Source organism: Numida meleagris, chromosome 2, assembly GCF_002078875.1.
Source record: "Numida meleagris isolate 19003 breed g44 Domestic line chromosome 2, NumMel1.0, whole genome shotgun sequence".
NCBI lineage: Eukaryota > Metazoa > Chordata > Aves > Galliformes > Numididae > Numida > Numida meleagris.
Window position 1 is genome coordinate 85,681,276 of NC_034410.1, and position 140,758 is coordinate 85,822,033.

General features: G+C 36.1%; 1 long non-coding RNA gene across 20 annotated transcripts; it reads left to right on the plus strand.

Annotated features, from left to right (window-relative positions):
- LOC110393728 lies at positions 12,024 to 120,253 on the plus strand. Of its 20 annotated transcripts, XR_002435149.1 has the most exons (14): positions 12,024 to 12,179; positions 18,749 to 18,838; positions 21,342 to 31,723; positions 33,801 to 33,978; positions 37,057 to 37,217; positions 41,178 to 41,321; positions 48,117 to 48,448; positions 50,220 to 50,936; positions 87,102 to 87,218; positions 89,238 to 89,300; positions 92,612 to 92,706; positions 115,532 to 115,767; positions 116,387 to 116,497; positions 119,824 to 120,253. It is a non-coding gene; the product is annotated as an uncharacterized LOC110393728 (long non-coding RNA). The 20 variants fall into 20 exon arrangements; XR_002435148.1 differs by lacking the exon at positions 21,342 to 31,723; XR_002435153.1 differs by lacking the exons at positions 21,342 to 31,723; positions 37,057 to 37,217.

Here is a 140,758-nt window from a genome sequence, read left to right on the forward strand (position 1 = left end):
TAAGTAGGGTAAAATGGAGACATGTGGCTCAAACCAAAAAAATTCATTAGACAATGGTTTTGTGAATGTCTGTTCCAAACAATTTGTCAAATCAACTGTTCATTATCATGCAGCTTAATACTGACTGCACATATATATAAATTTACACATCAGTAGCTATAAAAGTGTTTATATTTATCACACAATATTGTTCATTAGGCATAGTGGAGTATGTGAACACACATGTTAGCAATTTATACCCACAAAAATAATTCAGTTGTTCACATGGTAGAGATCTGTGTACTATTAGGAGGAATCTAAACACACATGCTCACTTTATCACTTTTTGAAAGGGCAGACAAAGGTCATAAGTGACAACTTCCCGAGTTTTATTTTCTTTTAATTTCAACATATGTCATCAGAAAACAGACTCAAGATTTTCAAGTGAAAGGATAATTTCTTATTCATTAATGCTTAAAATTGCCTACAAGAGGTGAAGAGACATTTTGTGGTTACAGATGCAATCACATGCTGCCTGTATGGGACTGAGTTCTGAAAGACACAGGCTCAGCCTCAGTGGGAATATTTATCAACAGTTTCTCCTGTACCAGACGGTGGTGGCACAGACTACCATGATCTGTTACCTCCAGAACATTTCCCCAGACACCCATGCTTGCAGCCTCTTTCCAGAAGACTGTGTAAAGATGAATCCATGAGTAAGAAATGAAGCAGGGTAGGCACTGGACCACTTTGTTTTTTGCATACTTAATGGATTGATTTAGCTATGTAAAAATCACCTCTTGCCATATCTTACTGAGGAAGTATGAAAAGCACAAACAGGCGAGAGTAGCTTAGACTTTTTTAGAGATGGAACTGATGGAAAAGCAATTTATGCTCGTGATATTGCAAAATGCTGAAGGGCACAGCCCTTTACAAAATTCAACAAAAAAATTCTTAGAGGTTGTCCTTGAGATGGTGACAGGCATCGCAGTATGAGTCATCAGGGCATCATATTCAGCCAAACTGTCAGCACTGGTAGAGGTCCTGCAACCTTTATTACTGAGAGGTTGAAGAAAGGAATTTTGTACTATTTCCCATTGTGCTGAACAAGAATTTGCCTGGAAGCCTTGCTTGACAGATTGGCCCCTATTCCCACTATGATTTGTGCTACTGTGAAACAAGAGTGTCTAATGTATGGGCCGTAATATAATGACAGACTAGCTTCAGTTAGTCTGAAAAATGATACACAGATGAAAGTATGGGCTCTGCTCCACCTTTCATGCTTTTTGCATTTGCATTTGGAGCATAAATGGGTGGGACCCCAGACAGAACTGACACACAATTAAAAAGCCGCTCAATACAAGGGAGTATATCTCCATGACACAAGACCTCTGCTTGCAGACAATGTTGTAGGGCATAAAACAACATCTTGCTATCAACCTGAAGTCTAAGAAGAATTATCTTAAGCCCTGCCAAGAAGTTAACATCTTTGCAGCAGGAGCTTTGTTCCGTCTGTGTCTTTCTTATCAAAACTTTAGGATTCCTTTTGCTTAAGAGAACTTAATCCTTCATATTTGGGTCAGGAGGTATGATATATAACACTAAGAAGTAAACATTATAAAATTCTGAGGGGAAGTAGAACAATTTTTTAGAATTTGGTTAAAGGAATCTGGTCTTATATGAATTCAAATAATGCAAGCACGGTGGACATAAATTCTCCTTTAAAAAGGCAGTATAAGAAAGTAGGTTGAAAAAAGATCTTTTTAGATTTTTAGAGCTTCTAATGGCATAAAAGTGATACTATATTATTCTTAAGTGGACAGTGTTGTGTGGGGATTTATCACTGAGAAATTGATCTTAGGAATGTTCTCTTTCATACCTGCTGATCTGGCCTTGTACCTTCTACTGAAAATTCTACTGTGTGTCTCATTATTGCTGTATGTGTAAAATTTCGGATTTTAATTGTTACATAAAGAGGATGTTTATTTTGGCAAAATGAGTATCCTTGAAATACTAAGACTGCTAGTTCATTTTGATCAAATGTTGAATACCTTCCTTTCTGAGAGCTGAACTATGTATTGCACAGGAATACAGACAGATGCTACATGGCTCTTTACTGCTGGATTGCTAGCATATTTTTGTTGCAGAAAGGGTGTCGCTGAATAATGTTTTCAATGTTCTATGCCAAATGCATTCTGAAATAGTTGCAGTGTCATAGAACAGATGGAAATTAAAGTAGTGTTCAAGCTCAAATCTGTTTCCTTTGATACTCAGCTGCAAGGATGGTTTTAAGCAAACTTTGAAAACAAACTTCCTAAGTATTTAAGATGTGTAAATACAACTCTAGAAAATAAAGTGGAAAGTGACTAAACACATGGAAAATATGCTGTTATTGATTTTACTTGAATGGAACTAAAAGATAAAATGCTTGAATTGTCATTAAATCTTTTGTACCAAAGAGAAGAAAACATATTGTTTATATGCGCATTGCATTTAATTTCAGTTTTTTTTTGTTCTTCTTGAATTTGTTGTCCAAACAGAAAATGGGACTCTTAAATAACTGGTATGCTTTTGATGTTTGATGGCTCCCATAGCCCCATTTTGGATGCTCTAGAGATGCATTCAAATTAAATGAGGATGAGCTGCTACAAAACTGTGAAAGAATAATTTTCCAGAGTTTTAGTATATATTGTTAATTTCTGTGGAATTTTTGTTGTTATCGTTCATTCATTTTATGGTTTAATTTGGATTTATGAAAAGCTTTGTTAAAAAAGCAAATAAAAAAAATGCAGAAAGAAATGAATCAATATCCAAAAACGAAAACACAACAATGGAAATAAGATTTGTTTTTGAAATGCAACAGTTTTTAATTTGCAAAACCTGTTGAATAAATTAATGCTGAATGAGAATTATTTCACACCTGACAAAGACCATTTGCAATATTTACTCTCCTCTCCTTTTCTTAAATGAATTCGGAGAGACAAGAAAGAAAGAAGGAAAGAAAGAAGAAAAGAAAGAGGCTACAAAAAACCAAGAAGTATGTCATTGCAATTTAACCTGGCAGGTGGCTCAGCACCTCACAGTTGTTCGCTCACTCCCCCTCTTCCAGTGGGCTGGGGGAGAGAATTGGGAAAAATAAGTAGAACTCATGGGTTGAGATAAAACTATTTGCTAAGATAGAGAAAAGGAAAATAGTCATGACTATACATGTATATCTATGAATGTATATAACAAGTGATGCACAAGGAATTGCTCACTGCTGGTTGACTGATGCCCAGCTGGCCCCCCAAGCAGTGGAAGAGGGTGAAATGAATTCCCACCTCCTTCAAAACCCCTTCCACTTGATATCATATGGTATGGACTGTCCCTTTGGCCAGTTTAAGTCAGTTGTCCTAGTTCTGTTCCCTCCCAGCTCCTTGGGCCTTTCACTGAGAATGGCCTTGGCTCTGTACAACACTGCTTAGCAGCAACTATAAACATCAGTGTGTTCTCAACATTGTTTTTCTCCTAGAACCAAAACGTAGCATCATACCAGGCACTCTAAAGAAAACAATTCCATCCCAGCTGAAGCTAAGACAATGTATGTAAAACAAACAAGCAGTTTTTAGAGCTAGGCTGCACCAGGAAATGTATGCAATTAGAATTAAAGATAAGTGACTGCTACATTGTGTTTCACTGTCCTGGTACCTAGAAGTTTGCACCCTTCTTTCTAATTGACACGAGGCAATCTTCTGTTGCCTCCTATGATTTGGTGCTTATGGGAATTTGCCTCCAAGGTATCTGCAAACTGTATTCAAAGCAAAGATTGGATTGGGTTCCTTGTAAATCCTATTTACTGTTGATAATTATTTCTTCTTAATTATCATTTAGTAATACTGTGACCTTTCAAGGAAATAATCATTAGGCGAGCCTTAGGGAAACTGCTTCCAGAGGTTATCTTTAAAGTAAATGCTAACAGAGAAAGAGGCAGTACCTCATAGTATTTCGGGTATTTTATTTTAAGCATTTGAAACTGTGTTTTAGAAGTTACCTTTATTATTCAAACTGTGATCATTCATGTTTCCATGTGTCTTCCATCTAGCTTCACTTCAGATTGTAGTGGAAACTACATTGCTTTTTTGGGAGTGGCTGGAAAGTCAATACTGCTAATGCTATTTTAAAATTTGAAGATTAGAAGGCAGGTGGAAGGAACAACACTTTTTACTAATAACTAACCAATTTTGAGGCAAGGAGAAATCTAGTGAGGAGGCCTGTTGTTTAAAAAAAAGCAGGGAGGGCTTGTACTAGCAGTTTTATCTCTTTGTGAACCTGGACTGCATGAAAATTCCACCTTGCCATGAAATCATCACACGGAAATTAGAAATAAATAGGCATCATTTTTGAATTTATACTTCACACAAGAATATTTCCACTATTTTTAGTGCTAATTTTGTAAATGACTAGGACAGTTATGTTTCTCTAATTCGCATTGAACACTGCACAGTGAATGACAAAGAAATATTTGCTATAGTAGTATTCAACTAAGAGAGACAACACTTTACAGCAAACAACACTTCACATAGTAGTAGAATAGTAAATAGCAAAGAGAGTAATGAAAAAGATGATCTGTAGTATTGTTAGCTTCCATGTCCTACTGAGAAATGTAAGATGAAGTTAATAGCATTGGCCTTTCCTTGGCTTAGAGTATTTCAAAACTTATCCAAAAGAAAATCTACAGGGGGTCATTAAAAGAGGAGAGCAAAAACTAGGGGAAACGTTATGGCACATTAGAGCATTTGTGGGAGTTTTACTTGGTGAAATTACTTACATACATCTACCTGCAAATTCCTTGGGGAATTTTATCAACATTTCTCCCTCTTTTCCTCTTCAACTGAAATCAAGATCAGTTCACAAAGCCTTCCATTACTTGACACAAGAAACAAATGTGTTGACACGAACACCAGTTCTTGGAAGCTAGAGTGTCTACAGTCTAGCATTAGTCTGTTGAGCTATCAAGTTGCCTTTTTCCTACCTTTCCAAGACAGAGAGTCTCTTAAATTGAGTAATTGTCATTTTTCAGCTTTCAGTGAGGCCAGAAATCACTAAAGATCTCATTTAAACTTTCCATTCTAGTTATCAAGCAAATTTACAGCAGAGATCAGTCCTTTTGCAAGAACTCTGGAGGGAATTCTTCATCATAACATATGTTTTTTTTTCCATTGTTGTTTAAACTATTTTCCATCTATTTTTCTTGTCATTGCACCCATCTTATTGTGACCTTCATAGAATAAAAGAACAGTCCCAACCATGCTTTTTCTCTGAGTATTGTGCTTCTCAGTATATTATGTAGTTAATATTGATTATAAATCACAGTGAACTCAATGAATGTCTTCCTACTCCTGTACCTCTCCATGACAGCCATTCTCATGTTTTTATCCAGCTTGGAAATAGTACTATTTTTATATTTCTTCTACAGAAAGATTGTGAGTTCAGTTGAGTTTTACAGATATAACAAAAACAGAAATAAACTGAACAATCTATCAAAGTACAAGATACTGAAAGCTATTTTCTTCTCATTAAAAAGAGATCAATAAATGCACATTAAACTAATTATCCTAACAATTGAATTTAGCATGGTAATAGGATCTGACAAAGGCTGTGGCAGTTGATCATGTACATTTTCAATCATTTAGATAAAGATTGAGTTACCATAAATAATTCTTCTCCCAAAATTAAAAAATGTTATGTACCTAGCTAAAAATAGACATTAAGCATTAATAAATGAAATCTTAAACAATTATGTGAAGAAAATGGAAGCTGTGCATTCATAATATTCTGAAAAATATCCCATTACAAAAGCTTGTTAGTAGTACATAAGGGAAAACAAAACATATGTATTAAATGAGGATTATGTTATTTTTAACATCTTTTAAAATTTAAATTTTAGGCTTATGAAAAGAAACATCTGGCAGGTCTGGAGGCTGACAGTCAGTTTGAAAAGAAAGTGTATATTTTGATGAGACTACACCTGAAGTACCATATCCAGTTCTTCTCCTGACTGCACCAAGGCAGACCTAACATACTGGAAAGAGTTTAACCAAGATGATCAAGGCACTGAAGCACCTGTCTTATAAGGAGAGTCTGAGAGATCTGAAAAAGTTCAACAGACAAGAGGAAGCTCAGAAAGGATATTATCATGTGTATAAATATCAGAAGGGAAAGTGAAAAGAAGAGAGAACCATGCTCTTTTCAGTGGTGCCCAGTGCCAGGACAAGAGACAATGGGCAAACGCTGGAACACAGGAGGTTCTATGTGAATATTAGGAAGCAATTCTTCACTGTGCAGATGGTGAAACACTGTCTCCCAAGGAGTTTGTGGCATCTACTTCCTTGGAAGTCTTCAAAATCTTGATGGGCAACATATTCTAGATATCCCTGCTTTAGCAGGAATTTGGACCAGATGACCGTCAGGGGTCCCTTTCAGCTCAAAGCCCTTTGAGCTTTCCCTCAGCTATTCTGTGATTCAGTAAAATGGCAAAGGCGGACACATTATCCACTCACTCCTTCTGCCATGAACCTGAACAAAAGGTTTTCTCAGCACAAAAGAATGGTGTATATTTGACATCCAGGTTTTGCATACTTTGCAGAGACTACCAAGTAAGGTGTGCAGTTTAGCATCACTTAAATGGTATCTAAACTTTCCCTCATTGCTGAGCTGAGATGGAGCTGAATCACAGCTCCATCCTCCCTTTTAGTTTTTATTAATTCGTAATGCATTTGTTCGTGCAAGAACCTCATTCTTTAGCACGGAAATGAATGCAGGCTTCCTCTTCCACCTTTTCTTTTGTCCTTCCATTGATGATGTGTAGCATAGAATAATTTTTGCAATACATGTTCCAGCATCAGATGCTATATAGACACATACAAAGACAAAATTATATTATCTGAGACATAATAACAGTAGATAATTTTTCTTTCTTTTTCCTATCCAGAAATTCTGGATATGATCTTGAGCATCAATAGTTGCCATTTTCTTTGAAACTAATAGAAAAGATATGAAAGTAGCTCAACCTTGATTTCTGCATTGCAAAAAGACCAGATTTGTACCTGGTGCTGCTAAAACTCTACCTCCACCTCTTCCTTTTAGGAAGCCCTTTTTCTTCTCCCATGCCACAATATGCTTTTGTTGTCCTAGAACAATTTCTCTCTTGATTAGACACAGCTACATGTGGCCTGAGTACATGAGACTGCACATTTCATTTACGTGACCAAAAGGACAAACTAAGAGCAATACAAAGCATGTGTGACAATCAAATAGGAACATGATAAAATAAGAATAATCAAAAGCAGTCTGATGAATGAGGTTGTAGTTTTCACCTGAGGACCTCACAACACTTTGTGAAGGCTAACTACTTAATTCTCACAGCAGCCTTGAGTTTGTAAATATTACAAATATATTTTAGAGGAAGACCTGCGTTCACTGAGCCATACTATATCACCAGGAGACCCCCAGAGAAGGCGGTTCCCCACAGGGTCTGTCAGGGTACGACTTGGCAGCCAGGGCCCATCCTACTTCCTCAGCCAGCAGCGGGGTAGTCGGGGCACATCCCTGCAGAAGGGGACAGGCCAAGACCAAACTGGAGTGTGGGCCTGCAGGTGTAGATGGATAGCCCAAGACCTACAGCCAGGCCCTGGCAGGGCCATGGAATGGCAGGGCTGGAGCTCAGGTCAGACCCGCAGTTCATCTTCATCAGAGGCAGCTCTTGGGTCAGCCATGGTGCCCCTGCGGGCACCTCTGCCTTCTCTTAGCAGCTGGGGACTGCCTCCAGCTTCTCTGGGGCTGGGCTGGCCTCTAGTCCCAGCAGTCAGACCCCAGAAGTGTGTGCTCAGAGCCCTGTCATTCACTGCTGAGCTCCCCTGGGAACTGCACAAATGTTGTCTACTTTTAAACGAAGAGACACCCACTGAAGGTGGAAACTGAAGTCAGGAAGGAAGTAATGTCAGTGCCATTAAATCACCCTTGTGCTGCACCAAAAGTTATATCAAGCAGTCCTGAGAGGCCCCAGAAACAATCCATCCCTTTACCAGCATCAGGATGGAGAATGGAAGCTGCACTCACCTCACAGATTCACAAATTCACAGCATTGTAGGGGTTGGAAGGGACCTCCAGAGATCTTCGAGTCCAACCCCTCTGCAAAGCAGGCTCCCTACAGTAGGCTGCACAGGTAGGCATCCAGGTGGGTCTTGAATATCTCCAGAGAAGGAGAATCCACAACCTCCCTGGGCAGCCTGTCACCATCAACAAGGACTTTGCAGGCTTCTCTGCCTGGCTTCAGCCTGTACTTGAAGAATGCTGCAGAGATGGAAAATTGACTATGGTTTTAGATAACAACTACCCAAAGACTACTGCCTTTCAGAGGGCATTGCTTGTGGACATATCATTGTGTCAGGGCTAAAAACCAACAGCAACTGGTATGTTTAATGATGACAACCTAGAATATCATGTTCTTTAAATTATATCCAGTTATTTTTAGTTATTTTGCATGTACATTTTTTAATAAAGTTGTATACTTAAAATGAATGCTGTCAATATAGTCTGTCAAAATAAACTTGCATTTTACATTATTGAATGTATATAGAAGAAATATTTGCAGAAGTCTTTCAAGTAATAGCATAAATGTATATAAATATAAATAATATGCTATTACTTGAAAGACTTCTGCAAATATTTCTTCTATATACATTCAATAATGATACAAATTTTCATAGCGATATTGTGATTAAACACAAGAAAAGTGAAAAATAAATGTGAAATCATAAAGTACATGGGCTACTCTGAAAGCAATGCTTCTTGTTTTATTCTGTTGGCCCATTATGTCAGAGGCGGATGTTGATGATATGGCAGTAGAGATTGAACCATCTTGCCAATATTCCATTAACATTTTGTTGTTGTGTGATAGATGGCAGCAGAGGGGTAATCTGTTACAATGGCATCTGACATGGAAGTACACATGAAGCAGAGGTGTGTCACTCAGTTCCTCCATGAGGAGAAAATGGCACCCATTGACATTCATCAACATTTGCTGAATGTTTATGAAGACCAGTGAGGCTGTGGGTGGTGCATTTCAGCAGTGACAACAGCAATGTGAAAGACAAGTTATGTTTGGTATGGCCATGTGTTACACCATGAAATGAAGAGAATCTTGATCAGCTCATTCATGCAAATGAGCGGATTACCACCAAAGAACTATGAATGGAGCTGAATATCAGCTTCAATGCATTGGAAGCAATTCTAGCAACATTAGAATATCGCAAAGTTGGCATCTGGAGGTTTCCTCGAATGCTCACAAAGGAACAAAAAGAACACTGTGTGCAAATTTGTCAGGACCTATTAAATCAATATAAGGCTGAAGGTGACAGTTTCCTGGATGACATCATTACCAGTGATGAGACATGGTGTCACCACTATGAGCCAGAGTCAAAACAACAGTCCATAAAGTGGTGACATGAGAATTACCCATCAAAGAAAAAGGTCAAAATGAAGCGGGTAAAGTTATGTGCATTGTCTTTTGGGATAGGAAAGGGGTGATCCTTCTGGGTTTCCTGGAACCCAGAGAAATTATCAACTCCTCCTGCTACACTGAGACGTTGACCTACCTGAAGGCTCAAACTTCCAGAGTCAGGACGGTGAAGAAGACAGCCTTTCTTTGCAACATGATAACACCAGAGGATTTGGTGCCTTCTGACTTTCATCTGCTCAAGCTGATGAAAGATGGACTGTGTGGACAACGTCATCATTTCAGCTTTTAAGCAGTGGGTCACCTCCATTGGTGCAGATTTTTACAACTATGGCATGCAGACTCTCGTTCACTGTTAGTGAAAATGCATACCTAAAGGCAGTGACTATGATGAAAAAGAGTGTTTTGTAGCTTTGATCTATCAAATAATGTTATTGTACTCTTTGTATCTATTGTAGTTCTCACGGAAATAAATAGGAAACATTACTTTCAGAGAAACCTAAATAATTTTATCTTTCCACACTCTATGTAATGCCATAATCTTGTATGCCTTATAAGTATTACACTATTCCTGGGCTCTCTTTCTAGTGAAACAACAGACAAAATATGTGTACAACTCTAAAAATAGTTCACTTAAGAGAACACACTACTTATAGGTTGCATAATGAAGCCTGTTTCATATTTGACTCTATCAAACCTATTCAGTCTATGAGATCTAAAATTTTCATTTTATGGCCCAGAAAATGTGTTATGTCTATAGCATAGTGAGATTTGTGTTTAATTGTAATAACACTTGTCTTGCAAGATGCAATACAGTCTTCATTTTGTTTCAGGCACTTGAAACAGACAAATCACCAAACTGAAATATTTATGTCATACAAGCTACAGGGGTGCCACATGAAGCACAGAAAATACCAGGCCAAGTGCTTGCAGTAAAGAAAAGCCTTGTCCACTCTGGATGGGGTTAACTACGTAATACTTTGTTCAGAGGGGTTGGGGTTGTGCTCAGGGGTGATACCTGAAGTGAAGATTGTTGTGTCAGATAAACACAACATATTTTCACAGGAAAATATATGTGATTTTGAGTAGCTATGATACCTACAGGGGTCTACGTTTCCAGTCATATTTGTAGGTATAACAGGCATTTTCATTGACTGAAATGGTCAGTTCATCTTTAGCATTTATGGCATTTTCAGCTATAGCACACTTAGAACTTCTGAGGACCCTCATTATCAAACTGATACAATATACCAAAAGGCAGGTCCTGCCTGAACAACCTTGTTGCTTTTTATGATGACATAACTGCATCAGTGGACAAGGGAAGAGCCACTGATGTCATCTGTCTGGACTTCAGCAAGGCCTTTGACATGGTCCCCTATACCAGCCTTCTCTCCAAATTGGAAAGATGTGGATTTGATGGGTGGACTGCTCAGCGGACAAGGGACTGGTTAAGAGATCATACCCAGGGAGTAGTGGACAGTGGGTCAATGTCTAGATGGAGATCAGTGACAAGTGATGTCTCTCATCCCTCTATACTGGAACTAGTGCTCTTTAACATCTCCATCAATGATATCAACAGTGGGGTTGAGTGCACTCTCAGCAAGTTTGTGGATAACAGCAGGTTGTGTGATGTGGTTGACACGCCCAAGGGATGGGATGCCATCCAGAGTGACCTAGACAGACTCAAGCAATGGGCCCAGGAGAGCCTCATGAGGTTCAAAAAGTCCAAGTGCAAGGTCTTGCACCTGGGTTCTGGCGACCCCTGCCATCAGTACAAGATGGGGGACAAAAGGATGGAGCACATCCCTGCTGAAAAGGACTTGGGGGAACTGGTGGATGGTAAGCTGGACATGAGCCAGCAATGTGCCCTTGCAGCCCAGAAAGCCAACCATATCCTGGGCTGCATCAACAGAAGCGTGGCCAGCAGGGTGAGGTAGGTGATTCTGCCTTTCTGCTCTGTGCTGGAGAGACCTCACCTGGAATATTGTATCCAGATGTGAAGTCCTCACTCAGTACAGGAAAGATGTGGACCTGTTAGAGAGTGTCCAGAGGAGGGCTACAAAAAATCATCCAGCGGATGGAACACCTCCTCTGCAAGGACAGGCTGATAGAGCCTGGAGAAGAGAAGGCTATGGAGAAACCTGATAGAGGTCTTTCAATATTTAAAGGGGAGCTACAAGAAGGAAAGGGCAGACTCTTTAGCAAGCTTTGTTGTGATAGAACAAGGGGAAATGGTTTCAAATTAAAAAAGGGGAGATTTAGATTGGACATAAGGAAGAAGATTTTTACAATAAGAGTGGTGAGGTACTGGAACATGTTGCCCAGAGAAGTGGTGGATGCCCCATCCTTGGAGACAGGATGAACTGTCAGGATGAACTGGGCTCTGAGCAACCTAATCTAGCTGTAGATGTCCCCATTCATTGCAGGGGAGTTGGACTAGATGATCTTTAAAGGCCACTTCCAACTCAGAAGTTCTATGATTCTCTCCTTGGTGTGCCAGAGGACACAACCGCTAGGGGCATTTCCATATGTCTATGCGTCCTCCCAAGGATTGGGTCATGTATTGCTGTTCTTATGGCATCTCTGGCAGAAACAAATTTACATTATCTCAGAGCTGAGATCCCAGTCTATCAAGAACTTTCACTGACCCTGCTAGACACTAAGGAAAAATCCATCAAGAGGACAGTGAAGAATGAAGCATATGGTGAGTTTGGGCTGGCTAGGAAGATATTATGCAAGAAACTTTGCAGGGTGGAAAGAAACCTGAGAAGGCTTTTTATAGGGTATTGGGATTGTGTTGCTGACAACAGAGATGTGGGAGAAAACAGCAAGGAGCCTAAGCACAAACAAAGAAGGAAGGTGCTTGTAAAGTTTCTCTTGCATAGAGACTACATGACACAGCACCATCATTTTTCATTTAAAATAACATTTACATCTTAGTGGGCTTTGCCTTTGCAAATGTCTTCAGTTTATGAGGCAAGGTATTGGGTAGAGGGGTAGAGGTGGGCTTACAGGAGTGGCCTCTGTAAGAAAAGTCTGGAAGATGCTGAACTTTCTATCAGTATACTCAGAAATCTTCCTTTAATTAATAAGATTGCCTGGTACAAAAGTGCTGTGTTCATTGTTCTTTCTTTTTCTATCTTTCTGTGGGTAAACCTTCTCAGAAAGCCTCACCCTAAGGAACATGGTTGATTATTATGTCCTTGTCCATAAAAGATGCAGGACAGAAGCACAAGAATGCTTCTAACCCTCACAGGGTATATCTTCTCTTTGCCTTTCTCCAAAATGAATGCTGCAGTGCTGTCAATGTTAGAATGCATCTAACAGAATGTATATATCTTTATCTAACAGATAAAGTAACAAACAAAAGAAATGGAAAAAATGTGTAGAGACAGCTTCTCCCTTTCATTAGCATTTATTAAGAATTTTGGATGTAAAAAGGTATTTTATGCCAATTTTATTTGCTCTCCATTGGCTTTGGCTTTGTTATGAAGAGATACATGGTAAGCTCTCTTAATTTCTTATATATATATTTAATCTTTGATAATGAATCTGTAAGTATATGCTCTTTGATATGACTGAAACTGACTTTTTGTTTGTTCAGTGACTGATGGTGGTAGATGAATCCAACATTACTTTTTCTACAAGGAACAATGAGGTTTTTTTTCTATTTTACCTTCAATAAAAGTACGGACATAAAAGCAATGTTTAACAAGTAACAAAATATTAGTTTTCTTTGTTTCACAATGATTCCATTTTTCAAATTGTAGTGCCAGTATGTAACATCATAGAATATATTCTTCTAATTTCCTAATTAAAAAACCATCAAGTTCAGACAGTGTCCAACAAATTCAGATATTGACATTTTATTAATTTGTGAATTGACATTATCAGCAAAGAGGGAGGTGAACCTATAGGGAACTCCAAATGGGGAGTTAGATAGGGAATCAGCTCTCTGGCTGCTACAGTGTAGAATAATTTTCCGTCAGTTTATATTCTCTTGAAATCTGGCACAGTTAACTGAGTAGAAAACCAGGAATATTTAGAATTCATATTGGTGTTTATAATATGTTCAATTTTGAAAGGTCATATCTTCATATAGATCTGCATTTATGAAGGTTCAGTGAGCCTTCGATGCTTTGGATGAAAAAGGGTGGGTTGACAGGCCTGATGAGATTGGAGTGGATTCAGAAAGGTAGAGCTATACCCTCAAAAATTCACAGGTGAGACATCTAACTCAGTGATCTTGGTGAGTGAAAAACAAATCTATGTATTTGACTTATCTCACATGGTATGGGTAGGCAGTAGGTGGCTGCAGGAGCAATGCGTGTGGGAGATGGTCACGAACCCCTGTACCAGTCACAGCCAGCTCCATATGGCTCGGCCATGAATGGGAGCAATTCATTAGGCACTAAAACTCCAACCAACCCTCTTCTCAGATATATCTGAGAGAGAATTGAAGTTGCATGGCTAGGAGGAGACAAAAAATGAAGGATAAGAAGAAATAGAGGAGACAGACGAGGATGCAAGGAGACACAAGAAGATATACTTGAAGATAAATATTGTAGGGGAACTGTTAGGTCACAGCTTGAATCAGTGGCTGAGCACTTGGTGAAAAGGTGTGGCTGGCCCAGGGAGCACAGGCAAATTATTTGCACCTGTGCTCTCCACATGACCAGAAGTGGTGGAGCCACCCTGGGCTCATATAAGGGCCAGCCACTGAAGGGAGAGCTTCTCTTGGACTTGGGCTGCTTCTTAGTAAGGGATGCTGTATAGGTATAGAGCCCTTTCACAAGTTAGGGGAGTTCAACTCTTCTTTCTGTATATGACTATTGGCTTACTTGCAAATATTTTGCCTCATATTACCAAGAACTGTCAGAAGCAATTTTACTTCTTCATGAGTGAACAAGTGTAAAGAGATTTATTTGGAGAAACAAAGTTGAGGAGTCATGTTGAAGGAAACATTACGGGGGCATGCCTGGAGGTGTACTCTTAATATGAAGTGCTCGCTGCTGGAGGATGATCCTTCTGAGAGGGTTGTGGCTTGTGCCATGCTGATGCTAGGGCACCTATGAGAGAACTACGGCCTATGGAAGACCTTCTGTGGAGGCTCTTGTCCACAGCAATCTCCAGGTTAACGAGGGGTATATAGAAGATCTGGAAACTTTCTTTCCTATGGTAAAAGATGAACTGAACTAATCTACCCACAACTATGATTTGAGAGTATTTTGAAGTTCTTAAAAACAACAACAACAACAACAAAACAAATCCTGCTTTTATGAAGAAAATATCTCCTAGTCAGAATATACAATATTATAGCTGTACTTCTCCAAACAGAGGCAGCTGAAGAAATCTGAAGTGTTAACAATGTTGGGGAAGTTATGAATTGGTTTCATAAGCCCTGTTTTCAGTAAAAAAAAATATGCTTTTTTTTCATTTTACTCACTTGGCAGTTTTTTTTTTTTGCTTATACAAGTGACGATAAAATTCCTTCAGTGCGTACTTGTAATGAACAGATTTTTGATAACTGAAAGAAGATGTAGAGTAACATTGCCCTTTAAAAAAAACAAACAACAAAAAACAACTTGACTCTTTAGAACATTTAACTAGAAGTTGTGAACAAGAAAAATGGCAGCTGTGTTATACAGATGCTAGGGTTAAGAATGACTTTTAGATGTTTGTTGTTTGGAGAACTACTGGAGATTTGGAACATTACAGAGATCTAATCTCAGTCCGTCTCAATAGTCATATCTTTACAGTCCTTTGACTGACATTTATGTTTGGCTTTCCTTTTAGATAGATGCTAATAACAATCATACAGTTCATTGCCAACATCCAGTGTAGAGAACTGGTCTGAGGTTGATAAATGAAGGGTTAGCATAACCAGAAATGTGTGGAGATGTGTTTAGTTGAACACTGACTGTTGCAACGTTCATGAAGATGTGCTGATGTAAGTATATGTAGGCTTTATATGGCATAAACAAGAGAAATGACTGGCAAGAAGGAAGCTCAAAACCTTAATTAAAATTTCTGTTGCTTGACATCAAATAAAAAATGAAATATCAAGTTAAGAGTTGTGTAGTGATCTTTTTTTTCTCAGGGGAGAAAAATCTCTTGATCTATTAATTCCATCAGTGATCTTTCACATTTCCATTTTTTTTTATTTTCTGAGTTATTTTCTTCAGGACATTTTAATGCTACAAAGCTAGTTTTCTGTGTTTGTTGGATGGTGAAGACAGGGTCAGCGCTGGGCAGAACATGGATGTTATTCCTATAGCTGGAAAAACTGAGCCGGAATATGGGAGTTTCAGTGTAAAATTTAATGTGAAGAGATTGACAGAAAATCTGTACTCCTTTTCATTCTGCTCAATTAAATACACTGGGATCTGATTTTCAGTGGTACCAAATGTGTGCCACTTCATTTGTCTTTTTCGGTAATAGCGAAATATTTTGCGAAGCAAATTTTGAAATAAATAGTTCTGCTGATTTTGGGGGAGCTTCTTAAAGAGAACTGACTAATTTTGATACAGATAGCTTACTAATTTTGTTTCTCTAGAGGAGTCAGATCTTGGATAATGTAACTGTAGTACAGAACTTGTGTTCTGAAAATGTGAAACCATTATCCCTCAGACAAAATTGTTCTTATTTGCAGCTGCAATTTATATGCAACCTATGAAAACAAAGCAAAGCCCTATGTGCTTTCAAACTATGACACCATAGGTGTGGCAGTAACAGCATGTATAATGGAACTCTCTAGGGCAGTCATTTTCTTCTGAAAATCATTTTTATAAGTATTTGATTCTAAAAGATATCCATAGGTATGCTTGAAATCTTTAGTTTATGAGTACAACAGTAATAATTATGACCAGAAACTGGAAAAGGGCTGTAGACAGCAGCCTCAAAATGCTGCTTGCTTCTCTCATAGGACCACTGTGAATGTAGAATACTGATTAATATTTGCAAAACACTTTGAGATCCTCACATAAAAGGAACATAGCAGTTCAAAGTATTTATTTTCACCAGTAGGGAATATTTGTGACTTTAGTTTCAGTGTCCATGTCTTTTAGGCTCCCATATGTTTCTAGAGCGCAATTAGATCTCAGTAGGTATTTCCTGAGAAAATCTTTTAAATGAGTAAGAAAAAATGAAATGAACTTGACTAGTTGTATATAAACCAGGCCTTTCTATCTGTGATGATGATACTGCGAGGTAACTGTGGTGTCTTAACAGTAATGGAGAAAAAAGCTGGAGTACAGATTGTCAAGTAATCTTTAGAAACCAATTAAATAAATTTTGTCAAACTAAAGAGGCCCTAACCTACAGGGAGAGCTAATAGTTTTATTTCAAATACAAAGTTACAGCTTAGTTTAGGGCCTCTGCAAGACGTCTAGTTCTTGTTGAAATAACCCACTTATAAAATGCCAGGATTGTTTTGTTTCTCTTTCTAGTTTTGTTTCACTAATATTTTAGTCAAAATTTTGCTTGGCTAACATGACAATGTGTGTGTGTTTAATTTCTCCAGCACTGTAGATATAAACTTTCTCCCAGCTAATATCACAAAATGTAACAAGGAGTTAAGTTGGAGTCACAAAGTCTGCAGTTCGTAACTTGACATCCTGTCTTTGCAGAGTCCACTCTGCAGCTGACACAAAGCTTTATTTAATGTGCTGCCAATCACTCCTACTCAAGTACAGTACCGTAAATCTTTGAATACTCTTTCAAAATGATTTTGTTTATATCTTTTTCTATTTAACCTGGTTTTCTCTTCCTATACTAGGGAGAGGTGTAAATCCAAACAGAATTGCCAGTGTTGGCTCCAAGAAAAAAATTGCCTTTTAAATTGCTTTCAACATCTCTCATGGAGTTCTTGTAGGAGGAAACTAGCTTGTGAAAGTATAAGAAACAAGCTATGAAGTCTCCATGTGAGCTTCATATAATCAGAAATGTACTGTTAAATATATTTATTTGCTACATATTTTAAGGATTGAGGTTCACAGATCGTTATTGAGGAGTTTAGCTATACTTAATAGAACCAGTAACTGGGGTATGTTTGCGTATTCATCTAATAGCTTAGCTGAACTTTTTGTTACTTCACCTCAGTTGTCCCTTAATGATGGTTCAACTTTGCCTGTACCCACATGTATTGTTTACTTGACTCAGTCTTCATCAAGCCCAGTTCATCTGATTCCTCCCTTGTCATTTTGTGACCTATTCACGTGATATTTAATATAACGTTTTTCTCAGCCTATCATCTTCAACTGTTTTGTGCCTTCTTAAAAGCTCTCCTCTTTCTTCTCCTTCCTGCTCCTCAGGTCTATTTGTCCTAGAGGAAAAACTCTTATCCAGTTTAACTGGACCCACACGAACAACCTGAGCTGTGATAGCAACATTTGTCATACCCTTTCATTCCCATTGGTTCCTATACACCTCCTCTAATCTCTCTCCTTTCCTCCCAGAATGACATTTTACAATATGGTACCACACAGTGCAGATAAAACTACTTCACTAAATGCCTTCTCTAATCCTAAACTCTGCAGCATTATATATTTAAAAGTTTATCTTCTTATCTTTACAGAGCTAGCTGATTTTCTTCTTGCAGTCTTACCTTGATTTTTCATGAAATCATAGAATGGCTTAGGTTGGAGGGGAACTTAAAGATCATCTAGTTCCAGCCTCCCTGCCATGGGCAGGGCTCCCGACCACTAGATCAGGCTGCCCAACCTGGCCTTGAATGCCTCCAGAGACAGGATACCCATAGCCTTTCTGGGCAACCTGTTCCAGTGCCTCACCACTCTCTGAATAAAAATTTTCCTTCTAATAGCTAACCAAAATCGCCTCTTTTCTAGTTTAAAGCCATTTCTCTTGTTCTGTCACTATCAGACTATGTAAAAAGTCAGACACAGGAGAGGAGCTCCAGCCCTTTGATTGTCTTCATGGGCTCCTCTGGATCCACCCCAACAGCTCCACATCCTTCCTGTACTAGGAGCTCCAAGTTTAGACACAGAACTCCAGAAGGGGCCTCATAAGGGCAGAATAGAGGGGATAATCGTCTCTCTCTCCATGCTGGTCACTCCTCTTTTGAGGAGCGCATGTGCTCTTGCAGCCCAGAAGGCCAACAGCATCCCAGACTGCATCAAAAGAGGAGTTCATTTTTCTCCTGGCTTTCATCTTTCCTTTTTATTGGTCTTCTACACACTGATTTAATAGTTTTTTTATCATCTCCTACTGATTTTTGATGGTATGTTTGAGCCTTGTCTTCTCTTTGCTTTTCAGTGGCAGTAATGGTAGCTGAGGCAAGGACCTGCTCCTCTCTATGACAAAGGCTGCTCTTTGTGATTCTTCATCCCAGAGATTTGGCATCCTGTGAGTTACGTCCCAGTGAGGAATGGAAATAATGTGAAAGCAAAAAACACAAGAGTTGATCTGGATGCTAACATTCCTTCTTATACGAATGTTCTAATCTACAGACACTAAAAAAAAACAACTATGCAATATCTGTTCTGCAAGAAAACCCTGTTTCCTTCTGATCAGAATAAGTACTAGCTTACCTCTCTGTTATCTTCTTGTCAATTGTAATCTGCCAGTACCAGGTCAACCTGTTGGGGATTTCTTCAGCTTCAAACTTTTTCTTAAAACTTTTTTTTTCCTCTCCTGCAGTCAAAAAGACCTGTGCCTACACTATGGGAGGAGTGCTCACAGTTAAAATTTGTCTTCACTTGGATAAGTCTTTGCCAGCCATTTTTAAGATTTTTAAATACTTGTTTGTGCTCTTTTCTATGTTAGTCCTCGTAATTCCCTGTAAAACAAAATTCAAAACATTCTCAACAAAATTCAATATCTTTAGATTTCTCATGATGGTCTATTTTGCCAGAATGCTTTTGAAGGTCTTGGTAATGCATTTATGTTGTTTCATTGTTTTCCTAAGACATGTCAGCTTTGTGTTTTCACTCATTCTCTCAAATGGTAGTGGGCCCATAAATTTTCTGGAGCATGAACTGTCTTTCTACTTTGTGTCTGTAAAATGCATAACTATAGGTTTGTGGACAACAAATATTGTACAGATATGATAATTGTGATGGAAGCAGCAAAAGAAGTAACAATATCATCTTAGACCTGATGATTTCAGAACTGGTTCTAGATCATGCTGCTAATTACGCTGCTGACACATAGGTACAAAAAAAGAGTTGCTAACCACATGAATAAACAGAATCAGCACTTTTGCAGCTGGAATCTGTACACTGGATGTTTCTGTAGCAAGTCAGAATCTGATGAGGGTATTTTTGTCCATGAGGAAAGAGTGGTGAGATTCCTCAGCAAGTGGTAGTATTGGTGCTGAAGTGATAGACTTTTGATTGGCAGTGAAGATGTCAAGAAATTTTCTATTTCTAGGTGCCTTCATGACTTACAGCTAAATGAAACTGTATATGAAGCTGTGATGATTAAACGTGTAATAGACACATTATCTTGCCAGGTGAAAAACAGCAAGATGATGAACAATGCATTGAATTTCATTAGAATAAAAATTGTTTAGGGGCCATCATGCCGTATAGCATGTCGTATCAGTGATCCGACAGTACCTGATTAAAGTAGATTTGATTAGTTGAATGTGGGAGTAGGGGACTGTTGGATTATTAGTAGTCTCCTTGCATGAGATGAAAAAAGATTATTTATCTTTGAAATTACCCAAAATTCATTGATAATGTGCTTTAAAATATTATTCTTAAAATGTTGCCATTCACACTGGGAAATCCTTGTACTTAGTGTACCCATTGAAAATCATATTAGCATTTCATATGCAAACAAAATATTGTAAAAATTATTTAATGACTGTCACCAGCTATTATAAGAATATATGAAATTAGCACAGTATGTATAAAGAAGTAAATAAAATGTAATGTTATCTTAGTTCTGTACTGATCATTTTTTTTCCTAACAGTCTCTCAACATTACTAAAAGTGCTAAGTGAAGGTTTTCTTATATATAAGGAAGTATTTTTAGTGAAATACTGTTACACGGCTTGGTTAGCAGGGAACCTAGTAAGGTGTCTGAATGCACATTTTAGCAATAGGTAGTGTTTGGTCTTAGATTATTTCTTTCAGATTTTGAAGGAACATCATAGTAAAACTGGCTTAATGGTAATGACTGTGTGTTGCTCAGTACTTGGAATAAAATTTGCTGTTGATGCCGTAATTGCTAGGGCATCTCCAGTCTATGGCCTGTTCTGTCAGTTACTTTTGCCTGAGCTACAGGTCAGTAAACTGGTTTGGTTTCACAAGAACAATGAGTGAGGTTTTCCTTGATCTTTCTATGTACTAGAAAAAAGTATATAATTTCATCTTGTATTTGGAAGGAGGCTGAGGGCAAGATCTCTAAGACATGATGTAAATAATTAATCTAATCTCTTCTTAGTATAACCTTATGATATTTTGAAGACACTTTAAGAAAAGTGATTTGTTTTTCATGTGGCTTACTTACTGTCTGTCTCAAAAGCTTTCATAAAGTGCTGAAGAGAACAAAAGCATTTGCTATAAATCCTTATTAGGGAATTTTTCTTTTCTACTGCATTCATACATTACATGATTTTTACCATTATATTTCTACATCTGTTATCAAATTTGAATGATCATTTTTCTGTTCTTCAATATATAGCTTCTAAGGATGTGCAAAAGATTCAATTAACACTGGAGGGCATTTCATAGTTTATAGAGGGTGGTAGATGAAAAAGTAAAAAGACTTGTCATCTGTAATGAAAGCCACTGCAGTATTCCATTCTTCATATTAATTGACTTTATTTTCTTGTATGATAATTTCAAAATGCTGCAGGAAGAAGTTGTGTCTAGGATATTGATTTTTTTTTTCTTTCTAGTACCAATTCTACCTATGTTTTCTGCTGGTATGTGGGCACATGGAGATGATATTTTATTGTTACTGGAAGGTAATAATTCCTCAGTGATAAATTCTTGTTAAACTGGTTTCCAGGAAAGCGAAAAAATCGAAATACTTGAAGAAAACTAGACTTCATAAATTGCACACACACACACACACACACACACACACACACACACACACACACACACACACACACAAATAATTCAGGAAGGCCTGAGACCCAGTTCTCACCTTCATTCTTTGTCATTTTTGATGGACTGGTTTTCTATTCATCCATTCATTCCCATCTACAGCTAACAAATAATTTTTGGTTTTCAAAACCAACACTGGACAGCAAGAGCAATTATAGTTGCATTGAAGAGACTTGATTCTGTCCACTTAAAGCTGAAATAGATGGTTTCAGAAGCGGAGTTACCTAGCCAGATTTAGAGGTCAGCAGTGTAAAGGGTTGAAATAATTCTTTTCCAGGTAGCAGAGAAATGTCAGCCAGTCTATAGTTAGATGTGATCTCGAGTAGTATTAATAATTCTATCAGTTCTTCCTCTCTTCTCATTTTTCTGCTCCCCAAACATACTTACATTTGTTCAGTGGCGAAAATGAGCAGCATTCACAGATAAGAGTAGAAAGTTAATTTTTTGTTTTACAAACTTAGTAGTTTTGAACCATTTACAGAAAGGGATAGAGTCTCTGTGTTCCAGTGAGATATGAAGTAACTGCTTGCAACACATCCTCAGTTACTGAAATTGAAATTATGACATTTTTTCTGCCTAGAGACCTTGAGAAATTTACCTGGCACTGTTTTTTCTTTAATTTTCTTTTTTAAAATTATTATTATTTTTATTACCGTACCAAACTTATCTCAGTAAACCTTTTCATCATATAGAATAAAATTAGTGCATCATCTTGGAATTTATGAGAAACTGCATATAATGTTGCTTATGAAATCGTTAATTCAGCAAAGGCCTCTTTTGCTCTCTTCATCAGTGTTCTGCAAAATACCCCTTTTCAGGCTGATGTGTTTTGGTGATATGTCTGATTATGGTTTATATTGTTATATTTTGATTTTATGCCTTTTACACTATTCTTATCTATCGTGTTCAGTGTAAAATTATTCTTTAGCAGTGTAAAGTTGCAATAAGATAAAAAAGTAGAATGTATATGTATATAAAAGCATATAGCTTCTTATATAAGACAATATTTTAAACTTCTTCAAATACAAGGAAACGAGCTTGTGTCAAATAAATGTTTTATAGAATTTATTTATTTTTTCATGATGGATTGGCAAGAACTTTTTATGTGCTTCAGAAACAGATAGTTGGAAAAGGACCTCAAAGAGTCCATTTTAACAATTTAAAATGAAAGACTTTTCTTGTCCAGCTCTTCATGTGAACTCAAATTAGCATTCTGTGTTCATCTTGAGCTTGGATAGATTTGAAGCCTTTCATGTCTAAAACCACATGATCAAGGGCAAAATCTTTTGCTATCACTGGAATCTGGAGGGGGAAACAAGACATGCACACGTGGCTTTATCACTTTGTGTTTTACTGCAGAGACCATGAAAAAAAATCTCCACTGTGTTATATTTAATTAAAGCACACTGCCCCCTTTTGAATTTCTTTTTAACAAAAAATAAATCCTTCTTCATTAGAGATGTAGAGACCTATGGTATGTAGTCTCTTACCACAATGCTAGTTTTAACTGTACTTTAAACAGCTTACAAATGACAGATTCTATAGAAAATAATTTGATAGCGCCATCATTAATTCTATTGAAGAATCTTAGAGCTGAGTCTAAGAATCATGCCTGAATATTGTCCTTCATGAAATATTATCTCCTGGATTTTCACCAGCAGGCAAAATCTATAGGAATTACAGTGCAACACAATTGCATCTTTTTTTTTTAGTTTCATCCAGTGCTTCTCATTTTTTGAAATTCTTCACTGAAATTTATTTGAAGACAAAAGAATTACCTACTTTATTAAATATATGCAGCCTAGCTGATTACCTACAAAAAATTATGTGTATATTTGTCCTGATGTTAAGGAAATATGGTCATGACTACTTTGAAAGTTGTTTGAATTTACAGATCACTGTGCCTGTGTCTAATTAAGGTGAAATAGGAAAACTAAAATTAAAAAAGGTGACAGAAGAAAGAAAACTGTATTGTAGAAGCGAGAAAAAATATGGAGAAATCAAATATGACAGTGAATAAAGAAAGAGTGAAAAGACACAAAGATATACACTCTGGAAAGCAAATTCTGAAGTCTATGTGTGAGTAGTTCTGTGTACAGGCACATATAAAAGAAGTCAGGTCCTTCTATCTTAATATGTACCCATAAAAGATTTATTTTTATGGAAAAAAATAAAAACAATGATAAAAAGTTACCTGAAGCATCCATATGTACAGAATAAACTTGCACAGGCAACTCAGATTTACATTTGAAGGAAAAACAGAGCAGTAAACTGACAAAATTTTGAGAATGAAATATATTTTTCAGACATTTCAGAAGGTACACATTAGGTAATTCACACTTTACTGCAGAGAAATGATGCTTAGGAATTGTAGCAAAATTAGGAAGGCTTTCAACAATTTCTGATTTTTCTGCTGGTGTAAGTCAAGCACTGAAAAAAATCTAGGCTAAAATTTGGAGTATCTTTTGAGCCAATATTGAAAAGTAATTTCTCACTAGAAAGAAGGCACTTGGATCTTTGACTTTGATTTTTATCCTTTTTACACTACTTGTCAAGTGACCATGATTGAGACCTGAAGTTATTTTTGGAGAAAGCTAATTGTAGCATGACTGCTTGACAAAAGTGGAAAAAACACATCTTATTGCATTCTGCAGGCAATTAGAACAGAAACTAATAACAATTTTAATCCTTCCAAATGGAAATAGCTTTACATTCTTTGTAGAACTAATTCTGAATACGCAGTTGCATTCAGATTTTAAGTAAGACAAATCATTTTAAAAGAGTAAGAATTTTAAATAAATGTACATTAACTAAAGTATGCACTTATAAAAATATTTTCTATGAATTATTCACTAACAATAGGCTCCAGATAGCTTGTTTACAGGGGTCTGACTGTTTCAAGGCAAATCCACAGACCTCTCCTAACACCGTACTAACTGTAATATTGTCAACAACTATTACTAACCATAATAGTGTCAGCATCCACAGACATTGTGAATTTTCCTCTACCAGACTCTTTATCTATAGACACAATTCTGTAATTCATGCTTTGAAAAAGACATAGGGCTTTTGTGCATTGTGCTTCATTAATCTTATGTTGAACTTCACAACAATTGTGAACTTTGCAAGGGTCATTTTTTATGATAGCTATTTCACAGTTCTGACCTGGTTTTTTAACCTTTGGAGTTCATATTTCAGAAAGATCTGTGGGTGGAGAGGGGACCTGCATGGAGTTGCACTGACTTTAGTGATGCTCAGCTGAAGCTCAGTGTCACCACGGGTCTAATTGCAAGTGCTTTTTAAATAGGAATGAACACAGGAGGAATAAGTACAGCAGGATGATCTGCTTTAGAAAGTTCAAATTTAAAGATTTCCTCCCTCCCTTCCTTCAGTCATAAGTGCTGTACAATAATCTCACATTTTGATAATGAAAATACATAAAAACAAACAAAATGAAGAAAAAAGGGAATTGCTGCATTTGGGGTCTCAGGAAGAAAACAAAGTTTGGATAGGCAAACAGTGGTCTTCTGAGGGGGAGGTGGATTTATTTGTCCTTGCCACTTTTAGTTTCTCTCTCTATTGAAATGAATACTGCATTCCAGTTTTTCATATGTATATCTGCACAGGTTAATTTCTTTACAGATTTCTATTATTCATGTATGTGCATTTTTATTGTGATCATTGTTTCTAAAAAAAAAAAAAAAAAAACTACATTAGAGAAAATGTAGTATTGCATAGAAAGGCTGTTATTTTTCAAGACCTTGCCAAGCATATATAGCAGCTGATGGAATGTTGTTGCTTTTTGGAGAGAATGTCTAAGTGAAGACTCACTAGGAAGAAGAGCATGGGTAAACACTACTCATTCTTTTACATTGTTTAACTCTGTGAAGTGCTGTCTAGGAAAAGGCCAGCACAAAGACTGGAAATGGTTATATTTGAAGCTGGAAGCTTAGGTTCAGAAGTCTTCATGAGACTAATAAGATCCTTCATAAATCTCACTCCCACAAAGCAGATGGAAACTACGACTGGCCAGGAGTATTCTATGTAGAATAGGATTCAGAGGAATATATAATGCTTTTGGTTAGAAGAGACCTTAGAAGGTTAGAAGAGTCTTAGTCTTAGTCTTTAGGTTAGAAGAGATCATCTAGTTCTAACCCTCATGCCATGGACAGGGGCACCTTTCACTAGATCAGGTTGCCCCAAACCCCCTGATTCACCTCTACTCCTCTGTTTACCACTTTCTATCCAGCTCAGGTTGGACATCAAGAGCAGGTTCTTAGCCAGAGGGTGGTTGGGCACTCGAATTGGTCCCCAGGGCAGAGGTCATGATACCAAGCTTGCCAGAATTCAAGAAGTGTCTGTACAATGCTCTCAGTCATATGGTCTGATTTTGGGTGGTTCTATGTGGAGCCAGGAGTTGGACTCAATGATCCTTATGGGTCCCTTCCAACTTGGGATATTCTGTGATTCTATGAATCCTTAAAAGTCTGACTATATAACATTGTACAAGTGAAAGATAGATGAAGATATAGAGTTTAGATCTGTTAATTTATTATCCTTGTTTCTGGCAGTTCCTTGGTAGCCACTGGGGGAAGATGAGATGGTAGACTTCACTGTTTACTGCCATGCTTCTGCCTGGTACAGTGGGACACTTTTTTTTATTACACAGTTTGAGCATCGTTTCTTTTAGTTAATCTGCCAAGGGCCTAGTGATGAATCATTCTTGAATGAAAGCTGTATCAGATGAAGACTGACATTTGTATATTTTTATCTTTGGAGTCTTGCCCTCATTTCTCACATTTGATACATACACAGAACTTCTTGGCTCACTGCATCCATGCCCATCTGTTGTAGTGGCATTATGCCCAGCTTTCACAAGTTGGTCAGATGGTTCTGTGTGATATAGATGGTGATAATTCTAGGGTAACTGTCTCCCAGACACTGGAATTCCTCCCTCTGGAAGACAAACTGAAGTATCAGTATTTCAGGGGTCACTGCAGTGCTTACACCCTTCAGCTTTAGTGTACCACGGAACAACTGAAAATAGCAGACAGGGAGACATAAACTTCTTGGGCACTATGATGCTGTACCCAAAGATACTTGGAAAAAAGATTCAGTGATCCTAATGAAGACTCTTATTTTCATATAATGGGGAAAGAATTTCTGCAAACTGTGTTTCTGAACAACATATGTTTGTTGTTCTACAACATCTACAACTATCTATAACAATCTACAACTATCATTTATGCCTCAGCATTATACATCACCATAGAGATAAACTCCAACACGAGGACCACTGCAGTCTTAACAGGTTGTGATGTTTGCAGGTATAATTCTTCAGACTAATACATTTTGTTTAAACAAACAATAATTGTCTCTTTGTTTATGTGACAACTGGAGTGAAACCTCATCTTCAAGAGATGAATATAATCACAGAGAAACAGCACATCTGTAGGATATTTATACTACCCAAGTTTTATCCCTTTCTATAAGGCTATTAGAAATGTTGCAAAAATAGCAAATCTCATTGGCATAACTGAGCATTAGCTTGAATTCTGAGACAGTTAATGTAATATTCAAAAAATGGAAGATTTTTATTGGATGTTAGGGCAAAGAGCATGAGAGCAATATTTCTCTTATTTTTATTATATATAGTTTTCTTGCCTTTATTAGTCAAAATTCTAAGTTTTGATCAACTACAGATATCTGCAAAAAAAACAAAGGACTGCACTATCTCATAGATTTTAGGGAAAGATGTGTTCTGACTGCCTAACTCTTATATGCAGGACTAAATGATTTGTGTTTCAAGACACAACCTGAAATTTAGTTTCAAGTACCTCCGCCCTTCTAATTTATACAAACTATGAAATAATAACGTGTCTAGCTTTCTTTCTAAGTTCTGTAGCAGGGTTATGTGTAGCAAGGTCATAGGGAATATGAGCAGGATTTAGACCACTGTGAAACAGGTCAGTTTTACCTTACTAATGATGTGTGGAAAAGGGTAAAAGAAATATTTGAGAGCTCCTACAAAGTAAAGGAAGATAGAAATCAAGGAATTTGTTAAAATTATATGAATGAAAATGACACACAACAACAATACTTACGCAAGTTTTTAAGTACAACAGAGTTTTCTCTTGCAAAAGCAGATGTAATCTGCATGTGCAGATTATGTTGTGTCCTTTATCATGCTTCAATCAGGATGAGGATTGACTTTTTACATGGTCTGATAGTGATAGGACAAGGGGGAATGGCTTTAAACTAAAAGAGGAGAAATTTTGTTTGGATGTTAGAAAGAAATTTTTTACTCAAAAGGTGGTGGGGTGGTGAAGAACACACTGCCTAGAGAGGTGGTGGATGCCCCATCTCCGTAGGGACTCAAGGCCAGATTGGATGGAATCCTGAGCAGCCTTATGTAGAGGTTGACAACACTGTCCATGGTAGAGGAGTTGGAATTAGATGACCTTCTATTATGAGAATGCCTGCAACCTCAGTTGGTGTTTTGATAACAGTGAAGAACATAGTATAAACTATGAGTCTGAAGAGTCCTTTCCCATTGGATGATTCCTGAAATATCTCAAATCTGTGAAATACATTTTATTATGCCGGAGTTCTCGGAGCTTTTGAAAGATAACGATAACTCCTCTAAAAAAAAAAAGAAAGAAAAAAGGTACATATAGAAACAAATAAAATATATGCTCAAATATTGATCATTAAGTATCAGCATTAGTTCCCATCTCATTCATTTTTTGAGGATGTGAAAGATCAGGTGGGGATATTTCAAAGTCTTTCTGCACCATCCTAAAAAGTGATATCTGGATTTTTTTTTAAATTTACTTTCCATTTGATTTCACTCCAAAATATTGCTACTAAAGCCAGAATTTTAAGAACAGGGAGATGAATGATAAATGAGAGTCTGTGGGAGGGAGGGATGGAGTATTTCCTTGTGCTGCAGTTCTGAAGATGGTGCATCTCAGACCAGTTATACTAAGCCTTAAAAAGAGCTTGGTATATGAGACGATTAAGAGATTTGCCTCCTTTTGATTTTTAATCTTCAGAAAACAAAATTGATCCCTAATGAAAATTGTCACTTTCTTTTTTCCAGAATACATTAAGTTTCTGTAACACCTTGCAGTGCCAAGGCTTCTCATTTTGCCTCACTGCTCTTAAAAAGTCCATTCATGTGGGCTAGCAGAAGCCTTTATTATATTTCACTGCTAATCTATTCTTCAGTTAATAAAACCATAGGTGGTAATCCACAGTGTTTGTGTCCCATTTCTGTGTACAATATGTGTGTAACTGTACTGGTGCACAGAATAGTCAATGGACATTAACTATGTTAAACAAGAAGCATTGTACCCTCAAGCATGAACCACAGATTCCCACAGAAATTCTCTAAATCAAGTGTTGAGTAGATTTTTGTCTTCCTGGCTATTTTGTTATCTCTGTTGTAAGACTCTTGGTTTTTTGGCGGTTCTGAACAGATATTGTGATAGTCACCATAGTAAACAGCTCTCCTATTGCATTTTGTACTAGGATATTGAACATTTTCCTGAGCAAAGTGCAATGTGATGCCAAGTATTTCCATCCCCTGCAGCTTCTTACAAAGGGAACCAGTCCACAGCTTGCTAATAGAGATGGAGGAGCTCTTCCTTGTAAGCTTTCAAAATAATCCATTTTAAAGGACTGTTTCAGCATAATGAATGCTTGGTGACTTGAAATCCCAGTGGGTTTTGAAGAAACAAATACTGTACTGTACATGCAGAATCTGTAAAATTTGAGCCTTGCACTTGAAGTAATGTAGATGTATCCTAGCAGTGATAATAACAGCCTTTTCAGGTATAGAAGAACTAATTTGTAGTTATAAATAAGAAACCAGAATAATTTGTAATTTACTATTTCATAACCTTTTATACATTTGTAATAATTTAATCTATCAAACATATCCACTCCATAGGTACAGATGTATGATGTACATAGAAGGAAAATAACAAACAAATGTTCATGATTAAAGAAGCCTTATGCTTCTCTGTTTATGGTGTTTAAAGACTGAAACTGTGATTGAAGTTTACTGGCTCTGTGTGCGGCTCTTATTTTTTTTCTCTTTCTCTTTGTTAGGTTAATTCAGCTTCAATAACAAGCCTTTTCTGTCCTGCTACCAAATACCTCCAAATGTACAGCAAGGGAAAGTGGCTTTTCAAATTAAGGGGAACAGTGAACCAAAACAAGAACACAATAAAAGAAAGAGCAGGGTGATACATGTAAATGATGTACTCACTGGGAACTAACAGTGGTAGCTTGCAGTGAAGGGATTTAGCTTTCTTGTTAATTCAGCTGATAGGGAGACAGGCATATTTGGGAAGAGGCTTGGCCAGGTTCCTTTACTTCACAAAAGCTTCAGTGTTTACATCATCAGGGGCTTTGGGATTCTTTAAAAACTTGTTAGTTTGGTAAAAATGTGCAGCTAGTTTGGTAAAAAGGAAAATCACATTTACATGATGAACATAATCTGTCTCCATTGATATTCATACTTTAATAACAAACACATATCAGATGAAGTCTCTTGAGTATTTTAATTTTAGCAGAATAAGGAGTAAACTTCTTTCTGTAACTCTGCTATGTCTTACATAGTTCCTTTAGGAGTCCAGCAATGCTTTTTTTTAGAGTAAAAAAGCCTGACCAATGGGGGATGCATTTGTTGGCCTGCTTACTGTATGCAAGTTTCTTCTGCATAGTAACTGCTTATGCTACCCTACTGGAGAGGGATTAAGATGTTTTATATTCTGTGTGTGCATTGGAGAGGATGTGTTTTACCTAATCTTGTTTAGCCACCATGCAGACAGCTTTGAGGATTTTTATTTTTTTTATCCCAGTATCCTTTAAAACCTGCAGATCTTTGGAAAGGGAAGGTATTTCCATTTCTTTCGTTTGCTTTTCAAAAGTGCAGAGCTTGGCCTTTATCTTGAGGACCAAAGAAGAAAATACTAAGCATGGCACTCCTGCCTACAGGCTTGGTACTTGCTAAATGTTTTGGCCAATTAAGTGTAGGTGGGAAAGACTGAACTGCTCTCAGAAATTTGTCTTCATTTTGTGTATGAAAGAAAAATAATATGTTCTAAAGCTCTTTGATGATAATTGGATATAATATAGGTCTACAGATCCAATGTTCTCCAAAGTATAGCAGATGCTCATTGTCTTCAAACAGCCACATCTGGCTTCTTTTTCAAAGCAGTGTCTCAGTGTTGAAGGATTGATTCTTTCTTTTTTTTTGCTGGTTACTGTGTGCATGCAGAAGTAGAAAGAGGGGAAAGAAAGAAAGTAAAATGATCACCTGAAATGGTGGGATTTCTTTTGGAAGTGGAAATTTTTTGCCCAAGTCTAAAATCTTTTAAAAGTCTTCAAATACACCTCAACTACTTGAGCAAAGGAGGAATTGCAAGAATGCCCAAAGAGTTTGTAGTGCTTGAGAGATATTAAGGTAAAAAGTAAAGAACTTGAAAGTTTGGAAGTATGCTAGAGGGGTACAGATGCACTAGGAAAGACTACACGATTTTTAGAATACAAGAAAAAATAACTAGTTTGTTTCTTATCTATCCTATGTTGCCACTACCACAGTAGCATTTTTATTATCCTGATACTAGATTCTCATATTTGTATTCCTCCTTTGGGATTTGGTTCTGTACTTTTGCAGTCCTTACACCAAACATGCTGCCAATCTTTGGGAGACATGCATCTATATACACACAACTTCATATGTTTATAACAAAAATAATTCATTTTTTAATTACAGCGTAGTAAGGCCGTAAGTGAATGTGGCCTTGTGACCAAGGCTCTAGGCAAATGACTAGGCCACTGACAGTTGCATGATCTGAGCTTAGTCTACGTGGACAAGATAGGCAAAACTACTGGACATGAGAACATACTGGACATGACATTCTTGTTCAAGGTGGTTTATCAGCAAGTGGTGCATCCTCTGGGGAATGTTTACATACTAGCAATTCTGAAATGGAAGAAATTCATAACTTGTTTTCAAAGGATATTTTTTTGTTTAGCAGAATCCTAAATTGAAGAGAAAGGCCTCATCTTATGTCCTGAAGTCTGTAACTTCTCAGGGATTTTCTTTCTGCCTTATTAGATGTATAATGGAAACTCAGCTGCTATTCTAGTTTGAGTAAGTTTTATTTCACCTGAAAGAGTACAGATGAAACTATTTAATTGCTAGCTTATTTCATGAAAGTTCTCTTACTACAAAATCTTTTGAATCTACTTTTTATCTAACTGTGTAATATATAAACCTTAGGAAAAGATCAATTCAAGAGCCAAAAATCTACTTAGCAGAAAATCAATGAAATCCCAGATAAATTAAGACTGGCATAGTGCTGTGCATTTGCAGAAGGAAATTACAAGAGGAATCACTGCATGTTAGACGAGCACTGAAAAACCTATCAAGGGGCTTCATTCATTCTCAGTATGAGTGAATGATGGATGGAGGCCTCAAGCAACAAAACCAGAAGGTTAACAAGACAATGGGAAGATAACAAATAAGAAGTCCTTTAGCTCCAGAAATGAGTAAGCAGACTAAAAGATAGAGGAAGGTAAGACTGGAAATGACTCTTTAGATCAGTAAATCCAGTCTTATGACATCTCAGTCAGTCATGTCCTAGATTCTCTCTTAAAACAGGTTTAAACTTGATAGTTTTTGTTGAGTTCCTATAAACTCTTCACTGCCATGCTAACTGAGGTGGTCAAATACTGAAGATTGTCCAGAGAGAGTGTGGTGTATCCATCCTTTGAGACAATTAGAATCTGACTGAGCAACCTGCTCAAGCTGACCCTGTTTGAGTAGTTGAGTTGGTCTGTACGAGCTCAGGAGGCATTTTCAAATCTCAGTAGTTTGATTCTTTGGTTAAAAGTTTTTATGCTTCTTCAGTCTTTACTGCTCCTACCATTCCAAAATATTACAAGATAAATTGAAATCTTGTGTTCAAATTATTCTCAAGTCTATTAGTTTTTGTGCCAGGAGCAAAATAAAAATTATTTCTTCCATTCTACACTGGGGAGGTTAATCTTCCAAAATCTTCCAAATCTTCCAGAATGATGTAGACTGAGATTGATGAAATAGTGAAGTTAATGATCCCATTGTTCTTACGTTTCCTCAGTGAATTACCACAGAAATGTGTACATACATTTTTAATGATTTCTTGTTAGGGCACAAATTTCTCCAAAATTACCATTATCTCCTAAGTTATGAGAAAGTTTCAGCTGACATCATAAAAGCAGTGAAAACTGTTATAAGATTTTACTCAAATGACACTTTGGGGAATTTGATTTAATTATCATGAGTGTGGAAAATATTTCCAGTAAGTCAACCTAAAGATGTAACTCACATTGGTATGAACATAGCCTTCTAAATTCAGCAGATAACCCAGAGATGATGATTTAGATAGTGTGCACATGATTCCTAGGTACTAAAAGGGAAGTAAAGCACATATTAACAGTGGCACACTTTACATGTATTCATGAGAGAAGAAATCCCAAAAATATTCTGAGAAGGACTATTGCAACATACATAGCTCAGTAAAAATAAAAAAAACAGAGATGCAGCCAACCTGGAAATTTTAGGTCAGCTACCAGTGATGACAAAACTAGGACTTCTCTGCTTTAACAAGAATATGAGTGCTAGAACTAATAATAAAGGTATGAAAATTCCCAACTTTTAAGAAAAGAAACTCTTGAAATATCCACTTTCTTGATAAGCAAAACAATAAGATTCTTCTCCTAAGAGACCAAGCCAGCCTCAGAAGTAAGTCATGATAATTACAACAAAGGATGATGGACAAAATGGTGCAGAAATTCAAAGCGTATGAAGCAGACAATGACTAAGTATGAAAAAGATCAAAATGATTGCTACTGTATGATGCTGTAAATGAGCTCAAAAGACACAATATTACTGAAAGAAAGCAAAACCAGAGGAATTTTAACCCAATATGTATGAAGGCAAAATGTGGTGCAAATAATGTTTTTTTCAGACTGGTATTTTATGCGATTGCTCAGCACTACTTTCTGCTTAATATTCAGAAATGGGTTGTATGCAATTCCTTTGTTATCCAAACAAGGCAAGCAAGGTAGGACCTAAAAACGGTTACATTAATTAATACAAAAAATTGTCATTGATTTGTCCTTTATTGCTGTAAACTCCCATATGCGCTTAAATACCTTTTTCTAAAATTCTTTTTTCGACTCTGAAGGATTTAACCTGATAGAAAAGCAGTGAGCTGAAATGTTCAGTAGAGGCAAATACAAAGTGCTGAAAACAAGGAAAAGCACTGATTGAAAAACACTGGATTACATGTATTGTGCTGAGAAACCTCCTTTCAACATCTATATCTCGAATATGGAGCAGTCTTTAGGGACATCTACACAAAGGTGAGGAGATTGTAGCTAAGCTTGTGTTGTGCAGGAATCAGCTTTTCTTTTCTTCTTATGTTGTCATAAGATGTTGATACCAAAGGGCTAAACTATTAAGGAAAAAGAAAAGTAGACAGGATGTTGCCCTGCAGAGAGAAAGCAAATACACAGTGTATGTTCTGCCTGAAACATAAATAAGGATGTTGGGATCCTGGTAAGAAAGTATACAAAACAGAATATGCCTTTCTAATTGTTTATTTTTGAAAATTAATTGCTCATGGACAGTATAATCTCAGCTCCCACTGTAGTAAGTGGTATCCCATGGATACAAAAGGAGATGTATGCACAAATCTTCTCTTTCTCAACAAATTACTGAGAAGGATGGGCACAGATAAAGAAATTTGTTGTATCTCCATTATGATACACAAAGATAAAAATGGTTTTTCAGCACTCCAAGGCTCAGCACACAGATCATCTCAGGAGAAACCTAACTGCCACATTAGAAGAAACAACACCATTAAATACATGCATATTGAGATGAAAATCACCTTTCTTCCTGCTGTAAGAACTGTCTTTGCCAGACTGACACCGATTTTTTTTCTCTAGTGGGACAGCAGAGCTATATTTAAAAGAAAATGTAGTGCTCAAGGAGTGTGAGATTTAGAGAATACCTGGAAGAAATTTAAGATTTATACATAGGTTGCTCCGAAAGTAATGCCTCCTATTTATTTTAATGGAAACTATAACAAATACAAAGAGTGCAATAACACTATTTGATAGAGTAAATTCTCAGCTGAAAAACACTCTTTTTCAACATAGTCATCACCATTAGCTATGCATTTTTGCAAGCAATGAACAAAGCCTGCACGTCGTGCCCTTAAAAATCTGCATGGCCATCTGGAACAAAGTTTGTCTTTCACATTGTTGTCACCATTGTTGAAACGCACCACCCACTGGCTCACTGTGCTCATATCCACTGTTTGGTCTCCATAAACGTTCAGAAAGCATTGATGAAGGTCAGTGAATGCAATTTTTTCCACATGGAGGAATTCACTTTCACACCTTTGCTTCATACACACTTCCATGTCAGATGCCATTCTGTCAAACTGCCCCTCTGCTGCTATCTGTTGCACAGCAACAAAATGTAATGGGATATTGGAGGAAAGGTTCAGCCTCTAATGCCATACCACCAACATCCGCCTCTGATGTGGTGGGCCAGTATAATAAAATACGAGGTATTTCTTTCAGATTAGCCCTGTTTTTTAAAACCTAGATCAAGCAATGCAAATTCACATCTATTCTGTTCAGGTCTTGTCCTAAATCCATCAAGATAGACAAGCTGTATTCAGACTGTACAGAGTCACTAACACTACCTGGGACAAAAGTGATCAGAGTATTCATTGCTTCTGACAGCATGTGCTCTTCCAGCATGCACCGGATTTCTGGGTCATCTGAGAATGTCTAACCTGTTTGGAATATCAAAAATACCAAAACTAGTCCTGACCATATCAGTATTATGTATACATTTTGGACCACAGAGTAGACAGTCTGTTTGTCAATAGCTGAGTTTCTTCAACAATGGAAATATATGTTTTGCACAGTCTTAGAAATGCATTATTAGTATTTATACATGTTCATCAGCAGACAGTAGTTCTTTTCACTTGTCCATTTGAACACCAATATGTCTTAGGTACAAATGTAGTGGGTATAGTTAGTAGAGAAAATATTTTTTAGAGTTTGAATTCCTTTGGCTTCCCCTGAAAATCATTCTGAGTTAATATTTAAAACTTTATAACATTGAATGAGAGGTATATTTTAGCAAGGCTTTTCACAGATTTTGTTATCCTGTCTGGAACTTTGTATTTTCTGTGTAACATCTTGAGGTTTTATGTAAATCTATGTCTTACAAAATGAAATTGTTACAAAAAAAAAAAATTTCAAATCTTCAATTCAAATCTTCATGTGGTTACTCAGTTTTACCCTAGTTTTTCCTCAGTCAAAACTGACTAACCTGCACAGAGCAATGAAAACAATGGGAAAACTGCAGCTGTGATTTGTAAGACCCTTAGGACCTCTCCGAAGGACAAATCTGTGATACTGTTGTGTTTTGCCATCTGAAATGCTGTAACATTGCAATCCACTGTAAAAATGCTATAATTACATGTCAGCATGCTACACTGAAGGACAAGATATAATTATGCTGAACCATTCCCATCTAAGTTTAGAGGCTTCTCAGTTGTCTGCAGCCCTTGCTGCAGAGTGCAAGGCCACTCCAGTGATATTGGGTTGCATGAAACGGGTAACAGTGGCCTACAATTTCTAAGACTTGAACAATTTTATTACCAGTTCATTACAGAATACATTAATCCTGGTTTCTTTTACGAAAAAGGTTGTTTAGGCAAGACCACATTTGGGGAAATAGGTGAGGGCAATCTCCATGCTTGGGAAATTTTCAAGGTAAAGATTTCTTGATCCTCCCCTCCCACCTCCTCCACTTCCTAACACCATTGACTGCTTTTACCATTGATGAAATAATGTATCGAGAGTAAATCTGCAGAGCCCACACTTCCGTGTACTGCTTAGGTCCATACCTGATTCATCTGTAAGACTGGATTCAGAGTTTAAATATCTCTCCTCTGCTTACAGCCTGAATCATGCACATAGACAAAGAAGAATGATCAAACCGTGTGTTTTGTCAGAGGCCATCTCTATCTTTTGCTTCATTCACACCTTGAAAGCTAAGCAAGTCTTTAAGTTCCTTGTTTAATTGAGAGCTCTGCGCCATATGCTCATGAGCTGTTCATTTCACTCAAAAAAGGTGACCAATACTATCTAAATGATAAATGGCTAGAAAGCTCTCAAGTAAGATTTATCTTTTCAGTTGCTAAGAGGAGCCTTTTCAGATAACTACATTTCCAAGATAAACATCCGTACCTTGGAACTTATGCCCACTGCTGTCGAGTCTTGTTTGCCATTTTTACTCCATTGTTTTTACACATTTTATATAACTATGCCAAAGATGAGGGTGCCACCGTGCAATGGCAGGATAAGAAGCATATTTTATTCCATTTAAAATGGCATGTTTTATGATTTCAGTAAGAAGAAGTTACATAAGCTTCATAGGGATTGCAAGTGGAAGTTCTGAGCAACACAAATTTGAAACTGGCCATAAATCTTGCAGGATGGAAAATCCAAGCAAAATTTCCAGAACATTCTTCTTCCACTTAGGGAAAAAATTACCCGTTGTTTATGTTCAGGTAATCATTTCTACTTACAATATCAAATATAATATTTTCTTTCTTATTCCTTCTGACACTGTTTCACTCTAGTTTAATAACTTTAGTTTTATTTAAAAATATTTTCATAAAAAAGAACATGTTCATGATGTATACTATATTCAAATACACATTTGAACATTTTTGAGTTTTAGAGTGTTTTTTTTAATTGTGATCAGCTTTTCTGGATATTGTATAGTTACCAAGTACATCAAAGGCATGCAAACCTTCTGTTCCAGAGATTCATAGCAGTGGAGAAAAAATTCAAAGCAGCATGGAATTTGACACAGATCAAGATTAATTTTTTTAAAAACAAGTACAAATAAATACAAAACTCTTCTTCTCTTCCTTTTCATATTAGACAAGCCATGCTTCATAATAAACATTGCTTCTTAAAGACACACTATGCAAATTCCCATGCTCCCTAGAATAACTCGAGAAGTAACAGTATGCGGTTGCTTTCTCTGCATAAAGTAATTATCAGGCTTTATGTCCTGTGACATTTGTCTCTCATTCTTTCTAGTTTGTATGCAGTGGTAAATCTCCTAGCAGATTTTTCTGTTGCTAAAAGATATTAAAATTATTTTGTAAGACTATGATGATAACTACAGAAATGTGGAGGTAGAGGCAGAAGGAGACGACGAAAATAACTGAGGTAAAATAGACAGTTACTTGATTCTGAGAACTTCAGGTCTTCTTTCCTGGGAGTTCAATTGTTTATTTCAACTAGTTATTCAAACGTATCAAGAGACAACCAGAACAATCTGAAATAGTTCAGAACATCTATATTTTCTTCTTAAAAATGTAGTTACTGGCGCCAGTAAATCTGAATTAGGTGTCCAACATGGAGGTAACATTTTTTTAAATAAAATGCCTTCTAGAAATTAAAAAAATGTTTGCTCTTTAGTAAAGAAAGAAAAATGAAAAATAATGTGCTTTAATGATTGTCATGTAAGATACTGCAGAGAAGAAACTCATTATAAATTAAAGTACTATAATTTTTTTCACTAAAGTATATGGATAAAATGTCAGATAACCTAAAATTGTCTGTGAATTGAGTGGAAATAAAAGGGCCTCTCTTTTTCCGTGTTACTTTTGCTGAAAGTCATCTGGAAATTGAAGAATCCTTTTTTTCTGTAGAAAACTACAATACTACTTGCAACTTAAATTTAGAAAGGGAATGAATGCCAGAAAAAAATGTTTCTGAGAGGTTAAATGTTGATTTTCTGTGATTTACTGTGGCTTGAGTGTAGTAAGTCTATTTGTTTCAGCAGTCCTTCAGATTTAACACAGTATAGTAGTTCCCTTTCAGTGATCTCAGTGGCCTTGTTTCCTTTCCAGAAGACAGATATGAGCTTCACTCTTCTCCCTCCATGTGTACTTGACCAACATGCCAAACTTGCAAAGAGCTTTACTTGACAGTTTCACAGTCATTAATCTGTCCTTCCCTCTCTAGATGAGCACTGAAGAAATGAATCCTTGACTTTGCTTGCTTTGTTCTCCAAGAAGCTAGCATTCCCCCGAGCCACTGCCATATATTCTTTATCTTCAGCATGTTAATCTGTACTTTTCCTTGATATCGCTGTCTGATGCCAGCGTAGTTATTTCCGGTTCTGCCCCAAAGGCTTTTTTGCATGAGAAAATTACTATAGAACACATCAGGTAATGAAATACACTAAATACACTCTAAGAAGTCTCAAAGTGGACTTTACACAGTGAATACTCAACTTGGAAATGCTGATTAATTTATGCAATATAAGTCAGTACCTTTCTGGCTACAAATTATCTGATTCCTAAAATAAACACTAGGATTGGTTCAATCTTGAGCAACTAAGCACAGGACTGAATTTGATGTATCTGCATCTTTATCACCTGAAGCAGAGCTCCAGTCAAGCACTTTGCATACACCCACTAGATCTCAAACAATATCTCAGGTCCATCTACACTCAGTATCTTAATTCCCTAAAGCAAGATCTAAGCCATTGCATTCAAAACCAGTGTCAGGTTGTAGAAGAAGAACAGGTCTGCTGAGAGACGAAAATGGCTGATGGTTGTTACATAACAAGAATGCTACAGTGATGCAGGCTGTTTCTTAATTTTCTAGCCAATGTATATTGTTGCATGGAAATCTATTCATTTGTCACCAGGCACCAACTCATCATGAAAGACTAACACAGACTTTTATTAGCTTTTAAATCATGATTAGCCTCATTGTTCTGCTCAGATGATGCAGAAGCCAAGTACTGATATCATTACTGGTTTGTGACAACTTGTCTGAACAACACTTGTTAGTTCCTCAGTTGTTGTTTTTGCCTTGTATTTCCTTACTTGCTATGTGTCAGCATTGTTTTCACAGGATTTTACCTCAAAACAAATAGCCACAGTGTTTCTGGAAGTCTTCCACTGATACTAACGATGACACCACTAAAAAGTTGGATCAGGTCCTCAGTAAAGAATAAAATTTTTATTGTTGTTTGTAGACTCTACTGGAAAGAAAAGAAATATTTCTGAAATAGAAAAATAAAGTAAGAGAAGTACTTACTGATATGTCGGAATGTTCAAAAAACAACAATAACAAAATAGATGCATTTATAAACAGTTTTACAGTGCCAGGTCACTTACGCTTGGCCTGATTTATGTTTTCCCTCCAAATATCCTCATTAATTTTGAGTTTTAATATGCTCATTGCAATTACTTAAGCTAATCTGCTTGATTGCTGCAGTGGCAGCTCTTGGCAAAATGTCTGCTTAGTTTCAAACTTTGCATTCAACAGGCTCTCTTGTTGCCCTAACAGTATGACTCACATACAGTAAAAGGCAAATGCCAAGGTGCTGCCAATCACAAGAAACTGATAGAAATGGAAGTGAAGTATTTGGTGGTTTCTTTTTCTGACCACAGGGTGTTGATGGAAAGAAACAAGGCAGGACAATCGTGCTGCTTTCACATTTTGCTTAAGTGCCAGGAGGCGGCTCTTTCACAGTCACCACAATTGTTCCTGTTTAACATGGAAGCCTTAAGCCAGACATAATTAGGCTTTTTCTTGACAAATCATTTGTGCAAAGTCTTGACAAGTTGAAAACTGAAACAGTTGTGCTGCATTCTTTAGGGTTTGAAACAGACAGGATTACAAAAAAATGAAAGCAGGTACTGTGAAAGCTATAACTTACAGAAATATGTCTAGTGTGAGTACAAAGTCTATGTCATGTTTGATCAAAACAATTAGACAGAATATTGTCTCATGCTTTCCTGGTGTTATACTACAGTATATTAGTAATATATAAGGGCTGTTTATCACTAGATACATCCTGTGCCAAGTGAAAAGCAAGCAAACACACTAAGAAATACTATATGCATACATTTGATACTAGTGCAGAGCGAAGTCAAAATGTGTTACATTTTGAGCTCATCTAACGACTGAAAGCTTATCCTCACTACAATGAGCTGTTACACAGGAAAAATGAGATGATGTCTCCAAAGTTTGCATACCATAATTACCGCTTGACACTCCTTTGTAGCTGACCTGTTTTCAACTATCATTCATAAGATACAGCAAGACCAGTGTTGATTTTACAGTGTATGGTGTTTGCACTATTCCAGTTGTATTTCTCATAAATTACTATTTCCTGTGGATACATTTAAAACTATATTTAAAACTCTATGTGCTAGACTATATTCATTTTTGATTAAGCTTTTCTTCTTTTCACACTAGCAAAGAAAATATACATAACATTATAATCATATCATGTTGCTGCACCATTGGTAATAATGATTTGGTGCAGCTAAGATATTAAAGTTCTTAGAAAGGCTAGTGTCTTCAGCGATAAGACTTGCTCAGCAAAGCCATGGTGAAATAGCACAGATGTGGAAAGTCTGAAATATTCACATTCGTTTGTTCAAGTTTTAATTACTCTGTAATTAATCTACATGCTTTCTATTTTTCAGCGTTTCTCTGAAAATACCAAGATTTTCATCAAAATACGTAATTGTAACTAAGATTTAACAGCAAATATTACAATTAAGGATTTCATAAAATACCCTACAGGAAGCTCATCCGGAATGCAAATAATTTTACAAGTGCTTACCACAGTAAGTGCCTGGTGAAGCAGTACTACTGGTTATTCTATGTAGCCATTTTTCATATTATTACACAAAATGCAGCAATTTGTGATTAATCTGTTTGTTAAGCTAGTTCTAAAGCATTGTACATGACCTCCTCAATTAGCATTTTCTGAGGCATTAACAAGAAATCTGTACCACTTCAATTCTGGAAAAATACATTCCACAGACACTGCTGATCTTTCAGTTTCTCAGTGCATGAGCAGAATTCTCTGAGAGGCTGTCAAGTCTTAGTGTCATGCTCTGCACAGACAAACAATGAAGGAGGAGAACAAGTACTCTTGCAATAAAATAAATCATCAGCTGCAGCTTTCAAGTTGGGCTCAAATTTTACAATTGCACCATGATGTGGTTCTGTTGTGCCTTCAAATGTTTGTCCATGAGCAAAACAATACTGACACAGGAAAACTGGATGCATGTCTGTTCAAGTTCAGGTCATCTATGTCTTACACATTCATTCAAAAGGTCTTAAAAGAATTAGTCTTGCAGAAGTAAAAGCATATGTGGAGATTCAGAACTCCTACAATTTTTAATTTTCTTTGGTGTTTCACCCAAGTATATGGTGAGAGGGAACACCACTTTTTTATGGCTTACTTTACCATACTGTCTTATTAACCATTTCAAAATCACCCCAGGGATTGGTACCATTTCTTGCTGAATACTGAAAAGGGACTACTAATGTCTCTGTATCTCAGTTCATCATTCTATTGTCATATCCTCTGTCCGTTCATACGTGGTTGAAGAGCTGTACAGAGCTATGCCCACATACATTTCATCTCACAGGACTTTGGCTTGCTTTTCAAAATATACACTTAGAATCATAGAATCAAAGAATATCCCAAGTTGGAATGGACCCTGAAAGATCATTGAGTTCATCTCCTGGCTCCACATGGGACCCAAAATTCAAACCATGTCTGAGAGTTTTGTCCAAACACTCCCTGAACTGTAGCAGGCCTGGTACTGTGACCACTGCCCTGGGGAGCCTGTTCCATGCCCACCACACTCTGGTGCAGAGCCTGTTTCTAACGCCCAACCTGACCCCCCCGTGACACTGTTCCATGCTGTTCCCTTGGGTCCTATCACTGTCACAAGAGAGCAGAGCTCAGCGCTATCTCACCAAGGAGTCTCAGTTGCTCCCCATCATTTTGCTCTCTAGACCATTCACCATCTTTGTTGACCTTTGCCCATTTACATACTTTGAAAGCTTGTCTAACTATAAAGAAGAATACAGTAATAAAAAATATAGTTAGTAACCAAAATAAAATGAATCCAGCCATATTTATTATGATTTCTTCTTCAGCTTCACAAGGTCCAAAATTTTGTTTGTCATGAGCACAAGGATGTACTATTTCATGTAATATATGCAATTTCTCCTGAATTTTGCTTTTTGTAGGTTGGAAATGCATTTTTTGTGTGCGTTTTTCCTGTAGCCCAAACTAGATTAAGAGTTATTTTGCTACTATTAGGCTCAGAAATTGTTTTTAAATAATTATGGTTGGTCACTTAGGAGTGTTTTTGTGTGTGGTATGATAATATGTAATTTATTAAAATTTACTTTCAAACTGTACGTTAAAGAGTGTTAGAACAATCTATTTTTATTATTTTATGTACCACTTTTCCCTGTGATTGCATGTAGTAATTTTTTCAGCTTCAGATGAGTTCTTACTCTTGCGTAACAAATCCCTCCCGTATTTTCTCTCTGAACAACTTCTTCAGTTACCTGTGCTACATTTCTGAAGTTCACTCCCATAGAGTTTCACTTCCTATTCCTTTTTCTAGTGTTTGTTAGCATGGCTGTTTTTAAACATATTGAATTATGGAAACAATGAAAGCAAGGGTGCCTATAGGCAGCTCAGTCGTGTGTGTCCATGTGAAAGTTGCCAGCACACTGCCTGGGGGAAAGCAACCTTTCTGCCTTGAGATACCAAGACACGCTGTCAGCATATTCTAGGAGAAAATGTGTCTGTGTTTTAAGTGTGAGAATGGAAAGAATAAAAATAATAATAATAATACTGAGCCCTGAGTATAACATAGGTGCATGTTTATGAGCAAAGCCCCTGGTAAGTCATTAGATCTCTGTCTTTTGAGCCTGCAACAAATATTCCAGCTTTAAAATAACTGGCATATTTTTTTGTCTAATGATTGACACCATGCCTCAGAGTGCCTGGCTATGTGTGATGAGAGGTAAAGGTTGTGAGAATGTTCATTGAAATGAAAGATAAGAGTAAAATCAAAGTGGCATTGGCTGTGGATACAATTCGTAGTAAAAAAAATATGTACATATGAAGAGTCAGTGGCTATGATACCTCCTTTCTGAAAGACAGTGAGTAAATAGAATAAATGGGACAAATTCTGCACTGAGGCACAGATATCCACCTGGCAGCTGGTAATAGTTATGAATTTTTACTAGCGCAACTAAAAACAAATTTATTGGATCTAATATAAAAATCAATTTGGTAGTGGCTCCAGATTTGATTAACATTATTTTTAACTGTAATCCAATATTATAAATTAGGGAGAAAAAGACAAACAGCTAAAATCTACAAAAACTCCTCTCCAAAACTGCCAAGCAAATTCACATCTGGACAAAGCCACTGTTGGAGACAAAATACGGTGATATTCCAGTACGGTCTAGCACCAACACCTGCCACTACTCTCTGCTGCAGAATAACGCAGCTGTGGACATTTAAAACCAGCACACAGATCCATAGGCTACATCCCAGGTCATTTGGCTCTCTGCCCTCTGCAGCCAGTGCATTCTATATGTTATAAAGCTCCTTTGCCATTAACCTGCTGGTCCTTTGCAACAACAATACAGCAAGTGAGGAATTATTTTCATTCTTTAGGAAGCTGTCTGAAGTCCCATTTCTGTCTTCTGTCACAGCACACTCTAGGTAGACTGAACTTGCATTAAAGCTAAGCTGGGAGAAATTGGCTCTCTCAGTGATATTCATTCATTATATTATCTTTTATTTTTATGAGCACTGTGCTAAAGGAAAACTTTCATGTGAAATGATGGTAAGGTAGATGAGAATAGAGAAGCAGGGAAACAGGCAGCAAGAATGGAGAGAAACAGAAGATATCTTGTGATTTGAAATACAACCTAGCAATGAGAATATTTAAGCTCAGAGCTGCATAAGAACTCATCCAAGTTTCCTCATGTGTAACCTTAGAGAAATAAAGACATCATAAACTAATAAAAAATATTATTTATATCCTACAGTTACCAAGAGAGGACAAATTTTCAAAAGCAGCGTCTATACCTTTGTCCAAAATATCCTGAAATGAATTGGGATAACAGAACTGAATTTTTGTTGAGATTAGACTGTAAACAGCAAACTGGAAAGGGTATTCCATAACAAGCAGGAGCATGAAAATGCATGCTAACTGTGAGAAAAATAGACAATGGGTTAATCAGCTCTGGCATCGCTGGTAGACAGTGACGTACATAAATGCTGAGGGCAGTGCTGGTACTTACTGTGTAATGGGTAACAAGGTATCCACCGAGCAAACTAGCTTGAATGGCTAGATAGCATAATGCAAGGGCTTGCTGGGAAATATGAGTGTATTTGCTGTAAGGAGAACATTAATTTTCAATAAAAACACACACATGAAAAAGCTCAAAGCCAATTCATTCAAAAGACTGCATGGACAAATTGACTTTGCACCACTCTGTGAATGTCCACTTACTTAAGCTTTATTGGAGTGAATTTATTTTATTAAAAAATTTGTTCTACAGTTAACAAAAATGTAAACAGAGGATCTTCTCCATATGGGAACATGAAGAAGGCAGACAAAGAAGGTGATGCATGAGACACCACTTCTGAGACTAGAGTTAAAATAAAAAAAATAGTCAATTGTGTCTGGAAAAAAAACCCACTATTTTCCGAGATCTGGGATAGTATGTTATGACTACTATCCAAGCATCCCCATGACAGGCCAGCTGTTTGAAGCAGTCTTAGTATAGAACACCTTTGATAATTCAACGTACAAGTTACAACAGCAATGTCTGGCTGATAGAAAAAGAGGTTTACACCCTGCTTCACAGAGATTTGTACTGTCTTCTGGCAGAAGCAGTCTGTCCGTACTTCAGGGAAGGGTGCAGAAAGTCATTTTTAGCAAAAACAGTAGAAAATATTTATGGAAAGAAACATACCCTTTACCATGACAGGAAGAAAGCAGCTTTAGAAACAGAATAAAGTCTGTCTAGTGAAAATGACTGTTTTCATTTCCATTTAAATGAGGAAATGTTTTCTTAAATACAATGTGTACTGAGTGTAAATGGTGTCTTTTGGCAGTAAGTTGTATTAGTGTCTTGCAAGCAATAATGAAGTGATTAATTTCTACTAATTTAAAATACAGAGTCTGAAAGAAAGAATGATGCATGGGATCATATATCATATGGCCACAACCATATATATTTGGACTGAGTGTGTAGATTTCAGCAGAAGTCTCGTGTCCCAGACCTCCATAGTTATGATATCCTGAACAAAGATGGAAAATATCTGCTCAACATACATGGCAAGAGACAATGCTGCTAGGCATTTGTGGCCCTTCCTCATGCTATCTCTTTATCTAAGTTGATTCTCTGCCAATTAATTTTCCTCCAACTCTGACACAAAGTCAAACATTAGGAAGGCAAATCATACCGTTGTACCGGTGACAGAAAATGAGACAAAGCAGTCTGTCTTCTGTGTAGTCAGTGTCTTGTAGCTCAACTCCCTGTCCTCTGTAACAGCTTGTACATCTGACTGCCAGGAAAGTAAAATATGAAGATCTCAAGGGCTGCTAATGGCAAAGAAAAGTTGCCTTCTCATATCTCCTATAGAAAAATTACTAGCCAAAAGTACAATAATCTTCTCTCTGTCAATTTAGTGGATATGAAAAAAATACTGTCATTAAAGTAAATAAACAACATTAAAGTAAATAAACAACAGTTGCCTGATTTAAAATAATTGACATGCATCATCTGTCATTATTCATAATCAAGTTGTTCATCAAGAGTGAAATCAATACAGTTTCCAAAGTACTCTTAGGCCAAAAATACGTAGGTCACTCCAAAAGTAATGCCCCCTATTTATTTCTATGGAAACAAGAAGAAAGAGCAGAATAATGCTACAAATTTTCAGCTACAAAACACTATTTTTCAACACAGACATCACCATTAGCTATACATTTTCACCAGTGAAGGAACCTGCATGCCATGCTCATTAACATCTGCAGCAGCAGAGTTGACCCCGTGTTGTTGTCACCACTGCTGAAATGCACAACCCACCACCTCACTGTGCTCATATCTCCTGTTTGGTCTCCATAAACATTAAGCAATTGTCAGTGAATGTCAATGGGTGCCATTTTTTCCATACAGGGAATTCAGTGACACACCTTTGTTTCATACACATTTCTGTGTCAGATGCCATTGTGTTAGAATGCCCCTCTGGTGCCATCTATCACACAGTACAAAACACAAGGAGATACTGGTGGAAGGTTCAAACTCTACACCAACATCCACCTCTGATGTCAAAGGCCAACAAAATAAAATAGGAGGCACTATTTTTGGAGATGCCCTTGTATATTTGGAAGAAATTAGCACAACTGTACAAGATGTTAAGACAATATGTTTAGCTAACATGATGCTATTTACTACTAAGTTAATACTGGTAATTGGCAGCAATATGGACATCTGTTGATCTGATGCAGGAATCACTAATTCTCTAGTGAATGTTTACACCAGCATCTTTGGATCATCTTGCATAATCAGTGCGAGTAGCCTTTGATAAAAAGCTATAATTCTTCAATTTTTTAGCCAGTGACTTATAAAATATACTGTATACTACCTCCTTTAAACACTTCAACATGAAACAATTTCAGGAAAAATATTATTCCCAGGGTAGTAGCTTAGTTTGCATTGCTTCTACCAGTTTTCTGAAAAGCCTCCCCCGAGCTTAAGGAAGTTTGCTTGCAACATTTCAATTGTTTTATTTCTTTTTTTCCCCTCTTTTTTGTTACTCTAAATTAAACTACTGGAGACTGCAGCATTTCATATTATAACAATGCCTGTCAGGAGTTCTTTACTGTGCGTGATAAAATGTAAACTCTTTAATTAGCTTTTTGTAATAAACACTGCAAACTACTTTAGCATCTTAATCAGTAGAGTTTCAAAATTATTTCCTTTTTACTTACCTATGTTGCTCTTTGTTTCCAGTACTCTATTACTCTGTTGAAAGCTGTCATTTACAATATGTCCCATTATTAACAAGCAGTGTGTTCACCATTGCCATTTTAACCTAAATCCAAATATTTTATTAAAAGTCTCGTAACATCATATCTCAAGCATTTTAACAGAAAACATTGGAAACCATTACTCACTGGAAGGTATGCTTGTTGAATACAAGTAGCTCTAACTAACTTACCTAAAAGTGGCAGCTAGATATCACAAAATACTTTAGATATTCCCAAAGCAAGCATTTACAAAGGAGTACGGAAGTGAGTTACTGAATTCTGAGTATACAGCAGGCAAGTACATGCTTCTCTTGTATATGGTTTTAGCAAACTAGTAAACCAGTCTATTCTTAATATGAATGCAATCTGGAGTGGATTTACATCAGTCTTCCATGCTAAAAACCAAAGAGGCAATACAATCCTACATAACGATTTCCCAAGTAGCATAAGTCAAATTATGGAATGGTTTTGGAAGAGATCACCTCACAGTTTACAGTCTCCAGGGTTTTGCAAGTTTTTTATTTCCTTTCCATTCTTTTTCCCCAGGGATGAGCAGTAAGAAAAGGAAAAGAGTTTGAGGCTGATACAAAGGCTGTGCTTTACATGCAGTCAGGCTGTCTCCAGCAATCAGCTGCTTAGCTGCTGATATCTAAGTGCTGGAGAAACCTGCAGTGGGAACCTTCCACCTCGAGGTGCTCCTCCAACAACCTGCTGGGCAGACAGGAAGCTGTGTCTCTAGCCTGCAACTGCCTCAAAGTGCTATGAAGGAGTCTTCTCAGTTCCCTTTCCTGTGCTGTCTGAATGCCTGTGGAGCAGGAGAAAACTGAGATTGAGTAACAACTCTTCCCTTACATGGGTTGATAACAAAGATCAGAAAGGTCTGATGCCAATGAAATAATAAAAATAAAATGTTGTGTTTTGGACATTCCTTATTTTTGACTGCTTGCTCTCCCAGAGCACCTTCCTAGTGCTTCCATATTATTATTATTATTATTATTATTATTTATTATTATTATTATTCAGACTTTCTGCAACTCAAAACTGAAGTATTACAGTTGAGAAAAAATATTCTTTACCTCAATATAAAGTTGTATTTGACAGTGGGAAATGATTCTCATCAAGTTCATCTCATGTAGATTAGAACAGCTTTAACTCTTGCAGAGTTGAACAGGATGAAGACTAGAAGACATACGACAGCACACATATCTTAGCATTATATCTACTTGCACGTCTAAGGATGATTGTTCTACTGCATGGAATTTTTTCAGAAGCTCTTTCAGAGGAGTTGCACAAAATCTGATATAGGAACACACAAAACATTTTTGAGATTATTTCAAATACAATTACAGACATAACACTACCACAGCTAGGAAAATGTCAGTGTTTATTTATAGCCCTATTCTTGCCATCTAATATATGCATATTATTACACATTTTTTTAAATTAGATATTCATGTCACAATTGCTTCTTTTTATCAAAAACTGGTGAAAGCTAACTGTCTGCCAAGTGGTCTGCCTTCCATCAAGTTTTCTCTTTTCAAAGGATCATATTTACAGCAATACACAGTGAATTAAGGAAAGGTCATAAGAGTTCTCTGCACGGGCAAAACAACATACTTTGCCCTGTATCATTTGCCAAAATTGTTTTGGCTGAATCTGTCCAAAATAATTCAGTATGAAGCAAAAATTTATGTGAATACTTTCAGTCTGAAAAAGCATCATAAGTTAAGTTGAAGATACCTAATGTCTGGAAGGCCTTGCTCTCTGCCTATGCTGATAGGCACTGATCCACTTCTCATCTCCACCTTTTCATTAACCATAACTTGACTGTCAGGAACAAGAAACCAATTCAAAACCCATTTAGTTAATAAATCTCAAATCTTCATTCAGAAATGAGGGAAATGAAACTGAACTTTCTAGTGCTCCCACGTTTCCTACTCACAAAATGAATGTCATAATTTTAGCTTTAGCTAGGTTCTGTAGTTTCACTGAGGGTGCTTAGTGTTTCACTGCTGTAACTTTCAATGAGAAGATGTAGCATGCAGACACTACACACAGGTGACTGGCAAACAGATGTCTTCTCCATTCTTAAAAGATTCTTCAGGGGAAGTTGTTTCCTTTTTCCTGAGACTTTAACTCTTGTGCCTCAAATTGGCATCCTACTGCCTACAGATTAGAGTGGCTTCTCATCCCAAGCTTCATGATGTGTCCTCCTTTTTTTGCAGGTATGCCTTCCATACACAAAGAAGCAATATATGTAAAAAAACCCACACTACTCAGCACTGTTCCATATTCAGCTGCTCTTCACCCTGGTACATGTCAACATAGCAGTCAGAGCTATGGGGAAGGAAAAGACAGGCTGCTTTCTCTTTTCATCCTCAGTTTTTAGGGATACTGTGGTTAAGTCTCTAAAGTATAGATGCAGAAATATTACTTCCAGATTAGCTTTAGCAGCAACTTGGGAAGATGTACAGTATTGTATTTTAAGCCACTTTTTCTTCTTTCCCTGGAGGAGTTAGGGGAAACGTTGACTCTAGAAACTTGATACATTTATAAAAATGATAACCAGATCTAGCAATGTTATGCTTGAAACTTTGGGACAGCAACATGGATATCCTGACATAAAGTTTCACATCTCTCATCTTCTAGATGGAGATCAGGGGAGAAAAATCCTTCCCACTGTAAGAGAAGGGCAAGTTGGAGCCCACATGATGACACTGAATGTGTACAAGTCTATGGGGCCAGATGACTTGCATTCCAGGGTCTTGAAGGAACTGGCTGATGTGGTTGTCAAGCCACTCTCCATCATATTTGAAAATTCGTGGCTGTCAGGAGAAGTCCCTGGTAAATGGAAAAAGGGAAACATCACTCCCATATTCAAGAAAGGGAGAAAGGAAGACCCAGAGAACTTCAGGCTGATGAGCTTCATGTCTGTGCTTGGGAGGATCATGGAACAGATCCTTCTGGAAGACATGTTACGACATGCAAGACAAGGAGGTGAACTGAGACAGCCACCACAGCTTCAACAAGGGCAGATCATGCCTGCCAAGCTGGTGACCTTCTACAATGAAGTGATGGCATCAGTGGACAAAGGAAAGACAAGTCATCTAGCTGGATTAGTGCTAGCCTTTTGACATGGTCCCACACCACATTCTTATCTCCAAATTGTAGAACTATGGATTTTAAGAGTGGACTATTCAGTGGATAAGGAATTGTTGGATGGTTGCAGCTAGAGGGTTGTGGTCAATGGCTCTGTGTCCAGATGGAGGCCTCTAATGAGTGGTGTCCCCCAAGGGCTCATCTTGGAACTGATGCTCTTCAACGTCTTTATCAGTGACATAGACAGTGAGACTCAGTGTACTCTCGGTAAGTTTGTTGATGACACTAAGCTGAGCGATACAGTTGATACAACAGAAGGAAGGGATGCCATCCAGAGGGACCTTTAGAACCAGCCCAACAGGAATCTATTGTGATTCAACAATATGATGCACTTGGGTTGGGGCAATCCCAGATATGTGTACATATTAGAAGTCATCAAGAGCAGCCCCGTGGAGAAGGACTTGGGGATTCTGGTGGATGAAAAGCTTGATGCAAGCCAACAATGTACACTTGCAGTCCGTAAGGCCAACAATGTCTTGGGCTGCATCAAAAGAAGGGTGGCCAACAGGGTAAAGGAGGTGATTGTCCCCCTCTAGTCTGTCCTTGTGAGGCCCCACTGGGAGTACTGCATGCAGGTCTGGGGTCCCCAGCACAAGAAAGATGTGGAGCTTTTGGAGTGGGTTCAGAGAAGGTCCAGGAAGATGATAAGAGGGCTGGAATGCCTCTCCTATGATGACAAGCTGAGGGAGCTGTGTTTGTTCAGCCTGGAGAAGGCTGCAGGGAGACCTCATTGTGGCCTTGCAGTTTTTAAAAGGAGCTTATAATCAGGAGGAAGACAGACATTTTACGTCGTCTGATCGTGATAGGAAATGGGGGAACAATTTTAAACTAAAAGAGGGGAAATTTAGGTTAAATGTTAGGAGGAAATTTTTCACTCAGAAGACAGTGAGGTTTGTTCATTTTGTTTTATAATAAGGATCAGAATTTTATTCTAAGTTCGCTCTTTGCTTAATTAATGGATGTAAATGACAGTTCACCTCTTCTACATGTGAAATTTAGATTATAACAACAGGTTGTGAAATAACTAGAATTCTTTTTTATCATCTCTCAGTTTGCTGTTTTTGTAGCTTTCAGGATGCAGAGATGTTTTCAGGAATGGGACCCTGAGCCAGCTAGAATTTTGAGATAGATACTGTTCTTACAGCTAGCTAGCCAAAAGCACTCAATGAACTCTGAAGTTACCATTTATTTTAGCTTAGAGTAAAACAATGAACCTTTTTAAATAGATAAGTGAGGCTTTCTTTGTAAGACAACAAAAGTAAAAGAATATGAAAATAAATCTTCCCCTGCCCACTGTATCCTTTCTTCTTTCCAGCTTTGCTCTGAATCCAGCAACTTTCAGAAGTTTCTTGAAGTCAATGCAATCCTCTCTGCTCCTGAGAGAGGACTTTTTCTTCTTTTTTTTTCCTTTTCTGTTCCTTTATATGTACTTCCCTGATCTCCCTAGGAACCTCTGCTCCTGATGCAGGCTCTTTGCTTACTGAGTTACTTGCAGTTTCCTCAGAAGGTTTCCCCCATGGGTTTTCTTGAAGGCTTTTCCCAGCTTTGGACACTTACTTGTACACTCAGAAGCAGAAGAGAATGCATTGGCCCGGAGCATTCCCTCTGTCTCAGGTGAGATAGTGATAGCCAGGTAAATGGCAACGTGCACCTGCTGCCAGCCATTAATTTTTTTTTTTTTTGAGAACATAATGCACAGTAAATCATGAACAAATGTGACACATCATTGCATCGTTTTTTTTTTCCCTCTTCAAATTCCACGCAAAATGTTCATCTTTATATTACCATCAGGAGACTTCACAGCAGAGGCAGAAATGACATTGCTCATAATGAATTAATGCAAACCAGGAAGAGAAATTAAGTGCCTTCCATTTTCTGTCATTAAGGGATATAAGGTAATGCAGGAGAAGGCCAAAATAACTGCTTTGGAGGATGTATTATTTTAATAGAGCAAAGCTGTAGACATGATAGAGTGCTCTTGTATCAAAGCTAGAGGGTGTTTTATTTTGCACTGCCATTTCTGGGGTCTAAATTACTCCGCTGCCCATGGTTATTTCTAAAGCAATGAAGTTAAAACAATATTTGGTATGATTTCTTGAAGAGTCTGGTCTGACAGTGAATTGATGGATGTGCTTAGGCTGTAATATATGAATATAGCTAAAAGATCATGGCAAAATACAGATCTCATTTGAGAAGATGCATGTTTTATGGAATGTGCTTATGTCAAAGTACGAATGCGCATAAGTAGGGAGCATTTTACTCCTGATCATTAGAGCTGGATTACAGTATTGCCTATTCTGAGAGTCTGAAAATCAAAAGTCACATTTGCATACCATGCTACTGGATTACAATCATACACTGTTTTAGATATTCAAAATGAAATGTTGTTACTGGGTTGCTAAACTGACATAAAATCTGAAGCTTTTGTCTAAAACTGGAAACAGAGTTAGGATTTAAAAACACCACATTAAAGAAAGTCACACAAGTCAAAGTAACAATACTGTTGTTATGCACCTGGGCAAGGAAGGTAAAAGGGCAAGCCCTTACCCAAAGGGCATGGCACGGAAGAAACCTGAGAGCAAGGCTTAAGACTATTACGGTGTCAGTACTCATAGGTATAACAAGATCTAAAGCTGGCAGGCTGCTCACAGTCAAAAGGATTGCAACACTCCCAGAGGAAAGGCAGAAATGAGGAGAATATAATGCATTGGTTGGACAGATAGACAGAAGAAGAATCCTGATGCATGGCCTTTCCTGATATTCTTGGGAATGGTGTGGCCATTTTGGTGATGGTATGAGCAGGCCATTAAGAGAATTAACACATTCTAAAGCCAACTTATTTTAAAAATGCTTGCACTGCTAATCATATTCGATCTAGCTTCTGGAAGGACAGGAGGAGTGTTTGACCCTGGTGGCACACTTTACACTATCTCAAACTTAACCTCACTTTGAGGATGACACATTCTACTACTTTGTGCAGACTGACCAGACCATGGCAGTCTGTACTGCTTTATAATGTTTGTGTGTTTGTGCATCCACACACACACACATCTATTAAAAAAAAAAAAAAAAGCCTATATGTAGAAGGAAAGCTATGGTGCAGGGGAAGGATAAAGTACCTTATATAGCCACCTAATACAACATTAAATTTGGAACACTTTTGAAAGCAAAACTAAACAACCAAGTTATTGCACTGAAATGTCCATGAGCTACTCTGCCTGTGGCTAGTTTGCTGGCATTTTTTCATTATGGAGTCATAACTACAAGCGTACGTAAACCACAGATATAACTTTTGATTATTCATACTATTTCAAAGATAAAAACACTAATGCATAAGGGTAATACTTAGGGTTCTATTTATAACAGAGGAGAATGTCAATATCATAGCTCACAATTTAAAATATTATATTAACATCTTAACGCACTGTCAGTCTAAATCCAACCAGACTTGTTGAAATAGAAAAGATCTCATGAAAGTTATTCCCCATATTTTTACTTTCTCTTTTTTTTAAAAAAGTGAAAAAAGAAAATTAGAATCTGATCAAGAGAAGTTACAATTAAAAAAGAAAAATAAGCATTATTCTTGGAAAGAATGTCTCATTTTCTTCTTTCATTTTAGCAGTTTCCTAGGCTGCTGTAGATTGAAGAAAATAGGAATAAGCATCTTTCGACCACAAACAGATGTGCTTGATAAAGAAAATGTCAGCAAAAATACTAAAGCAATGTGTCACAGCAGCTTTCTGACAGATAGAGGGAAAAGGTAAAAAATGTTCTATCATGTCCAACAAGGTGTTCTTTTTGAGATTTAAAGATCACTGTGCAACTTTAAACATGTTTGTCACTTTGGCTCTGACTGGAGCTATCTGGAGCTTCACAAGAACTTTATCAGCTCAGCATAGGGGGGAAGAAAGAAGCCCATTCCCATTTATCTCAGCCAGGTTCCCTTCAAAGCCAACAAATAAATTACAGTGTACATTTGATACAAATTGATTTCTTAACTCAAATAACAATGTTGTCCTCCCAGTCAGGCCATGTGTCACTCATTCGCAAGCCTGAGTGAAAGGCTCAATCTGTCTGCATGACAGAAATAGGCCTGACGCACCTCTCCGAGGAATGCTAATAACCCAGGCCTGGCCCAGGCCTTTGTGGGCAAGCCATGATAAGGGAAATCAGCCCGTCCTGTCAAACGCCGCTGAGACCTGATCAGTGTTTGTTCCAGCAAGCTGCATAGGCCTTGGAGTCGCCATCCTATTTCATGTAGTAAATGAGAGGAAAATAAGATCCGGCTACCGTGGTTAAGATGCCAGTGACTGTGATGAAACCAGAGTGAAAGGAAACCCCATTGAATATCTTTAACTGATCTTATCAGCTGCTGGAGAAATGAGATATTGGCAGGGGCTGTTGAGTTTCTCACAGCTGAGCAGGTTAATAAGGTTGGGAGGCAGGCCACAGGCTAATTGGATTTGCCTTGGTTTGATAAACAGTGGCAGGCCTATTGCCAGAAAAACATACACACTGTGTCTTTTTTTTCTTTGTTTCTCTTTAAGTCATAAGAAAAAAAAGTCTGCTTTTTTTTTCCCTTCTTCTTTTCCATTTTTTTTTTTTTTTTGAAGCTGAAGGTGTCTTCCTGAATTCCCAGATGAAGAAGCCAACAAAGTCAAACTGTGAAACAGTAGTTGTTGGGTGTTCTGATTTTAATCAAACACCATTTAACCTGCCTGACCTCTCTAAGTCAGCTCACATCAAAACAGCACAACTGTAAGGGCTAACTAGAAGCAGAAGGAAATAACAACCTATTGAAGCTTTCCGAAAGCTTAAAATATTCGAAAGGAGCCAATTTTGCAGCTTTCTTTCCAGACAGAGGCAGCTGAAGAGAGACGGGAGGCCCAAGCAGCCATGACTGTTCTGCTGGCAATGTCGGAGTGCTGGTCACTGCTACTCAGCCTGAAAAACCCCATCAGCCCTCTCAGTCTTATTTCATGTGCTGGCTCTTCTAAATCTTAGGGCATTGTCATCCCTGGCAAGGTCTTTGGATTGTTATTGGCAGGGCTGATTCAAAGAGAAATCATTGAGTGAAAGTGCTGCTGATACAAATATAGTGCCAAAGGAAATTAGTAAAGAATTATGTCCTCTAACTATAGCAGAAATAGTTAATATTCCATTAACTGTAGGTGCATCTCAACCAACTTGCATTCAGTTACACATATTTTTAATATGCGTGAGAGCACAAGTGTATTTTTTTTATATGTACAATGCCCCATATTTGTCTTAACATCAGTCTCTTTATGAACTTCTGTAGCCTCATCAATAACAAATGACAGTGGAACCCATCACCAGTGGGAAAATATATGCCAGTTCAGTGGAAGGCTTCAAAGCTTCTTATTTATTTTGGTTTTAATTAATTTCTTTTGCATTCCTGAAATAAATTTGCTCATGATCATATTCAGTGAGTCAGACACACGCACATGATGAGGAGCTAGAAAGGAAACATTTCCAAGCTTATTTTATATTTTATTATTCTTCATTTAGAATGTGAACTTCTTGGGTTTTTTCACTCTTAAACCAGTTCAGAATTTTGGTTAAAACATTACCCCTACAATTTCCATTCTCTTCTGCACTTTTCTGTAGAAAAAAGAGTTGCATTATATTTAATTACTTACATTAATTTGTATTTCATTACTTGTTAAACATACTTTACATTTACACAGTGTCTTTCATCTCACTATCTCCAATTACTGTGTCAAATTTAAATTTGAATTAAATATATTGCAGGTGTAATTTCTGAAATTGAAAGATGAGTAGAGATTTTTCTGACCAACAGTTTCCTGTTTAAAATTATTACATTTTCAAACACAAAACTTTAAAGAACATACCAGTTTTAACAAACACTGACAGTGAAGTTAGGCTAACATTTTAGCAAGTTTAGAACAAGCTTACGTTTCTGCAATAGTCCATTTTTAGAACAATTTGGATGCCTCACCTACAATGGCTGCTCTCCCTTATCTCTTGGGAGTGCTTTATTCATTCATCAAAACACAATCAAAACCTAATTAGACTTCTGAAGTCAACCCGTTTGTTTAGAAATATGAACTAACTTTCTAAAAAACAGTAGCAGTCCTCACCTGAAAACTGGGATAATGTAAAGCTACATCTTCTATCTGCTATCTGAATATCAAACCACTGGCTTACTGAATTTACATTTCCCTTTCATTTTCTGGTCCACAGAATATTTAATTATTTATAGGAAGTGGAACAGTTTGAACAGAACAGAAAGTATATTTTTCTCAACAAAATGTAGCTAAAACCTAGTCTCCCACATGTTTACCACATGTCATAACTGTTGGACTAGCAGTTTCTCTAGAGCAGGGAAGGTTCAGGCAGTTCAGAATTTACCACGTCCTTTGGCTCTGGAAGAAAACATAAAGGAGAAAGAATGATTTGCCAGCAGGAGAGCTTCTCAGATCAAGATAATCAAAGAGATATTTTTTTCTTCCATTTCAGGCCTGGAAACATTTAAGAGAAATTTTTTTTCATGGTAAATAAGAAAAAAACCTGTAAATAGTACTGTAACAGAAAAAAAAATGAAAGAAAATCCAATCTCTGTATAATGGTGGGAATTAAACTATTCAGGGAAAATAAATCAAAGAAAATATTTTCAACTAAACTTTGCTTAAATTAAGATGCAGGTTTGTTTTTAGGGAAAGAAAACTCTTTCCTCACTTTGAACATGTTTCTGGACACCATCCCACAATACAAAATTGGCTTTGTACTTACAATGACTTATGCATAATAGTTTCTTCCTTTCACATTTTGAGTATTTTATTATTTTTGGATGGACATCAATACAGCATGTGGCACATGCATAAGGCAGACTAGGGTAATGTAAGTACATTTTCTGCAATATAAATACTGGATAAAACTAAGTCGACATAAACCCTTGTGCAAAACCTAGGTCCAGTACTGGTGAAATTAAAACTTGTGCTTTTCAATAATAGTAGGATCAGTCTTCAGTAGTTTTTTTTTTTTTTTTTTTTTTGAGCCTCACATATCAGTTAAAACAATATACAAGTCAAAAATATCTCACTCATCCAAAATTTTCTTAAGTTCATTTGGAATCTTTAATTGGTCTATTTTTCCGACAACCCAAAATAGCACAAAACAGATGAATATGATATCTTTCTAAAATCATGAAAGACAGCAAATAAAGTATGGATAGGCTACTGATTCTAAAACTATATCAAAACCCAGTAGAGATTACATAGTAATGTGGCCAAGAAATACCTTTAGTAGTTCGTTATATTTCAGAAGCGTAATAAAAGAATAACTTGGTGATTACATTTTCTACTGAGATTCAAAATGTATTATAAGTGATTATCCGTTATTCAATTCAAATTTTTTATAGACAAAAAATAAATCAAAGCTAATAATAGCAACTCCAAAGATGTCTCATAAAGTCTAACATGTGCTTTTACCTTTAATCTCAGTGAGCAGCCTCTTGCCTTTAATGGAACTATTCACCACATATAAAATTGAGCAGATGACCACATCTTTAGAAGATGAGGGTCTAAAGAAACACCTGGTAATTAGTACTCAGTAATACACAATGAATAGGTCTTATAACAGGGTATTGGCATTTTCTGGGAGTATCATCCTACTATTATTTTTGAAAGGAAACATATGTATCCAGATCTTGGAAAAAGTAACTGTCTCAAAACACAGGCAAACTCTTTATAATTAGCAGGTACTGTGGAACAGTCTGATTCAAGAAGTTTCCCCTCACATGTGGCAAAACTTCAACAGCATTTATGAAATGTCACATCTGGAAAACAAAGAAATAGACATACAAAACAGAATCTGAAATTGTTGATCTTTAATAATAACAATAATCAAAATATCTGTGCAGGATTTCACAACCAATAAGGAGACAAAGCAACTCAGACTCTTCCAAAAACATAAGGCACTGTACATACTTGGTTTTACGGGCGCCAACAGGACAGCACACAGAATTGTACAAAACATCATGAAGAATATATGAATTTCAAAGTACCTGAAGTGGGGTACCTTTCCACTCTACCTTGAGTGGAAAGCATAAGCAATTGACTTGGTTATCTCAGGTCCAAACTAAAACCTCAACTCAGTTATAGTTCTACTAGACGTTCCTTTCAGTGAGTATTTATCAAGACTGAAATACCAATTATTTAATTCCTAGCATTTTTGTGTTCCCTTGATTGCATGATAATCAATAATAAGAGTTTTAAACAAGAATTCCTTAAGATTCATTGTAGTTCATTAGAGATTTTTTGAGTTACAAAAAAAGACCAATTCAAGACTATCAGAATAGCCTCTTGCAATGTCTCCAAATGTATTATGAGAAAATATCATAAGAAAATGAATAAAACCATGTATAATGTGATAGCATGTATACATACAACTATTTTAACACATATGTAATTTGATACCCATTCTTTTTTTCATCCATGATAGCACGTATGTCAGAGGAGTTGCTAGATTCAAGCCCCTCAGTCACAGAAGATTCACATCCAGACCATTCTATATTGAATAATATAAAATTATTTGAGCATTGTTTACCTGTATTCCATGGGAAATTAGAGCTATCTCCATGGGTTTTTCCTCTGCTTATTGAAATTAATCTCTTTTTCCAGGAAATAACATGATTCTGAATATCTCTGTTTTGCAATCTCAAGTTAAGACTGTTTAAAATGGCTAACCTGAAAAGCAGCCATTAGTTGAAAATCAGATGTTCCAAGAAATGTCAGAAGCAATAGAGAAATAAAATGAAACATTTATAGTTATGTTTAGTTTCTAAAAATGTGATCTTCAGATTCTAATATAAAGGCATTAATATTACATATTTTTTTTTCAGATGTCAATAAGGGAAATATTTTGACTCATGTACATTCCTTTTTCCATAATCACATCACTTGATTGGTTTATATTATTCTGTGATGAAGTAATATAACCAATGTTTCTCCTTCCAACTGGTTTCCAACAGATGAGCTTCCATTTTTCAGTGTCAATCTCTTTTACTCCAGCACTGAGTGTCTCATAGGCTATACCTACCTTAGAGTGTAGAACTGCAGAGTGGATCTGTATCACAAACTGCTGGTGTCCAGAATCCATTGCTTGGATGGATTTAATTTAAACCTCAAGCAGGCACATGCTTGAGGTTTAAATTAAGATTACCCCTAGTCTGATTTTATGAAGTGAACATTAGTGGTTGTAATATGTTAGATATGCTCCTAGAGCTCGGGCTTCAATTTGATTTTACCTTAAAAGAAGGTATTTTATGGCTCTATGATGAAATAGATGAATAAATATCAAGGCTACATCTACATTATATGCCTACATTAATGAATAGTGCGGACTAGTAGAGCTTATCCACTCAGTACAAGAACTGGTGTTAAGAACTTGAGGTCTGCACATTTCAGGGTGTATTTTGAACTTTGATGTAGATAACAGTGCTGCAGTGAACCTATTTGTGGCTGAAGTGCATTGGGTGCATTTCCTGATACTCCAGGAAACACATTCCAATTGTTCTTTGAGACACTTATGATGAGAACCACAGTAAGTGGGAAAAATCAGGAGACTTCACAAGCTCACTGCTGCTCTGAAATAAAATGATAATGCAGACACATTCTATTTCTTTCTATAAAATAATCAATTATTTTCTGTATTCACAGTATCTCCATGTTCTGCCAGAAGAATTTTCATCATCACAACCTGATTTTTAGAATCTCTGTGTCAGACCACTCTTTCCCTTTCCAGGACAGTCAGAGTTACCTGTTACCAATTCATTGCTCACTTTAGGATTTAATTTTCATTTCTATCATATTAAGTAATAAATTTCTATTTAACATCATACCAGATAATGTTTCTCAATTAAAAGTATTGTCTCTAGAAGTGTATCTGAGCTTTACTAACATGCTAGCTAAATGAGATCTACCACATTTCTCTAAGATACAAAGACAGTTATTTCACCAGTGCAAAAAGTTTGTCTGGAATGATCTGCCTTTACTTAATGAATTTTTTGTTCTCTTGTTTTTTATTTATGTCCATGTATATACTTTCTTTCAGAATTTGTTCTGATATTTTCTATTAAGTCAAGTTGTTTAGGTCAAGCTGACAGGCCAGTTGACTTTCCTTCTCCCTAATTATTAAATATACTTCTTTAATATTTATCACCCTACATTTATATATTTCCACTTTCAATTTGGTATATCTAGAAGTGCACGTGTATCTTGCTTCATATGCAAGTTTTCATTTTTTCCATATTTCTGAGTTGGAAATCATCAGATCTTTTTCACTGAACACATTTAATCTTTGAATTTTCCTCAACCTCAGATATGGAATTTTAATTTCTGTACCTTCACTCTCATTAACCATCATGCCTCTGCTTTTTATTCATTGTGATTGTCTTTAATGACAATCACAGTAATGTATTCAGTTAGGATTTTCAAAATGTACCTCATTCTTACTGCGTCAAAACCTTAGTTTTCTGACATTTTTAAACTTAGCTGATCCTAGTGTTCTTTCTGAGATGTGTCTATAGTTTATAACGCTTTATCTTGTTACAAACAGAGGATATTAATGTCTTGATTCAATAACTCTTCCATGTAGAAAGTTCCGTTAGTAATTCTTTCTCTAATGATATTGAAGAAAAGTCTAACCAAATCCAAATAAAATCCCATGGTTCTATAACAGACCTTTCACAGTCCTCAGTAAAGGTCAGTTTTCAAGACTTGCTCAAAGTGAATTAGACCCAGTCATAGAATTGTCCTTGTCTCTTCCCTTTCCAATTTGATTTAATGTCCAAAATTTTTTAAGCAAGTACTTTATTACCTCCTCTAGATCACTTAAAGATGCCAATGTGGACACATCTCAGGACAGATTACTCCGACATTCCACTAGCCACAACCTTCTGAGCTTTATCAGGCAATTAGTAGTTGTGTACTCTCCCAGACATTTAGATACCAACTTGTATACCAGAACATTGTTGGACACAGTGTCAAATGCCTTGCTAAGCGAGGTGAGTAACATCCACTTCTTGTCCACAAGTCAGTCATTTTATCCTAGAATATAGTCAGGCTGATCAGGTGTGATATATCCTTGACAAATATATGGTGACTCTTCCCAGTCACCTTTAACTTCTTCAGATGTCCAGAAATGTGTTCCAAAAGAACTTGCAAAGTGATTTTCCAGCCCATAGTTTAACAGCTCTCTGTTTTAGATGTTTCTTTTCAGCTTGCTGCACTAAATTAATTTCTTGATTTTGAAACAAGAGAGATTCCAACTTGAAATAAGAAAAAACTTTTCCACTGTAAGTATAGTCAAACAGAGAAACAGAGAGGATCTGCAATCTGCAGCCTTGGAGACACAGCTGGATGTAGTCCTGGAGAAGGAGGGTCTGATCTCATAGCTGACTCTCCTGACACTCCTGCTGAGCTGGAAGTTGGACAGGATTACCTCTTGAGATTCCTTCCAACATGAATTATTCAACAATTTTGTGGTTCTATAGTCATGCCAATGCATGTTTAAAGCATGTTCACAAGATCTAAGTCAAGGACTCCCAAGAGCCAATACTGTGTTTTAGGATTAAAAATAGCTCCATAAAACTGGAAATATTCTGTTATACAGTCAGCTTCTGTGTCATATGTGGAAAACAAACCCAGAACATTAAACATTTATTTTCACACATTTAAACAGAGACAGTTTGACATCCTCTGTCAATGATTATTAAATCACTTATCATCAACTTTTCCATTTTTTTGACTATTGCTCTCATCATTAGATTTTTTTTCCTTCTGATTATCATTCTATCTTTTACTGGTCTGTAACAACAATGGGATTTCAGGTATTAGGTTTGTCTTTGTATGATCAGAATCCTTACACAGAAATAGAAGTGATTATGGTTTCTGTCCCATGTCTAAATTTAAACAGATAATTGATAGAAGATTCAATCTCTGTTCAGTTTCTCATCCCAAGTAGTGTAGTATAGGTCAGCCAGATAAATTATTTTTCCTGGAAGGTGTCTCATTGTTTGCTAAATTCTTATACTTCATTATGTTTAATAAAAGATCACCTGATATACCATTTGTTTATGAATCTTTTCAAACTTGGCACAGCTGTTGTTGATCTGTGATGTTTCCAATGTTGCTTTACCTATCAGAAGACTTTTGCTTGCTTTCACCAGGATTGTTGTTAGGCATAAAGCTTTTCTTCTGGCACACAATATGGGACTCTGCTCTTTAGCTTTTGTTTTCCTAATGCTTGCATTTAACAAGGTTTTCTTTACAATAGTGTCAATCTCCCGGCTCCTTTTTAGATATACTTCTTTCTGAGTACCAATTATTTTGTTCTTTGTTGTCTCTCCTGGTCTGTAATCTTTATAGATTAAACTAATCATACTCATTAGCTATTCCATATGCTGGAAGATTTTTCTTTTAGTCACTCTTTTCCAACTTTTTTACTAATGTGTTTGCAAAAGACAGGATGGAAAACTTAGGAGAGTCAGGTAGCAATTCATTAGTAATTTTACTAATGAGCTAGTGGGTAAAGAGCAAATCTGGGTATTCCAGATAACTCCATCCCCACCCAAAGGATATCAGTTGACTAAACAGAATGGTGTTACCATTACATCATTAACGCAGAGTCTAATTGGATGATTCTACTCTAAAGGAAAGTCAGTATTTCCAAAAGGATCTAAAAGCTTCTTTTTGCCTGTTAAGATTAATTAATTAGCATTAATTACTGTAGCCAGAAGATTTGTATTATAATTTCAAAAGAGATTCACTGATGTGTGTAAATTAGAAAAGCAATGAGAAAAATACATCAAGTAAATTCAGTATATACTCAACAACAAATATTAATATGCAAGAAATAGTAGAATTTAAGTGAAGATTAGTAAGTCAAATCCTTCTTCAGCCATCCATTTCTCCTCCAGTTTTCAGCACACATCATCAAAATTTCACACGATATGATCAAAATAAACCAGCTCATTGAATCCTCCCTAAATTACAATCTAGATATTTCAGGGAGATAAAATACCCACTCCATTGGTTCTCTTCCACAGACTCCAGAAATCTAACCATTTTATCTAAATTACTTCAAGATATAAGATCAGAGGTTAAAAACCTGCCAGAGATGTTTAGAGGCCCATCCTGAATAGGATCAACGTAAGTTCAAAACATTATAACACATAGTCTTCCCAAACCAAAAGTCTACTGAACCTCTGAAAATGCGGGTTTTTGTTTCAGTTACACAGACAAAATTTAAGTTTCTCCAGCACTCCTTCATACTTTCAGGCTGAGAATCTCCTACATATTCAAATCATTCTAGGTAATTCATAACCATAATTTTGGAGATATGGGAGTTCACATTCACAGCCTATTATTATGGAGAAAATGAGCTGCATCTTCCTTCTCACTTGCTCATTTTCATTTTGGAGGAAAAACAAGCAAGAGAAGCAAAACTGTTCTATTGTAATAGTGCATACTTGAATATTCTAAGTCATTTCCATAGTACTAGCTTACATAACTCAACTGATTATTCAAGACACATAGTTAAATTCACATACAGACCTATATCCTATAAACAGCAATAAGTCTCTGATTATGAAGTTGTGTTAATATCCGAGATTTTGAGTTAAAGCAGGACCATGATTTAGAAGTCAATTTTCTATTTATTTATTTTTTCTACTAATCACCTATTGAGTCACTTCTTGGGTAAATTTTGAGACATGTAAAATAGAATCCTTTTTTTCTTTTCAGAAAATAAAATCAGAAGCTTCTCTGCAAAACATCTCGGAATATTTGATATATTTTTTAAAAAAATTAATGAAACACTTGTTGGCTGCTCCTTAATGAAGCTGTACACTATATTTTAGCAAAGACTAAATTTGTTCAAAAATAACTCAGCCAAAAACAAGTGTCTCATAATCTATTCCTTTATTCTGTTGATACATTTCTACTGAATCAAAGTACTTGCTAATGGAGAAGAAGCATAAGTCCTGTTTTCAGTAGAATAGTGTTCTAAAACTGTTGTAATATTTTAGTGGCAAGATCTTGTCCATCATGACAAGCCCTGACCTGGGATATTCCCAGCTAGCAGAAAAGTACATACACAATTCTGAAAATGCTTGAGGAAATTTCATTTTGGGAAATTCAATCATTTCTTAGATATTCAGTAAAGGGTTTTTAGCAGTGATAGGAAAAAAGAAACATATCCTTCCATCATATTTTTTCTTCTAGTACTAAAATTTCATTGTCCTCCTTGACCTTTTCCTTCAGACCTCTGCAAAAGGGGGTGTGGCAGTGGTTTGTACATCAAGTAGGTTCTTCCAGTCTCTCAGACCACACTAGAGAAAAGGTATTTCACAGTACTATCCATATCTATATATATATTAGCAAACAGTCAATTTAACATCACTGAGAAGAGCACTGGAATGAAGCGTAAGACAAACATGATAAAATGGAAATCTTCCTTTGTTAGTCACCAAACCTGATGAATTCAATTGTATCAGGTAAACATTTAAGCAATTGCTTGCCTTCTTATTCTTATTGATTTTTGGAGCTATAATACAATGCTAAACATCATTCTCTTCATGCAGCATCCTTAATCTCCAATGAGAAATGATCATACTGTGAAGTCATGGTCTGGCCTCCAGCTAGCTCCAGAGTAATCAGATACCACATTCCAACACAGAATGGGAGAGGTTGTGATTTCTGCAGCATATAGATACATAGTTCAAATATCTGTGGTAGATGTTTCTAATCACAATTTTGTTTCCTGAAGTATTATGGTTTAAAAGGTGTAAATCATTGACTTTCTGATGTCACTCATCACATTCCTAAATACTAAAGTTGTGATGGAAGGCCACAAAATAAGAATAGTGTGTTATCTTTCACACCTAACTTTAAGAACCCAGCAAGTTCCTTAATTGTGTAATTGCAACAACAAAACAATGATGTAGTATTCTCCTGAGCTTGAAAGCAAGATGAAATAATTGCTTGTGAATAAGCATAAACTGCTATATTTGGTACAGATTTTCACGTTAATTTTCGCTAAATTTCTCAAGAAGTAAGTCTATATGTCTTGAGAATATATCTTACACCTATTCTAGTACCCTATTATTTTCAGATATCTTCCTAATACAAATTCATGTGCTTCCAAAACAGGATCATCTGCGAAATGAGAAACGTTGTTCACATAATGACAGAGAAAATATTTAACCTGCTATGGCAAGAAAATTCCCTCCAAGTGGAGGGAAAAAAAGATATAGCATTCCCTGTAATCATTGTACAAAGGCAACTAGAGAAAGGAATTATGTGTAGAAATATACGTTAACAGAATTCTGGCCAAATTTGTCAGTTTTCATAAATGAACTCCAACCATTCTGTGAAAATGAAGATATCTGTAATTATTACAAGTAAAGGATGAAAAAAACTGCACATCAGCCTACAGTGTTCATTGCTCAAGTATGAAATTCATTTAGAGTAGACACTCTCCTATATTTTTTCTCTTGGAAGAAGAAACTACAGGGAATATTTACAAATGAGGAGTAGAAAAAAACCTGTTTCTTAAAATCCTGTAAAATCCTGTTAGAATGCACAGAGATACCATGAATAGGAAAATAATAGATATCTATTTTTTCTTTTTTCTTTTTGACATATACTTCCTGAATAAACAAATATGATCTTTATGGATAATCAGTTATCCAGTTCAACTGTCTGTGACCTAAACTAGTAACCTGTGGAAAACATTCACTAACAGCTTACACATTCGTTAGCTATTATCAATCAGTACAGTTTTACTTTTTAGCTGGTGCTATGAAAAATGCATGAAGGTAGAGATGAACTCTGGCTTGTGGCATTTGTTGTGAAGCCCAGAAGCAGCAGTAACCCGCAACCTATCATGCATAAAAGCAGAAATAACATTTATGAGCCCTCTCATGTAAAGCTTGAGTAGTCAGATTCATGAAATTCACCGAGATTTGGATTAAATTTAAACCATTCTATACAGCTCTAGGTTTGATTAGAGCTCTGTGTGCACTGGAAGAAACACCTCACTTTTGAGTGGAATGTATATTTTTAAGAAGTTTGAATGTGCTTAAATCTAAATTGAGATCCAAGCTTGATCTAAAAATGTACAGTGGGACAATTTACGTTCAGTGTTGGGGAGAGGTGGGGGTAGAAGAGGAGGGACAAAACAGATAAGACTCCAGCCTCTTAGAATTTTAACTGTGGATAAAGGTTATTAAGATAAAGATCAAAACTTTTACCATCTCTGTCTATGAAATTATGAAGCCTGAAGTGACCAAAGGAAGAACTTATATTAAACAACAGAAACTCTGTGACACTGATTATTTTTACTTTTGAAGGAACAACAACAAAAATCTTTCCTCGTATCACTTCTGTTTGCTTCCCCTTTAGAAAAAATAAAATAAAATTGCATATTACTAAACTTATTCCAGGAATTTACTCCTTTACTTTCCATTTATAGTTCATAGAATTAGCTTAGATTTAGCAACAAAGAGGAAAATAAGCATTTTGTAAATCAAATTTGCATCACAAATAATATTTTATGCTGTGTATGTTTACATTCTGTATAAATATCAGCTGCTGTGGCTTTCACATATTTTCAGTCGATGCAGAAAAAATCATTGAGGCTTAGAATTTATTTTAATATCTAAATAAATTCTCAGCTCATCATTCAGATGACTTGTGGACTGCAAATAAAGTTATACAATGCATGAAGATGAAGAGATTAAATCACACATCCAGTTGGTTGCAATATATAAATACAAATACATACATACATACACAGACACATGCATTCCCCACCCCCCATATGCACAGTTAAGTTCAGATCAAATACTTTGATTCAAGCCTGTCCTTTGGCTGTAGTTCAGACTAGACCAGAATAGCTTGGTTTCTCTTCCCCAGTTCTGCAAAGCTGAAACCTCTAATTTGTAAAAAGCAGACATTCTCATGAATCTATTTAAAGAAGAAAGTTCTGGCAAGGCTCTGCCATTTGGGGCAAAAAGTTTGCAAAACAGCTAGCAAAATTTTAGTACTATAGAATGTAGTTTTACAGTTAGCAAATCAATTTTTCTAACTGCTTTGTAACAGAAGTTTGCCTTTTGCAAATTTGGGACCTAACTGGAATACGTACATCCTGATAGCCTGTCCCTTGTAGATGAAAACAAAGAGGTCATTAATTGTTTAACCTTAATTCTAAAATCAAGGATCATTTTCTACTTTTTTTTGTGCTAAAACATCTTAAGAGCTTGTATATGAAATAGTAGGCTTTTAAAAGAAGAAAAATTTTGCTGATTACTTTTTAAAACAAAGTGTTTCAAAGTCTGCTTAGTTCTTTTCATATCCTTATGATTAACCACTTTTTGGAATAAATCATTAAAATCAGTTTGAGACTGAATGTCCTAGACCAAGTATATATCTTATGAAATTCACCAAAATATTTTTCCCCTAAAAACAAATACAAACAAAACAGTAAAGCTGTAAATGGAATACTATCAAATGTCTGTACTGAAATTCATAAACTTTTTAATTAATTTTCTAGTTCTCAGGAATACCAGCTATTCAAAAATTCTAGTATATTAAATTATTTATATGGTAACTTACCTATTAATCTAATTAAATCAGTGGCAGCTGACAAAGATATTTAAAGATCATTTGTGTGATCATTTTGAAAAGCCCAATTATTTTGCAAATGTATAGTACAGAATGGTTCCTCCTTCTTAATGAGACATGTCATTCAAAGAGAGACCAATAACAAAACCCTTTTGAATTAAATATTCAGGATTTTCTAGGGTGAACAGTAAACAAATTTACTTGTGATGTTTATCTGAAAGTTTAGCTTGTCTTAATTTCGTGTTAGTACTAGGCCTTTCTGAGTCTACACCTCACATGTTCTACTCTACATATGCAAAATAAGTGATACATAAGCAATTGCTCACCACCCACCAGCTGATGTCCAGCCAGTTCCCAAGCAGCAGCTCATCCCAAAGACAGCTCCCATCCTATTTCAAGTTGTTTTTTTTTTTTTGTTTTTTTTTTTTTTTTTTTTTTTTTTTCCCACATGATGTCATATGGCATGTAATATCCTTTTGGATAGTTTAGATCAACTGTCTTGGCTCCAGGATTTCCAGGCCCACTGTCCCCTCCCAACTCCTCGTGCCCCCTCAGCTTCCTTCACTGGCAGGACAGCACGAGAAGCTGAGGAACTGAAATGTCCTTGACTCTGTACAGTGCTCTTCAGCAGCAACTAAAACATGGGTGTGTTGGAAGAAACACTGTTTTCCTCCTAAAGACAAAATGTAGCATCATGTCAGATACTATGAAGAAAAAAATCTACTCCCAGCTGAAACCAGGACATTAATATTTTCACATTTTTACACAGACTCTACACCTTTGCCACAAGATTCTCAAAAATATCTTTGTATTTTAGAATTTGGAAAAAGTCCGTGTGACAAGTAGTTAGCTAACCATTGTATCATATACTTTTTCTCTGGGATGTAGTCTTCCTCTCAAACCAATATCTTGAGAAAGAGAGACAATGGAGGTAACTGAAATTGCTGGAAGATTAGTTTGATATTCCTAGTGGTTGTTTTTAGAGTTAAACTCCTTCAGAAAGGTAACACACCTATCTGTATTCATGTCTAACTGCACAAAGGATAAAACACCAGCACCAAAATGTTTCTAATTTAAAAACAAACACATTATTACACTGGAATTTAACTTGTCTTCCACATAGAATATTCTTTCTACCCAAGTAGCCCCCCAAAATGTCACAATAGATGCATTCCAGCAACGTCCTGGGTCAACATCTGGGACAGGTTTTCTTCTTCAAGTTACAGAAATTTCACTCAGATAATTCCCCAAACTGACTGTCAGATGCAGTCAGAGATTGAACTTGCTGTTAGTTTACACAAAAATTCACCATAAGGATAATAGTGTGAAAATACTGAAAATGTAATTTAATTCTCTAGTATACAACTACAACAAGAGTGCCATTTTATTTTTCAGTCATGGCCTGTTTATGGGATGTGACCATACTTTTCTATGCAGATCTTACAGTGGACAATTTCAAAGGTGTTACCAAAATCCAGACAGATAAAAACAGCTGCTCTCCCCTCATCTATTGAGTTGGTTATTTCTAAGTAGAAGCTTAGGATATGTCTCCTATATCTATTAATTAGTAGGAGTTTTCAAAGTCTAAAGTTTATTTTCTTCAGTTGTTCATCACCAGCCTCAGTGCACCCAGGTAGAAAATGATTTTCTAGATAGAATGATGAAAAGGACAATAATAATGTTAAGTATCATCACTGAATGAAGAGGAAAATCCAATTAATCTTGATAATCACAAAATTTCCTATGTGACTCTCTGTCCTTGCCAGTGATAGGAAGCACTTTTCTGAAACTGTAACTATCAAAATTACTTCTGCTTTATTTCTCAGGTTGCCCAAGGAGGTTGTGGATGTCCCGTCCCTGAGGGCATTCAAGGCCAGGCTGGATGTGGCTCTGGGCAGGTTGGTCTAGTGGTTGGCGACCCTGCACACAGCAGGGAGGTTGAAACTAGATGATCTTTGAGGTCCTTTTCAACCCAGGCCATTCTATGATTCAGATTTGTTCCATTTGCACAAAGCATCCTTGAAAGACTGAGTGTGCAAGGTTGAAACATACAGAAATTAAACAGGAGAAAAATTGGTAAAAAGAGCAGACAGAGGCAGGAAGTGATGTGATTATCAAAATGGGGGAAAAGAGTAGGAGAATAAAATCAGAAAAGAAACCTTCTGAAGATGGAGAGCTAACTCCCTTCATAGCAGTTAAAGCTACACATGGAGCAAATTTTTGCTTAGGATCATACCAGATAGATATCAGGATCCTTTCTACATGTTTTCAAAATATCTTTATCCTTTATTCACAACATACCATGAAAAGCCATAGTCACACTAAAAACAATGTCCTTAATCCACATTGCACACAATTACACTAGCATCACTGGTGTTAAAATAATTAGATTACATAAGCACAATTAGGAAACTGCTATCAGCAGGCTGAAGAGAAAAGGACATTAGTGAGAGAAGTAGATATAGATAACAGATTTCAAAAAAACTTTGCCAGGTTACTTTTGCTGAGCTTTAATAAATGGTACGCTGAAATGACAATCTCCAGATATCTTCCACTTGAAAAGTAATATTTTGAACAATGAAAATATAAACATCTAATTCCCTTTCCTAGCTTCCCTTGACCCCCTCTGAAAATCCTGCTAGATCTCTATTTAAATATTTATGCACAGAAAAGACAAATGAAGTGTGGGACAGCACATGGGTGGAGACATTCAAAATGAAAATACTGCTTAGTAATAAATTAGTTTAATAGAAAATAATAATAATAACAAAATGCAACTTTAATATCAAGGAATAACAGCAAAAACTGCAGCAATCTTCCAGTGTGATCTTAACTGGCAGCTCTGCTATTGAAACAGGAAGGAGAATGTGAGACTATAATAAATTATGTGAATTGAAATCTTCTCCTTTCCACCAGAGAAGACTTCTGTGAAGAAATATTTAACTGCTTCATTGCCTGTTCTCCATGGCTTTGTTCTGCTACAAACATTCAAGAGAATTGAGGTCTGTTCCACACAGAGAGAACTGTGAGACCAAAGCATAAACACCAAGAAATCACGGATGATTTGTGATGTATCATCACAAAGATTATACACTCCAAGAATCTCTGTTTTCATGTTAACTCTATAAGATTTCAGTCAATGAGATTCATTCTCTTTCCTCACTAAATGAAGTAATATAACATAATGACACTTACATTATCATTCTGCCTTAAATTCCAAAAAGCCAGAATAGTACAAAACACACTTCTGTCCAAGCTTTTGTAGCTTAACCACATACCAGTGAGATGAATTAAGTAGTTGCCATGTTTGTATTGTTCGTCCCTCTGTCAGAGATTGCCAGCCTAGCACCAGCAGCTCTATGAGTAATATGCACTGGTTTTAGTCCCTTCAGTTTTGTTTGTTTGTCTGTTTTCAGTCTAGCAGACTAAAGTAACCTAAATTTGGCAGTGGTTACTTTAATATTCCAAGATTCAAACATCCATCTAAAGGTCTTTTTTGCAGTTCACTCAGAACTCCTAAAGGCAACTCCTGGGCAAACTTTTGGAGAAGGCAAGGCTGAGCAGCTACTACCATCCCTCATGTCATCCCATATGAACCTTTACCTGCATTTATTCTGTCTTCCATTTTTTATCTTGTACTTTGTGGACGTATATAGGACTTTAAGTCCTACATAAACTTAAGGAAAAGAGGGAAGACAAATTATCATAAAAGCTGCTGACCCTCTGTCTCTTAGGACAAAGAGAGATTTATGCATGGTCAAACACAATTTATTAAGATAACATTAGAAGCATAAAATATTTCCTGAAAAAATATGACAGTTTTCTGATATGATGGTTAAGCTGTTTTACAAATTGTCATTAGAATAGATTTAGTAAAAAAAAGTATTGAATAGAATTATCTTAAAAAATTTAGATAACATTCTTCCTGAACCAGCCCATCTACAATTGTGAATGGGCAAGTGTGTATGCATATATATATATGCATGTTCTAAAAATGAACATCTCATGTAAGTTTACAAAGAATTTCCATAAACTGACTGTAATTTTCATAAACTTGTGGTTACATTTTGTGGATGTAGTAACTTGCTGTTAAATGAACCATAAAAACATTTTTAATGAAAAAAAATATATCAGACCAGTCACTGAAACAGAAAACCATTAAGAAAATGGTCTGATGAGAAAATGGCCTTCTCTCTCTTCTTTCCTCTCTCCTTTCCTTTACACACTTAATCAAAATAATCTAAAATACTTTTCAAATGAAAAAGAGTTGTACTAAAATCCTCCATATTTGAATCTTTGTATTGAAGTAGCTACCAATACTAACATCAACAGTTTTAAGAAAATAATTACCGCATTTAGAGAAAAAGTGCCCCTAATATGTGCTTAGACCTTATTTTACTGGACAGAAGAGGTTACTTCATTGACACAAAGGTGACAATCTTAATTCAGCTTTACATATAAATAACACTATAAACAGAGCTGCTTTCATATATGACGTTAATATGAGGAGTACTTTAGCTGAGTCCAACCAGAGGAGAATCAGAGTCCACTTAGGAATAGAAGCAAACACTTGAAACAACACCACTGTACTAAGAAGAGTTCTGCTAAGTTACATGTAACAGAAGGCCTTTACAAGAACAGACTAGAAACAGTGGTATTTAGTCCTGATGGCATTTTCTGTGCATTGCAGTGTTACACGTGCAGTTTGTATTATCACAAAATCTGTGGTGAAATAAGTAGGACTCTGACAATCCTCTTTCATAATTACTACTTTTGGAAAAGATAAAACAGCAGAAAATTTGCAGATGTCAAGACACTCTATCCAGACTTTTACTTACTTAGATTATTTGGCCTAAAAATTTGTAGCTCTCCCCTGGAGAAAAAAAATACAAGCGCATTCCTTGGGCAAAGCCTCCCTTCAATATGGTAATGAAATGTGAGAATTTCTACATTAGTATCCCTCAAGGTATTTGGAATAAGACATATCTGGTACAGTATCATCTGGTATTTGGTTTACTGCCGGATTAGACCAAATATCATGTAGCAAACATCTCTGAACCCTTCCACTATTTTGAGTCCTCTCTTTAAAATCTGCAACTATTTTAAAAAAACTAACTGAACATATGTCATTCTAATGAGAAATTGGAATATATGTCTTTTTTTTCATTCTTTTCATTTCTTTTCTCTTTACAAGCACTAAAAAATCATGTAAACAGCTGTTTCACTGTTGGAAAGGGACAATGAGGAAGAAAAATAGACTTTAAAAGGTTATTTTGCTGTAAGTAGCAATTCTTCTTGGTATTTATAGGCAGAAAGAAGAAGGCTGCATTCTGTCCCAGCCTGAATTCATAAACCTAACTTGATCGTCTTCTGAAGAATTTATGTATCATGGTTAATAATCAGCTTTAGGCCCTTCTGAGGGAAGAATCACATTTTGAAGCTACAAAGGTCCACTAAATAGCCCACGGGAAATGACCTTGCATCCCATTAAATATAAAAACTCACTACTGTAGGACTGTATGTCAGAGGAAAAACATTTCTGTCTCTCCTCCCTTCAAGTGTCTGAGAGCTCCCTCTGCCTAAATGCTTTATTAAGATTGAAGAAGTATACTAGATTGCTGCTTCTCAGGGAAATCTGTTTACTTCTTCTTGAATTTTTTTTTCCCTTTTTTACTTTGGGGAAAAATAAAATAAAACCTTTATTTTCTCCATTCCCATATATTCATTATTGTTGGTTTTTTTAAAGCTTTTATCTTTCCTTTATCTATTTCATATGCCTATGGCAAACACCATATTTGACTTCTTTCTATTCCTAGAATCAGTATATGCTTTATCTACTTAGACTGGGTTGCTATTTTCCTATTTAAATGGCAGATATGGGTTGAAAGTCAGATTTGAAGGTCAAAAAAGAGTTCTCATTGTGACTTAAGTCTTTGTGAGCCATTTTTTCAATCGATGAGAAGCAAAATCATAAGCACATTATTAAGAAATAAAGTGTAATTCAAATTTCCTGAATTATCTATTTAAAGTTCACATACACAGGTTGTGCCACATTTGTTTTGCTGTCTCTTCAATTGCAATGATGGTATTGGCTAAAGTTTCAACAAGAAAAAGTCATTTTAAAGCACTTCTTGTGTATTGTGTTCACTTTGGAAAGGGTAGCATGGGGGTACTGCAGTGGTGGCCTCTGTGAGAAAAATCCTGAAGCTCGCCAAGTTAGGAAACAGCCTGATCCAGCAGGCTCCATAAGGAACCTGCTGCAGGCCAGAGCTGAGCCAGTAAACAATGCTGGTTGTGACACTGTGAGAGCATATTTAATAAAGATTGCTGCATAACAGCAACTAGGTTAGAGTGAGAAAATGTCAGTGAAACAGCCCTGCAGCCACTAAGATCAGTGAAGAAGGAGGGCAGGAGGTGTTCCAGGTGCTGAGAAAATGTCCCCTGCAGGCCATGATGGAGCAGAATGTCCCCCTGTAGCCCATGGGCACCACACAGAGGAGATCTCTCTGTCCAGCTACGCAGGAGCTCACAGTGTGGCCGTGGATTAGGCCTGAAGGAGGCACAGCCCCTGGAGAGCTGCCACAGGAGCAGCCTTGGGCCAGAGCTGCAGCTCATGGAGAGGGGTCCACAATGGGACTAGAGGGCTAGGGGAGATGCCACCCCTGGGGATCTGTGTGGAGCAGTGCCTGAAGGGTGGGCCCCGTGGTACAGAGTTATGTTGGAGCAGTGCTTGAAGAACTGCAGCCCGTGGGAAGCCCACATGTGGTCAGTCTGGGAAGGATGGAGTCCCATGGGAGAGACCCCATGTGGAGCTGGGGCAGAGAGTGACTGTGAAGGAGTGACAGAGATGAAGTATTATGAACTGACTGCAGCCTCTTTTCTCCAGAGCTTCTCAAGAGGAAGACGTAGAAGAGGGCAGGCGTAGGAAGGTGTTTTCAGTTTGCTTTTCATATCTTACTGCTCTATTCTATTATCAATAGTCAACAAATTACATTAATCTACCCTATGCAGATTCTGTTTTGCCCATGATGATATTTGATGAGTGTTGTGGAAAACGATGACCGTAATCCAGCATCCCAAAACAGTAAACAGTGTGATAAGGATGATACATTGCAAGTAATATGGAATTATCTGGAATGAGAGAATGACTGTCTAGTCCTTCGCTACCTTCTGGGGTAAAACCATGTCATGCTAATCCCATCAGTTTTCTGAGGGGCATGTATATGTCATGACAAAATACTTGTGCAGTGTCTGAAGCACATACTCAGATGTGAACAATCCAAATTGTTTATTACAGGTTCTAACATCTCATATATACATTCACAAGTTTTTTCTTTTAACTTTCCCACCTGCCTTTACATGTCAACAAAACATTCCACAAACACTTCTTAACTGTTCATGCAGGCACTTATCCAATCAGAGCCACGAGTTGTTCCTAGCCACGTTCTCTTCCTCCAATCAGGGTCATCATCACACAGCCATCACACAGCTTACTTGACTTTGTTTTTCTCTTCTTTCTGGAGGTGTCCTTGGTTCTCAGCTTTGCTTTCTCATGCTGTTTATCTTGCTCCACAGCTTCTGCTCTGAATAGTCTTTCTTGTATTCCCACATACTTGCAATTGCTGATTTCTACTAGGTGATTTAAGAAGTGATAACAATGAATGTCAGTAGTCCTATGGTGCTGGACTGACTACTTTGTGTTTCTCTGTTTTAAAAGGGGAATTTATTACCAAATTATTTTCTGATATAATCATTCTGACTTCAGTTAACTTTCCATAGCATTAGAGACATTTGTTACAAAAAATTCTATGTTTTCCTTTTGGTTGTTAAGAAAGATCTTGTATTTTAAATATGAGACAAAATAGAATTAGCACCCATGGAATATTGTCTTTATTTCTGGGTATGAAATTTTGTGGAAGATCTTAACAATTTCCACAAACTCTGAAGAAAAACAAAAAGAAAAAAAATAACAAATGAAGTCATTTAGGAAATAATTTTACCAGAGCAGGAGAGAAAAAGTCCAGTACAGCTTCAGCTGAAGAAAAGTGAAAAACTGCTTTTTGGCTTGTCAAGGAATCATTTATGCAACAGAAGGAAACTCAGACATTTTATGATAGTAAATAAGGTTTGTCTTCTAACAGAGAAGGTAGGATCAGCTCTGGAGTTGCATAGGTTTATAAAACTCCTGCAGATCATGCAAGATATGCAAATAAAAGCTTTATGAACTTTATAGTCTATATTTTTGATGCTAGAATAAGCTTCAGTTTTTGTCTGAATGTCTTTGCTCTAGCAAACGGTCACTTATTTTTCCAGCATGCTGAAAAAACGTATTGTTTTAAAAAGGTCCAGATGCTAGAGGTTTAGTGAATAAACCCCATTGTTTCCTGCTCTATTTGTGTGTCATGTTATCAGTTCATTGCATCAAACTTACAGAATAGATTGTCATGGTATGTCACACTCAAAATGTTGACAAGAAGAGCATGCCATCTATGCAAACTCAGAATTTTAGTGCTAGTATAATTAAATATAATATTTCAAACATAAAATACTAAAATGCTAAAGTAATAATAAAGTCTAGTCAAATAAATATTTTTAGCCTATTTGCACTTATGCTAACATTTATAGTTCCAATTGTGTGCAATTGAAATTGTGTATATATACAAATTTTCAAATATTTTCCCTTTCTTGAGATGTTACACTCACCCTTCTACTGTTCCACTGAGTCCCAAAGGCCAATGGCTTCAATTTTTGGGAGGAAAGGTGCTATATCAATTCATTAGCATTTCTATTCCTTTGCCAGTCCTTACCTATGGTGATGTGTGTTCTTCTTGACAGTGTATTCCTCCTGACATTAAGATTTGCCTAGAGCAACTTTGTTTGCTAACCTGCTCTGACCATGTTCTTTCCTCTTTATTCTGAAGGTCCTCAATATATCCAAATTACATTTATACATATATAGAGTTTTATTTATGGAGTATTTATTTGCCCTTTGCTCTCTTTGTTGTCACTAAACTGAGTTTAGGTGGCTTCAAAGATGACATTTCTCTGATGAGCAACAGTTGGCTATAGTTGAGTCACTTATAACCCTGGAGTCGCCAGTGTTACTCTCTTTCTGTATTTTCAAGGTGTCCACTATAATCTCATGAGCTTACTCCTCTGCTTTGCATTGTGTTACAGGACAATGGATCCTTCATTCCACGAGTGACTATCTGTTATTATTGTCTATTTATTACAAAATATACAGAATAATAATTGTTATACCACACAACACTGCAAAGCTAACTAAAAGCTAAAACAAAGTAGGCAACAGTTACCTGATCATAATTTCTATTAGGAGCTAAAATCAAATCTCCAGTCAGTCTGAAACAAGTCTAGGACTGTCACCCTAAAGAAGATCATGGCTTTTAACAACCAGTAGCAACTCCACATTTACTGGGTTGGAAGTCTGCACCAAGTATTAAAAATGGAGCTTCTCCTGAGCACTGAGCTAGGAATTCCTTACTTTATTTGAGTTCCCAATAGATACTGAGCAATAATACAACCGCTACCTAAATTTCTTGAAGCACTCAGTAAGTCACAGTTTGAAGAAGCCAACCAGCAAAAAAAGTTTGGGATATCCAGCTCCTTCTGGAGTATGGATTCTTGAAGAACATTCTTGTTTGACAAGCAACACACAAAACAGACTACACTCATAATTGTTAACCCCTTATCCTGTCCATGAATGTTTCTCCACCAAAAGCTATTAGCCTCTTCATCTTGTATTTATTTTTTTGGATCAGTAGCTCAGATTGTGGATTTTGTTTAAATGATGAAAAAATACAATTTGTACTGCCCAGAAATTACTCCAGAGAGATTTTGTTTTCTCATAACACAAAGTTATGATTGTTCTTAGCCTTCTGTGTCATGTACAAAACAGCTGATTCCTACTCCACTGTTCCTTAAAGACTTCCTGCACAGAGGACAACCTCACAAATGTGCCATGTCCTCTGCAGGATAGGGCAGAATTGTCATTAAAACTTTATGGAAACATACCCTATTATTTCATGTGTAAAACTCTTAAGTGCTTTCCTGGTGCCATATATATTTCATTATAAAACTATTAACAGCATAGCTAATTATTGCACAACACGTACTTAGTGCATAAAAAATCTATGTATAGCCTCAGAACAGAAATGGAAATAATGTGCATTTTACAACCAGTATTTAGCTTGCTTGGTTAAAGCCAAGCTGTTCTTTAATTTCTGTATTCATTTAGTTCTATTTGGCCCAAGCAGGAACACGGAATTGTGCAGAACAGACTTGCCAGGATTCTGATAAAATATGTACTTGCTTGTTTGATTCCTGGACTGCTGATTCAATGACTTTGGAACCTCCTTCCGACAGCAAGCATCTTACCAAACGTATTTAAATGTATCTTGTGTATACAGATGGGTCCAATGTATCCAACAACAACAGAAAAATAAAGCCATCTACTGAGAATTGGTCACATTACTTGAAGATGAATATTTAGTTGTTATTCAGTGTTCTACATCTGTAGAACTCAAAGTGCTTTTGCAAAATATTATTATCCACATTTCTCACTGTGGAAACTGAATCACAAAATGGTAAACAAGTTGCATTGTGCCAATGCATTTAGAGATTTGGTAAAATTTGTGAGACAAACAGCAACTTGTATCCTTTGCTATGAGAGACTAGTATGACAGAAAATATCACAAAATTGTTCATGAATGCATCTCTGATAAAATTTAATGAAGCAACAAGGTTTTATTTTATCTAGGAAAGTACCTTAATCAGTTGGCCAAAATTGACTTCTGTTGTAGAATTCCTACAGATTTCTTCTTCACATTCTGTTAAGTACCAAAGATATAAGATCTAGGAAGAAAACTGGAAAAGAAAGTTCATAACTAGCAAAACCATAAAGTATCATTTTAATTAAATCCATAGTTAAAATGTTTTTAAGACTCATGAGTCATTTTCTGTCAGAATAAGTTTTGCAAGCAGGCACCTCTATGTATAAGATTGTAATGTTTTATGATTTATTTCAATTGACATCAACCAAAGACTCTCAAATTTACTATAGAAGAGATGAAAGTTTTTTTTTTTTTTTAATTTGGCTTATAAAAACAACTCCTTAGTAGACATATTGATTGCTTGCTTAGATAAAAGTCTTGAATACAACTCTAAGTATGAAAAAAAGCTATCTAGGGGGACAAGAAACAAGCAATTTTCCTATACAAAAGATTATTTATAGATCTCACCTGGGATTAGCCAAGAATTTATTTCACATGTGGATCAAATGCAGTGGAAAGTAATTAAAATATGATATATTGCACAGAAAGATAGAAGTTAAGTAGGCTGCAGATGGGCTTCTAATGTGAAAGACTTAGAGAAACCTGAAAACTTAGAGAAAACTTGCTGAGAACCCAGCAAGTAGCCATGTTACTATTGCAAAAGCATCATTTACATTAAACACCTAGATTTTGTGTACAGCCTTAACAATAATCATCATAATATGAAGTGTTGGAATAAAATTTGGAGTTGGAAGCATTCCAAGTGAATACTCTTCATTGCAGTCATAACAATGTCAGTGCAATTAATTACGTGAATAAATCCTCCCCAGAGTAGTGCATCCTGACGAAAAATCAGCTTATTTTAAACATAACTGGTGCTTTCATGCCAAGCATGAAAGTTTCTGGAAGTACAGAAAGAACTCTGTGTGAGAAGTGACTATTGAAAAAGACTACTTGATTTAGAACTCTTGACTAAAACAATCAAGTCTCAATAAGAAGCACTGTTTTGGATATCCGTAAAACAGGGATCATAAGTGGCACTATCAGGGCTTATTTGACCTCTCGTTTTCACATTTATATACTTAATAACTGCATGGCATGTGTGTGGACTACTATAGTCAATAACTCAGAATTCCCAAGTTCTGCATGTAGAGGCTACTTATAATTCTAAGAGATGTTATATACTGAGAAGAGAGTCTATTTTGCCAGAAGATTAAGTAATGCAATATTACACAGTACCAAACCATGTAAGTCTGGTAATACAATACCAACAATGAGATCTAATGCTTTTTTGGATCAAGTTTTCATTCTGTGCTAAGACTTAGACCACAAAACTGGCGCTTGGAAGCAGACTAAAGAGTAAGGCAGCTCCAGAAGGAAGAAAGCAGAAGAAAAAAATCTATAAATACTGTATTTGCAGTGGCTAGTTTGGCACGTTTCTTCAGAACATATACATAGTAAAGAAAACAGGCTTGTTTGTTTGTTGTTTTAATCCTCCAGAAAATGATATGTATTTCTTCCTACCAGTTTATACTGTGTTGTCTTCATAGATATATTCTCTTGATACAAGAATGAGAAACTGAGCAAAAAAAAAAAAAAAGCATATACTGTTACTTTTGTTTTCCATATAAAGAAAAATAAATAATAAATATGCCATATGCCACCTAACATTTGTTTTTTTTTCAATAATGCCAAGATTTAAAGGATTTGGCAACCTTCTGTATGATAGTTAAGGAATTCCTTTAAAATAAAAAAGACAAACTGTGTTTTAAGAATTATTTGTGCCAAATATGCTATAGACATTCAATATTTTTTAGTTTAGTCTGTACATAAAATATTTATAGTAGAATCTGTTTAAGTATAATGGTCTCTTTGTGGCTCCTTCAGTTTACAGCAATGAAACAGCATATTAGGGAAGCAAAGAAAAACATATTAACTTGATAAGATTTTTTTCATCAGAGTATATACAGCTGCAGTTACGACTTCTTTTCACACCACAAGCTAATGGTCAGACTCAGCCACTTCTTTTCATGAGGTATAATATCTTGTTTTGTGGCTGGCAGCACTAGCATTAATGAAAAATATGCTATGCTATGGTTAAATCTGCACTTTGCTGCAGAGAACTCCTGTTCCTAATATCTAGACCACTTCCTATATCTAAACATACAGGTTAATTCTGTGGAAGTCCCCTGTGGAAATAACTCCTGGTCTCCACTAAAAACCTCAGTACATTTATTTCTTAACTCAGTCAACTCTGAAAATGCAGCTGGAGAAGACTTTATACAGGACCAACCTGGCCACAGAGAGGAACATTTTCAGTGGCCCTCTGGGATCATTGTAGAGTTGGTCCCAAACACATTTCATTCAAATATGTAGTAATGAAAGAAGAAGTCTACTGTGGCTTCAGCATCATCTTAAAGACTATGTAAAGAAAATGTATCATTTATCAATATATAATAGTGAAAGAAGGATAGAAAGATTTGAACTGAAGTATATATATATTCATACACAATGGGTAGAATACACATGCCTTCATTCTCCAAAAATCATGCAAAAATGACTTCTTGGATGAAGAAGCATCCATGTCCCATGAGGAAAGAGAGGTTTCATTCAGAGTATCTATAGCTTTCGACTGTTCTTTTTTTTTTTTTTTTCTGGAGCAAAATTCTAGTCTGAAAGGTGCAAAATATATTTCTGAGGTAGGGGAAGGTCATACCTGATGTAACTATGTTACTATTGACTATTCTCATTTGGACACAGAAACAGTGTTCTAGTTATAACTGCACTAATTGTGGTTCACAAAAATTTTTGCTAGGAAATACTTCTCTATTTTTATAAAGTGAGCACAATGGCATTTATGGTGCTATGATATTATTATACAAGCAAATAGTTGACAAATAAAGGTGAATATATTCATTTACGTATTTCATCACGCTTGGATCTATAGCATGAAAGGAAAATTCATTTGAGAGGAATTATGAAAAAACTGCAGAGATCATGTTATACAACTGGCAGAAAAAAGATTAGCACTGTTCAGTCTAGCAGGGCCATGTCTCTACACTTCAGAAGGAAATGGCCATTGGTATCAATCCATGCTAAATTAACATTTTTTTTTAACAAAGAAAAGGAAGAAGGATATAAATAAAAGACTATTATTAGCATAATATTACTAAGAACAACATGTAGTAGGACAGATCATACCCCTTTTTATTAGCACACATTTCAGAGATATCCCAAATTATCTTTTAGCTGGATTCCTTATTAATTCAGCTAGAGAAGACATATCATTACAAGATTAAAACTGCATTATTATTACTGGGTGATATGAAGCTTACTGGAAACAATAGTTGTTGTGACAACAATCACTGAAAAAGAAAATTAAATATGTCTAAAATTACTTCTGATAAGGCTGTAGTCAGAATTCTCTTTTTAATCTATATTATAACAAGTGTTTTTTTCCTTTCATGTTGCTAAATCGTATAAATATTAGACTAAATTGCACCAACATTTGTGCTGTACTGCAATGCTTCACTTAGATGAAAGTAAGAAGTATTTCCTAGTTTTCCAAATACGGTATATCAGATGACTCTTGGAAATACTTACCCACATCTTTCTTGAAAAATAAAGTTACTTCCAGCAGGTAAGAGTATTATGGACAAAGAAATATTTTGCAATGCAAATAAAAAGAAGCCAAACACATCCACCAAACTGACTGTAAAATAATAAGACTGCAGAGTATGATAAACATTAAGCATAATTATATACAAATGTATACTTTGACAGTGAGTTTATATTGCAGTGAAATTAAGCATGTGTCCCAGCTAATATTAATAACTTCCCTGTTATATGTGTGTGTTTTCATTTTAGGAGCATTTTATTGTGTAGCCTTTCCCACAGGGTTGGATTTACTGTTACACCAAAACCACAACAGTACACCAATGCTGTGGGCAGTGAAGCTCTCCTGGCTTGTCTGCCACTGATGCTTCTCAAGAGACTACTATGGAATGGTATTTGTGGTGTTAACTCAAGGTCCCATTATATCTATAGATCTAACTAATTAGCACTTGTATAATTCTAGGAATATATGCAACAGAACATGGAATAAAAACCATCAGTGGGACACTGTAAAATAGAATTTGAAAGTACTGAGGAAAACAATGGAGGAAAGGTGTTTTATAGTGGTAGAAAGCCTGGTAATAAGACTGCCAAAACAAGCCAGCAAAAGTGATAGCCCCTTACAACACTGATATCGTAGAAGCAGGAAATGCAAAATTCACAATAACAATATGAAAAATCAGCTCATTTACACTAGGATGGCTAAAAACCATGAAGGTATCATGAGGAAGCATTTTTAGAAACGGTTAATATAATAATCACTGTTAATAATAGTCATTCCTGGGCCAAGCCATATGAGAAATCTCCAGATGAAGAAATAATTATCCTGGTCCTGAGTTACTCCATAAGAGCATGTCATAGCAATATTATCAGAGATCTAGAATACTCAGTGTACTCAGGCTCAACAAGAACTGAAAAAAACCCTCTACTGTCATGCGACATTTAAAAAGGGAATAAGAAAAAAGTGAGAAGGATATTTAAACAAATAAACAAAAAACAACAGCAAAAGAGCAACTAAAAGGAGCAGATGTAAGAATGTAGTCTTTACTGGAAGTTTAGGAGTAATTTTTGAGCCCCATATTGGAGACACAAAACAAATGCAAACACATTTTCAAAGAATATTTCAGAAAGAATGAAAGAAAAGCGACATGGACAACTGTAGAGTAAGGAAGTCTATCAAAAATAAAAAGCCATCCTTCAAAAAATCTGAAGTTTAATCTGAATAAAGAAAACAGAAAAGAACATGAACGTTGGTAGCATAAATACAAAAACATGGAAAGGACAGAAAAAAATTAAAATCTTATCAGGAGCAGAAAGTCTGTCTAAAGGAGCAATAAACAAACAGTCAAGGCATAAAATAAGTGCTTCAATGAGATGACTACATATATGACAATATATCAGAAAAACTAAATTACTATTTTAAGTCTCTCTACATCAGGTAGGTTTGAAGCTTTTTAAAAGCCAGATCTGTTTTTAACAGAGAACACAAAAGACAATAAAAATATCAGATTTAAATGTCAGGAGGATAGCTTATAGGACAACATGACAAAATAAAAGATTTTAGATCACCAGAGCCAAACACATGCATCCAAGAGCTCTGCTGAAATTAGAGTGAAGTGCCTGAACTACTGACTGAAGAATGTGACTTCACTCTTTAAATTGCCTTTCTACCAAAGGGCCAGGAGGAGACTTCCTCTGGAGATGTAGAGCACCGTGGATCAATAAACCTCGTGTCCATACTCTGAATGAAACTGATAGAAAATATGACAAAGTCTGGAGCCACTACTAAATGTCATGAAAATAAATAGCCGTGGTGCAAGAAGAGAGTCTAACCTGGCTAAATATGTATTTATGAATTAGAACACAGTGGAAAGAATGGTTATTTTTCAGAGGAGAAAAAATGACCAGTGGATTTCTGAATAAACAGTCATGAAAATGACATGAATAGTTATGTTACAAAGTTTGCTGATTGAGTTGAGTTATTTTGGTTCATAAAAAGGAGAGTTGGCTGCAGAGAATTGCTGAAGAGCTACACAGCACTGAGGGACCAGATAAAAAACTGGAAGATGGAATTTAATGCAGAGAAATGTGAAGTGATGCACATGTGGAAAAGAAAGCCTGATTTTAGAATGAGTTCTATAATTATGGGTTCTAAGATGATCGCTACCAGTCAGGAATGAGATCATTGATTATAATAGATAGTTTCACAGAATTATCATTTCAATGTTCAGTAAAAGGAAAAATAATGAATGTTAGGAATTGGTAAGGAAAGAATAGAAAGCAAGGCAGGAAATGTAATTTTGGAACCATAAAAATCTCTGGTGCACCTGCACTAGGAAACCTCTCATCCTACAGGATATATGCCAGAAAGTTGGGAAGAAATTAAAAAAAAAAATCAGGTACAAGTTATGGCAGATTACTATCTACTGAAAAGTATGTAAGGATTTTGAAGTGAGGAAATATGCAATAGGCTAGGATGCTTCAAGCTGAAGTGCAAGAAAGGAGGCAGGATGTTGTCTCTAAATTCAGAAGTGGTGCAAAGTATAAGCCTCCTCCCCTTCAATTCAAGAACTAGAAGCAATCAAACAAGCCCTGCAGGTGACATATCCAAATTAAGGAAAAATAGAGTGATCACACAATATATAAATTAACTGTTGTAGTAGCCAATGCAAAAGTCAACAGGACTCAACTGTTCATTTGGATTCAAAAAGCAATTGGAAGGAGACATGGAAGAAAAGTACAATGAAGTCTGTAAGGAATGGAGATATCACGTCTACTTCCAAAAGTTTCCCAAGAATGTAACTGTTTGAGGAGAAAAAATGTTCAGTGATTTTCACAATACTTATAATCTTCCTCCACTTTTTTTATACATCTGTTTTTGCCTACTTTCAGAGACAGGATACAGGACCAGACACTCTTTTGGTCTGATCTAGCACAGCTGTTCTGATGTTCTCAGTGATAAAATTTTCTGATCATTAAGAAAAATAAAAATTTTCAAATATTTTTCTTAATCTTTCCACATACTACTCAAGACTGAATGCTAAAATTCCTTGCAAGTGAGCTTGAAACACCTTCTCTTGATTATCACGTACTGCAAAAGAGTTCTGTAGGTTTTGTCTTACACAATGCAGCTATGTGTTAAATGTGTTCTAAGAGTTTAAAAAAAGCTTGTTGTGGAAATGTTTTAAACTTCAGAAGAGTTTCTGATGGGGTTTCTCTTAATGTATTTGGAGATCCATTTCGATAAACAATCAGTATATTAAAAAAAAAAAGGAAGAAAAAAGAAGGGAAGAGAAAGAAAGGGAAGTGAAAATCAAGCAAACTTTGTAGAAGCTTTACATTTGCTTTTGCAGAAGAGGTGTGTGGTTTTTTTTTTTTAATCTTTTAACTCACTCATTCAGCTACATTAGGGTTAAGCAAGTTAGACTTTTATAATAGAGATTGAGTTACTGCATTGTAATTAATTACCACTTATCTGTTGAACCTTAGTAATTGACTGTATGTGTGCTCCTGATGTGGCAAAATTGCAAAGTCAAATGCTTTTGCTCAGCTCTGGCCATATGGTCAACAGTTGTGTGACAATACATACAGGTCTGAAAAACAGATTTGTTTTTATCAAAAGTTTCAGAAAAGAGAAAATCCCTACAATCAGTATATGCTCGTGATATATTTTCTTATTTTAGAATACTTTCTTTAATCTTTCTTATTTGGTAGAGTGACAATTCCCTGATACAACTGTATCTCTCCATTCTTTTCAAGGAGAGACAGAGCACCAGAAAATAAAAATTCAACTCAGTACTTCTGATATAACGAGGAAAATGTTTCAAGGCCAAAGAATTATTATATGAATCTTCTGAGTTATAGAAATCAACATTTTCTGGTTTTGAATGAATTTTCTACAATTTTCACTGAAAACTGGAGCAGCTATGTTCATGGAAGAGTCTTCTTTTGCCATTGTTTTTCCTTGCAACTCATGTACACGTACCTCTAAGATCAAAGCAGATTTTCCATCCCATTTCCACGTACGTTCTCTGTAGTCATGCAGGTAAAACCACAGGGTGGCTGTTGGTTTGTACCTCTTATATCCTCTCTCTTGAGCAGAGGAACACTTACTTCTAATAGCTGAAATACAGGTCTGGAAATGGAGAGGAAGATATATTCTTTTTGAGTTGCTGGACCTCTTGGGAAAATTTCTCCACATCTAAGACTGAGGCCTATAGGTAGGAAGAGAGATTTTCCTCATATTGTTGAGTTGGCCAGCCAATTAATTCACTGTTGTTTTTCCTCCATCTTTCCAGGTCATTTCTGCCAGTGAGCTGGCACACGATGATGCACTCCATACAAACTTCCTCCACATGTCCTGCATGCGCTTGACATCACAAGGATCTTGGGAAAACTGCTTATTGTCCAAATAGGTATGCATCATCTCCAGCATGGTTTATTCCCTTGAGTACTGGATAGCTTTCTCTATAGTGGTCCACTTGCCTGGGTGACATATAAGATCTTCCTTGAAGGGATACCTTTCCTTCATGGCTGATAACTCGAGAGGATGAAGGCTTGTGACCCTTTGTCAGTGCCTTCTTCCGTAGAAAGGGATCCCAATTTCCTGGCTTCCACTAAATCCAGGCTACTGGCTTCACTATTCTAGGATAAGAGAAGCCGGGTGGCAATGTGCTCACCTGAACAATGGTTGAAATCCTTTTGCATAACTCACAGCTCACCAAATGTTAGAGGTTGAATGGTTATTGCCTCTATGAGTTCTGACTCTTCCTTCTCCTGTTCTTCTGATGGCTCTGCTTCATACTCATCCTCAGTCTCATCTTCACTCTCATCCTTGCCCTCATCCTCATCTTCTTCTTCCATCCTCATCCTAGGAGGAGTTTCTTTCCTTATGAAACATAGCCATTTTCTTTTGTCTTGTGTAGAGGGGTGACAGATACTGGCGTAGGTTGGTTCTCTGGTTAAACTGCAAGGCCTGTCACAGGGACTGGAGCAGCAGCAGGGCCTGTTTCAGGGACTGGACTGACTGTAGTGCATGTTCCAGGGGCTGCATTTACTACTGGGCCTGTCACAAAGGTTGGAGCAAATACAGGGCTTGTCACTGGGGTTAGACCAACATCAGGCCCTGCTTCACTGTCATCACATCCAGAGATTTCTGCCTCTTGAGGGTGCTGAACAGAGTTGAAAAGGGCTTAGTAGGCATGGACCAGGCCCCAGCATGCTGCAGTGATTTGTGTCTCTCTAGACGTGCCAGGGCAACAGCAGACCTTTTCCAAATATTTCACTAGTTTCTCAGGATTCTGTGGTTGTTTAAGGACGAAGTTCCAAATCATTGCAGGTACCCACTGTATATGTGCCTGCCCATATCATCACATTCTCCCTGCCACTCATAACTATCTCACCTTCAGGCAGATCCCTGGGTGATATACTTAAATAGTTGTTTAACCTTAAATTAAAAATGAAACACATTCAGGAGACATAGCAATAGGAACATGCTGGTTTGAACATCCCAAGGATATTCAAAATTCTCAAGAGCTATTGTAACTAGCCTGAAGGAGAAGGGGAAGACGATGGAGAAAGGTAAGGAAATGGTGGAAGGTATCCCCTTTGTATCTGCCATAGCCTGGCTTCCCAGGGAGACAAAGTAAGGAGTGTAATTATTAATAATTTCCAAGAGATTGTTCCTGAAGTACAAAGATGATTGCAGAGCTGAGTACAAATACCAGATTAGTCTCCTGAGCAGTAATTTTATCATATCATGAGCTAGAGTTACATAGTACAGCAAAATCATACCATTAATCCAGCCCTCAGAGATGGTAAACAGAACAACAGGCAGTGTATAGAACAAATAAGGTGCTAAATAATATAGTTCTAACAAAAAACACTGAAAGATGTCAAAAAATAATTAAAAATTTAATGTTGTGACCAGCTTATAATAATTTTGTCTTAATACGCTCTAGTCAGATCTGCTGTTTGTGCCCCATGCTGGGAGTCAAAAGGACTGTTGTGGTTTAACCTGGCAGGCAGCTATGCACCACACAGCTATTCGTTCATTCCACTGAGATGAGGGAGGGAACTGGAAAAAAAAAAAGGTAGAAACCATGGGTTGAGATAGAAACTATTTACTAACACAGAAAAGGAAAAATAATAGTAGTGATATATATATGTATCTTTACAAAATAAATGATGTACCACACAATTGCCCAGCTAGTCCCCGAAAAGCGGCAGCTGCTCAATAGCCAATTTCCCCAGTCTTTAAGTTTCGTTTGATTTTGTATGGTATGGAATAACACTTTGGCCAGTTTAGGTCAGCTGTCCTGGTTCTGTCCCCTTCCAGTACAGTACAAGAAACTGAAATGTCCTTGGTTCTGTGCAGCACTGCCAGGCAACAACTGAAACATCAGTGTGTTATTGATATTGTTTTTCTCCTATAGCCAAAATAAAGCATCATACCAGACACTGTGAAGAACATCAACTGTATACCAGCTGAAACCAGGGTAAGTTATAGGACAAGACTGAAAAATACTGAGTTTACAGGAATTCTGTCATCATTTCAGGGAATAAGATTGCACAGAAAATTTTATATGAAAGTATTCAAATAAATAAAAATTTTTGCACAGCATAGGAAATCTTAGCAATTATTAAGGTTGGGACAGTAAGTGTCTTCTGGAGAAGATCCTAGATGCCTATCATAGTCTAATATTTTCTGTAGAACTTCTTTGCTTCAAGATAACATCTTTAATATCTTCACCTTGTAAACTCAGTAAAGTTAATGGCTTTCAAGTACTTGCAACGTGGACAACAGTAAAGTCTAGAAGTTTTGCATTGCCACCTGATGAGAAGGTAAATCAGAAAACTGCACTAGAAGGAAACAATATAAGATGTTTTGCTGATCCATAGTCTCCATTCTTAACCAAATCTATTCTTGGCCATAGTAAATGTGTACTACCGACAGAAAGCAATAAACATTTAAGATACTGGAAAGAAATATCAAATAGAAATATGTGATGAAAAGTTAAGAATTTTCAGATGTTATCTGTAAATCAAGAAGCAGAGTAGCAGGAATGGTGGCTCAAGTCATCCTCACTACCAGTCACTGACAATCATTGTTTCCCCAGTGACGAGTGTAGTTTGAGAACAAGTGTCACTTTTGCTCCTGTCATTGGGAATATGAAAGCAAGAAGAATTGTTGCAGAGAGAGATGGGGTATAATTTCCAGCAATGAAGAGGAAGAGAAGCAACTGAAAGTCATAACATAGGAAGACTGTAGTGGGACTGTAGTGGCTTCCTGGACTGTGTTAAAGTCATTCTGCCTAATTTTACTTTGTACTTTATGGAACGTGTGTATCCAACCCAGCTTGAAAGTAGGGATCACCTGACCTTTGGGAATATATATTTCTAGGTTTAATTTCCAATAACCTGTATTGAAACAAACCAGCATGTTTCAGTTTCTGGAACGGCACTTTCTTTTCACTGTTAGAAAGTCTGATGTTGTGTGACATTTCCAAAGAGATTTTGTTTGGATGGTCTCCAATGCAGAGATGAGCACTACTGATGAGCACTGGGAAATAATCTGAGAAACGACTGCAAAGCTTGCAACTGAAATTCATCTCAGCTAAATCTAAACAGGGAGGAGGGTTACAGAGGTCAAATGTAGTTATGTAGTATGTAAAGAGTAGAATGAGCAAATAATTGAAAAGCTTTTGAAAAATATATAAACAGTCTGGTAAAAAGACAGATTGAGGAGGGTTTATACAAATAAGCAGAAGAAAGTTAAAAGGATGATTAGAAGAGCAAAGAAATAATATTGAATGTCAAGTTGCATGGAATATTTCAATTAAGGGCTTTTCGACTGTATCTGTAATAGAGACGAAAGCTCAAAGGTTAAATTGTCCCATTAAAAACAATGATAAAGGATTGAAGACATGGCAAAAGGAAATGGCAATTTTCTAAATATTATTTAGCTTCTGTTATTACAGCTGAAGAAGATAGAAAACTGCTTGGGAGAGAAAATGTGTATCTTGAAAAGATAGACCAGTTCCTAATAAGGTGCAGGTAAAATTGGAAGTAAATGGAGTCGTTTGACTGCAAATGTACATTTCCTTTTTGTCATAGAAAGAGGTGTAAATGAGATACAGGAAATACATTCTAATTGGCTTTAAACTAAGGAGATTCTAGTGTACTATCAACAATTTTTTGCATGTAACCTTTATGCCAGTTCTCATTAGCACTGGGGTAACACAAATACCTTTATAATCACTTCCCTCAGTGCAGCTGATCTGACAAGCTTTTATAAAATGAAGCAACCGAAACTATCAAGGCTAGTGGTAGATTAATGCACCAAGACATACTACCCAAATCCAGGGGAGGAAGTGTGAGATAGAAGAGCAGAACTAGTCCAAACTTGTACTAAAAAAACTATGTGGAAATAAACATGGGGAAAATCTTAGTAGATTCTTGCAAAATACACAGAAATGTATTTCCTCAGATCTGCTACCAGCACTGCAATGAAATATTTAAACTTTGAGCTGGAAAAGTATCACAGAATATAAATGAATACACTAACCAGCTCAATTTATGAACTGAGCTTCAGGTAGAGTACATATTCAAAAGATCTGGAAATGTTCATATGGCATGAGTTTTAAGATAACAATGCAGAACAAAAACAGCATACATGGTGTAATGAGGTGAATTAGAATATTTCTAGAACTGAAAGAAGTAGGAATACTATACAATGTATAGTGACTATAAGACTTAAATACAAGATAGGATTCCTGTGATTAAATACTTTGAAAAATGGAAGTTTAGCACCATTTTTTTCCAGAATTTCCTGTTCAGTATTTACTTAAAGTATGTGGACTTTTAAAAGTATCCAGTAGCCAGCAAATCCAATCAAAACTCCAGGAACTGAGAATTGCTGGGTGTTCTGAATATCTGGCAATTTGAGTGCATCATCTTTCATAACATCATTTTAACACGGAAGAGTCAGATCTGTGCTGCCTTCTGCAGCCTTCATTTGGTATTTTCACTTTAATTACTTACATGCAAGATTGGCTGGATCAGGCTCCTGTCTGATGTATCCCATCACCTGTTCTGATCTTAGCATCAGTGGAAGCTCTGAGCAAAGCCATGGCTGGGAGGAGTGTTTCGGATACAACATGGAAAGTGGAAAGCTAGAAAGATGCCCAGAAACCAGACTTCCCCTACTTATAGTAGTCTAGACAGCTAAAATAGCTGATAAAGCTGTGAAACTGAGAAATATTTGTAGCGCTTATCGTATGGTCTGTTGAAAAATATTCTGTTAACTGAATTATATTGCCTGTGTGCAACCTGAACAATCATTTCTGGCTTGCTCCAGAAGTAATCTCTTACCACAGCAACAAAGCTGCTGCTTTGTCCGTTGTCAAAGAACACAGAGGTTAATGGATACCTGCTAGGGATTGTTTAAACTTTCAGGAAGACATGGTCCTTGCCCTCTGAAAGCCTATCTGCAGATTCTCTGCCTGGCTGTTTGGAGCTTTGTGCATCCTGCCATCATCTGCATATCTGTAGCAAAGTATACCTGCTTTATTATGAGACATGGTTATTGTATTTCTTTAAAATCTTGCATCAGGTTTGTCACATCACCTCTGAATGTAAGAGCCAAACTGCTTGGATATTCTACTGAATTGCTAGTATATTATTAGCCATTCCTCTGCTCTGTACAGCTCTTACTTCCAAAGCACATGATTTACTATAAAACTCCACTATTTTCTAAAGCTCTTACTAATGTGGGCCCTGGCTCTGTTCTTGAATCTCATTTTGATAGATATCTACACAGCATGTATCTCCTTTTATTTAAATACCACAGTGTTACCTCTTTGAAAGATGAATGTCTTCTGCACTGTTTGCTTCAAATTTAAGGTGAGTCTAAATTGTGTCACAGTGTATATTTTAAAGTCTTTATGTTGTTTAAAATTAAAAATGCCCTTACAGAGTGAGAGGAAAGATATTAATAGACTGTTATTTTTACCATGGTAGCAATCAAGTTTGTTATTTCAATTCTTTGGGAGCTAATAGACAATATAATCATCAATAAGCTGTTACATTTTTTACTCTAATGCAAAAAAAAATAATCTGCATTTCAACAAAATTCTCAGTGTGAACAATATATGCTAAAAGGTAAGGCTTGAGTCTTAAATCAGATGAAAGCATGAATCTGCTTTTATCATAAAAGGAGAAGGAAAAAAAGCCCTTGAATTATTTTCTTTTTTTCTGTGCTACATATCTAAAGCCATTACTGCCAACCCATCAAATGAAAACTGCTTCTTCTAGAAGCTAAAATTGTGAACACTACAAGTCATGTTGCAGTTGACATGAAAACAACCGTTGCTGGCATATCTTGTATTTTTACAGCTGACTATTCTCTCCCTGACATTTTTAGTAAAGTTGAGCAATATCCAGATTCCAGCCTTGATACCAGTCGGCACAGCAACATTCATCTTAAGATGACATCTGTTGAGAATTTTTCAATAACTTAATGGTTATAAAGCATGTGAGGAGGGGGATAATAGAGGGATTATGACATAAAAATGCTAAAGCCCTTGTGGGGGAACTGCTGCACATAAAGTTTTGATTTGGTAATTCAAACTAATGCAGTTTGTAGTCCTCTAGAGAGAGGGCAATAATGGTGCACAATATGCTCTTAAACACTGATGCATAACACATTGTGCTAGAGCCAAAAGGCACTGTACAATATCATTATGGTGCAGGGAGAAGTAGTAACTTTGGGAGTTGCTTTCACAAAGATCTGTATACACAGGTAACAAACAATGCTGTTCCTCTCCTTTCTATGTTCCTTAACCTATTCATTTGTGTATGGTAGGAAAATGTGACATTTATTGTTAATATGGTAAAGTAGTAAAGATGAAAATGCAAAGATCGGTGCTATGCAATACATATAGGTTTCATCATTTTTTTACAGATTAAAATTTAGGACTGTCTTTCTTTGAAATCTGTTTAAATAATGATTCTAAGCATTCAGACAAAGCTAGGAAACAGTTAACATTAAAGATACTTGTACTTATAATCGGCCCAGATTTAGTACTACTAGTATTTCACTGAGGATAAAAGACATGCAAAAGGAAATTCTTAAAATGGAATACATAAGATGTACACAAATCTTGTACTACATAGAAAGGATGCACATTTTTATTTTTGCCTTTGACCTATTTTATTATAGTTGCAGTTGGATTATTTAATTTGGATTTCATGTGCTGCTGGATGTAATGTGGAACATAAGATTTAAATGAGAACACAATTTTTTGATTACTTCTCCAGGACTTCTGGAAGTGTGAATTTAAGGTGACAAAACTAATATGCTTGAATGATAAATTGTCTGTACTAGCACAAAGCAAAGGAGTAAATAAAAATTCTACCACATTAACTGATTTTATAGAAAATGCATGTTCATAAGTACCCTGTCAAGTTTGTACAACTCCTTCTGTTCCTGTAAATATAGTGATACTTTTGGGATTTTCTTATCTCACTCAAATGTTTAAGAAAATGATCTTGTCATTCAAAAGACTTTACCTTCTGAGAAATCCTTTAAGACAAATAAGAACTTCCATGATTTATCATCAATGCAGTTTCATCTCACTTTATTGTAGTCATCTGAAAATCAGTTTTCTATTACAAATGGGTCAATTTGTCATGCCAAACCTAATGGCAGCAACAAATGCAGAAAAGAACAACTAATTGCATCCCAAAGTACTTGTGTAGTTAGGTGGATCCAATCAGCCTTGTGGGAGCCTTTTCAGATAGCGAGTGTAAAATTCCTGACTTCCTGCTGCTGCTCAAGAAAGCTGTGGGTCTCCTGTAGGTCCTGAGCCACGACTGCCCCCCCCAGTGCTGATGTCTCGGGTAAATGAGGGCATGTTTCAAGGAGTTACATGCTGATGCTGCTCCCTCTTTCACTCAGTGTGAGTCTGTGGGCCACCTGGGAAAACCAATCTGTCCTCATCAGGGATCAGGCTCTGAAGCCCTACCTCATTTTAACTCTTATTTCTATTACTACAGTGTTTGGTAGAGGTCATTGGGTTTGCTCCAGGTAATGACTTTCGCATCACCATGGTCTCCCAGATCTCTGATGCAGATGTATTTTCTCCTCCTCTAGTGTTCTCCTCCTCTAGTGTTCTTGATCCATACAAGTCTGTGAAAACATGCATGAAAACGTTCATGAGAACATACATTATGTCTTGTCATGTTCAAGAAACTTGCATTTTGTGCACAGCACTTGTGTCAACAGAAAGCTCTGCAAGGGATCTCAGATCTTCTCAGACAGAGTTATTTAAGTTCTGTGTGATAGAACTTAATTTAAATTAATGTCTTTATGGTGTCCTAGAGCACAGAGTGGCCGGCATATCCTCTTTTGTCATTCAGGTATACACTGGTATTTTTTTTTCACACATTGCTAATGACAGAAGCATGTTTTTAGGCTCCTTTTCTTTGCAACTTTTCCATTAGGAATCTGAAACAAAGTTTTTTTAAGCTATTTACAGACCTTCCAATTCAAAGTCAAGGTCTCAAATCAAGCTGTTGCTTGGGAATTTTCTCAGCCATATTGTTTCTAAGTTTAATCATACCTACAGGAGCAAGAAGTGAGCAGAGAGACAGTGACTGATTACCCAGAAATTAAAATTCCTAAAAATTGGGTTACTGCTTGTTAGGATATCAGCCAATAATACAGCAAACAGGGCTTTGGTTCTCCCCAGTAAGTTCTCTATGACAGTCTGTGTTGGATCAGGTACTGTCCATCGTTAAGTGATGTATTTTGTGATTGTGTGCTTCCTTCTCATCTGGAGAAGAACAATACTAGCATATTTGTTTGATGAGGCGTAGATATTTTTGGTTATGAACTATGGTATTAGAGAGATTTCTCAAAGTACAATTCTGCCTCTGCTATCTCAAAACATCTGGAAAACTGTAGGAATATAATATGTTCAGAGTCTTTGAAAAGTGGACAGTATTTCCTCATCCATGCCTGGCCCACAAGAAGCAGAAGTACAGTTTCATTACCACTGCTCCTTCTCATTCATGACCCAAAGCCAAGCACCAATGATTACACTCCTCCTCTAGGCTGTGCTGCGATTATGGTGTGTCATTAATGTAAACAATAGGATGGAGTTGGGATGGTATGCATGTTACCCCAATTCACTCAGTAAGATAAGTGATTCAGCCCCCAAAAAAGACCTTCTCTTTATTCTATTTTTCCAAGCCTGCAGCTTCTAGGACAGCTATCTGACGTGATACATGTGATATAAGCTACTTTTGAAAACAAAATGTGATACAAGTTTTGATCTTAAAAAAATATTTTGTGACTCATTTACCAACAGAAAGGCTCAAAAATCTGTTCCATGCTTAAAACATAATGGGGGAAATTACATGGAATATATGTAAATCTTTTTATGTTTTCTTTATATATAGTATCATAATCCCTAGAATGAGAATCTGCTGCATTGTTCCATTGCCAAAGTGATGTCTACAAATGAGGGCTCAGGGAATTGCTGCAGGCTTTCTGATGAACTGAGCCAACAAGCCACTGTGGACACAAGCCTGAGTTTTTCAATGAAGAAAGAAGATTATTTACACACGCAAAGATATTTGTCTCTCTTCCCTTTCGGATTTCCAGCAAACTGCTCCTCTTTTAACTGGAAATAATTGGAAATAAAATTGCATGTTCCAAGTCCTCTCCATTTTTTCCTGTTATATTATTTGTCCTGGCAGAAAATGCTATTCTTCTTTAATATTGTCCTTCAATAATTAATCAATACAATAACTTGAATATTCACTATTTAACCATCTTTTAAACACTTCTAAAATACATAAATGCATTTTTGCAGACAAATTACTTGTGAAACTATCTATCAATGCAACTTCCAGTTAAAATTTTGTACAAATAAATATATTCTACACGTTATTCTTTTCAAAGGATGTTTGATCTAATAGCTTCTAAAGACAGAATCTTGTTTGATTTCCTTGTTGTTTAATACCTAAATGAACAGTCTGAAAAAGACTGAAGATGTATTTGTTTGCTTAGCTACTTAGCATTAGAATACTCAGCATTTTGTGAATTTTAGAACAAGATTCTTTTTAAAGGATGAAACCTCTTTTTTCACTAGTTGCCTCCCTGCCTGAAAATATTAAGTGGCCTTAAAGTTTTAAGAATTTTAAATTAATGTTAAATATTTTAAGCCTTTTTTGTGGAAAACAAATAAATCCAGTATAATCACACATTCAGAATACAGCCACTGGATTTCTATGGCATATCCTGTATGCATTACTATGATATGATGACTTGAATCAAACAGGAAACCAACAAGGAATGAAAAATAAGACCGTCCTTCTCCCTAGACCCCTTGTGTCTATGTACAGCCATTTCACGTGCTGGGACTTGAAATCTGCGTATCACACTTTGCACTCCTTATCTTTCCTTGTGGATTGGGATAATACATATTTAGATGCTTAGATATCAGCTCAGAGGAGAAAACTTCCCTGAATATATTTCTATAATTTTTTGTATACATGAAGCCATGGTATCTACAGATTTGGGAAATAATTATTTAATGCACAGTAGCCAGAAAAGCTAGTGAATTTTCAAGGTCATGGCAGCTGAAATATTTTTTTGTACATCATGAATATTATTGTTTCTGAAAGAAAAAGAGATAAAAAATGGCTATTGCAGTTTTACAACACTTTTCATAGTGTTTTTTGGAATTAACTGCTACGTAATTTCTAGACTCATTCCAGTCAAGCAAAATGCAGAATTCCTTTTCAGAAACACTTATTTTATTCTATGAGAAAGTCATACTCCCTGAGAAATCATCTGTTACCAGTAGTTGTGCTTTTCTATTCCACTGTCTGAGGTGAATCCAAGACTGGTTACTGTTTGAACATAATTGTGAAGTGTGCAAATAACTGTTTTTAAAGGCAGTATTATGCTATATATATATATACATTCATGTTATATTTAAGGGTTTATAAATGAGATGGTATATTAAGAAAAGTCTGTCATTAAAATTCGGCAATGGAAAATGTCCCCCAAGTCAGAAGGCAGGACCCACTCTATCAAGTTTATAATTAAGCAATAATCCCAAGAAACCCAGTCATTACCAGCATTTAATGACTACTTTGTTGGTTAACAGCTCAACGTGAAGTTGAGGATTGTTAACACTCTATCAAACTTCTTGTTAAGTGTGCTAAGTTTTTATTTAAATACACTTGGATTGCAGCTGGAAAGCTGTGGGGGGAATCAGGAGTTCCCGAGTGGCTAATGACCAATTTTTTTCCATCATTCAGAACACAAGGCACATTCCTTTATGTTTATATAATAGCTGTTAACTACAGATGGCTGGTGCCACCCGATTTTGGTACTTTGTGTGACACACTGCTGACCTTAGCCATCTACTTTATCTGCAGCTAGTTGATGTCCTTTGTTGCTGAGCTTTTGTGGAATAACAAAAGTTTATCGTAGAGCCTTTAAGAGAATTCAGCCAAGAAGATATAATAATTACCACAGAAATCAATAGCTGTACATAATGTGGAAGCACATTTCCAAAAGCTATGACAATCTGTGCTAAAGTCAAAGGAAGAGAAGAGCTGCAACAAACATCACTTCTGAAAATTATGGAAATGTCATGAAGTTTCCTTGAATTGTATGAATCAAGAGGCTGTATGTTATATGATGTTTCACCTAATCTCCCACTGGCAGTAATCAACACAAATGCTATTTTAATAAGGATCAGATTTATTGTGATGGGTCAGAAAGGAAACTGTTTTACCGTGTTGAGTGGAATGACTGGAAATTAATCTTACCAATCCCACTGAGCTAATTCAGCCTAGGAATGTTAGCTGAAAAGCAGTCATACCTCTGAATTAACCACAGTTTTTCTTCTGAACTGCCCGTGACAAGCAGCCATTTCCCATTGTTTGGTGTCATAGAGGAGATGGTTTACAATAACTTCCCAGACAGGTAGCAATGGAAGAAGCCTTAAATCAGTAAGATGGACTGGACTTGCTGAAAAGCTACAAGGAGAGGGAGGGAAGATAACAGGAACGATGTCCCGTATGGGTTTGTTGACTTTGTTGTAGTATCTACAGCGGTGGTGGAGTCAGACAAATTCCTTCTAATAAACCCGATAACTTATTATCAAAAGGATCTATTTCTTTGTCACGTCTGTCAGAGTAATCCGGAATTCATTATCATATTAATGTCCTGACTGGGCTCCTCTGGACCTCTGAGTTTTGTTTGTTGAAGAGCTTCCTGGGGCGTTTGGAGAAACAAAGAGCGCTCTCTGGAACATGAGGCATTCAGCGCGGCGTACAGATGGGCCCGGGCTCTTTGTTCCTCTCTGCCTGGGAGGCTGTTATGGGAAGCAGCCAACCTGCAGTCTGTCACCGTGAACATTGTCAAGTCATTGTGTACTTTTAATTGTTACTATGTACATGGAATCTGAAAGGTCGCTCTGGATATATAGTACAAGTGCAGGGAGCCCTCTGCCAGACCAAACAGCTGTCCTGTGGTGTTCCCATATTCAGCTCCAGTCACCTTTCCCTCATTGAAGGATCCTTCTGACAGAGCAATTAAAACATACGATTTATTTACTAAACAGTCAATAAGTAAATCTTAGAAATGCGCTCTTTCACCACGTCGCTGTTTCCCATGTGGCTGCCTTAACAGGTCCTTTTATATTTAAGCAATTATTTCTGCCCCAATGATATTACAGAGCCGGCAAGATTAATTAAAGAGCTGACAGCAAAGTACAATAACAACCTCAAAATACAATCAAAGAGGTCAAACTGTATACCAAATTCTGCTCATAGACATTTACAGATAAAATAAAACTCCCAAGGTTTGGCTAGCCTGCAAGAGATGAACTACATTCTTTTCTTTGCTGAAGATACATGAATATTTCTTTAGAAGACTTTGTGTAGTTTTTCATTTTTATCTGCAGTATAAAAGAATCAGTCTTAAAGGAAAACTTAATTGTATATGGTGTGAATAATCCTTGGCTGTAGAAGCACTACTCACCAGGGAGTCTACAAGCCATGTTCAGTCTAGATATGCTAATATTTGTTTTCCCATCATACTTCTTAGTCTTTATTTAGAGAAATAGGAATGCTTATTAACCACAAGTGAGCACTAATATGATGGTAGTTCTAAATCTTTCCTAAGTAAATACGTTTTAGCAATATTGCTCAGTAAGTGAATTCAGTATTTAATAAATGTTTTAAAATGATTAAAGACACAAAGAGATCGATTTCCAGTTTCTGCCCATACTGTTTATCCCAGATGTGCAAAATGTGAAGAAGCCATACAAAATGTGTTCTGAAGAGTCATTCTCACATGGTTGTGCTGTATATTAATAATGAAAACACAAAATAATTTGCATGGCGCATATATCTGTAAAAATCATAACCATATGCATAGGCATTCATATTTATGCATATGTTGGAAAAAACTATATTTATGTAATTAAAATTATAACAACATTGAAACATCAAAGATAATAAAATACTATAGAAAAAGTTCATGATTGACAATACTATATGTAATTCTGAGGGCCTTGCACAGCTCAAAATATGAATCTCTTTGTATATTGAACCAGATTTTGAACTTGACTACATATTTCCAAATTTCCAACACTTTTTACTCTTTTTAAGTGTGAAATTCTTTTCCTCTTTCCATTCCCTGTTTCCTCTGCTCATTTCCCCCATTTATTTTCCTTTTTTTTCTTTTTGCCTTGAATATAGAACACCAGGAAATCTGGTTTAGTATTGTAGCAAGAAATGACAACAAAAAATAACCTTCTGAATTTTCCAATAACCATTTCAGAAATCCATTGATGACAATGAGATATATTTTTATGATATTATTATTGTTACTTTTGTTATTAGTGTTATTGTTGTTATTCTCCAGTGCTTCCTAATGATCCTGGTTATAGAAATGAGACCAGTGAGACATATAATTAAATTTGTGAAATTTATTATCATGAAAGCTTTTCCAGCAAACATTACTAATATTCATTTAACTAAATATACTTCTCAGTCACTGTTTGTTTAGATGACTTATTATATAATTTCAGTGTTTGTTTAGATATTTGCAACAACCCTGCTTCCACCTGTTGGGTGAAGATCACAAGCCAACCACCTCAGCAAGTTCTCTCCATTTCCCAGAAAAAAGTCTGAAAATCCACACTGTCCTGATTTATACTTTACACCAGCTGGTCCATGACTCAAATCAGTGTGGATAACTTACTAGTATTAGAGATTAGAGAAAAAAAAACTTAAAAAAAAAAAAAGAAGAAACAATACTAACTTCTACCACAATATACTTCTAAAAATAAAGCCTTGACATTAGTTTACAGTAATTAATCCTCTAAGTGCATAAAATGCTATTTCTGAATAAACAAAAAAATAGCGTATGGCTCAGACTGGAATTGTGTCTGAGTTCTCCAAAGAAATCACCATAAGTAAACCAGTGGGAGCTTCTGAAGTCCTCACTGTTGATCAAGAAATCAGCTAAGTATAAAGCAAAACAGGTGAAAGCAAACTTTTTGAAAGCCCTATGTATCATGGCTTAAACAGTGTTTTAGTAATGTGTTTATTTTCAATACATCTTTGACAGTCTTTTACCTGATACTCTTTGCTTAAAACTCTGTGGTTTTTTGTTTGTTTATTTTTCATGAAAGAGTAACAGAAAGAAGTTTGAGCTATAGTAATTATAAGTAAGAATAATGAGAAGCAGTTTCATGTTATGGGCTGTTGTATTCCACCTTAGGCTTCTGGAAAACGCATATTGAATACTCAGAGTAAGCAAATCCATGCTGATGTCTATAAACCTAGGGCTTAGTCCATAGGACAACGTACTCAGTGGAAAAAAGACACTTCGTTTATTTGAAAAGTTCTAAATGGCTTTGAATTTTTTGAAGAAATGTTTTTGAATAATTTTTTTTTTGATACAAGCCGATAAAGAACATGTGTGATTATAATATCTAAGATTGTAGCTGATACACTAGTCTGCTAATACCTCATCTTATCCTTAAATCCATGCTGGAACCATTCTGCTGCACACAACTCATAACTGTGTTCTTTAGCATTTTGAAATACTATTTTTTAAATAAATGTACAAACAGTGAATATTTTAAAACAGGTACTGGGAGGTCAGCAGTGTCTGTACTTCTCAGAATGTTGTAGGTACAGAGGAGACATCCCAAGGTGCTAGTGACCACCTCTTCCCTCTGCTCCTTTCCCTGCGCCTGGTGGGCAAGTGTGCTCACCTAGCTGTCCAGCAAGTTGATCTAGGGGGAAACAGGAACACTGTCAGAAGGCTGACACTTAGAAGATGAAAGCAAAAAAGAAGGAATAGTTTCGTTGTCAGTTTACTGTGCAGAGTGGTCCCTCTGGGGAGTTCGCTGGGCACTACTGGTAGCATAGGAGAGGAGGCAGGCATGCATTGCCAGGGAGAAAAAGGAAGGGAAGAGGTAAGATTGCTCTGTTTGGTGGCAGTTAGCTGTCAGATCAGATTAGCTGCATCATCAAACAGCATGTTATGGCATCGCTCCAATGTAAACCCAGGGCCACAGCCCTTGAATGGGACGAGGAAGCTTATTTGTATGCTCTGACATTTGGGCTGCAATTCCACTGTGCTGCGGATTAGCAAGACGATCTATGTAATATGCAACACAAAGCAAGACAAAACAAAACATGCAAAAATAGTGGATGTTTTGAACACTTCATTTTTTGATACCTTTTATTTTTCTACCTGATGTAGTCCCACCACGGCATAAAGGAAGAGAAGGTGTGGATAGAGGTGCCTTCAACCAGACTTACTACCTGAAGTCCAGAACTGTATAAGTGAAGTTCGAGTGCCCTGCTGACTTCATTTACAGTTAAAGTGAAAAAAAGACTTGGTTCACTCTCTAACAATGTCACTCATGCAATCATGAGAATATTTCTGTCCTGAATAATGCATCTAGGATCAGCTCACTGTATTTAAAATTATATTACGCTTGAAAAACAATTCACAAAATTGACTGAATTTATTAAAATAGAAACCTCATGAGAAGTCACTTTTTAAATTATTTCAGTTGAAAAAAAGATATTTATTATCAACAAAAAAAGATATATCAACACTATATAAAGATATTTATATCAACATAATGTACTTAGGTCAGTCACTAAATGACATTCACCTGTAATGATGTACTGTACTTAACAGCATAGTCAACACTCTATAATGTGTACTCATTTATGTGATGTGAAAGTAAGTATTTTGAGTTCTATTTAATTAATTGTGAAAAATATTTTAAAATATCATCCAAAATAGCACCAGATTAAGCATATTTTTTTTCTTTCTGATTCTCACTCTGATTTTAACAATTCAGGTCCAAAATTCATCAGAAAGGAACCATTTTCCAAGTAGCAGAGAAACTCATAAACATTTTATTTGTTTCAAATATAGAAGAAATATCTATAAACTTACAAGCAAAAAAAAAGAGTATTTTTGAATACGTCCCTAAAAGCAAAAGATTTAATGACTACTTCAGCAATATGACTTTTGAGATATCTTAAATACAACCCCAACAAAGCATTCAATAGCCTTTTTATAAGCATTTTAATAAACATTGGGACAGTGCCTAAAGGTTATGAAGTTTGTATTTCTTGAGCTTACATAATACATAAGTATTTCTTTTCCTGTTCGTGCTTAATCATTCTTCTTTGGAAGATCTGTGCTGCCTATGCTAGTAGTGCTATCACTTCATTTCTACTGATTTTCTCTCTCATCTTCTGTATCACAAATCTTTCCCTCCTATTGATACTCTCCATAAAGCAGATTTATTTTCTGACCTTCACAAATAGCACACATCAAAAGTGGTCCTCTGCTTTAGATTTCCCACTTCCCACCTTGCTCCCTACAGAGAGAGCTGGAGGTTCTGCATGTGCATCAATGTCCTTCACGCAGCAAGATCTGGAAGGGCCAGTTGTGTTCCTTCCTGGAACCAAGAGAGAAGTGACAGCCATGAATTGGGATGAGGAATAAGAATGTCTGGGGAAAATTCAATTTTCAAGAAAGCAGAAAATATGAGGGAGATTGATATTTTATTTTTGCAAAGCAAAGGCAAATGAGCCTAGACCTCTAGAAACAAAAAACAGAACATAGAAGTAAATATATGGCATAGAAATAAAGGAATCAAATGTTCATCAAGTTGCATTTAAGAGACATGTTCTGCACAAGTATGAAGGATTCTGATATTCAGAACAGTTTATGTTGAATATCATCGAATCGTATTACCTTACAAATATTTCTTACTAGGACTGCTGTGTAAAAAAGTATCACTACGACCCTTTTCCAGAGGACATTCTAAGCTACTGCATAATATAAAATATTGCACCATCCTGAGAGTATAAATAAATAAAAGAGATTTGTTATGCTAGTCACAATAGTAATTCATAATAGTCCACACTTTTCAATTTACTGATTATTACTTTTCCAATTTATCTAATCTTTAAAATCAAAGGTGAATTCTTTGCTGAGCATCCACACTCTCATATTTTATTTAGCTTCACCCTTGTTTCTGCTTTGTGTCCGCCAGCTACTGTAGTTTCATTTCACTCCAATCCATTTGCTGTCTTCAAAAAAAAAAAAAAAAAGAAGAAGAAAAAGTAAATAGATATAAGAAAGATAGCTAGAGAGAGTGAAATAAGGGTGGGATGAGGGGAGAAGGAATTGCAGTGGGCAAAATATATCAATTAAAAATTAGGGTAAAAATAGTCTTTCATGTGTAGTGCATGTCCCTGAGCTAGATTAACATTGCTGTGAGCATGTTGCACTAGTCAGTTCATTGCCTGAGGAAAGTTTGCAGGCAAAATTCATCAGCACAGCTAGCACACTTGAAAGACTCAGGCGCAGGGCTGTGTTCATGGACTGGCAACAACAAAACACCTGCTTGAAGTTGAGACAGAATAGCAAGCTGGATGGAGTTCAAAAGAATTGAATGATAATCACACCCTGATTAACAAAAAAGTGAATTACAGTAGTCCTTTGTCAATAGCTGGGCTATTTGCATACTATCTTGCAATGCCCAACAGGTTAGAACATTTTAGTTACACATGGTCAAACATTAAAAAATGGAAGGAAAAAGCTTTACGCCTGTGTAACTCAGACACATTGCATGCATATTGTGTATGTTACATCTTCTTAATGCTATCTAGTCTGATGTCGGCAAGTACAGAGAAAACTCCACCCACTGTCTTTCCTCTTTCTCCTGTGCCCCTATCTTCCAAAAATACACCAGGCAAACAACTACAGCATATAATTTTGTTTGGCACGAGTCTTTTTAATATATTTGACAACAAACAACTGTATATTAAACCAATTTGTTTCAGGAGATGAAAGTGAGTAATTTTAGACTCAGTCCATTAGAGCTGCTCTTGGTTATGTGATCTTTTTGAGGTTTATCAGCAAAAAACCCTGTAACAATCCACAATGCCAGAGCATAAAACATGGAATGTACTACCTTAATTTCATACTGGATGCCTTTTGTTTCATAATTGAGTTTTCTGTGCATACCCTGGGTTTTATTTTAGATTAGTTTCAAAACTGAATGTTGTCATGATAAAATGAGCACTTCCACATTCATATCTTTACATTGCTAATAAGGTAGCGAGCCATGGCAAAGTGGAAATAGAAAACATAATAAAGCCAAATTAATATACTGCCTGTTGCTGTCCTCTATATTATAAATGTAATATCACTCTATAGGTATTTTTTCAAAAAATATCTTTTGTTTCAGTACAAGGAAAGTCCTGCTGGGTCATGTCTATCATTTATTCAAATAATACACACAGTGTAGATTAGCAGTGGTGTATATTACATCTTCACTTTCCTGGCAACATCCCTCCATTGTAAGAAAGAGTATGGTAGGAAGTGACCTAATGGGATCATTTCCCTATTGTAGTTGAGATGAAATATGTCACTGTAAATATATCACTTCAGTCTCTTCTTAAACCTTTCACTTCTGAAAACTACACCCCCAGAGGACATTTTCAAAAAACAATCAAACAACAACAACTACTACTACAAAAAAGAAAAAAAAAACAACCACCTAAATCTGCATTGCTCCAATTTTGGAACATTGCAAAGCAAAATAAAACAAAACAATCCTAACAAAAAAATATCAAATAAACAGAGTTTTCACTCTCCTTTTAAAATGAATAAAAGTAAACATGTTAAGGGCACAAGAAGCTTCTTAGGCTGAAGAAGAAGGTATGGTACATGTTACAAGGTAAATTTTGAACTGTGAATTATTTGCTTAAATGGTGAGAACTCAACAGAGAAAAAAGGCTTCTGGAAAACAACTTGAATGGCAAATGAGGCTATTAACAAGGGAACAAAGAACACAGACAGGTAGACAAAGATGACAATGTCATACTTACATGTTGATCTAGATGCAGAGCTTGTTCAGACATCGTAATTTGGGGAAGTGTGTTGTTCAGGAAAGTGGTTAGGAAGAGATATTGATGAAGTGCTTGTGCCTCTTTCTCCACAGCCATTATTGTTATAAAATGTAACATCATCGCTACAGTAATTAAGAATGGTTTGTAGAATCAGGTTGTATCTATACATCTTTGTTGCTTCAATCGATTACAAAATAATCACATCACAGGGTGCTTGGAAAAATCCAATCTATATTCCAGTGCCACATTCATTGCAGAGATATCTGTTTTTAAATTTAACGTATGAGGCCATTCAAAAACCAATGATGTATTGCACTGTATTTCCAGATAGCATACGCACGTTCACCACAGACAGCTGTTCCATACCACAGCAATTCTCAAGCCTGCAGAAAACTTACAAGACTTCCAGCTTTCGTCTTCATATTTACATTGTAGATTGAGTTTTGTAAAATAAAATGTCACAATACTTCACATTTTGAGGTGAATATATCAAAATGATATTAAGCGAGAGGAAAGAAAAGATAATGCAGCATTTCTGCTTCTGCAGGTTTTGCGTAACTCTCCCTAGTTCTTGAACTGTGTCGTTTTATTTTTAGGACTGATTCAGGACACTAGCCCCACTTTCCTTGTCCTTATTTTGGGATCTACGGAGCAGTCAAATGTGACTAAAATGGTGATATCTGGGGACTGGCAGTGCTGAAAAATATGTGCAAAAATATGTTTCAGATGAAGAGGAGCTCTTCTGCAGGAGCTCTTTCAGGAGCTGAACTGCTGCTGCAGCAACACACATGATCCCCAGATAATACTTCTCTTTTGTACCTACTAGTAGTCTTAGGAAACTATGACTGCAGAAAATTTCAGAGCAAACATGGATACTGTGGGGCTACTAAGTAATAGTAGTACCAATATTACAGCAGACAGCATTGTTGAACAAGACACAGAGAAAAAGAAAATATCTGTACAGACTCTGGTATACATTCTTTCAAATAGTCGAAGATTTGCTTCCAGTTTGCTTTCCTGGCCTTCTTTATTCCAGTAAATATCAAAGACACGAGTATTCATGTAAGATGACTTGCATTGCAGCATCTATTATTGTATTTTCCTTGGAGCAGTGGCTTTGTTTATTCAAATGGGCTGAAATTATCCTAATGGATGTAACCTCTACTACTGGCATTATCAAATTCCCGTGTACACTGTTTTTCCATCACTCGAAGCAAGTAACCCTTGTTTCTACTGCTTGACAAAGGGTTTTGATTTACAATCAGGCAGATTTTTGCAGACACAATGGATTTGCAATACAATATCTGAGTAATGTCATTTTCTATTTAATAGTTTGGCTGAGAAATTGGTGGAATGATTCAAATAGGCTGAAGATGAAGCTTTCAGCTGGTCAATTTTGCCTTAGTTTCATCAGAGTCTGTTAAAAAATACAGCTTCCCTATAGGTAGATATTTGGGTCATACAACACACTACCTTGTGCCTGCCAATTTAATTTCTTGCTACTCATTCCAGATTTCACCTGTAGTCTGTAGTTTAACTCTGTATTTTAAATATTTTGGCTTGGGGAGAGATTGACAATTTAACCATGAAATTTCAGATGTTCAAGGCACTGGCTGTGGATGTTATAGACTGCACAGTTGATGTGACCACTGCTGTATCTAAATGGTGTCTGCTATTAGAATCCTCTTTTGGATCTTTTAACTATTGTGACTTTCTTCTTATTCCATTGAATGAATGGATCAGTCCTTTGTATAACAGTATCAGCAATATGAAAGGGATAGCTCTTCTGAAGATCTTGATTTCAGACAGTCTGATATGTGTATACTGTCTCGTAGTTGGGTTGAAGTTCTTAAAGCAAAAGTCCATATAGTTGAAGAGCCAGCTCATTCCTCTGCTACTCTCCACCCAGAGACTCAAATAGAAAGGCAAGCAAAAACAGTGGAATATACAAGGAATAGGGCTTCAGAAGAAGTTGAGCTGGGAATACAAGTTCTGACTGGTAAATTTTACTTTCTTCTGCACAAGGCCAGAGGCCTCTTTTGTAAGGCCTCTTTTGTACCACAGCATTGGCTATATGTCTTTTGCGGGAACTCTGGATTACTGTAGCCACAAACCACAGAGCCTGAATCTCCTAGGCATAAAGTGGACAAGGTATATGGAAAATCAAAAGCGTGCCTTTGAGAAGATCTAGTCATTCAGCAAATACAGCAGTCAAGATTTTCAAAATTGTTAAAGATTTCTTTTTTATGAATTCCTCTATTATAATTGTAAGCAAGGCATTTCTAGCTACTTCAGAGCTGCTATCATATGCTTTCTAGTCATAATACCCTTTCTGGCAACAGAGTTATGCCTATAATGGAGAAATGCATGACAAATTTGTGTATTCATTGTAACTCACTGTGTGAAAATTATTCATTTGAAGGAAGAAAGTACACTTATTTTCTTTATTTGGTTATATTTGAGCTAAATTTATATTGTGGAGTTTCATCTATTCATGCCATGACTGAATTTTGACCTTTGCATGTGAAAACATCTCAGCAGTCCAAGTTACCATAGGAATTTCCTGTCATCACACAGCAATAAAGTACAGATAGTTCCAGCTCTGTGGAAATTTCTTCTTAGCATGATCATCTTAATGCAAATGCAAGAGTCAAAAATCTGTTGCTACACCTCCCTACTAACATTTTAGTTACATTTAGATAGCTGAATCAAGAGTAAGTTGTTTTAACTAATTAGCAAACAGCACATTTTTTTTGACAGACGTAGCACATAGTAGCTATGCAGATAGCTCCTCATCTCTAGGAGACTGCAAAGCAACTGCATTCTTTATGTTTGTTACTCTAGTCATGCAAAAGTCCTTAAGAACCAGAATGACTGAAGGTAGAATGATTGTACTGGCCCACAGATACAGTATATCATATAGAAGCTAATTGTTTTTCATACTAATTTCTGTAGAGAAGCAAATGCTTAAGTACCACCAGAAAATTAAAAAAAAAAATGAGTCAAGTAAAAAGGAATTGTTTTCCTCCAGATCAGTTCTAATAGCCCATCCACACGATAAACAAGAAAAGCTGTAAAGAAGAATAGGAATCACTCCTGCCAGGAAAAGCAATGCCTTCACACAATTTCCTTTTTTTAGTACTGTGGCAGAAGGAATTTTATATTAATTTGGATCACAGTTTATATTCAAACAGTTGCAAAAGACACCCCTTGACCACCAGTGCACGCCATTCAAAGGGAAAATGAATGAATCATCATTTTTCCTAAAGGAATTAAAATAAACAATAATAAACATAGAATAAAAAACAATCTGGCTTTTCAGGGACTGATGGAAAGAAATTAAAATTTTCTTCAAATGCTACCTAGCTACTTCCTTAAGAGTTTTGTGCATCTAGTACTCTATTTTCAGATTCATTTTATTTTACTTTTTTTAGGAAGCTCTAACCAATCTAGGAAGAAAACCTTTCAAAAGAGTTATTTATACTGAAACTTCAGAGGATAAAGACAATGAAAAGTGCAAAAATCAACTCAAATATCTTCAGAAATAATTTAACTCTCATGTCACTGCTGACTGACAGCTCTAATAAATTCCTACATTTTAAGCAGACTTACATTTCACATGCATTTGCTCTCCACTCCTGAGCAGAGTGGAACATCTATTGTCAAATGCATAAAATAACATTAGAAATGCAAACTTAATGTAGCCAATGGTAATGTGTTATTTAAAACTTATGAGCCTGAATAAGGGCTTATTTTCTCCAAATTGAAATTTATAGTTTCATTTTAAAGTACTAACTTGAATATTGATGGGCTTTAGGCATGCTGTTATAAAATGGGAATGAAAAACAAAGCAAGTAACTACCAGGCATAAAACTGCTATTATGGTAATATATGGAAACTTATATAAAAACTGGGCCCTAGTTACCTGTACTAATAGCAAAAAACATACAGTAAAATTTGTGCAACTGATATAGGGAAATCATACTTTCCTGAAGTATATGTCAAATAATTATATATTCTAGGTTTAGAACCCCAATCTTTAAACATCTGTGGTGGAAAGCAATTTTGAAAATGTCATTGCACCAGAATGCAGATAATAGTTTCATCTCTCTGTCTTTTTGATGCTTTTTTGATATTTTGTCTTCAGTTCAACTCTGATCAGTGAAAATAAAGAACAGAGAAAATGTTTCTCAGCTGCTTTCTGGTAGCAGATTTTCCTGACAGTCAATGGTTATATCATATATGGCTATAGGAAAGCTAATTAAATTTGCATTACATACAAATCTTATGCAAATTTAATAACTTATCAGATAGTCTAAACAACTGAGGTGTGTTTCTACTTCATTTATTTGAACATACTTTCAAGCCATACATAGGTGCTTCAGAAATAATATAGTATAGCTCAGGGCATACAAAAAAACTAACTTGAAATTCTGGTGCACTTGTCATCTCTTGATGCAAATATTTTATAGAGAAACTTATGATAATTAGGAAAATTATGTTTAGGAGTTACTTAATGTTTCTAAAAATCATAAAATTTGGTCAGTTGCTGAATCAAGAACACTATTCAATCTCCCAAATCCAGTGCATGCAATTCACTCATATAGAGGTGATTCTTCACATTAAAAATGCTGAACTCCATATATTGAAAACTCAGATCCAATCCTACTTGATTTAAGCATTAAGAGGAGGCCAAGTGGCCTTCATAATGTGCTCACAATCAAAATTGGAACAAAGTGTTGCTGGAAATTGAATAGAGTAAAACTAGCATTTAATATTAGGTACTGCAGGAAAAGCTCCCTTTCCTTTGTTTTTACAAATTAATCCCAAATATCTCTTCTATGCATACGCGTGGATGATTAGTTCAAATACTTTGTTTTTCCTTCTTTCTATCTCTGGGCAAGAAATAGCTTACAATAGTGTTTTGCCCTTTTGTTTAATAAACTTTCCAAGACCTCCAAGTTAGCCTAAATAGGCTTGTTTTCATCTTCAGCTGATTCCTATGTGCTTTCTAAAGAATGTTTCAGCTCTCCATAGCCATGCACCTTGCTAAGAATATGCTTTTGCAACTGCTACCTATGTCAAACTGTCCTGTTGCTTTAAGCACCACATCTTTCTTCTTTCTCCAAACTTGGCCACTGCTCAGGTTTGTTGTAATGTTGTTTTTTTTTGTTATCTTTAGGAGAGAAATTTCATGAATTGTAGATAAAGACAGAAGATGAACAGCCCAGTCCAACCAAAACCAATTTTAATGTTGCAAGGCCATGTGATTATAAGAGAGATGCATGTATGAAAATCAAGTTTATTTTTTAGTAATAATGTTAGTGAAGCTGTGCATCAGGGCTGTGCCTGTATGCACACTCAGTTCACTTGAATAATTAATTCAGTCATTCAAATAAATGAGATATAAATAATGTGTATAGATGAAGTAATAGCTTGGTTTGGGACAAAAGACTAGCTTGAAACTGAGAAATAGGATAAACATTTGCAATTAAGTAATCCATTATTACAGAAATGCTCAAAGGGGCAATTTTTTGGTCAGTTCTAGAAATTTCCCAAGGCAGGTCCTCTCCAGCTTTTTTAACAGATGATTAGTATGCATAAATACATTGATAACTGTCTTGGCATTGTCCTAAAGGCTGCTCTCCATGATTCTTCTGAAGATGGTCAATAGAAGCTGTTGCTGTATGAGTGGTCATGTAGTTCCATGTAGTTATTTAAAAGTTTTGAATGTAGTTAAGAGAGCGACGGTTGAGTAGCATCACTGCCAGTAAAGCAAAACAGTAGTTTGAGGAATCTCTTCCAACCCAACTGAAGATGCTGTTCCAAGAACCCTTTCAGTGCAGATATATTTTCATGGGATAGTAATCACACTTCCTGTTGTGAAATACAGAAAATATCTAGTTTACAGTCATATCTTTTATGAACAAGTCACCTGTCAATTTTCTTAGGTCTGCTTAAAATACGAAGAAGAAGAAAATACAGTCAGGATACTCTAGGTAGAGACATCATATTCAGGAAAGTAGTGGAGGTGTTTCTTTCATGTCTTAGACCCTGCCTAAAAATTACAAATTTCATTTAGTTTCCTACTTTGATTTCTCAGTGCTGCCTGCTTTGCTGAGCACCTGACAGTAAATTATCTATTAGTTATTAAGGGATGTTACTGTATTGATTCTTTAGCCTCCAAATAAATTAATTAAATTCCTACCTGGCCATCTTAGCAGAACACACTTTTCATTTTCTTTTCTCTTAAATTTATTTATGATATTAAAACCTCAAAAATTGCATGGGAAGATCAGGTATTCTATTCACAAACAGTGCAAATATAAGGACTTGGCTTCTCTCTTCCATAGAGTCTTTACAAATTCAGAGGGCTCCAGAGCTCAGAAGGGACAGTCTTATAATCTGACAGGGCCTGATTGAATTAGGTTTGTGGAATTAAAAGCTCTTTGACAAGTGTTAGCTCATGTCTGCTAGCAAATAGCAGGGAATTTTTGAAAGGGCCTGAATTAGATAGAATAATTAGAGTTAATTATTACTTTTCACAATGGAAGTACTTAAACTGCTATGTCATGTTTAATTTTTCGTCTGCTGATAAAATTAGCAGCTGAAACATCTTGGATTAGCATTGATCTGACTGCTGTTGCTGGAGAAACTTCATCACTCAGACTGTATCTGATAAATGCTGTGGAGAAGATTTCTTCAGAGTTATGTTCAGATGAGAGATCTAACTTTTCTGTTTCTCTGTAGGCATTCTAGATTGCTATATTTTATTGGAGTTGCATAGGCACCATTAGAAGTGTTAGAATATCTGAATGTTTGCAGTGATACATAGAAGCACAGGGAATTGTCTGCTAGCACCTTGTCTTGATCTCTACTTGCCATAGTTTCAAAAAGCAGAATTAGTTTTGCGTCAGAGCCAACAGCTCTTCCATTTTTGACACAGAATACTGCTTACACTACCAGCAGGTCAACAACTTGATCCTTAGGTCTTGAAGTGTGTAGCTCAACTGTACTGTGATTTGTAAGAAATAATAAAACTGCTTTTAATAGTGAAAGAGACAGATGCTACCTATAAGAACAAGTGTGATCTCAAACCTTCCTGAAGTTTTCTGTGTTTATGATTTATAGTTCTAGTTCATTTCTCTAAAAAGAAAAAAAGAAAAAAGAAAAAAAAAGTCCTTTTGATAAAATCTTTCAGAAAATATTTTTTTAAATGGCTAAAATACATGTAATACAAATTTTAAAAAGATATTGGCTTACTCTAAGCCAATGAAAAGCAAGCTAACTCCAGTACATTATAACTGTGAATTGTGTAGCTGGCTCCTTTTGTGACCTACTGAAATATTTAGAGTGGACAGAGAAAAGGAGCAGTTGTAGCTGCAAATTCCTGCAGCAAGGGACATCTCTGTCATTGTGGGCTTCACTGAGACAGCTCTGCCCTAATTTCATCTGACTTTGAATATGTGTGAATCACAAAGAAATGTGAACTGACTACTTTCAGAGAAAATCAGCAAAGACAAAATCATTGCAGATTACAGTGTTATCAACATTTTACTTAGGATTAAATAAATTTTGAAAATTATACAATTTTCTTAAAACAGTGATGAATACCAAAAATCTGAGAAGAATTTGAGCATGCTGTTTGTTCATGTAGATTTATAGAACATGAAAGAAACAATTAAGAGTCTAAATTTACCATGAGGTGAAAATATAAAGCTTCACTATGAGCTGTTGTAAAGAATTTCTAAAAACATTTATAAAACGTACTGCTTCCTTTCTGCTGTATACTAATATTTTGTGCAATCATACTTGGAATTCATTAACACTGACATGACTGTGACCCTGAATTCAATGATCAATGTCATGGTACCATTAAAGTCCTTCCTGATACCCAGAAGCAAAAGGGTATGCTTTGTTCCAGCCTCAATCATCTTCTGAAATCCCCATGGTGAAGGCTCAAAAGTTTAGAGTCTTTTTATGTTTCTTTTAGTTATAAAGGAAACAGGAAGTAGTCTACAACCTTGACCTCTGACAGGCTGATTTCCCAGTTTGATCAGCTCAAGGCCAAAGAAGGCCGCTTTCAAAGTCTTTTCTGGATATATCATTCTGGAATACATTTTTACTTGGCTGGAGGAAAGCAAAATAAATATTAAAAAAATACAAAAAGAAAGTTTTGGTTATTATTCATTTTTATGGGCTAGACCAACTCAGAAACTGCTTATCCACTGTGTTGGATCACTTTGATTACAGATGTCAGCAGTATCTGAGATGGCATGGCCGACACAGGAAAATATGCTTAAGAAATATCAAAAGGTTTTAATAAAATTAAAATGTCTAAGGTATGCTCAAGGGAATCAGCTTCAAGATAGAAGTTAAAAATGCTGGATGATTTTTGTTTATTTGTTTTTGCACACTTAACAAAAATGTTTGAACATAGTTTATTTTGTCATCTCTGCCCTCAAATTATGTTGAATATCCTAACACAAGATAGCTTCAATTAATAGGAAATCTTGACATCAGACTTAGCTGTCTGTCAGTTTTGTGTTGTGTTTTTTGTTGCCGTTTTTGTTGTTTTTGTTTTTGGTGGTGGTTGGTTTTTGTGTTTTTGTTTTTTGTTTTTTGTTTTTCAGACAAATTTGCATAGTCTTGTTCTCACAGTTTATTTTTACCAGGGCATTTTTGTTCTGTGATAATATTTAATCTTTTCTATATTCTCTGTGAAAAGAAAATGCAAATAAATCCACCTGCATTTGTCAAGAAGTGAGTGCTAATGCAAAGATACGTATGCCTTGGAATTACCTTTGTTTGGTCTCTGCTTCAGCAAAAAACTCTGTGAAAAGATGCACAGATTCTTTTTTTCTTAAAGAAAGCATTAGCTATCTCCAGAAAGCACTGCTGAGTTAAACCTTACAGTAACTGTATGCAAAATTTTGATGAAACAAAATTAATTATATCCAATGAACTTTCAAAGAACCAGTACCACATAAGTCTTCCAATTAAAAAGAAAATTAATTCACACAGAAACTATTATAAACAGCATCAAATATAGCAAAACATATTTGGAATAGCTTGATTAAATTTTAAACAAGACCTGGTGGTAGGAATTACTGAGGGTAATATGTCCCTCAAAGCTCCTCCTTTCATTGCAATCACATATATTCAAAAATAAAGAATGAACATATATTCCAATACAAAGTATTTACATAATATTTATATCCCTATATTTTAGGTACATTACACTTAAATACATTCTCTGATCTCGTGTCAGAGTTGAAGTCTTCAGCTGTATGTGAGATGGATCATTACTGCTTTAGTATTTGAACAGACTGGAAATCCTTTCTGAACGATCCAAAGGTCCCTCCTCAGCCATCTGGCCAGCAGTCTCCATTGCAAGCAGAGTTTACAGCTTTGTCCAACTGGCCTTCACTTGCAGGCAAAAGCCTCGAATGTGATCTGAATTCTGTGGTATGTAATGACCGTCCAGTGCTCACAACAGGAACATTTTTTGGTCCCGTGAGGAGCCAGAGAGAAGTCTGCAGAACTTTCACTCCTGTAATCAAACCATTTCCTTCTCACTCAGAATTTGGTGGTGACTATGTCCTCTTCATCCACACTGAAATCTTCAGATACATCTTCAGAAGCAGCTATTGAGCCTATCCAGTAACATACATGCCTCTATTTCTGGATCTGCCTGGCCCTCACAGGGCTGTGTAGCACTGCACACCACATGTGTGCAGAGACACAGAACATCTGAGAAGAATGCCTGGCCCTCCTTCTCCTCACTGAGTCATATGGGTTACATTTCCATACAGTTTCTTTCCTTATAATAATGCTGCAAAGCAAATAACAGTATCAGTGAAAGTACTCTGCTTGAAATACAAGAAATAGTCTTTAAGCAATAGCTTAAGCCAATATAAATGTCTCTCACTTCTTGATTTAAAAACAAAAAAAACCAAAAAAACCCAGAGTATTTCCAGACCATTTTTCTACTACTGTGAAAGAGAGAAATCTGAATTTGACTGTCACCTATTTTCTAAATTCTTGTATGACTTTGCTATTAAAATAATTTCTACTTTGTTTACAGGGAGATCCATCTTTTAAGGATCGGCGTCACTTGGTGCTGGAATGTCAACACAAGTATGACTGTGGTTTCAGCAATAATACTGCAAACCTCCTATATACACAGAAGCAAGAGGTACTGCAAATAATATATTCCTTGCAAATATGTGCAGAAATCAGGAAAGGCAGCATAATCTCTGACTTGCCTCAGCAGTAAACTGTATTTTTCACAAATCAGTACTCCTTGTGGCATCATCTCTGTATTCCATGTTGATTTGTTCAGCTTACAGTGTTTGAATTTCCTAATAATGACTGAATAGTGGATGAATGTTTTTGATAACTTGCTTGAGAGTTATCTTGGTCATGTTGGGTAGAAGGGTAACAACCTTCTGAGCTGCACAACTTCTGAGTTCTGCACAACAAGATTTAGGATAATGATTGTGATGGTGACTATTTCTCAGCTAATCTTTTAAAGCTTTCAGTGAAAAAAAAAGCAAAACAAACAAACAAATAAATAAATAACCGAATAGTGGGAGGGAGGTGGGAAAAATAACAGCAGTATTCAGGCCTGTAATCACAGCAGTGGCTGCCCCGTCCGTGTCTAATGTAAGGGTTATGGAATATCATAATCCCTTCTCTGAGCTCCTTTACAGCAGCAATGATGACTAAATTTCTTGTGTCTTATCACACTGTCACAGACTGGAACTAGGAGAAGGAACTCTGAAGAAAACACAGCATGAAAACTAGAGAGCAGATGATCAGATTAGCTGCTATTGGATTTGTTAGCAGGGCCACAATCTGACTGAAACAGGCTCGATTCCAAGGCCCACGGAGATTTAAGCCATCAGCCCCCCCCGTCCCTTATCCCTATCACACTATTATTTATTTTTTAATATATATCCCCATTCTCCACATAACACACATCCTTTTACCCATTTTAAGTCATCTTCCAAAAGGATGAGGTTAAGAGTTAACACTTCACAGGTTTCAGTGGTATCAGATGGGCTGATGGATTTTGAGTAAGAGGATCCATCAAAACTACCACACACATTAAAAAATAATAAAATAAAATAAAATAAAATCCCCAAATAAGACCAAAAACCAGCATTCCTTTACTATTTAGTGAGATTTTCTCTCTTTTACAAGCCATCTGCAATAGTACTGTAAATAAATCTGTTAGAATGTGTCCACTCCTACCTACAGGATCCCTAATGTAGGCCATTTGCCACCCATGGTCTTATGGTCAGACAAGCAGTGAGAGCAAACCATGAAGGGCCAGATCCATCCATTAAAATAGTAGGTAGAAATCTCACTGCTTAAAATGAACTTCTGTTCATGGCAAAAAGTAAATACAATACACATTTACACTTCTGATATCAAAGAAACTAACTAAGATATTGTAGCATATAAACTATAATGTTGGAAATATACAAAAGGAAAATATAATGAGATGTACTAGAGGATGCACTTTCAAAAAAGGTGTGAAACTTATAACAAGATGAACTGTACAGTTAAAGTGAAAAGTTTTACACAAAATAAAAGTGAATATTGTATTCAAATCTTGAATTCTGCAAAGAGATATTTACAATACACAAAAATGAGCATCTGCGTAAGTGCATGGACAGCTGGGATTTTTTTGTTAGGTTAAGACACAAACCAACAACTCATCACAAACAAACAAAGATGTATTGAAGTTCAGCTCTGTAACTATCTTCAGGAATTGGTTTATTCACTATAGTGGTAGCTAGGCACATAAAAGAACTGCTGAGCTGGGACAATATCATAGTTGAGTGATAACTTCTCTGTTTTAAATTAAAAATATTTGAGCACCGATAACTCTGAAACATGTATTTATGTCTCCTTTGAAAATCAGTGGGCTTCCTCAGTAAAATCTGTGGTTCCAATTTAAGGTCATTTCTGCAAGGGTTCTCAAGTTACAATGATTCTATAAATTTTATGTTATATTCTTTTATATAGTTATAGATTTATTGAGAAGACATTTCAAGAGTTTTTGGTCTTTGAAGCTATGACAAAAATAGATCTTTCATGTGCTTCCTGTCTTCCACCAAATATTCTTCACACCAAAAAGTCAAAACATCAAGGAAATTTATCTGTTTAGGCCTCTCTTACTGTCTGCATTGATTCATGCAATACTACTTATTCACTCAATGCTTATATATTTTTTTCATTTTCCAAGAAGCTATCTATGCTGATATGACCTTACCTATGCAATGGCCATGATCCCTGTGTATATGTCCAACATTTCCAGATACTGTGTTCCTTTTAACTATTATTTAGCCAATGACAAATAGGTAGGATAAAAGCATTTTTAGATGCCATAATGTTGAATACCCCAGCTTCATTTCTCATTAGTAGATGAGTGCTGTGCTGGAAGGACACTTTAAACTTACATTTCTGTATTTCAGTGACAGGTAATATATGTATATAGTGAATGTAATCTATTTTTTTATTTATTTTCATTTTGCTTTTTTTTGTTTGTTTGTTTTGCTTTGTTGTCATTGCCTCAATTGTATTAAAAGAGCAAGAAGCCAAGGTCTTGGATTTTAACAAGAATAACCAAAAAATTGCAGAAGGACAAAAGGAGAAACCTATTTCAGCCTTTCTTTTTAAGTTATTAAATAAAAAAGTCTAGGATTTTGCAGGCCTAATTCTGTACTGAAAGTAAAATTTGATCAATTACTTAAGTTAATCTTCATGAATAAAAGGAAAAGTTGTCTGATATTTGCAACATTCTTTTTACTTGTGGGATGAATACAGTGAAGAATGCATAATTGTCTCAAATATAATGAAGAGGCTTTTAAAATCTGAAGCAAAAGAAACATCATGGCAGAAGCTAATATTCTAAAGACCTCAAAACACCACATATTCCTATATTTTAATGTAAAGACCAATAAAATATCCAAAACACTAATTACACAGAGAAAATAAAATATAACAATAAGCTTTAAAATGCTTCCTTTTTAATTATTCAATACATCATCTTTCAACCAGGGTTAGATAAATTGGAGTACCATAAGCAGCTTTGACTTTAGAATTTATCACCCTGACTAAAACATATGCAAAACAAAGAAATAAGTGTACAAGATTTTCATATACTAATACACTAGAGTAAAGCACATATGAAGTATACGGAACTGTCTTTAATCAAAAGAGTGCATATATTTTTTTATGAAATACAAAAATATGAAATTATACTTAACCCTATACATTTGTTCATCCAAACTACACAAGTCTAATATCTTGAATTTTTTATAGAAATAATTTCTCTTAAGAGTAGAAGTGAGAAACTTCTCATGTTTTTCAATGCAATGGAATAGTCATACACTGAGTGATACACTTGCTATATATCACAGTCATAGTCACTCAACTAATTTCATGTTGGACTTGGACCTCTCTGAGTGCAATCCCTGGACCAACTTTTAGCTGTTCTTTCTGTTTCAGGATGGAAGCACAGGATTCTTTCCAAACCACGCTCAGGACTTCAGAGCAGATACATCAGTTAATGTTCTTCAGAAGGTTCGACTCTGGTTTCCTAGGAGTAATGCCAGTGATGCCAGTGACTTTGTAACACTCTACTTTTACTACATTAAGACATACTCCAGATGAAGAAAAAGTCTTTTCAGAGGAAACCACCCTTTAAACAATAGATTAAAGGATATTCTTTTTTTTTTTTCTTTCTATCATAGTAGCCCATGTCCTGGTCACCTGCCAGCAACTGATAATATGTTTTGAATGCCCTATCATCATCACAAACTTTCTCAGAAGCACTTGTCAGCTGATCAGTCTCCTTTAGTCTCTAGGAATTCACTTTATCTTGATAAAGTATAGCTTCTATATATCTACAGACAGAATAAAACACCCTGTAAGCTGATCTACTGCCTTTTAAATACACTGAAACATACTTCTGTGAGGATNGGGGGGGGGGGGGATAGATATTATCAGATAGGAAAATGGGGGGGGGGGGGGGGGGGATAGATATTATCAGATAGGAAAATCTTGTAGCCCATATATTGAAAAAATAAAATAAAATAAAAATTCACAATTCTCTCTATTACTGTGGCAAAACCTTAACAGTAGACGAGGGCACATAGTGAAAGCAAGGGTACAAACAGCTTGCTAACATATCCCTGCAAAAGGCAGAAAGTTGATGGCTAGTGAGAAATATGAAAACAAATTTCATAAAGATATGTTATAATGATATTTTACAAATTTTATAAATTTCAAAAAGATAAAGTACACTTTTGGCCTTCAAAAAACTTCCATTTAGAGACTTCCTGAACTAAAAGTGGTGTCTATGTATTTAAAATCCTCAAAGGGCTTCTCTTTCATGGACTAGGTTTTTTTTTTCCTTTCCAGTGACCCCTTGCATACTTCTAGCACCCACAACAGCAAATTTATTCTCAGAGAGTAATATCTTTAGACTCCTGTAGACACTTATTTAGAAAGTAGCAGTTTAAATTCTCTTTTCAGTTTATAAAGAACAACTAACAAGAACTGACTTTAAAGGAAGTCTAGACGATTCATTTTTAAAGTCTATGCTGAGAACATGTAAGTTAACTAAGATGAATGTCAACCTTTCTGCTATTTACAGTTCTTCTGGGGTAGTGTCAGATATCGCAAAATTAATTGATTTTCACAACTGCTCCTAGATCCCAATAACACACTAAACTTCTTGAAAAATAAATATGGAATCTTAAAGAGTCACATCTTGATATAATCCATTGACTCCAAAACATAAATGTCCCTCTTCTCTGAAATAATTGTCACTACATAAAAAGATGTTCGCCAAATAGCATTTTCTTCTTGCAAGAAAAGTCTAATTGAATGGTCACAGCCTATGGCTCAATGTTCAGTAGTGTCTTATAAGATTTTATTTCCTTTTCAAAAAAACAACAGCCTATTTTCTCATTCATTCAGTTCCAATGATCACAATGATACAATACTTTGAAGATACTTATGTTAACATCAGTTATGTAATAGAAACAATAGGAACTCTAATGTCTTCTTCCCAGCATATGGGTAAATTCACAAGGGCAATATAGAATTCTTAGCATTACCTGGGCATCCATAGGTTTGAAATTATGTGTACCTTTGCTAAGAATAGAAATAAGGAAAAATCTTTTTTTTTGTTGTTGTTGTAATATTTATTTAACTTGCAGTCTTTTACTCTCGGAATGAGTGCTTGGCAAACAAAAAAAAAGTCATTTTTTCATTGAAAAAGTCAAGATATGATACAGAATACCTATGATTTTTAATCACTCGAAAAAGAAAACCAAATTCAATTGTATCTGAAAAGGAAGTTATTTTCTTTAGTAAGTAGTAGAGAGCATTTTCTTTTCTGGTTTTATAATTTACAACACAAGCTGAGCAGGACAGTTTTGGTGAAATATTATTTATGAGAAAATGCTCAAATAATTAAAAAATCCAAAATCTCTGTGTAATTGTCTTATGTTCACTGGAAAAAAAAAATCTGGGGACAGATTTCTCCTTAGTGAGAATAGGCAAATACTCAGGTTATTACTGTCAGGGCCAGGAGGGCACTGGAAGCCCTGCTCAGTCCTTTCCTGAACTCCAGAGTTCCTTAGCCCTGCCCAGGGTCTAGGCTCCCACGTCAGCCTCTGGGGCCATCAGTGAGGGTGCAGCAAGTCTGGCCTCCAGCTCCCCACAGCCCTGCCTTGCCTAGCACTGTTTCAGCCCATCCCTGTCCCCAGGAATGAGCCCTGTGCCTGGGGTTGGGGCTGCCCTGATGCTACCACTGCAGCGCTCCTGGCTGGGATGTTGGGATGGGCCCTGGCTGCTGAGCCCTGTCCTGATGGACCAACCCACTGGGAGCCCCACAGACACCTCAAGGCCTTGACCAAAGATACAAGATTCTTCTTCATTAAAACTCTCTAGACCCTCTGATGTATATTTGAAGGGACTGAGACAGCCTGGCTAAGCAAGATTTTTTGTTTTACTCCGTGCTACCCTTTTTAAACTACTTTAGTAATTGAAATGTTGAAAATGTTTCTTAAAAAATATTTAGGCCACATGTTCAATTCATTTATCAGTTTACCTGCCTAAACATATTCCTTATGCAATTCAGCACAATTTGCCTCCAACGAAGAAGTCTTGGTTAGCCCTTTGAGCAAAACATTTATTGTTGCCCATACCCATGTTCCAGATGGGGTTGTTCAGGTTCTTTTTAATTACAAGAAGACCAGGGGGTTAGGGCCACTGTCTATATTTTACCATTCAACCAGCTGACTGCAAAGAGGCTTTTGTAAAAGAATGCTGAAAGTTGGAAGTGGTGGTGCATGGTGCATTTTCTCAGATTCATGGAGAAAATATGCAAAAAGCCAATTTCAGAACATTTAAAAATATTTGAAAAAAATCTGTAGTGTAATCAGTATGAAATTCAAACAAATTACATAACAAGTGAATATTAACTAACTTACCCTTTGTTCTGTAATGTGTGGAATACACAAATATTTTAGATGATATCATTGTCTTTTATAAAATCCAGAATATTTTAAAGAGGCCAATCTGGTCCATTTGTTTCCTCAGTCTGAAAAATGACAAGTAAATAAATCCTTTTCTTTTTCAGCAAAAGGCACTTCTGAGAAGTTTGTATAATGATACACTTTATGTATAATAGGTTTGCTATTGATGTCTGCCAATTTTACAAGCTGACCTTTCAGTTTTCTGTTGCTTTTTGTGTGTTACACTGCCTGCACTAACAAGAAAAACCATAAATAGTATAAATTAATACATGTCAGAGCTTTTCAGACTACTGGTAGTAATCTTGAGAGACTGAAGAAAGACAAATAATGGTGTGTATTTCATAACTAGAACTCTGCACACCTAACACAGACAAAAATTCTCTCCTGTAGAAGGAGCAGCAAGACAGACTTGTCCACAGATACACTGAAAATGAAGCCTTTGCAATGAAGACTGGTTGTTTACCTTAAATCTTATAATTTCTTCTTTGGAATGAGCACTCTTCCAAAAGGCTTCACTCTTTTTTCCTGAACAGCCTTGTTTCTCTGAAAACATTAACATGAACATATCAAGTAAGCATCCACAAACAAGCCTCACAGATCTTAATAGGGTGTTTTCATGTTCATCACTAGTATATCTCTTCCTGAGTGGACTATCCTACAAAGGCTGAAGATCACACAATACTGCAAATAATATAAAATATCCCTGTATGTTCAAAATATTAAAATTAGACAAATACTAAACTCATCATCTGTTGACTTGAGGGATTTGCAGTCCTTTTCTTTCTATTTGCTGTGAGTCTCAGAGTAAGCATCTTCTCATTTTATCTGAAGTTTGCAACAGAACATAGCATCTTTTCTACACGCAGTTCAAAAACCAAATTAACTAAATGGATTAGAAAGCACTCTAATGAAAATTGTGTTCCATACTGACTCTTACTTCAGAGTGTAGAGAAGAATTCACCAATTAACTAAATTAACTTTGATGGGTACTTTGCCAGGATTTCACCCATTCTGGAAACAACTTTGATAATGTGAATTAGCATAATTTTATCAAATCTTGTCTTAAGGTGTTTGTAGACTCACTAAAATAATAGAAAAATGCAGTGTCAATTGAAATCTGCAGTACATTTTCCCCAAACTGTACCTTACAGCTCTGTGCAGGGCATCTCAAAGCCTAATTTCACCTACCACGGAATTGACTCCTGCTCATTTTAGTCACAACATTCACGTGACTTTCTTATCCTTCAGCCACAAACTACTCCGTTGTTTTTTTTTTTTTTTTGGAGAGAATGAAATCACCTCCAAGCAAATGGCCAAACCTCCAGATTTCCCACTGATATCATCTGAACTCAAGTTCCACAGACCTGAAAGCAATTTTGGTTAAGCTTACTTCAGAGAGCACAGCATTTGCAATACATCCCTAGCCACTTATTCATTAGGGTTAGTGCTCCCGAGGTATGTTCATCTAAAAGCATATCTTCTTCTGTTACAGAAAAGTGCACCACAAATTCGGTTTATTTGTGCTACACTCACATTAGATATGTCAAATGCCATGGATTTAATGGCCCACTTACATTTTTGAAATTGCATCCTCTCTGAATCCTAGTTGTGCTGTCAGGCGTTCTTCTGTGAGGTGGCCAAAGAGAAGACAGCTGCCAGACATTATGGGATCTGTGGCTTCTCCAACTTACTACTCAGCACATTACTTGCTAGCTCACAGCCATGAAAATGCAGTTGGTTGAAATAGGGTTAGAAGGACAACAGGAGGCTCATGCCTTTCCCTCACATGGAAGCTGCAAAAGATACAATCAACATAACTTACAGGCTCAAACATTCAAAACTGGTTTTGGGTATCACTGCTTTTTGAGAGAGATAGTTGTAGATCTATCAAGGGCTGGATAGCGATATCCAAGTAAATACATATTTTAAATGGAAATCAGAGTTCTGTAAAATAGAGGGCATATTTTTTCCCTTTACGGGCGTTCGGCCCGGTTCCGTGACGAAGGGGACGGGGGACCCATGGGCCCACGCTCTGGGAAAAGGGAAAAAGGGGAAAAGGGTAAGGAGATGGCCCTGAGAGCAAAGAACAGCGGCAACAATCTGAGGAGAAACAAACTAATTTACTAAATAAGATATCGGAGAGCAAAACAACACACTATAATACAATATAATTACAATTTAAGCTGATAAATCCAATACAGAGAGAGAGAATGCCCCAAAATCAAGGTAGGCCTTACTCTACTACTGACAATAAGACAGCTGGAGGGCGAGGTGCTGCCAAGACGAGAGATGGCAGAAAAAGGGCCGAGGTCTCGTGATCTGCAAGTTTTTGTACTGTGAGCTTTTATCTTTTCCCTCTGGCTGGAAAATGGTAACAGAGGAGCAAAGTACCGTGGGGACTGTAGTAGTCCTTCTCTTCTGAGAACCAGGTACATCCACTACATGATGTTATGATGTGGAATACCAATAACTGAAAATCACAAAACCATGACAAAAATATATATCTATGATTATTACTAATTATCTATGATTATTCATGTGATTTGATTTAGTTGCTGTAGAAGCTCTCAAGGGAGAGCACATTTTTTGTGAAAGCTCTATCCTTTACAAATGCAAGCTCTGTTATTCAAAGCCAAACAAGGTTAATTTTAGCTTACATGCCTGATTTTTTCACTAGGTCATACTTTTCCTTACACATAGTTCATAGAATCATAATAGAATCACAGAATGACCTGGGTTGAAAAGGACCATAATGGTCATCTAGTTTCAACCCCCCTGCTGAGTGCAGGGTTGCCAACCACTAGACCAGGCTACCCAGAACCACATCCAGCCTGGCCTTGAATACTTCCGGGAACGGGGCATCCACAGCCTCCTTGAGCAACCTGTTCCAGGGCATCACCACCCTCTGAGTGAAAAACTTCCTCCTAATATCTAACCTACATCTCCCCTGTCTCAGTTTAAAACCATTCCCCCTTGTCCTACTGGTATCCACCCTCGTAAATAATCATTCCCCCTCCTGTTTATACACTCTCTTCAAGTATTGGAAGGCCACAGTGAGGTCTCCCTGGAGCCTTCTCTTCTCCAAGCTAAACAAGCCCAGTTCCCTAAACTTTTCTTCACGGGAGAGGTGCTCCAGCCCTCTGATCATCTTAGTGGCACTCCTCTGGACCCGTTCCAAGAGCTCCACGTCTTTCTTGTGCTGGGGCCCCCAGGCCTGGACGCAGTACACCAGATGGAGCCTCACAAGAGCCGAGTAGAGGGGGACCACCACCTCCCTCTCCCTGCTGACCACTCCTCTTTTAATGCATCCCAGAACATAGTTGGCCTTCTGGGCTGCCAGCGCGCAGTGCTGGCTCATGTCCAGCTTCTCATCCACCAGGACCCGCAAGTCCCTCTCCGCAGGGCTGCTCTTGAGGAGTTCTTCCCCCAGTTTGTATGATTACCTGGGATTGCCCCATTCCAAGTGCAACACCTTGCATTCAGACACACACAATAGTTAAGTCATCTCACCTTCTTTTTACATAATCCTTGACCCTTTGGAAGGGATGCACAGCACTTTGTGTAATCTCCTTAAGATTAATTTCATTTATGGGAAGGTCATGAAACTACTTCTGAAAATTCTATGGTAGAGCTGACTAACTTGTCTTAAGTCATGCAAAATACCAGCAATTTTGAGTTTGTTAAATAAAAAATAAAAGATCTTAAGGCAAAACAACATTCATTCCATATTCTATTCCTGGCAAACTCTAGTAAGATCAACATTGCTACTGATAAAATGTTCTTTGTAATGTTACAACTTGTCTTGACGAAGCAGGTTTAAAGGAGACCTTCAGGGCAGTCAGCAATGGATTGAGCCTTGAGTGAATTTAGAGTGTGTTATTCACCTCTGTCCTTGAGGGGGTGCTGTACTTCTGAAAGCATCATCTGGAGTCTCAATTCAAGGTCTGCCACAGAGGGTAAATTCAGCTCAAACACTAATTTCCTAAGAGACACAAGAAACTGTTTCATTAATTGCATTAATATTAATACGTTAGTTTGTGAGGATAAGCATCACCTCCTGATATTTCCTGATAATGCCTCCTGTCAATACTATCTGTACTCTCTGTTGTAGTGATTGTATCTCCCTAATTCCTACACATATCTTCCAAGGATCCTGCCACTATTGTACCACTTTGTGCTACTTTCACCCAACAGAAAGTTCAAGTCAGCAATTTTTGTCTGGTCACCTTGAATATGATTTAAAAGTATTTTAGTGAGCTTAAAGCATATTAGATATACCTCTGTAATGAGTGCCATGTGGACCTTATCTGTCACTGGAATGCTACATCTGGTAATTAGCACTAGAGGTACCAATTGCTCTATTCTTTCTTGCTTCTTTTGAGCTGCTGAACCTCCCAAGGAAGCATTTATAAAAATCTTTGTACTTTCCTGAAGTTCTAGAAGCCACGACAAAGTCCATATGAGACAGAGTCTTATATTTAAATAATTACATTGAATAAATCCTTATCTGTGATTCTTGCATAAACTGTTTATAACTGCTTGCAATTTGTGCAAAGTTGACTGCTTTGACTAGATAAGAAGATAAGAATTTGAAATTCTGCATCTATGAACATACTGACCACTAAATCTGTTTGCTAGAGTATTTATGACAAGCTAACAGAAATGGACCAGAAAAAATGATGAAATATGCACAATTACAATGAAATATTTGTGGAATATTCCTTTTTAAAATTTTACCCAATTCCACTCTGCCTTGATTATCACCTTTTTACCAACTATTTGATGGAATGAGTCATCAGTTATTATTAAGTTATTATTATATTATTATTATTAAGTTATTATTAAGTTATTAAGCCCTAAAAACTGCTAACGTTTCAGTTCAAACTCAATCATTTAGTGCTGGGTTATTGGCCAATAGCATATAGACATTGGAGATTACACATATCATATGGTTATAGTATTTTGTACATGTTGTTAAAATTGTATATGCTACAAAGATTAAATACTTTTTAATTTTCCATAGGTTGTCAAAGTTCTGCAATAGTGAGCAACCATTTTTTTGTGGTTTGCTGTTAAAGCATTGCCAAAGCTGAGTGAGCTCCAGTTTTCCCATTAGTTGCCAAGAAGACATTTGTAGTGCACCAGCATTGTGAACTAAAAGAGATACCCTCTTTCAGCAAAAACTACCATCTCAGCATAAGCAAGTTGGTCAATAAGTTAATGGCATGAATCAATGAGAAAGATTTTGGAGAGATCTTAATTAAAGAAACAACTGCTGATACAAATTATGTTTCCAATGTATTGATGTAACAGAGGGCATGAGGTTGAACGGAGATGAGTGCTGATCAATGCCTTTAACATTTGCATTCCTTTTCATCAGAAACCAGCTCTCTTCATCTGTGTGCATACAGGCACGCACGCATACAGACACACATCACTACTACCAGCACCTCAGAAGGGCTTTGGTTTCTTTGTCTTTATTGATTCCCGCAACCCTCCTCTGGAGGCTATTACAGTTGCCTCACTTTACAAGGTGAAATGAAGGTCTCAACAGACAAGATGAGGCTCATTCCTTTAGACCTTCCTACACGTGATCTCAATACTTTAAATTGGTAAAAAGAGCTTTGCCTCAATGTGAATATCTTAATCTGCATACTGTAATGTACAGAAATAATAAGGAATCATAAATGCAACTTTGGCAACATATATTTACAGAAAAAAAATGTAATATTCCCTAATACAAAAGGACAAGCATGTATGTGTGTAAATTTGTATGTGAATTCAAGAGAGACACAGTCAAACAGACGGTCAGAGGGAGAGTGAAATGGAAAGACAGCATTCTCCAGTGGCTGAACGGCACAAACATCCAAAGTCAATAGCTGGTTTCCCCAAGTGATTCAATCTGAGACACAGTTTAAAGAGACATCAATCTGTGATGTCAGCAATGCTCAACATATAGCTAATGGAGCTTCAAAAGATCAATATTCAAACTTCCCTTCTTTTCATGCTGGAAACTCACACCACTGCAATGTCTTCTGCTAGATGCAAAGTACATTTTCTATTAACTACTTTTATCACTACTATTCACACTTATGTTAGATCAGATGTTATTGTGTTATTGTGGTTTTTTTGCTTTTTTTTTTTTTTTTTTTTTAATTTGGGAGGGCAGGAAGCTTTATTCCCTAGGATGCAGAAAAGTAATTTAAACTTTAGCTCAGCTGGTAGCCATGTAATCCATCTTATTTTCCTGTCAGGTTTTATAATGAAGTCAAAAGCAATCCTAAACTGGTGACATAATAATCTAATGCTGTGTAGTAATGATTATATTGGATCCCAAAATATATTTTTACTGCATACAAAATTTGAAGAAATACAGCAATTTCAATTATCATAACCATAGTAGAAACCCAGAGCAACAATAATAAAAATATCTGATAAGAGAGGGAAACAACTAAATTTTTAGCTAAGTATTTAAATTTTAGCCAAGAGTCAGTGAAAAGGCTCAAAAATGAAAAGGCTGAAAAGTATCTTTCAGTAAAATACCAATTTCCTGTGGTAGAATCACTGGGTGTTTCACTACTTCTTTTAAGAGGCCATAGGAAAAGCAGTGGAACCTAAAAGAATGAAGTCATAGTAATATTAATATTTGTACTGCTCTAAAATATCATATCTAGAGCTGAACTGTAGCATGAATGACATTTGTCACAGAATTGCTCTATTGACATATTTCAATATATGTAAACTCACTGAATAGACAGTAAAATGATTTAAATATTAAGTTCGTCCATGCTTCCAAATGTTAGTTCAAAGACTGGTAGAATTGGAAACCCACTCTAATCAGACTTTCCCATTTACTTCTCCCACAAGAAATAAAAGAAAAACAAAACCAATTCAAATTAAGTTGTTAAATGGTTTAAGGATTTGATATCTTTTGCTGTTAATTTAAAGGGCTGAGCTGCAGCTCATTTCTTTTCATCTTTATAGCAAAGCACAGAGTGACCCCAAGGGTCAGTGAGGATTATCTCTGTGTCTTTCCATTCCATCTTACATTATTAGTTTACACTGCAAATGAGAAACTGATGTCAGAAATATGCCAAACATTATTTATAAATATAGAAGAAGCCAGGGTGAAGTCTGATAGGTCTGTGGCTTAGTGTGTAAAGGTCTCAACAGCAATTAGTAATTGAGATGCATCTACTGTAAGGTGGGAATTGTCATCTAAAGAGCAGAAAATATTTTGTTAGCATCTTGATAATATACATGAAATACTATTCTGAAATGTTATAACACTAACAAAGTATGAAACGGATTGATGACCGTAAAATCAAAAAAGTCAAATTATTAGAGTAGTGTCTTCAGTTAAAAAGAAGTACTGAAATCATTACCACTCTTAATGTGACTCAAATATAGTATGAAGTTACTTTAGATTTTTCCACATATATTCGATTGACTTGTAAGTACTTCTTTTTGACAGCTTTGATAATTAAGAGCTTTAATTGAGCCAAAATCTTGTAAATGATATACACAAGAAGATGTGAATTTCCTCTGTTAATGAAAAGCCATACAGGGACTTCTTGTTAATTAGCATTCAGAATAAAGACCATGTGACACAACATTTTTTCTCTACATCATCACAGAAGAGGAGAAACAACCCATTATATTCAGCATTAGAAGAACAGTCCCAAAATAGCCATGACAGAATTTAAAATTCAAAATATTTATAGCAGAAATTAACTATTAAGAGAGGGCAAAATGTTTAATAAGGAACATGGGGAGGAGAAGAAATTGCTTTGACATAGTAAAATATACTGTGCCTGTATCAATTTTATTTAAAAGGTAATGCATTGGTATCAGAGACTTTATATGAAAGATATGCATTCCATTTTTTTATGCTTAACACAAGTTACTGGGAAGATTTGTTTGATAAATATGTTATGTTAATGTGATATTGCCTCATACCAAAATTTAAATTGGTAGATCAGGAAGCAGGAAGGTCACACATTCAAGTAAAGATGCTGCTTTTGTAGAATGCCTTTCTCTTCTCCTAGTTTGTAATGAAGTTAGAAGTTAATGAAGTACCATGACACACACATATACGTGAGCTGATCATTAAGGCAAATGCAGCAAATGAAAGGTATATATGTTCTGTCCGTTACCAGCATAAAACAAACAAACAAACAGTAACAAAAAAACAAATACTCCCACAAAAAAACACACACAAAAAGAACAACAAATAAGAAAAAAAGCCTAAACACTTTGTATGTACAAAAAATAAATGATAGGTCAGTCAGATGACCAGATCTTCCATTCAAATTTCATTACAGTGTGTTTCTTTTATCATCTTTGTCTCTAGCCTAGATCAATCTGCATGCAGAGAATAATAGGAGCCTCTAGTACAATCTTCCAGGACTTTCTAAGTAATCTTTCTTTTGTTTTCAACTCCACATTGCAGAGCACTTAGTGCAGCATGTATTCAGAAAGTATTGTCTGAGGTTATAGAGCTGTAAGTTCTTTTCTCTTTTTGTTTGTTCTAATGATTCGTTTTCTCCCACTTTCCATCTCAATATGTTATTGCTGCATTGTAAACCAAGTAAAATCAAATAGTCCAGATTCAGAATAAACTCCAGGAGTGAGAATGAATAACTGGAAGCGGGGATAGAAAAAGCCTGACATTCTTCACTCAGATATGCTGATAAAGGCAATGGTCCATGGCATACTCCTTGGGCTAAAGTTCTTCAGTGCTTAACTGTACATTGTGCACTCCAACAGGGTCACTGCTGTTCCCCTGGACTATACAATAAATTTATAATTTCTATTTGTTTAGTTTTATTTGACAGTATTACTAAGTAGATATCAAGAAAGATATGACATTGAAATTATTTTTTTCTTTTTAATGAGAAGACTGGGGAATTGGTAGAGAACAGAAAAAAGCAAGTGTGTTTGAAATGACAATATTCTGTAAAATCCACTAGAACTTCATAAGATAATTTCATGTGGGGAGTCCAATGATAAGTAAAGATAAACTCTGTGTAAGGCCTAAAATTTTAGGCTAAGATACTGCAGATTAAATTGTCTGAAAGACAGAAATGGATGAGCAGAATGAGACAGTGAGTTATCTGACTATGAACTTGTTGGGTGAGCAATTTAACTTATAAATTTCAGGTGTCTCTTCCCTATAGTAGAATCCAACTGTGTGTATCAAACACAGAAGTCATCTATTCTGTGAAAGGGAAAATGTGATTAAAACATCCTGTATGCAGTCTACAGCTAGTTAGTTAATTAGAGGGATAAGGAAATTTTGTAAATCCTGGTTACTTATTCATGAATTTCATTTTTTCTCAGTTTGCATATTATTCCTAGGGTAACTGTTCAGAGGAGAGCAAAATTATTAAGAGAACAACAGCAATAATCTCTTTTTTAAAAACAAACAGCAATGAGCTTCTGGCAATCAGTGTTGCTTAGTTTAAATATCACTCTGAGGAACACTTAAGATAAAAATTGTCTCCATTACACATCTGAATGTCATTCAACATTGCTTTTCAATTCACAAACTTATTCTGTTTTTGCCACATTTTCTCCTTAAGCTAACACTCAAAGAACATAAACTTGGACCACTGTGAGATGAAATCCCATTTATTTCAACTGAAGCTACCCAAGACAAACAATTATAGATGATGCTTTCAAGATGCTCGGCAAAGATAGAGGTGAATTTCTTTGCCTGATGTAATCATAACAGTTAACACCAAAAGAAAAGAGCAAGTGCCTGATACAGGGAAACAGAAAATTCACTTTCTGTTGTTTATGTCTAAATTAAGAGTCGGTCTTCACTCACAGACCAGAAGAGTGTAGCAGGGAGCCCCTTCCTTATCCCTCATGACTTATGAGGAACAGACATTAACCATATAGGGGGTCATATTTGCAAAGACTAGAGGAAAACAAGAACACCTAATCAGTAATACACAGTACTGTACAAATTGCCATCCTACAAGTGAAACTGAGGAAATCTTTCAGAGGAAATTCTCTTATTACATCACATCTTACTACCTGTTACTTGCATCGGCTATGCAGCATGTTTCTTTTTACCTTGAGTCACTACAGTCAACGTAGGGATCTTCATTCTGGCAAACTGCACTAGAAAGACATCTAAACATTGATGCATTTACTGGGACTAAATTAGAGACTTGACATTTTCAAAAGACTAAGCATTTGAAGCTTCAGTACTTACTGTTAAGTCTCTGGAGCTCAAACTTAAAATCTTTCCCGTATCCGGAGAGAGGACTACCAGAAGAAGAGCTAGTAGAATTCTGAGTCTTGCTCCTTTGGACTATCTCCTACGCAAAGCAATCCTTGAAAGACTTGAAGACATAATTTTTAGTGAAGGAATTTGCTCTTTATAGGAACACAAGACTCTTTGCCCTTCAAGATGTCAAATAAGAATTGCTAGACAAAATTTACAAGCAGAAGACAAACCTAATAACCTAATATGGCAGAAGGTAGGTTTTGCCCATTTTTTCAGCTGAGAAGAATTAAAGCAATTTCTTTAAGATGACGTTTGAAATTGGCCATATTATGACTTAACTATAATAGCAAGAAAAACGTTGAGGAGGTCTTATGTCTAATTGTTAGTATGCCTAAATTCACCGGAGGTATGTGGTTCCTTTCCAGTGTCACAAAGAGTACCAAAAACAGCTTGTTCACCAAAAGCACCTTTGTGTGTCACAGGCTTTTTTTAAATGACAGGAATATTTCTAGGAAGGTTTTTAAAAGCTTCACTAAATTCAACATTAAATCAGAATCAGAGAATCATAAAGGTTGGAAAAGACCTTTTAAATCATCCAGCCCCTCTATGGGCTTTTTGCTACTTTGTCTATTAAAATTTTGAACAAAATACAATTATTTAAAATGGGAAAATCACAGATATGTCTAAATGATAATGGTGCCATCTTATCTATCTAATGGATTTCTCAAACAGTTTAATTAGTTTAATTATTGGAATCTACCCTAAGTCTGAAACTATTCACTGTAGACTGTAAAGTGGTTAGCTACACTTTTACTATATAGCATAGCGCCACAGAAGAAGACTGAAAACAAGTTTGAAACCATCTATTATGACTTCTCAACATAATGGAAGGTATTCATTTCCTTTTTCTCTGTAGAGAAAAGAGATATACATATTTTTGTTTACACTTACATTCACTTTACCTGTGCATGCAGTGCAGTCCTTAGAAAATTTCTGAACTTAACAAGAAAGTTGAAAAGCCTCTCCCGTGTGAATCTTTTTTCAGGATGTGAGTAGTGTTTATTGATGTATGCAGTCATGCCTAGTAAGTGCAAAATGCTACCACCATGCTATTAAACTAAATAGAAGAAAAATACAGTCTCAAACACTGCCTAGTTTGGTTTTGCACCCTTCCAGACAGCACTCAGTCTTACTTCAGAAAACTGAATAATCCAGGAAAAGTTATCAGGAAGCAGTATGGATGATGCTGCTTTGTTTTTTGAGATGATGATATTTCAACTGTATGAGCATGCTCTCTGCTATGACACATGCCCTCAGAGATCAGAGAACAGCCAACCAATCATTTCATTTACAAGCACAGAGGCATCCCTTTGGGATAGCGTTAAGTATAGAAAAGAAAACAAAATATTATCCACTTTTGAGATAAGTAATCTGATTCTTCTTCTTTTTTTTTTTTTAATAGAGACTATTCCAGAGTTTCTTTACCATGAACTGTGAAGTGACTGTTTAAGACATAGCTTGGTGGTCAGCATGAAGTCATTGTGTGCACTTACCTGTTGGACTCTGCAATGGTCAGTCTGTAAATTAGCAGAGACTGAAGAAATTGGCAATTTCTGAATGTATTTCTAATGAGAGATGGCCTGTTTTCTGAATATGTTTGTCTAAGGATGTCCTATTTTTATTTTGAGGCATGTTTCTCAAAACAATCCATGTAGCATAAACCTCTTTGTCTATAAGATATAGAACAAAAAAATATATATGTGAGTGTTACTTATTTAATTGTTTAAGATAGTGAATTATTTTTGCATTGGAACAGTGAACTAAGATTATATTCTATTCAATTAAATGCTTTATTAAATAAAGTAAAGTAGCAACATGAGATTTAAAGACAGTGCCTAGATACACCCAAAAAGAGCACTTAGAGAACAGTTATAAAACAGTGATAGTAAAACAGTAGATGTTTGATCTTAAATTTTGAACTGCAGATGTTACAATTCTTTTTTCCGGAACCCATTTAAATATTTTTAATTTCTTATATATATATATATACTGTTTTCAGATTAAAGTCATAGATACTTAGAGGTAATTTCTCATATTGCCTTACTGGAAGCCCATGTCTTTTCCCACACTTCTTTAGAACACAACAGAAAATAGTTTTATTTTTAGAAATGAATTGTATGTACATATAAGTCATAAATTTTGCTAAACAAAAGCCATAAGTATTGTCACTGATTATTTATTTATTTACTTATTTATGTTTTAGGAACAGAAAATAGAACACCTTTAGCAAAAGATTAAGTAATCAGCTTAAAATAGCCAATCAACATATCAGTCTAGCAGGGCACAAAAAATATTAGTCTTACTGAAACTGCTCAAACTACAGACCTTTCTGAGTGTCCTGAAATAAAAAGAAATAATAATAAAAAGAAATAAAATAATTTTAAGCAATTGCACTTCAAGTAACAATTCTCAAGAGGAATGCTGCACTCTGAGGCTGTAATAAGCATTTAACAAAGACAAGTGTGAGTTCATCCCTCCTGTTTTCTTGAGAATAACATGAATAAGGGTCTGATCATGCAGTAGGTTTGCCTGGAGATTGGTAAAATTATTTTAAATTGTTGTTATTTCTCTCTCATTATTTCATGGTGATTTTTTTACATTAAAAAGAGAAACCAACATGCCATATGAAATATTATTTTACAGAATAAATACACATTAAAAGTAGAAGAGTTGTTCTTAAACAAATTATGTATTTAGCCATTATGATCCCTTGAATCTTCTTTCATAAATTAACATCTTTAGAGTTTGATTTAATTGGGAGCAGTCTAAGGATACTTTGTTTGACAAACTTTATTAAATTCCATGCATTGAAAGTCCTCGTATTCTTTGAAGCGTAGGGAACAAATATTCCCCCTCTCCTACCTTTTTACAGAAAGTCATCCATAATGATGATCTGACTGAAACAGAGTATATTCAAAGAATATGAATTTTGGAATGTTGCTCTTTATAAAATCAAGGCCATTTGGTGTCTTTCTGTGTACTATTACTTACTCAGTGTATTGGAAAAAAAATTACAAGATACTATATTCTTTATTTGATTTAAAGTGTGTGTAGTTTTCAAGAGAAAACACAGTTTTATGATTTATCAACTTGAGTGTTGCAGTCATTTGCCTACAAGACAGTAGCATGACTTCAAATTTGCACTGGCTGTCTATATATTATGGCGCTGTGAATGGATTAATATTCTGAGACAAAGCTCATATTGATTTCTATTCAACACAAATTTGGATCGATGGCTAAGATTTTCAGAAGGATAAACCTGAATCTAAGGTCCTGAAAATTTTCAGTCACATAAACAACAGTTTGATCTTTAGAAATACTGAGTACTCAGGAACTATTGTTGAGATTGTTTGGGGTACTCAATATTTAAAAAAATCAAGTCATTTATTTATACATACAAATATAGACTCTAGGAATATAAATTTAAGCTCTTGTTTTTAAACTTATTGACTGAGATGATATTCTAGAAATGCTTCACTCACAATTTACATAACAGTTCAGGAGAGTAAAAAAATACTGCTTCCCACATTCCAATTCTAGTTTTATATTCCAGCTTTTAAGCATGTATGCCAAAAATATCTTACCTTTTGCTGAGTTTGATACAGTTTTTTTCAAATAATAATAATGCTGTAAATTAGTAAAAATGATGATGTTTTGTTTTGTACAAAACAAAATATTTCTATTACTCCTCCACCTGCATCATCTTTTATCCCTGCCTGTGTTCTGAAATGATTTGCTCCTCTAACAGTCTCATGAGTGTGCATCATTGTTTGCAATTTCCTTACTTACAAATACATACATTATGATATAACAATAATAAATAATATAATATATACTTACAAATATAGAGAAAGCAATTTGCAAAATTATGTCTTCTTCTGAATATACTGTAGATTATGGATCCAGCTATTTCTTTGACAACTACATATAGAAAGGAAATAATATTTCTTGTAATGCTTTGAAAGTTTTTTGTCTTCTGTGAAGAAAAAAAAAAGGTTGCTGGTGGACAAGTTTCTCTGAGGAGAGTAAGGAGAGTGAATGAGCAGTCTAAAGCAGCAGTCAACAGAAGGAAAAAATAATGGCAGAAACCATTTCCCACAAGTGCATTTCTTCCGTAACTCTAAGGATATAGAGATATGTAAAGTTAATAAAAAGGAGAACTTAGCATTTAACATAAACTCCTGAGTAATACTTTCAGTATTACTGAAATGAAAAACAGCAGAATTATTACCATATGATCATGTTTTACTCTCATATGGTATATTTAAAAGGTATAATATAATTAATAATATAATAATATAAATATTATTATATATTATACAATATATTATTATATATTATATATAATTTAAAATTACAATATATTTTAAATTTATTCCTATAGTGATAGGAGTAATTTCGTATTCCTTTTCCAGTTTTTGCATTGCTGAAACAAGACAACTTGGTAATCAGCTGACCCAAAGAGCTGGAGGGATTGTTGTTCAAATACATCACCATGTCTGGGGCTCTGACATACCTGTTCATTAACAAGATAGTGTCGGTCAGCAGACCTTTGGAAACTATGTGTTTATGCCTAGGCCACCAAAAATATGAGACAGAACAACTTAATATATTTCTATTTCACTGACTTTTTAGCGAATGCATTTCATCTTATATTTGCTACAAGCTGCATAGGTGTAGTCACTGGAACTCATAGATACGTGGATTGCTCTGAAAGTAATATCTCCTATTTATTTCCATGGAAATTACAACAGCTACAAAGAGTACAATTTGATAGAGCAATAGCACTATTTGATAGAGCAAATTCTCAGCTACAAAATACTATTTTTCAGCAGTCACCACCATTAGATGATTTATGCAAAAGAGTTGATCAAGCTGCACTTCATTCTGTGGTGTGACAGCAATGCATGGCCATCCAGAATGTGGCTTCTCTTTCATGTTGCTGTCACCACTGCTGAAACGCAACACCCACAGCCTTGCTGTGCTCACATCCACTACTTAGTCTTCAGAAACATTCAGCGACTGTCAATGAATGTTAATGGGTGCCATTTTTTCTGCATGGAGGAATTAATTTCCACACCTTTGATTCATCCACACTTCCATGTCAGTCACCATTTTGTCAGGCTGCCCCTCTGATGCTATCTGTTGCATGACAACACAAGGTACCACCAACATCAGCCTCTGACATTATCAGCCAACATAATAAATTAGGAGGCATTATTTTTGGAGCAGCCTTCATAGCAATTTATTATAACTCATGGATACATCTGAACTCTTAGGGCACAGAGCAACTCTAAAAACTCCACTACGCACGCACAGGCCATCCCTGATATTTGGTGCACTGTTCTGTGAGAACCACTTTGTTCCTATTTTACTTCTGTAACTAGAAATTGTGAATGGTACAGCACCTTTTCTCGACCCTTCTCAACAGAAGATATTCTCCTTTTTTTCAAACTGTCTGGAAGTAGAGTATGTCTAGAAATTCCTCTTTATAATTTGTTTCAAGCAGCATTTTCTTTTCAGGCTTTAAGAAGTATGGTTACTTTAGCCACTTTTATGTGTTTCTCAATAAGCATTAAATGCTTCCATTCTGGCAGAGGGAATTTCCATGTAGAAGTACATTCATATTGGAAAGTAAAAATGAAATGGAATTTTTGCTAATACAAGAGAAGCATTTTCACATGTACTCTTACCCACTCAATTACTTTTCAGTCAATGAATAAGTAAATCACCAGATATATCACTAGGCTACTAGCTATTGATTTGCTTGCAAACTTAACTCACAGTAAATGAAAGCTAGCCTTGAGCTAGAGACTGGGGACTATTTTTCTGTACTTCTCTGGAGTCATGGTCTATTCTTTGTCCTCTAACATATAAGCATATATTTAGTAGGCATATACATAAATGTAATGGAAGTTCATGAAAGGGAACTTTGATGCAAACCAGAATTTGCAATCTCATTACAGACTGTGGACTCTTAGATTCTCTATGTGCCCAATATTGCAATTTTTGCTGATGGAAGACTCCCATCAACATTTGATCAAGCCTTATAATGGTACCATATTCAAAGTACTTAATTTGAGAGTCCTCTGGAGTCTCAATTCAGAGGTCACCCCTGCCATTTCAAAGGAGAATGCTACAGGGACATCGATAGCAAATCCATCCTCAGCAACAGATTTTTAATGTGTTCTAGTAGTATGTGCTTAATGTGTAGAATTACCCTTCAGAATTTTAATATAGAAGAAAACCATGCATCACACTTTTAGAAATAGAAAGTTATTCATGGGATTTTCCCTGTATTTTTTGCAGTCTTCAGACACTGAAGGCTGAGAAACACATAATGTTCCTTTCAGCTGCATAACTATCCTGCTAGCGATTAATTACTTAGATACTTCTGAATAAATAGGATGTAAAGAAATACCTAACAAAAGCCTAATGCATCTCCAATGATTGAACCCTGTGCTATTCCTGAGATGAATATCCTTTTCAATTTTTTTTTTTGAAGGACAAGCAGATTATTCAAAATTATGGCAATCAGATACTGGCAGAGAAGAAAAATACTGATATGCTGAACAGAAACCACTTAAATTCTGCAAGCTTCAATAATATAATATTTCCACAACTGTTTCTGTTTAAAACTAATATAAATAAACATAAAACATTCCCTTCTCCCCCTATCAAATTCATTACTTTGAGCGACAAAATGACAAAATGATTAGCTGTTAATAAGGCCCTGGTTTAAAAGATTGACTGACATAGCATTACTCATTTAATTTCCGCTTTTCCTAGTTTTTTTTTTCCTTCCTCCAAGCACAGAGGGAATTAATATTATCACATCAAAGGCCTCCCTTTAAATGGGGGAGAAAAATCATTTAAAAGGACAGAGGCTGTGATTATTCAAACTAGGTTATTTGCACCTTGTATATATAACGATATCATGGTACAACTTCATTTTGTTCAAATTGCTGTCAGTCACTAACAGAAGAAATTTGCTTCCGTTTTATCAGCACTATTGTGTTCAGTCAGATTTGTGGGTGTGAGATGGGGGGCTCAAGGTGGACATTAAACATGAAATCTGATAAGGTAGATATGAATGGGGAGTAAGGAACACATTGAGTGAAGGGAGACTGATTGTGAATCCAGCATCCATAATGCAAATTCTTTTCTCCCCCTTTTCCTTCTTGGCTTTTTTTTTTTTTTTTCTGTTCCTCTCTGTCCATGTTGCTCTTATTTAAAGAAACAGATAGGGACACACACTAAAGTGCAAGCCAGAGCCTCTGTGGAATATGAGGTTTAGCAATATGACTCTGTGCTTGGGTATTTTATTTCCTTTCACTTTGATTCCTGACAGACAAATTATTCTAGGGATGATTTAACACCTAAAGATGTATGTCATATTCCATAAAATAGTTGTATCGGTGGGAAAAATTATGAGTGGCACAACCCTCGGCCTAGCAACAGCCAATGATCTATCAGCATTTAAGTCTTGGCAGATTGAATTATTCTCCTCTCTAACTGTAACTGTGTTATGGCTTGCATGACAAACAGTCCACTTGTCAAATATTTATCCTTTCTCTAAAAAAAAAAAAAAAAA